General features: G+C 47.0%; 2 protein-coding genes across 3 annotated transcripts in view; one reads left to right on the forward strand and one right to left on the reverse strand.

The window, feature by feature from the left end:
- Positions 1 to 48,206: 48,206 nt before the first annotated feature.
- On the forward strand, positions 48,207 to 117,734 carry LOC137431407 (endoplasmic reticulum membrane sensor NFE2L1). 2 transcript variants are annotated; one of them, XM_068122704.2, is made up of 5 exons: positions 48,207 to 49,274; positions 88,411 to 88,578; positions 109,149 to 109,265; positions 109,897 to 110,055; positions 116,071 to 117,734. In XM_068122704.2, the coding sequence occupies exons 1-5, from the start codon at positions 48,741 to 48,743 to the stop codon at positions 117,361 to 117,363; spliced, it is 2,271 nt and encodes a 756-aa protein (XP_067978805.2). In that variant the 5' UTR covers positions 48,207 to 48,740; the 3' UTR covers positions 117,364 to 117,734. The 2 variants fall into 2 exon arrangements, with proteins under 2 accessions (XP_067978805.2, XP_067978806.2); XM_068122705.2 differs by having other exon boundaries at positions 48,252 to 49,274; positions 109,167 to 109,265.
- Positions 117,735 to 137,047: 19,313 nt separating this feature from the next.
- Positions 137,048 to 138,967, reverse strand: part of LOC137431400 (heterogeneous nuclear ribonucleoprotein A1-like 2) — a 33,094-nt gene continuing 31,174 nt past the window's right edge. The window contains exon 9 of the mRNA XM_068122695.2: positions 137,048 to 137,747. The gene's annotated coding sequence lies outside the window, so the exon portion shown is untranslated. The remainder of the gene's footprint in view (positions 137,748 to 138,967) is intronic.

Raw genomic sequence — 138,967 nt, forward strand, 5'->3', positions numbered from 1 at the left:
GATTGAACAGATCGAGACCAAACATTTCAGAAAGAATCGCATACCCATGACGAACAAAAAAGTCAACGAGCATGACATAATGCGTCACATGGTTTTGGAGTTATGACGTTTTTAAGCATAAACTTTTGAAACATAGCTCCTCCCTCATTTTTGATCCTATCAAGGTGAAACTTCACATATGTGTTCAGCATATCAGTCTACTAAAATGACCTTTTGGAATCTGCGATAGGTCACATGGTTTGGCAGATATAAATAATTAAACGGAAATATTTAAAAATTTATATCTCTTTAACCGCTTCGTTGATCAACGTGAAACTTTATATTATTGTAGAGGTAATGAAGTGTAACAAGTGGGCAAAATTTCAAGATGATTGGATGTACGGTCTGGAAGCTAGAAGTTATTGCGTTAAGAAGAAAAAAACTTCTCTATTGGGCATGGAATTGATTATCACACTACACATGACGAGCAGGCAAAGTACAGAGCGACCTCACAGGGTCATTTTGACCTCAAATAAAATTCTGATTTCAGATTTGTCAATCGCTGAGGTGTATTAACACACGACCAAAACAGATTTGGCGAAATTCCGACGATTTTTGACGAAAATATAAAATTTATGTCTGCATTTCAGTAAAGTGTGTGTTGTGTCAGCATTTTAAAAATTCATTTTCTCGGCAACTGTTGGTCCGATTGACATTAAATTTTCACCATAGGAGCGCCTACTCATGTAGAATATTTTAATGATAATCATGACATCATAGGTCATGTGTTACAGGCGCCATCTTGGAAAAAACGAAAAAAAGGTTGCACCTCTATATCTCCAAAACTGCTTCATGGAAAAAATTGAAACATGGCTCATTGTCAAGTACTCACCATGGGGAATAACATATGTTAATGATGATGTCATATGTGCCTTCGTTATATGTCATAATTCGACAAATACAACACTTATCCATCTGATCATTATTTTAAAAATTTCAGCAACTGTTGCTCTGATGGACACGAAATTTTCACCAAAGGAGCACCTCCTCCTTTAGAATATTTTAATGATAATCATGATGTCAGAGGTCATGTGTTACAGTGCCATCTTGGAAAAACCGAAAAACGTTGCGCCTCTATATCTCCAAAACCGCTCTATGGAAACAATTGAAACGTTGCTCATTGTAAATAACTCAATATGGGGAATAGGTGTTGTTAACGACGACGTCATTGGTGCCATAATTATGACGTCATAATTCCACAGGGACAACGCTTAGTCTGATCAGTTTGAAATTTATTGAGCATGATCTATGCAACAATTATTTAGAGAATATAAATTAATGATGTCATCGCTCACCTGGTCTGGCAGCCATATTGGATCAAAAAAACAAACGTTCAAAAACAGAAGAGTTGGCTCACACCAAGTTGACTGCGCAGCCGCAGGGTAAGAATTCTATGAATACCATCTAGTTGGTGAATGTGGTCTCTCGGCGTTTTCTCTTTCTTGCTTTTTCTGTCTTTCTCTTTCTCTTTCTGTCTTTCACTCTCTTTCACTCTCTTTCACTCTTTCACTCTCTTTCACTCTCTTTCACTCTTTCACTCTCTTTCAATCTCTTTCAATCTCTCTCTTCCTCTCTTCCTCTCTCGACAGTTCTTGGTTGGTGCATGAGGAGCGTGAGGTCGAACAGTCAGAGGACCAGGTGTGCAAGTCGCTGTGCGAGGCGTTGCAAAGCGATACTCATACGTTTGCAAGCCACATTAGAGGTGCAACTTTGCCAGTACAGCAAGACTCATTTGGACTGTGTGTCGGGTGGAATACCTGCGTCTCCGGAAAAGCTTGAGGTCGCCTTTTGAGCGCTGATTATACTGAATGGGCCGGCCCAGAGGATTATTCGGGCAACTTGAAGTGGAGCAGGAATCCAAGGCCGACCATTCATTGGACCATCCCAGAGGAGAATCGTGAGCATCCAAGGGAACACTGCACGCGGATGCAGATTTCGACCGACTGCCGAAAACAGTGAATATTTTACCTACGTATGCTACTGTACCTTTGTTTCAATACAGTTATTGTTTGAGTACTGCAAGTGCTGTCGTGGTCATTGTCGTACGCCCACACGTCACAGATGCCAGCTAACAAGTTCCCCCATTAGAAAGACTGGAAAACCCTTAGACTGTAGTCCTGCTATTTTGTACTTAACAAATGACTTCTGCCTATCCTTAATTAAACTATAAACTTCCCTGCTCAACCACCCTTGTCTTTTTCTGCACTTTACTGGCATATACCTACTCTGCACCATACAAAAATTTATTCGTTGTGAGGGGACGCTGGCGCTGCATGTTCGCCGCTTCTCGGACTGGATGGATGTACAGGGTCTGCTTCTACTTTTCTGACCTGACATCTCACACCTGTCCTGCCTTTTGTTGATTGTGGATTGGATTGGATTTGTGGACTGCGGACTTTGTGGATTGTGGACTTTGATTTGTGGATTGTGGACGCCACCATGGCGTCGCGTATGGGGACGCTGGTGCTGTTTGTTCTCCAACGGAAGGCGCACGTGCCGCGCGTTCTCCGGCTGGATAACGGAATCTGCTTTTGATGGTACGGAATACGGAATCGAAAGGTACGGAATCTGCTATTCTAGTAATCTTGGTGGCGTTTTGGCCGACGGGTCTGCTCTCTGCTTGATCCTCCCGGCTTCACCTGTCCGGCTCTTCTGCCATTGCCTCCTGCCCGCTCCCGGGCATCTCGCACCTGTCCTGCCTTTTGTTTCTTGGGTTGCTATCCTGTGGGTTGCCTGGACGGTTGGCTGGCTCCCTGTTGGCCACCGCTGCGGTCGTCGAGCTGCAGGACACTCGCTGGCTGTTGCCCGGCTGCCTCCTCGTCTCCCGGCTTGCTCGTCCTCGGCTCTCTATTGGTCCTCGGGTCGGGCTGCTCATCTTCATTCCTCGACCCTCCTCGCGTGTCGTGCTCTGGACCAGCCTGTTGTGCCTGGCGCTTTGGTCAGCCAGCCTGCGGCTGCCGGCTGACCTCTCCGGGCTCTGTGCCCCTTCGCCCCTGCCTGGCATGGCACTGAGGTACTCCGCCGCTAGGCTTCTTCAACTCAACAACCACTCCACTCCGCCATGCATCTCTGTCATAAAAAACCACGGACTCCTACGACGACCCAGATACATCCATAGAGGCTCCGGTCGCAAGTTTGTTTACTCCCAGACAGGTCACTCCATCCCCTCACGCTGGTCAGCTGAGCGCACTCTCACCCGTCGATTACGTCATCACAGCAACATACACGAACGCGCCCCCTGTCTGCAAGCCCTGGCAAAATCACCCGAGTCCATCCGCACCATACAAAGCAATATGAAGCTTACTCTGTTCAATACCCGGTCCCTCAACAATAAAAGCCGCATCTTGAACGACTTCATTCTGGACAATAAACTAGACTTTCTCTGTCTGACTGAAACCTGGCAACAACCTCTGGACTACCTCTCACTCAACCTCACTACACCCAATGGTTAAACCACGCTCGGAGGGCTGAGGTGGTGGAATTGCTGTAATACACCGACAGGACATCAAGACCAGCCTCATCTCCATCTCATCTGCTCCATCATTTGAACACCTGACTTTTAAACTTTATTGTTACACACAGTCCGTCATGGCAGTTGTCTACCACCCTCCCAAACCACACCCATCATTCTTGTCTGACTTCTCTTACTTTGTGACCCAGCTCTGTTCCTTCTCCCCCTCAACCCTCCTCCTCGGTGATTTCAATATCCACATGGACTCCACTGACTCCACAATAACCGCTGACTTCATTGATATTTTTAATTGCTTTAACCTCACTCAACATGTCAACTTTCCCACCCATAACCGTGGTCACATTCTGGACCTTGTCTGTTCTATTGGACTAAATCTACACCATCTCTCTGGCTCTGACCTCACCCTCTCCGATCACTTAGCCATCACTATGACCATCAACATTCCCACCCCAGCACCAAGGCAAAAACGCATAATCAACTTCGGTAAGCTAAACTCTCTTTCACCTACCTCATTCTCATCTTCCCTCTCCGAAAAGATGTCCACCTCTCCCTTCGTTGATTTGCACAGCCCCTCTGACCTCACTGACTACTACAACCACACTCTCTCCTCCTGCCTCGACCAGCTTGCGCCTATAAAAACCAAAACAGTTTCCTTCACCCATTCTGCTCCCTGGTTTACCCCTGAACTCCGCCTGATGAAAACCCGTGCCCGCCAACTTGAAAGACTCCGTAATAAAACAGGTCTCACAATCCACTCCCAAGCCTACAAAGGCCACCTGCAGCACTACAAAGATGCCCTCTCCCGCGCCCGCTCCACCTACTACTCTCAAATAATCCACTCTGGCTCCGGAAACCCAAAAGCACTCTTCTCCACAATAAACAAACTCCTCAGCCCCCTGGATACCACCACCCAGTCATTCACAGTCGACAATTCCATTTCTTTCCTTTCATTCTTCCAAAGCACGATAGACAACATCTACAGCAGCTTAACCACCACCTCACTTGCTCCCCCTCAAACCATCTGCCCCCCCTTATCCTGCCAACCCCTATCTCAGTTTTCCCCAGTCTCCCCTACTGACCTCTCTGAACTCCTCACAGGAATGAAAACTGCCACCTGCACTCTGGACCCCATCCCTTCCAGCTTTGTTAAGGCTTGCCTTCTTGCTCTCTCTCCACTTATCACTGCAACGATAAACTCCTCCCTGTCTACTGGCATCGTCCCACCATCCCTCAAAATCGCTGCTGTCACCCCCATTCTGAAAAAACCTGGACTCAACCCTGACACCCCAAATAACTTCAGACCCATCTCCAACATACCCTTTCTGTCAAAAGTTTTGGAACGCGCTGTAGGCACGCAACTCAAACATCACCTCTCTGCCAATAACCTGTATGAAACATTCCAATCCGGATTCCACCTCAACCACAGTACGGAAACTGCACTCCTCAAAATCACAAACGACCTTCTCCTCTCCTCCGACGCCAGTAACCTCAACATTCTCATCCTTCTCGACCTCAGCGCCGCCTTTGACACCATCAATCACATCATCCTCCTTACCCGACTTGAAACCACCTTCAACATCACTGGCACTGCCCTTTCTTGGATCAAATCATACCTCTCTGACAGGCACCAGTTCATCTCCATCAATAACTGCAAATCCCCCACCGCTCCCCTCCCCCAAGGTGTCCCCCAAGGTTCAGTTCTCGGTCCCCTCCTCTTCATCCTGTACCTGTTCCCCCTTGGTCACTTAATCCGTCGTCATGGTCTCCAATTCCACTGCTTTGCCGATGACATCCAGCTTTTCATTTCCGCCAAGTCAATTTCCACCGTCACCCTCTCTATCCTGATAAACTGCATCACTGAAATAAAATCCTGGCTTCAAATCAACTTCCTCAAACTAAACTGTGATAAATCCGAAATAATCATTATTGGACCAAAAACGCTCACCAAATCCACCCGCAACTTCACCCTCAACATCGACGGTATCCCAGTATCCACCTCCCCTCACATCCGGAATCTTGGCATCATCTTTGACCAAACCCTCTCCCTCGCCAAACACACTAAACAGATCACCAAGACAGCCTTCTTTCATCTGAAAAACATTGCCCGTCTCCGTCCAGCCCAATCCTCCACAGCTGCAGAAACCCTCATCCACGCCTTCATCACTTCCCGTCTGGACTACTGCAACAGCCTCCTCTATGGTTCACCCTCAAATATCATCAATAAACTTCAATACATTCAGAACTCCGCTGCCCGTCTACTCACCCACTCCCGGGCCTGGGACCACATCACCCCCGTCCTTCACAAGCACCACTGGCTCCCCATCTCCCAGAGAATCCAGTACAAAATCCTCCTCCTGACCTACAAAGCCCTCCATAACCTGGCCCCATCCTACCTGACTGACCTCCTCCCCAGACACACTCCCACCCGCACCCTCCGCTCTGCTGCTGCCAACCTCCTGTCCGCCCCCCCCCCCATCCGGACCAAACTCAGATCCTGGGGGGACATGGCCTTCTCCATCGCCGCTTCCACACTCTGGAACTCACTACCTCAAACAATCATAGACTCCTCCTCACTCACCACATTCAAATCATCACTCAAGACCCACCTGTTCAACACCACATTCAACCCCTGACCGTCTCTTCTCCTTCCTTTCTGTTTGGTTATTTAATTATGTATTTTTGTCTTTTTTGTCTTTGTTTTACGTACTATGTCAAAGCGTCTTTGGGTTTCTTGAAAAGCGCTATACAAAATAAATGTATTATTATATTATTATTATTATTATTATTCTCATTCTCAAGTTTTATTGCTCATTAAATCACATCTCACTTGCAGCAACTGTCGTGCCCCTTGCCATCCACTCCAGCTTCCAGCTCCTCCATCCAACACTGACTGCACAAACCGCACCCTCAATGCAATCGCCCATTTTGAAACCCCTTCAACTGCAGTACCCCCAATTCCACAGCCTGCAACCCCGCTTTTACCCACACTCTCACCTGCGCCCATCACACTCACTCTGTCACGGCCCACGTCTTCTGCACCTCAAACACCAGCAGCACACTTCACACTCTCATTATTGCTCGTACCCTCTGCACCTCTCATGCCACCCACACCTGCTGCACCTTCAGCCTCAGGCTAATACACTCATCTCCATTACACCAATCAGTACAATATCCTCCATGAAGGACACATGCATCTGTTTTGCTGACCCCTTGCCATGTAGCCACACACCTCGGGAGTATGCGGTCACCAGGAGGTCACCGAGACCCATCAGTAGAGAAAACCTCACTCTATCTTCAATCAGATACCGCAAGGTTTGGAAAACATGACTGGGAACAAGAACTTCCCAATCAGGCCGCCCAACATGTCTACCGGACGAGAGCCAGATCGCCAAACCGGGCGACTCTTGTAGAAGGAGAAGACTCCACACCCGGACCCAATGTTGGGACAAAAGGGAATCCCCGTTGAAGTGCCAGATGTGGGCAGGCTGGACCGACGGTGAATGCACCGCAAATTCCCAAGTGGTTTCTCGGCGAATGCATGATGGTCTCTCGCAATTTTTCAGCATGATGCCTCCCTCAAGTCCTGATTGTAAAGATAAAGGTGATTTATGCGACTCTGTAAACATTATTTCCCCACAATGCACACGAAATGGGATTCCCAAATATCACAATCCTTCATGCGACCCTGTAAAGGTAATCTCCCACAATCCCCACCATACATGATGGGAGTCCCAACAATTCCACAATCTCTTAGGGCTTAGGCGACTCCCGTAAAGATGATTCCCCACAATCCCTACAATAAACATGATTTTGCAAGATGAGAATTCCTCACATCATGCGATTGCTTCTGTTATTGGTAACGTTATCAATTGAAAAAACAAGAAGACGTCATGCGGAGCACGATACTTGCAAAATACGCCCACCCCCCTCCCCAAGAAAAAAAATCCCATTGATACAGCAAATTGTCCATTTCATCAAGATAAAAACTGACAATCTTGATCAAAGCTCGGGTCAATAGGAAGAAAATTGACGATTTTTCAGATGAAAATGATAATTTTGGAAGGTTGACCTTGAGTTGGCCTTTGACCTTTTGACCTAAAAAGTATGTTTCCCAATTTAGTGACTCGATATGCAAATGCTGTTCAATTTTCAAGTCAATCGGTTGAGAATTGATGGCTTTTTAGATGAAAATTGATTTTTTTAATTTGACCTTAATTTGACATTTTGACCTCAGAAATAGTTAATTTCCAATTTAGTGACTTGATATGCAAATGCTATTCAATTTTCAAGTCAATCGGATTTAAAATGGCGATTTTAGAAATTTGACCTCCAGATGACCTTTGACCTCAAAATCAATAGACTTCTCAATTGGGATGACTTATACAACTTGGTGAAGTTTCGTGACGATAGGTTTAGAATTGTGACCTGTAGGCCGGTGACAAACAGAGAAACAGACAACCACAAACGGAACCGACCAATATACTTTAAAAATCTTCGATTTTGCAAGTAATAAGGCTGACAAAGTTTGAAGAGACCAACCAGTTGTAATTTATTGTCGACTATATACGAATATACTAGTGGGGTCACTCGTGGGATTCCCACGGGCATGGACCTGTGTTTTGAACATCTTCATTTAGTTGCTGCACATTCAGTTTTACAAAATGGTTACTGGCAATTTATCAGATCCACAAATGATGTAATCTACACAATATATTTACTTCTAATAACATGTGAATGCATGTGTGTGTACATGGGAAATACAGTTTGAAATGTGTCATTGCATCTCATGTAAAATGTGACTTCAAGAGCTCAAATCCTCTCACTCCCCGCCCACATCCCTCCCACATCACACACACTGTACCAGGGAGTGGGTCACACACACACACACACACACACACACACACACACACACACATACACACGAGGGAGTGGGTCACACACGCACACACGGGGGAGTGGGTCACACACGCACACACAGGGGAGTGGGTCACACACACACACGGGGGAGTGGGTCACACACGCACACACGGGGGAGTGGGTCACACACGCACACATGGGGGAGTGGGTCACACACGCACACACGGGGGAGTGGGTCACACACGCACATGGGGGAGTGGGTCACACACGCACACACATGGGGGAGTGGGTCACACACACACACACACACACACACATGGGGGAGTGGGTCACACACGCCCACACACACGGGGGAGTGGGTCACACACGCACACACACGGGAAAGTGGGTCACACACGCACACACACGGGGGAGTGGGTCACACACGCACACACACGGGGGAGTGGGTCACACACGCACACACATGGGGGAGTGGGTCACACACACACACACACACACACACATGGGGGAGTGGGTCACACACGCCCACACACACGGGGGAGTGGGTCACACACGCACACACACGGGAAAGTGGGTCACACACGCACACACACGGGGGAGTGGGTCACACACACACATACACACGAGGGAGTGGGTCACACACGCACACACGGGGGAGTGGGTCACACACGCACACACACGGGGGAGTGGGTCACACACGCACACACATGGGGGAGTGGGTCACACACGCACACACACGGGGGAGTGGGTCACACACGCACACACACGGGGGAGTGGGTCACACACGCACACACATGGGGGAGGGGGTCACACACGCACACACACGGGGGAGTGGGTCACACACGCACACACATGGGGGAGTGGGTCACACACGCACACACACGGGGGAGTGGGTCACACACGCACACACACGGGGGAGTGGGTCACGCACGCGCACACAAGGGGGAGTGGGTCACACACGCGCCCCCAGGGGGGAGTGGGTCACACGCGCACACACGGGGGAGTGGGTCACACACGCGCACACACGGGGGAGTGGGTCACACACGCACACACATGGGGGAGTGGGTCACACACGCGCACACATGGGGGAGTGGGTCACACACGCGCACACACGGGGGAGTGGGTCACACACGCGCACACACGGGGGAGTGGGTCACACACGCGCACACACGGGGGAGTGGGTCACACACGCGCACACACGGGGGAGTGGGTCACACACGCGCACACACGGGGGAGTGGGTCACACACGCGCACACACGGGGGAGTGGGTCACACACGCGCACACACGGGGGAGTGGGTCACACACGCGCACACAAGGGGGAGTGGGTCACACGCGCACACACGGGGGAGTGGGTCACACACGCGCACACACGGGGGAGTGGGTCACACACACGCACACAAGGGGGAGTGGGTCACACACGCGCACACACGGGGGAGTGGGTCACACGCGCACACACGGGGGAGTGGGTCACACGCGCACACACGGGGGAGTGGGTCACACGCGCACACACGGGGGAGTGGGTCACACACGCGCACACACGGGGGAGTGGGTCACACACGCCCCCACACACGGGGGAGTGGTTGACACACGCCCGCACATGGGGGAGTGTGTCACACACACGCACACACGGGGGAGTGGGTCACACACGCGCACACACGGGGGAGTGGGTCACACACGCGCACACACGGGGGAGTGGGTCACACACGCGCACACACGGGGGAGTGGGTCACACACATGCACACACGGGGGAGTGGGTCACACACGTGCGCACATGGGGGAGTGGGTCACACATGCACACACACGGGGGAGTGGGTCACACGTGCGCACACGGGGGAGTAGGTCACACATGCGCACACATGGGGGAGTGGGTCACACACGCGCACACACGGGGGAGTGGGTCAGACACACACACGCACAGGGGAGTTGGGACTTTACTCCGCCTCCCCCCCCCTCATTCCTTTCCAACTCCTCCTCACTCCTCTCCCCATCCCCCAGTCTACTCTCCCTTGCCCCCAGTCTTCTCTCCCACCCCCGCCAGTCTTCTCTCTACCCACCCACCCCCAATCTCCTGTCTATACACCCCCCCAAGTCTCCTCATCCTCCTCCCCCCAATCTCCTCATTACCTCCCCCCCCCCCCAGTCTCCTCGTTACCCCACCGGTCTCCTCGTTACCCCCCCCCCCAGTCTCCTAGTTACCCCCCCCCCCCAGTCTCCTCGTTACCTCCCATCCCCCAGTCTCCTCATTACCCCTCCCCCAGTATCTTCTCTTCGTTACCCCCCTCCCAGTATATTCGTTACCCCCCCCCAGCCTCCTTGTTACCACCCCCCCCCAATCTCCTCGTTACCACCCCATCTCCTCGTTACCACCCCCAGGTCTCCTCGTTGCCACCCCCAGGTCTCTTCGTTACCCCCCATTCTCCTCGTTACCCCCTGGTCTCGTTACCCCCCCAACCCCCTTAGTCTCCTCATCACCTTCCCCCCCAGTCTCATTAACTTCCCACCCAGTCTCCTCGTTACCCTCCCCCAGTATACTCGTTACCCCCCCCCCCAGTCTCCTCGTTACCCCCTCCGGTCTCCTCCTTACTCCCCCCAGTCTCGTCGTTACCCTTCCCCCAGTCTCCTCGTTACCCCCTCCCCAGTCTTCTCGTTACCCGCTCCCCCAGTCTTCTCGTTACCCACTCCCCCAGTCTCCTCGTTACCCACTCCCCCAGTCTCCTCGTTACCCACTCCCCCAGTCTCCATGTTAACCCCCCTCCCCCCGTTCTCCTCGTTACCCACCCCCGGTCTCCTCATTACCCACCCCACCCCCAGTCTCCTCGTTACCCACCCAGTCTCCTCGTTACCCACACAATCTCCTCGTTACCCCCCCCCCCCAGTCTCCTCATTACCCACCCAGTCTCCTCGTTATCCTCCCCCAGTCTCCTTGTTACCCCCCCAGTCTCCTCGTTACCCCTCCCCCAGTCTCCTCGTTACCCCACCCCCAGTCTCCTCATTACCCCCCCCCAGTCTCCTCATTACCCCCCCCCCAGTCTCCTCGTTACCCCCCCAGTCTCATCGTTACCCCTCCCCCCCAGTCTCCTCGTTACCCCCCCCCGTCTCCTCGTTACCCCCCCTAGTCTCCTCATTACCCCCCCCCAGTCTCCTCGTTACCCCCCCCCCCCAGTCGCATCGTTACCCCTCCCCCCCAGTCTCCTCGTTACCCCCCCCAGTCTCCTCGTTACCCCCCCCCAGTCTCCTCGTTACCCCCCCCCAGTCTCCTCGTTACCCCCCCCAGTCTCCTCGTTACCCCCCCCCCAGTCTCCTCGTTACCCCCCCCCAGTCTCCTCGTTACCCCCCCCCCAGTCTCCTCGTTACCCCCCCCCCCCAAGTCTCCTCGTTACCCCCCCCCAAGTCTCCTCGTTACCCCCCCCCCCAAGTCTCCTCGTTACCCCGCCCCAGTCTCACCCCCCTCCCCCCACCCCGGCAGTTGTTCCAATGGAGCAGGTACGGCAAATATTAGAGGTAATTGAACCTTTCTCTTGGAGCAACACAGTATAAACTGCTCCCTTGTCCTGTTTATTAATTAGTGAAATGTTTCGCAGCACAGTGCACGCATGGTGACGTCATCGGACTCGCACCGCAATGATGATCTTCAACAATATTATCCAACACTTCATCCGGAATCATTACAGCTGCTCCTCTGTATGTTTGCTGAGCACACATTACCTTCCGATGTCTTTGTTGGTCAGCATCCTGTGCATGTCTGTTAACGTTCATTGGCGGTCTCGTTCTGTTCCTTCATTATTTTATTAATTTTGGAGATAGCATTTACAAACGTGAGTGGCGATACATAAACGATGCTCCGCCCTCTCCCCACGTGCTGAGTACTTAATTCAGTGATTCTTAACCTTTTTAAAGGCGCAGAACCCGAACGAAACCCACCGAACACTCGCGGAACCCCTCAAATTTGACCAAAAAAATTAAGAAGAATTGCATCTTAATGCGTTTTCTGTTCTTCTTTTCGGGAGGCGATCTGGGAAATGCGTTGTTTTGTTTTGGCAAGGGCCACCCTCAAATCATTTTCGCATGCAAGCCTGCTCCTTTTCTTTGTTTTAATGTCCACCAGTTTCGAAAACGCATGCTCGCAGGTTGTAACGAACGGCATGAGGATCTCAAGGGTAATTCTAGCGATGTGAGGATACCCTTCCATTTGGTGGCACCAAAACGTTGAGAGCGTTGTTGTGCCGAAGAGTTGTTGTTGAGTCTGGCTCTGCTGTTCAGTTCGATGAGGTCGTCGAGGTATTGGTCGTTGACATCTGCCGTTGCAACGTCGAAAGTAAACGGCTGCTGCACCCATGCTGGGTATTGCTCTTGGTCGGGGAAGTAGCCGTCAAATGACTTTCCCAGCTCATCCAAGTGCATGGCAATCGCTTGCTTCAGCTCCCCCGATACAGCAGTGCCTCCAACTTCAGACTCGTCTTCGATCCCGCTCACGCATTCGTTCAGTAGCGAAAAGTTCACGAAGTTGTCGTTCTCTGTTCGCCGCCTCCACAACGGTAACTTCTTTCGGAAAGCGCTCAGCTTTTCTTCAGATTCGATGACATTCACTCCACCGCCCTGCATCTGGCAATTGAGATGATTGAGTGCGTCGAAGATGTCAGCCAAGTACGCCAAGGCGAGGATGAACTCTGACTCTTGGAAGTGCATTGCATGGCAATGCTAGTGTTCTCACAAAAACAGGGCTAATTCTACATGCAAGGCAAAAACACGACTCACTACCTTCCCTCGTGATAACCATCGAACGTTGGAGTGGTCGAGAAGGACTTCGAATTCAGAGCCGATTTCATTGCACAGCTCTTTGAAGATGCGATGATTCAGAGCATGGCTTCGCACGTAATTCACAGTTTCAACGACGATTTTCAGAACATTGGCCAGTTTTGGAGGCAGGGTTTTTGATGCCAGCGCGTGTCTGTGCAGGACGCAGTGCGTGACGATGATGTGTGGTGCATCGGCCTTCACCAGCACTCCAAAACCGGAGTTGCATCTCAGCATGGCTGGAGCTCCGTCCGAGCAAACTGCAGACACCTTGTTCCACGAGAGGCCGTTGCTTCTGAAGAAGTCGTCCACAAGCTTCTTCACGTCAGCTGCCTCCGTCGTTGTTGTGAGAGGCTTGCAGAACAGAAAGTCTTCCTTGATCTCATCTCCTTTGACACAACGCACAAATAAGATGAGCTGGCTCAAATTCGAAACGTCGGTGGTTTCGTCGAGTTGAAGGCTGAATTTCGTCAGGCTCGCGACTAAATCTGCAACTACCTGGGTGAGGATGTCGTCGCTCATGTCGTCGATTCTGCATCTGATGGTGTCATTTGAGAGTGGAACGAGAGACAACTTGTTTTCAGCAGCTTTTCCCAGCATGATGTTGGCCATCTTCAACATGGCCGGTTTGATGAGTGTCTCGCCAACGGTGTGCGGTTTGCCCTGCTTTGCGATCAGGTACGCAACTTCATACGACGCGGTGAGGATCGGTTTGTCAATTGGAACGAAGCCGAGAGTGGGCAAGGTAGCACTTGCGTCGAATCGGACTCTCTTCAATTTGAATTCATCCAGCGTTGCGTCTTTGTACTGCCCCTCGCCGTGCAGTTTTTTGAAGTGTTCCCGTAGTTTTGCTGGTGCTAGGCTGGAGTTGCTCAACTTGACATTGCAAAGCATGCATCGAGGACGCTGACTTCCGTCCCGTTCCATCAAACACGTGAACCCGTACCACACGTAATCCTCCGACCACTTCCTTTTTTTGCTCGACACACTGCAAAAAAAAAAAAAAAAAGTAACAAACTGATCTTAATTGAGTTCGGGCAAATAATTATGTGACAAAAATTTAAAAAGGAACATGCTTAAATATAATCAGTACCCCTCTGAAAACTGAGAAATTTTAACGAAGAAAACATAACTTATAGTTACGATGACGGGATTTATTATCTTCTCAACTCTATGTCACCTCAAATCCCATTATAATATTACATAGAAAACTGCGAATTGTTAGTTTTGAATTGCGACCAAAGGAGTTATATCACCTCCACCTAATTTTCTGAGTAATTCAATCATATTTTATAATCACCATCCACTTTTGACTTTACTATAACTCTGAACCCACCCTGCATATCCACAAACATTTCCAACTTACTTTTCAATTAATCGGTAACTCCAAAGTAAGGCGCGACCAATGAGGCGCGGCACACGGCAAGCTAATCGAGGCTATTCATTGGAATTTCCGAACACCTGCAAAGTCCAAAACCCATTAAGTAAGTAAGCAAGTAAGCACCATCAACAGAATAATTAGCAAGTTGCCAATTGTTTCAACTTACTACAGTCAGTGTGAAACAACTTATCTTAAACACAGACCAGAAAAACCATGGATGGGATGGGAATACAATTACAAATAACATTTCCATTCGTTCGTAACATACATAGTAAAATAATAATAATATTAATAATAAGCGTAATTACACATAGATTCAAAATTGATACAAAACTAAAAACAAAAAAAACAACAAATTGCAATGCATTTCGGAGGACCTCCGCCGAACCCCTGAGACTGGCTCACTGAACCCCTGGGGTTCGGTCGAACCCAGGTTAAGAACCACGGACTTAATTGCAACTTTTTATTGTGACTACGTATAAAGAATGAAACATCACGACAATATGAATACAGCTCAAATGGAAAAGTCCCTGAGAAAAAAGTCTTATGGGCGGTGTACAAGAACAATACATTGCACCTTTCTGTTCAGGGAAAACCAAAGTTACTTTTTTCGTTGCAGCGCACAAAATGACATTTTTATAAAATTAAAGATTTCAAATAAACTTCTTTAAAGTGTACGTGAACATAGCTTGTAAAATAAGAACGAAAAAATATCTCTCGGCAATTTCCCGTCTGTGCTTATTTATTTTACATATGTGAATTACATGTCCATGCACACGTGAAATGGAGTTTCTTTAATGATCCTGGATGTGAACACGATTGATTCAGCCTTGAAAACACGTGTGAAAACCTCCAAAAGATTTTTATTAAAGATTTCACGATTTTATTTCCTCTAGAAATGAACGCATCTTCTTTGGGCTGTGTATAATCGCTCTGAACGAAACAGGCATTGCCTGGTTTACTTTGCTTGAGTTGTAATCAAAATGTACATTTGTTTCTTCAAAAAGTAATTTATGATCAAAGACGTGTTGATTCAGTCTTAAAATGCACGTCAGTCACGGGTGACTTCATTTTAAAACTTGAATGTATCAAACTTTTCGCTTTACAAAGTAAAAATAGATTAAAACCAAACGTTATTAATAAATATTGTATTCCATAGTTAGTTTACATCATGCAGGCCTTCTCATTAAAAAATGCATTTTGTTCTATAAACGTTAACTTTCATCGAATATTTCTCGTCTGTATTATTTGGGCGGTGTATGATAAACCGTGCCGATCTTGGATATTTCCTGCCTGTGCGTTAACTTTCAACAAATCTTACCGTTTTTTGCAACCGAGTCTAAAACCATGTTAGCAACTGTGAAAAATGGAATCAGATCGTGAATTAGAGTCGATATAAAGCCGTGAGAGAATCTCAATGGACTTTATCTTAGAGGCCTTCGAAAATGCATTTCGTTCTATAAACGGTAACTTTCATTGAATTTCCTTCCTGTTTTTTTCAACCGAGTCTAAAACCATGTTAGCGACTGAAAAATGACATGAGATATCGAATTAGAGTTGAAATAAAACTGTGAAAGAGAGAGCAACATCGCAGGCCTAACAAAAGAGGCCTCAAAGCTATGCGAGGAAAACAAAATGGTGAAAATGTGTTTTTGAAGCCCCTTTCAGAATGGGTGGAGCTACTCCCTCAATGGAGGAGGCCACACCCACGGACAAACTTACAGACAGAATCACCTACGGAGAATATTATATAGATATTTTTCGCCATATCGCCATTTTTCTCAGAGATGGCCAAACGGATCTTCGTCAAACTTTCAGAGGTTCATCAGTGAGTGCCGATGAGTGTTTTAGGCAAAAAAAAATGTTTTGAAAAAAAAGAAAGTTCGTTTTTTAGAATTTTTTTAAAATCGCTCTGTCGTGCCTAAGCCCTTTTGATTAATGACAGTTATATACAAGTACACATTCACATAAATAAATACAAAACAATCGCCACACATTTGAACACAGATAATAAAACAATTCCGGAAGCAGTCGAAATTTGTTGTAAGGCTTCTTCTTCCTGAACGTCATCATATTTAACTCAAACGTGATCAATGGCACATTCACCACCACATATTCAACGAAAAGGTAAAATGATGATTTGACATTTGTGATGGATTCTAATTTGGATGTAATTGCTTTTCCATTAAATTTGCCCTCATTTCAAACATGTTAATGTTTCTTTTTCACTTGAGCAACGCCGGGTACTCCAACTATAAACACCTTTATACTTTACCAATACAAATACAACTTTGTCTGGGGGGTAACATAGGCTATGTGGCCGTGGCCTCATTTGGGAGTGTGGGGGACGGGAATAGGGGCATAAATTTACCATGTAAATATGTACTGTTCACTTGAGTGCATAAAATTGAGTACCAGTTCACTGGTAATTCCCTGCTTGTCGTTAAAGGCGGCAAAAAGGGTTGGCGTCAGGAAGGGCATCCGGCCGTAAAACATTGCTTCAAAAAGGGGACCGAAAAACAACAACTACCACGGTTCCCGAAAAAGGCCAACCCCCGCTTGCGGGGAAAAATGGCCTCTAAAGGTGTTTTTTTTTTTTTTTTATGTACTGTGTTGCGCCACTTGGTGATGGTGGCAGAGGGTATTACAATTTACTTTTTTACCTGTGCAACACTGAGGTTATGAAGCACTCTTTGCATGGGAAAATGTTTGTCTCCTTCCCCCCCCAATAAATCATGGACAAGCAATAATGGATGTGAAGCGGAATTTGGGTTCATAACAAAATCAAGTGGACGAGCAGAGTACTGAGTGCGAACACAGTGAGTGGCACGACAGTTCAGAGTGCCGGGTGATGAGTACAGGGAACCTAATACGAAGCTCAAACATGGACGTACGGGTGCACAGCAGAAATAAATAAAGGGGTGAGGGTATGCTGCCCAGTAAGTATGGTGGATTGGTGGATCATGCTAAACTGTACTTTGCTGTACCGCACATCTTTTCCACACTGCCTGGTGTTGGCTTTGTGGTTAGCGTTCTGGCTTGGGATCCTAGGATTCTGGGTTCGAATCCTGGTCGATCGCTGAATTAACACCAGGGTTGACTCAGCCTGTCATCCTTCCGAGGTCGGCAAATTGAGTACCAGTTCAGTGGTAATTCTCTGTGTGTCACAATATGCGACTAACAGGGTTGGTGGCAGGAAGGGCATCCGGCCATACAACATTGCCTCAAAAAGGGGACCAAGGTGCCCGAAAAAAGGCCAACCCTGCTCTGTGGGGAAAAATGGCCTCCAAAGGTGGTTCTTCCTCTTCTTCTTCTACTAAATCTTTTCCACACTCAAAAATAAACGTGAGATTTTGGCACGAATGAATGCATATTTATGGACTTGGAAATAAAATGGCTGAAAATAAACACTTTGTCATATATCTTACTATAGTTCACCAAATGTCCGTCCATCTGTCTGTCCGTCCTTTCGAAGGTACCGCAAAAATGGCTGAACCGATCGCAACGATATTTTGGGTGGGTAATCCTGGGACCCCTTGGAGTAAAATAGGCTATATTGTTTTTCCAATTTCAGCTTTGGTCTCCAGCATTTTCAGGTTTGGACTCCCGCATAACGTTATTTTCCAGGGTACTACACAAACGGCTGCACTGATCACAACCTGACGAATGAAAACACACAATTAAAAATAATGACCTCGGACAAAGACCTTTTATAAGGACATGGGTTGAATCCCTGCTTGAGAGAATGACAACCCCCTCCCCGCCATCACGGTCGTCTCTACAACTCACAATCCCACGAGATATGCAGAAAGGACGACCCAAAACCAATTATGTTCTTTTTGATTCATATATAAACATCATTAAAAGTAAATAATGACCTCGGCCAAAGTTCAAACGACGTGGGTTTAATCTCTACATGAGAGAATTCCACATAGCTATTTGGGTGGTGTATAAGCTAACAGATCGCTGTCTCCATCGATCTTGCGAAGGCCGTAACACCTATCGGCTCAAACTCCTTTTATCTGTGACTTGGTAGTTTTTACAATGAAGGAAACATTAACAATGTTGTTAAAAGTTTATTTTTTATATTAATGCTATTTAATTTGTGATTGGAGTTATGCTATTTGGAATTAAAAAAGAGATATCGAGTTCAAGTGAATGACGACATGCCGTGATGGGTTCTACTTTCTAAACGTGAAATTCGTGGATCGCCATATGTAGATTCGCCACGGACCCACAATCGATGTTTCTATACGTGAACGTACCCGTTTGTTTGCGAACGGGTACGTTTTTCATGGAAGTCCTTCACGAACTTGCTGTCCATGTCTGACGTGCGACTGAAGGTGCTACAGGAATGTGGAATTTATTGGTTTCATGCTTTAGCATTCGCCGTTTCTGCATTGCCTGTTTGCTTCTGGCCTCCCACCCGTGCGTAGCACAAGGGTTCATTCAATGTGCGTGGCACGGGTACCTCACTCGTATATATAATGTCATGACAGAGTTGCGTTAAGCGACCCTGTAAAGGTGGGCCCAGACAGACCTTTTCTCATCTGCAACCTCTCAGAGTGCTCAGCAAATACACAGCAACAGTTCAGAGCATCACTTGGAGGTAGGTACCAGTAGAGATGTCCAGAGGGCGAGAGCACAGGGAACAAGTACTACGCAAAAGGGGTAGATTGTGATCTATCCAACGGAGTAATATCTCTCACTCTGACCTGATTTAACAAGTTGATTTGTATGAACACAGAGTATACCATGACCATGTGTCAAAGGGAGGTAAAACAAAAGTGAGTCAACACGTGCCAGACTGCGGAAGGAAATGGGATTGGTAAAAGAAGAGTGAAGGAAGAATGCATATACAAACAGTATAAACTTTGGGAGGATCAATTGGTTCATTCAATGAGTGGAACGAAGCAGACACCTGCAGTATAAAAATGCACCTCCAGTATTTAAAAACCTGAGGTTGTGACCATAAACTTGATAGGAAATTGAACTGTTGTTTAGCTTTTCCAGTGTATGCAGAAGGGATACAAATTCTCTATGATGAGGTATATATAGGAGGTTTTGTAAGCGATCACCATAGAACACGAATGTTTCAGACCTTGGACCACATCATATCTACAAGGACAGAAATAACTTGTAAACAGTTTTTGATTCACCTTCTGCTCCCGATAAATTCACGAGCACGTGATGATCTGATGTGTGATTAGGTCCAGAAAATATGAGCACAGATCCACAGAAGAAAACATTAACATTTCCCCTCAGAAGAAAACATGAACACTGATCCACAGAAGAAAGCATGAACAATGAATAAAACATAAACACTGATCCACAGAATAAAAGATGAACACTGATCCACAGAAGAAAGCATGAACAATGAATACAACATAAACACTGATCCACAGAATAAAACATGAACACTGATCCACAGAATAAAACATTAACATTGCTCTGCAGAATAAAACATGAACACTGATCCACAGAAGAAAACATGTACACTGATCCACAGAAGAAAACATTAACATTGCTCCACAGAATAAAACATAAACACTGATCCACAGAATAAAACATGAACACTGATCCACAGAAGAAAACATCCATGCCACAGAATAATATCAGAAAAGCACAAGGGATTAACTACTTATTCGTAGGTTTTCAATGACCCTTATACAGGTGAGTGAATGGAGACCACCCCTTATGCGACTTTGTAAAGGTGAGTGAGTGAAGACCATCCTTATGAGGAGAGTGGATGAATATGACCCCAATGTGACTCTGTAAAGGTGAGTCGATGAATTTGACCCCTACGTGTCCCCGTAAAGGTGAGTGGATGAATATGACCCCTATGTGACCCTGCAGAGGTGAGTGGATGAATACGACCCTGATGTGACCCTATACATGTGAGTCGATGAATACGACCAGTTTGTGGCCCTGTAAAGGTGCGTGAGTGAATACGACCCCGATGTGACTCTGTAAAGGTGAGTGGATGAATACGACCCCGATGTCTCCTTGTAAAGGTAAGTGGATGAAGACAACCTGTATTAGATGAAGCCCCTGGCCCAACAAATGAAGGTAGGGCAGAGGGTTAAAAGCAGGGAAGGTGAGAACAAGCCGCGTGACTTGCTATCCTCATGACTTGGTGTACAATTGTGACTTGTGATGAAAAACTTTACACAGCAGCTGCCTCCCAGCAAGTACCCCACACGTTAGGATCGTGATCATATTACACAGAAGTCGACACCTTGAGTCATTCGAACCCCAATGCCTAGGGCAATGGTCCTGCTTTACACGAACAAATTCCAGAGGCCCGGGTCACGTTTTATTTACTCTCACTCCACACCATGTGACCATGCTAGCAAACGGATCCCAATGGAGGTTCCTTTTAGTAATAATAATCACTTGAGTCGTCTCGTTTTGGGGTTTAAGCTCTGCGACTTGCCAAAAGCTTTTAAGAGCATTAAGGTTCAACATATAATTAGACAAGAATTTATATTAATAGATTGTTAGCAACATACTGTAGATTGAATGTTCTTATACTTTTGAGTGAGCTTTGAATGAGGCTTTGTGATAAATAGAAAAATATGTTTATTATTTGATTTATTTTGATCGATTGCTTTATTTTGATTACCTATACTGTGAGCTAATTAGTTTTTTAATTGTAGGAGATTATTCCTTATTAATAAACGAGTATAAAGCCCGTCAAAAATGACGGGTTGGGACAGTTTTTGACGGTACAGCGGTGTGAGCATGCCGAAGTCTATCATCTTTATTGATTAGACATCCAACAGACGTAAATGAACACTCGTTTTACTCCGCACACTTTGCACGTCACTTTCCGCGAGTCACCTCCCTGTGCCTTGTATTTATTGTGATTGAAAAAAAAAAACGCTTCCATACACCGACCTTGAGGCTCGGTTTGCAAGCCACCGTCTAAAATTCCAATGTAAGAGATATAATTACTCTTCTTTTGGGTCTTCGGAGTCCTCGGGGTCTTTTGGGTAATCTTGGTCTTTGGGGTATTTTGGGTCTTTGGGGTAATTTGTTTCTTTGGGGGTAATTTGGTTCTTTGGGGGTAATTTGGGTCTTTGGGGTCCACTGCACCCTCAGGGTCTTTAATGGTCTTTTTGGTGTTTTGGATTGACATCCTACAGACGTAAATGAACACTCAGTTTACTCTGCGCACTTTGCACGTCACGTTCAGCGAATTTCACTTCCCATTTAGGTCTTTGGGATCTTTTAGGTCATTTGAGTCCTTTAATTCCTCTGCCTCTTTGGGGTCCTCGGGTCTTTTCAGTCATCTAGGTATTTTGGGTCTTTGGGGTCATTTGGGTCTTTGGGTTCCACTGGGTCCTCAGGGTCTTTAATGGTCTTTTTGGTGTTTTGGATTGTTTGGCTATGTGGGGTCTTTAAGAGTCTTCAGGGTATTTTGGGTTTTCAGGGATATTTTGGTCTTCTGGGTCTTTTCGATTTTTTTGGGGGTCTTTGGGATATTTTGGGTCTCTGCGGTCTTTTGGGTTTTTGGGTCTTTTCGGTCTTCTGGGTCTTCAAGGGTCTTTGAGATATTTTGGGTCCTTGAGGTATTTAAGGGTCTTCTGGGTCTTGGTGGTCTTTTGGGTATTTAAGGGTCTTGGGGTCTTTTCAGTGTTTTGGGTATTTGGTCTTTTTTTTTTTTTTTTTTTTGTATACTGAATCGAGGCTCGTGAAAGAGCTAACATTTATTTCACGAACAAAACAACCAGACAAACAAAATATACAAAAAGAGGGAGCGGAAGACAAGATGGGGAGAGAAGGGGAAGCACACAACCACAACATTTGAGAGCAGGGAGAAGTGTGGGAGGGAGAGGGCTTGGGGGGAGGAGGCGTGGGAAGGGGGGGGGGAGAGGTATAAAACACAAGGGGACCGAAATTAGCGGGGGAAGAAAAGATCAAGGTTTTGGATGGGGGAGGATAAGAGATGGTGGTGAACAGCTGTTTTAAAGACCTGGAGGGTGGAGTGGGATTGAAGAGAGTGAGGGAGTTTGTTCCAGAGGCGGGAGAAAAGAGGAATGAAGGAGTGAAGGTGAGCAGAAAGTCTTGATTTTGGCAGTTTAACCATAAGAGGGTTGCAGGCAGATCTTGTGCAACCTGTAGGAATATTTGGGGGACAGAGCCCAGAGAGAGCTGGGGGGGGGGGGGGGGGGGAAAGGCCAGAGAGGAGTCGGTAGAAGACGGAAAGACCACCAACCTGCCTGCGGTGAGTGAGTGAAAGGCCCTTGGAGTTAGCTTCATCGCGGGAGATTCCAATGATTCTGAACGCTTTGGTTTCAACAGCGTGAAGACGAGCTAGGTGTGAGGCAGGAGCACCAGACCAGAGGGGAGAGCAGTATTCCATAGAGCTGCGGATGAAAGCCTTGTATGTGGTGAGGAGCTCAGGTGTGCCAAGGAAGGACTTCGCACGACGGAGGATGCCCAGTCGGCGACTGGCTTTGGAGGCCAGATTTGAAATGTGGTTTTCCCAGGAAAGATGATGGCAAATAGTGAGACCCAAAAGCTTGAGTGACAGAACTTCTTGGAGAGGATTATTCAGAAAGTGGATGGGAGGGTTGTCCAGTCAGTCTTTTCGGAGAGACATCATAAAAGTGTGAGATTTGTCAGGATTGAAAGACATGTTCCACTTGTTTGCCCAGTCTGTGATTTTGTCCAGGTCTGCAGAGAGTGAGGAGGCTGCAGACTGCCGATCTGAGGGATGAGGAATGGAGCGACAGAGAGTAGAGTCGTCAGCAAAGAGATAGAGAGGATTTTCAAGAGAGTCAGAGAGATCATTGATGAAGACCAGAAAAAGCACAGGGCCTAGAACACTACCTTGGGGAACTCCAGCCTGAACAGGAAGAGGAGATGAGAGAAACACATTCAGGGCCACACGTTGACTACGACCAGAGAGGAAGTACGCCAGCCATGCGTGGAGATTTCCATGGATACCAAAGGAGGAGCGTTTGGTGAGCAGAGCAGGGTGCCAGACCGTATCGAAGGCACGTGAAATGTCAAGGGAGACAGCTCTAATTTCCTGTTTGGTGTTGAGGACCTCCATCCATTGTTGAGAAAGCAGAAGCAGCATGTCCAGAGTAGAGTGACCAGGTCTGAAACCAAATTGATGATCAGAGATCAAGCCATTGGAGAAGAGGAAAGATTTCATATCTGAAGCAATGATGGATTCCATGACTTTGCTGATAATTGGGAGAAGGCTGATTGGTCTGTAGTTGCTAGGATCTGTTTTTGCAACTTTTTGTGCAAAGCGGTGATGTTGGCTGATTTCCAAGCAGATGGCAGATGGCCTTGAGCAAAAGAGAGGGTGAAGAGAACAGAAAGAGGGAGTGAAAGAGCGGAAGAACATGATTTTACGACCCATGGGCTGATGCCGTCAGGACCAGTTGCAGAATCAGAGTCGAGGGTTGACAGAAACTTTTCCACCTTGTCAGGAGGAAAGGACACAGAGTCCAGGAGCAGCTGGGTACGACTGGGTACGGTGGGTACAGAGAGGGATGGGTTTGGGACACAAGATTTAGAGGCAAACACAGAGTTGAGGCATTCAGCTTTTTCACGTGCGGAGTCAGCCGTTAAGCCGTTTGAGGTGAGGGAGGGGATGGAGGGGGAACAAACACCAGAAAGAGATTTGACCAAACGCCACCAGGATTTGGAAGAGGGAGACAGATAAGAGAGTTCGGTCTTGAGAACGGTGAGATATTGTTTCCTGGCTCTCCTGAGGGTGGACACACACTTGTTTCGGGCTTTGTGAAAGGAAATGAGATTTCCTTCCGTTGGATTTGCTTTCCAGGAGACGAAAGCAAGTTGTTTCAGGGCAACAGCCTCACCATAAGATTCCGTGTACCATGGACGGGAGGAAGGGTATGACAACTGAAGACGAGATGGGATAAATCTGTGCATGAGAGAGAGCAATTTACTTTGAAAGAATTCCCAGGATGAGTTGATGTCAGAGGCGGTAGAGATGGGAGACCAGTCCAGATGATTGATTGCTGCTTGAAGACCGTGCCAGTTGGCCTGAGTGAAATGCCAGACTCGTCGACGCTGAGGAGGCTCTCTGAGAATGGTCAGAGAGATGTCCACTTTGACAAGCACATGATCAGATGAGCCGATTGGAGCAGAAGAAGAGCAGCAGACATTTTCAGGGAAGTTAGTCATAACCAAGTCCAGAAGAGAAGATGCTCCGTTGACTGAGATCCGGGTCGGGAAATTGACAGATTGTGTCAGTCCCAGTGAGTCGCAGAAGTCATTTGCTGAAGAGCCATGGCTGGTGAGAGAGGTACCCACACCCAGCCAACTGGCATGGTGACAATGAAATCACCACATATGAGGAAGAGAGAGTTGGGATGGGTAGATAGAAGTTGGTCCATATTATCAGACAGCGAGATGTAGATGGAGTCATCACTGTTTGGTGGACGGTACAACACACATATGAACAAAAGGTGGGAGCGAAGGGGAAGCCGTAGCCAAAGGTATTCCTGTGGGTGAGGTGGAGAGAGGGCAGTGGAGGGCGAGTGAGGAAGAGAGTTTTTTTTATAAAGATAGCAACCCCACCTCCAGGACGAGGCTCAGGTCTATCATACCGGAGGAGGGAGTAACCTGGGAGAGACATCAAGGCATCAGAGACATCATGAATGAGGAAAGTTTCTGTTAAGCAGATCACATCTGGTTTGTCAGAAGCAACCTGTATGGAGAGATCAGTCAAGTTTGAGCGAAGGCCCCGGATGTTTGAGGTCCATACCGTTAATGAAGAGGAAGGGGGAGCATCGGGTACAGAACAGGGGGGGGGGGAGGGGTAGGGTAAGATGTGGAAGAGGAGGAAGAGGTAGGGAGAGCTGTTTAAGGTGTGTCAGAGATTTCATAGATTTCAGAATAGCTTGGAGAAAGGGAAGAATGGGGCGGACAAAAGGTTTGATGGAGATTGGGTGAGGCACAGTGAGGTGTTATTTGAGGAGGGGGAAGAGCGAGGCAGAAGGTTGGGGGAGATGAAGGTGAAAGTTGGAAGGGGGAAGAAGCAGGGAGGATGCTTTGAGGAAGAGGGGTGAGAGGGGAGTCTAGGAGGGGAGGAGCGAGGGAGAGTCTCGGAGGGGAGGGGTGTGGGAGGAGTTTAGGAGGGAGGGGAGGGAAGGGGCAAGAGGGGAGATTTGAAAGGGATGGGTGATGGGGAGGATTTGGAGGGAAGGTGGGATGGGGAAGATTTGGAGGGGAGGGGTGAGATTGGATTTTGAAAAGTGTACGATTCATGGGAAACGAACATTTTTTGCAAAATGAGTTTGAGACCTTCGAGTCAAAAATACGTTTGAGGACGCTGAAGGAGGGGTGGAGTTCTGGAGAGTTTAGGGAATGTAGAAAAGAGGAACTGTAGGAGATGGTATTATTATTATTTTTTGGAATGAATAGATTTGGTGAGCAAGACGAAAGCATCCTTTTGTAGGAGAAGAAGAAGAAGGTGTTATAATATATGAGAGAAAATAGTTGTTCAGGGGAGAGATTATACATTTCTAACCACGTGATCGCGTGATCGCGAACAACGTGAACGAAGTACGAACGAACAAATAAGAACAACAAATAAACGAATAAGACCTGAGAAGGAAATATTTTTTTGGGGGTTTTTTTTTTTTTGAGTAGAGATATTAACAAGGAGGTATGGGGTGAACGACTGGGACGAAACAGAGAACGAAAATAATTGCAGCGCATTCGACGAACAGCTGAGAGAAAACAAAACCACAAGGTCGGAGACGGTACGGTAGCCTAAGCCTACGAGTACTAGGCCTCAGAATACTCGATACGCAGTAACCAACGATTGTGTATACATGTACGAAAAAATTAGCACCGAAAATTTTCCTAAAGATACGCTGTAGGTACTGTTACGTGGTCCCCTCGGTGACTACCTGGTCTCGGTGACCCCCGGACCGTGAGAGGAACTTCGCCAGAAAGTAGTATTATATATGCGCTTTCGCAACGCAATCCCTAGGAATTCCACCCAAGAGAAAACTGCTGTTCAAGGATATATTTCAAGGGATAAGGATATCATACAATTTCAAGGAAACAATCAAGGATATATTCCCCGAGCAATCAACAACAAACAACCATCAACAATTCCCAATCCACAATCAATTCCCTATATGATTAAGATGGCCATCTTATATATATGTGTCCCCGTGGGTACTCACGACCCCCTTTTGGTCTCGGTCCCGCCCAATGTCTCTGGGCCCCTCCTGACCAAGATGATGGTCGGCGTCGCCGCACTCGGGCGGTTGAACGAACCCCGGGTGGACGTGTTTCCACCGGGCAGGTATCGTACCAGGCACCACGGCTGCAGCCCCTCGTGGCCACGCGAAGCGGGTACGGTAAAGCAAGCCCAAAAGCCCCACGCCGCTTGCAACGCGTGTTAGGCCCCAACGTGCGACCCGTACGCGTCTTTTTAGACGGTGTCGCGAACGGTGCCAGACGCTGGGTCGGTGCACGGCCACACGACAGTTTGACGTCCACCGGGCAGGTATCCGTCCCGGTAACTCCTCTCGCCAGACGGGCTCGGGAACGCCGCTTTTCCCCACGGCTCAATCAATCCCACCTTTCGTCGGAGCGGGGCGAGGAAGAAGAATATTCGTCGATTTTTCTTCCTCGTGTCTTTTCCTCTTCCGTTTCCGGCCTCTTTTTCAGAAGGGCTCCTGACCCTCCAACCACAACAACCCTTAATCTACTACACATTGATAAGCAAAGACCTGAATGGTAATTCCCCTACATTCACCTAAATATGTAACACTCCCCCCCTTCAAGAAAGAAAGTTTGAACCCAGCGAAAACTTTCTTTGCCGGCCAATTTCAAGAAACAAACCAGATAACTCAACCCCCCCCCCCCCCCACATTATCAGTTCCCCCCGGGCACAGTTATCACTTAAAAATAAAGCAACCAAAATTTCACCACAACCCCCCCCAGATTGCTCACTCTGGACTAAGCACCAGCAACGACATTATCCCTGCCCTTTACATGTTCAATTTCCCGTTGGACTCCTGCCAAGCCAAACTCCATCTCATGACCCTCTGACTTTGACCGTCAGTTTCTTGTGAATGAAGGTTAAGGGGTTGATCAAAGATCCAAAGTTAAGCAACTCGATAGCACTTTTTCCGGGAGGCCAAGCCGAGTATTCACTACATGGATGCCTTTAGGAACGTGGAGTTCACGGTTAGTCCGTGCAGGAAAGTTCTCTACATGGGCGCCTTGAGGAACGTGGAGTTCACGGTTAGTCCGTGCATGAAAGTTCACTACATGGACGCCTTTAGGAACGGCGTTCACGGTTAATCCGTGTAGGAATCTTGGCTCGGCGGCTCCGCCGCATTCAGTGCTTCAACTTCTCAGAACTTCCCTAATAATTATGGTGGGACCACTTGTCCCTGTAGTCCCATGAATAGCGGTCTCCTTCTCGGCCACTACTTTGACAATCCTTCCTTCGGGAGCTGCTGTAACTCAGGGAGCCTCCATAATAATATTGATTGCGGCCACCACCAACACTACCGCCCAGTTGTCCTCTCCTGTAGACCTCTCGACGCCTATGAAATGCCTTCCCTACTGTTATTGTCCGACCCTCCAAATCCTTGCCATTCCAATTCTTCTCTGCCTCTCTGGCGTCTTTTGTGCTAGCAAACATGACAAAGCCGAACCCTCTTGACTGTTGCGTTTCCCTGTCTCTTACCAACCGCACTTCCACCAGCGGCCCATATCTGTTGAAGACAGAGGTCAGAACTTCTTCCTCTGTTTTGAAGTTCAGTCCCCCTACAAATAACTTGGCACTTTTGACGCCATCCCGAGCTGGTGTGGTGTTATTTTCCCTGCTGGGTTCTTTACCAACCCTCAGGTTACCATAAACTTGACCCCCGGCCAAATCATTCCCGATAACCACAGAGACACCCTCTACAGGAAGCGTGGCTTGTAAACCGACGGTGACCGGTCCTGACACCAAATCGGACTCCAAATGGATGACATGAAGTGGAGCACTAACACCGCCCCCGATCCCCTGTAAACGAACACTATCCCCTGTTGCCGTCTCCTCGGACCATGGCAAAATGCCTTCAAGCATTAAAGATTGATGTGCCCCTGTGTCCCTCAATATCCTAACCGGTCTCCGGTTAGTCGAGGCTCCCTCCCGTGACACAAACCCCTCTGAAATAAATGGTTGGTAACCCTTTTGATGGCGATTTCTCACAATGGCCATTGCATTTGGAGTCGTAATAGTCGGACTCCGCTCTGGGTCTTCCCTTTTCATGCGGTAACAACTGGACATCAAGTGTCCCGGTTTCTTGCAAAAAGCGCAAGTAGGCCCGGAGGAAAAACTCGTGGTCTGCCTCGGGCCCCCCGAACTATAAGTTTGTCTTGGGCCCGCATCCCTCTGATTTCGAACAGGTGGGGTATCCGCGTTGTCCCCATAATCCTCTCGAGGCCGCCGCCATGTATGGTCGTTCTCCGCACCTGCTGTTCCCCACCTCCCCTGCGGAGATCTAGGCGAGGAGTTAGGTTCGTGGACCCCTATTCGGTGGGTTAAGGCATAATCATCTGCCATGGTGGCTGCGTCCCACAACTTTGGTACTTTCTTTTCCTGCAGGTACACTTTGATGTCCTCGTGGACACACTGCTGGAATTCCTCCACCAGGATCAAGTCACGCAATGTTTTGAAGTCTTTCCCGACTCCTTTTGACTCACACCACCGATCAAACATGTTTTCTTTCACTCTGGCAAACTCCACATGGGTCTCACTCTCCCTCTTCCTGGCATTCCTGAATTTTTGCCTGTAAGCTTCCGGAACCAACTCATAGGCTTTGAGGATGTGTTTCTTCAGTACCTCATAATCTGCACATTGGTCCATTGGTAGCGCCGAATAAATCTCTTGAGCTTTTCCCACCAGCACACTTTGCACTAGTATGGTCCAGGCCTCCTCCGGCCAGTTTAATTGTCGAGCCACTTTCTCAAAGTGTGGAAAAAATTTCGCGACTTCCTTTTCACTGAACGGTGGAACCAGCCTCACATGTCTGCCCACATCCCAGGTTTTCGGGATAGGTGTCGACCCCATCAGCAAGGGTGGTACCTCTCCCCGTTCTCTCATTAACTCCAGCTCCTTGAATTTAATTTCCTGCTGAAGCTCCATGTCACGTTCCTTTAATTCCCTTTCCGCTTTTCTCTCCTCTGCTTCGAGGTCCCTTGCAGCTCTCCTCTCCTCTGCTTTTCTCCCTTCTAACCTTTCCTGGAGTTCGCGTTCCACTCTCCTTTCCTCTGCTTGTTTCTCTTCTCTCCTCTCTTCTGCTTTCCTTTCTGCCTCTGCTCTTTCCTTTTCTGCTTTCCTTTCTTCTTCTGCTCTTTCCTTTTCTGCTTTCCTTTCTTCTTCTGCTCTTTCCTTTTCTGCTTTCCTTTCTTCTTCTGCTAACCTTTCCTGGAGTTCTCGTTCCACTCTCCTTTCCTCTGCTTGTTTCTCTTCTCTCCTCTCTTCTGCTTTCCTTTCTTCTTCTGCTCTTTCCTTTTCTGCTTTCCTTTCTTCTTCTGCTCTTTCCTTTTCTGCTTTCCTTTCTTCTTCTGCTCTTTCCTTTTCTGCTTTCCTTTCTTCTTCTTTAATCCGTTCCTGGCTCCGTAATTGCAACTCCAGTTTCCGGAGCTCAACGTCTTCTGGTTCTTCGGGTAGCCACTGCCAGGCTAACTCGTCCCATGTTCCTAATCCCACCATAGACTGTATCACCGTGGTCTGCAACTCTGCCTTCCTCAAATTAGTTCGGACCTCCAAGTTAAAATGTTTGGCCAATTTCAAGAGGTCCGACTTTAGTAACGCTCGGAACTGTGCCTCACTCGGTGTTACCGCAAAGTTCTGTGCCACAAACGCCATGGTGACTATCGTTAACACCTGTTAACCTTCACCCAAGACTTTACCCCAATTTCCCCAAAAATTTCCAATTAATACTTAATTAATAAATTTTAATTAATAAAAATATTATTTTATTATTTTATACAATTTTAGATCCCGGACGTAGACCCAATTGCGAATCCGCAAATCGTAATTCGGACGAGCCCCAAATTCTGTTACGTGGTCCCCTCGGTGACTACCTGGTCTCGGTGACCCCCGGACCGTGAGAGGAACTTCGCCAGAAAGTAGTATTATATATGCGCTTTCGCAACGCAATCCCTAGGAATTCCACCCAAGAGAAAACTGCTGTTCAAGGATATATTTCAAGGGGTAAGGATATCATACAATTTCAAGGAAACAATCAAGGATATATTCCCCGAGCAATCAACAACAAACAACCATCAACAATTCCCAATCCACAATCAATTCCCTATATGATTAAGATGGCCATCTTATATATATGTGTCCCCGTGGGTACTCACGACCCCCTTTTGGTCTCGGTCCCGCCTAATGTCTCTGGGCCCCTCCTGACCAAGATGATGGTCGGCGTCGCCGCACTCGGGCGGTTGAACGAACCCCGGGTGGATGTGTTTCCACCGGGCAGGTATCGTACCAGGCACCACGGCTGCAGCCCCTCGTGGCCACGCGAAGCGGGTACGGTAAAGCAAGCCCAAAAGCCCCACGCCACTTGCAACGCGTGTTAGGCCCCAACGTGCGACCCGTACGCGTCTTTTTAGACGGTGTCGCGAACGGTGCCAGACGCTGGGTCGGTGCACGGCCACACGACAGTTTGACGTCCACCGGGCAGGTATCCGTCCCGGTAACTCCTCTCGCCAGACGGGCTCGGGAACGCCGCTTTTCCACACGGCTCAATCAATCCCACCTTTCGTCGGAGCGGGGCGAGGAAGAAGAATACTCGTCGCTTTTTCTTCCTCGTGTCTTTTCCTCTTCCGTTTCCGGCCTCTTTTTCAGAAGGGCTCCTGACCCTCCAACCACAACAACCCTTAATCTACTACACATTGATAAGCAAAGACCTGAATGGTAATTCCCCTACATTCACCTAAATATGTAACAGTACACACACTGAAAGATAGATACAGTCTCGACAAAACCACAATTGTGAAAGATTACTTAGCTTCGAAAGCGTGAGCGCATGGAACAGCTTCGAAAAGGAGCTGCTTTGAAAGCTGCTTCGAAAGAACAGCTTCGAAAAACTTAAACTTAACTTAAACTGGGAAAAGCAGAGAATGAAAGTTATTTGAGCACAAAAAAGACGGACCGCTGAGAGAAAAACAAAGCCTCAAGGTTGGACACTGTACAAGGCCTCAGAAGACACGATACGAATTAACACGATTTTCTGTACAGGTATGAAAGATTTGCACCGAAAAAACTTTCTCGGGACACAATATAGGTACATACACCATAAAATAAATACAGTTATAACGAAAATACAAATGGGAACAATTACTTAACTTCGATTTCGATGGACAGTGTGGAGAGCTGCGAAAAAACGAAACCTCGCCGGCAAGACCGGAAGCGGAGGCCCTCTCTATGGGTCATTGGGGAATTTGGGGTCTTCGGGGCCTTTTGGGTTTTTGTTGTCTTTTGGGTCTTTAAGGGTCTTGCAGTCTTTGGGGTATTTTGGTATTTTGGGTCTTCTGGATATTTAAGGGTCTTTGGGGTCTTTTGGATATTTGGGATATTTTGGGTCTTTTGGATATTTAAGGGTCTTTGTTTTTTTTTGGGGTCTTCAGGGTATTTTGGGTGTCCGTGGTCTTTTGGGTATTTAAGGGTCTTTGGGGGTCTTTTGCATCTTTGTGGTCTTTTGGGTATTTAATGGTATTTAGTGTATTTTGGGACTTTGGGGTCTCTTGGGTCTTTAAGGGTCTTGGGATATTTTGGGTCTTTAAGGGTCTTTTCAGTCTTTTGGGTCTTCAGGGTCTCTATGGGTTTTTGGGGAATTTGGGGGTTTTCAGTGTCTTTTAGGTTTTTGTAGTCTTTTTGGGTATTAAGAGTCTTTGGGGTCTTTTGGGTTTTCAGGGTATTTTGTGTGGTTGGTGTCAATTGGGTTTTCAATGAATTTCTATATTTTGGGCCTTTGGGGACTTCTGGGTCTTCATGGTCTTTTGTGTCTTTAACAGTCTACAGGGTATTTTGTGTCATCAGGTATTTTGGGTGCTTTGGGTCTATTTGGTCTTTGGGGTCTTCTGGGTTCTTGAGGTCTTAGGGTCTTTTGGGTCATACCAAAATTTTGGGTATTTGGGGCCCATTGGGTCTTTAGGGTATTTTGGGTCCTCAGGGTCTTCAGGGTATTTGGGGTCATTTGGGTCTTTGGGGTATTTTGGGTCTTTGGGGTATTTTGGGTCTTCAGAGTCCTTGGGGGTATTCTGAGCCATTGGGGTCTTTTGGGTCCTCTTTGTCATTTAGGTCCTTGGGGTGTTTGGGTCTTTTGAATCCTCGGGGTCTTTTGGGTCTTCAGGGTATTTTGGGTCTTTGGGGTCCATTGGGTATTTGGGGTATTTTGGGTCTTCATGGTATTTTGGGTCTTCAAAGTCCTTGGGGTCTTCTGGGTCCTTGGGGTCTTCTGGGTCCTTGGGATCTTATAGGTCTTCATTATATTTTGTGTCTTTAACAGTCTACATGGTATTTTGGGTGTTTGGGGTCTATTGGGTCTTCAGGGTATTCTGGGTCCTTGATGTCTTTTGGATCTGAGGGTCTTTTGGGTCTTACCAAAATTTTGGGTCTTTGGGGTCCATTGGGTCTTCAGGGTATTTTCAGTCTTTTGGGTCTTTGGTGTATTTTGGGTCTTAGGGGTATTTTGGGTGTTTGGGGTTCATTGGGTCTTTTTGGTCTTTTGGGTCTTTGGGGTATTTTGGATCTTCAGAGTACTTGGGGTCTTTTGGGTCCTTTTTGTCATTTGGGTTATTGGGGTTGTTTGGGTCTTTTGGATCCTCGTGGTCTTTTGGGTCTTCAGGGTCCTTTGGGTCTTTGGGGTCCTTTGGGTCTTTGGGGTATTCTGGGTCTTCGGGGTATTTTGGGTCTTCAGAGTCCTTGGGGTCTTCTGGGTCATTGGGGTCGTCTAGGTCTTCATTATCTTTTGTGTCTTTAACAGTCTACAGGGTATTTGGGGTCTTTGGGCATTTTGAGTGTTCAGGGTCCATTGGGTCTTTGGGGTCTTCAGGGTCCTTGGGGCCTTTCGGGTCCTCATAGGTAGAAGATGGAATGCGCTTGTTACTAAAAATCTGTTCTTCTCTATATAAATAAAGAAAGGTAAATCGAGGAATTACATAGGTGGTGCTTTCGGCATGATTTCAGGGAATTGTTGCTGTTGTAGTTTTTTTTATTTTTGGATACTTTGTCTAGGCTCGTATGAGAACATATAATATAGGGAGTGGGAGAAAAAAGAGGGAGAGAGAGAGGGAAATACAACAACAGTAGGGAACAGGGATATCAGGAGATCTGTGGAAGCGAGAGGACTGGGGCAGAGTATACGGGATAAACAAGATGGACACTACAGGGGCTTTCACGAAAGAAAACCTGGAATTTGAATAAGGTGGTTTGGCGTGGATTAACAGGGGTAGAAAAGATAATGGTTTTGAATGGGGGAAGATATCAGATGGCGGTGAACAGCTGTTTTGTAGAACTGGAGGGGGAGTGAGATCGAAGAGAATGTGGGAGTTTGTTCCAGAGGTGGGGGATAAAAGAAGAATGAAAGAGTGAAGGTGAGTAGAAAATCTTGATTTTAGCAGTTTCACCAGAAGAGGGTTGCTGACAGATCTTGTGCATCCTGCAGGAATATTTGCCGGACAAAGCACAGACAGAGCTGGGTGAGCTAGGCTGGAGAGGAGTCGGTGGAAGATAAAAAACCACCAACCTGCCTGTGTTGAGAGAATGAAAGGCCCTCAGAATCAGTTTCATCACGGGAGAAACCAATGATTCTGAAAGCCTTGGTTTCTACAGCGTGAAGCCGAGCTAGGTGTGAGGCAGGAGCACCAGCCCAGAGGGGAGAGCAGTACTCCGCCCTTGAGTTTCGGTTTGCAAGTCACCATTTACATCTCCAATAGAAGAGACATAATTACTCTTCTTTTGGGTGTTTTGGGTCTTTGGAGTCCTCAGGGTATTTTGTGTCCTTTGGATCATTTGGGTCTTGTTGGTCCTCGGGGTCTTTTGCTTTGTCAGGGTCTTTTGGGTCCTCTGGGTCATTTGGGTCATCGGGGTCTTTTGTGTTTTTTTGGGTTTTTTCGGGTTTCTTGGGTTATTTTGGGTCGGTTGAGTCTTTTTGGTCCTGTGGGTGTTTTTGGTCATTTGAGCCCATTGAGTCCTTTATGTCTTTGGGATCCTCAGGTCTTTTCAGTCCTCTGGGCCTTTGGGGGTATTTAAGGGTCTTTTGGGTCTATTTGTGTCCTCGGGGTCTTTTGGTTTTTGGGGTCTTTTCAGTCCTCATGGTATTTTGGGTCTTCAAGATATTTTGGGTCTTTTGGGTCTTCGGGGTCTTTAAGGGTGTTTTGGATATTTTGCATCTTGGGGGTCTTTAAGGGTCCTCTGGATCTTTTGAGTATTTGGGGTCTTTTGGATATTTTGTGTTTTTACGGGTCTTTGGGGTATTTTGAGTCTTTTCAGTATTTTGGGTCTTCGTGGTCTTTTAGGGTCTTACAGTATTTTCAGTCTATTGAGTCTTCAGGGTCTTTAAGGGTCTTTAGAGTAGTTTGGGTCTTTGGGGATCCTTTGGATCTTCGTGGTCTTTTGGCTCTTTAAGGGTCTTGGGGTCTTTTGGGTCCTCGGGGTCATTTGGGTATTTTGGATCCTCAGGGACTTTTGAATCTTCTAGTTCTTCGGGGGCTTCTAGGTCCTTGGGGTATTTTGGGTCTTCAGGGTATTTAAGGGTCTTTTGGGTATTTGGGGTTTTCAAGGGTCATCATGGTCTTTTGGGTCTTTGGGTTATGTTGGGTCTTCGGGGATCCTTTGGGTCTTTGTGGTCTTTTCGCTCTTTAAGGGTCTTGGGGTATTTTAGGTCCTCAGGGTATTTTAGGTCTTTGGAGTCCTTGGGGTCTTCTGGGTCTTCTGGGTCTTTGGGGTATTTTGGGCCCTCTGGGTCGTTTGGGTCCTCGGGGATGTTTGGGGCTTCTGGGTCCATTACGGACTCAGCCGATCGCTAAACCCCGCTTTTCGAATTTCCATGCTACGTGAACCTTCTTGTGCGGAGACTCCGGCACTTGAATATGCATTATGTGCATTACCTTTACTACCTCCACTACTGTGGTAATATAATCCAAACATTCAAGGTGTTACAAGGAATAGACCGGATTAGACTGCAACCTTTCTTCATTCCAGCTGAATACGTTTCAACTTGAAGCCACTCCTCTTAAACTCTGTGCAAAGGTGCAGGTTAGACGTGAGACAAAAATTCTTCATTCAAATGGTCGTTGAAAACTCTACCAGTCTTCCCTGGAATGTTGTGGATGCTCAATCTGTTGAAGCCTTCAAACGAGGTTTAGACAAGGTTTGTTTGGGTGAGAGTTTCAACTAGCAGACAAAAGGAAGACTGAGATTGAACCATCTCCTCAACGTGGTGGCAGAAACGCGAGGAGAAAGGAAAACGAGGGTAGTTTTGTTATCAAGATATAAGCCGCATGCCCTGTTACCTCTGTTGCTGGCATGGCCGTCACCCATCAGCCCCTTAAACTACAGCACCAATTTAACCCAGTGTCATCCATAGTGCAGATCGGCAGATCCACAGGTCTACTTTTATTTCCATAGACATGTGACGATGATGATGATGATGATGATGAATACACAGGTCAGAAATATGGGAAATGTCCTTCAATAAACCTTGAGAATAATTTTTGGGGAAAAGTTGACAGACAACTTTCAAAAGTAATTTAAGGCTTCTGAATTAATTATTTCTGCCTGTCACCATGTACTGTGACTATTTCCCCTCAAAATGGACAAAATTAAGAAATGGACAAGTAGAGATTAGGGATGACAAAATAGTGGTGTACTGCCAACTTGAAGCCATGGAAGGAAGACTGGAATTGAACAATCTCCGAAATGTGATTGTGGAAACACGAGCAGAAAGGAACGAGGATCGATTTGTAAAACCTAATCAGCTTGTTCTTGTCACCTAACCAATTCATCCACCAAGTTTTGTCATAATCCGTCCATAACTTTTTGAGATATCGTGCTATATATCGTGTTTGGTCCCATCTCTGAATGGTGAAGAATCACTTAAAAAATAAAAATATATATCGTATCTGGATTCAGATCTTTACCAAAATCGAATCCCTTCGTCCTTGTCGCACACCTAATCTGTGCACCAAGTTTTGTCCAAATCCATCCGTAACTTTTTGAGTGCTTAAAGCCACTTAGCGAGCGCTATACAAGCTCATTGGTAATAGAACACACATCAGGTTTCATGCGAAATGTGTAACCTCAGGTTATAGGACAAGTCCCAGCTGCTCAAGACTGTGGAATTATTGGTGATGAGAACAATGAATTTAAATTGAATGTGTTAAACTACCTGGGATCAAAATGTACGTCCAAAAGACTTTTTATCATAGTGAGAGACTTTAACTTTCCAGAAATTGAGTGGCAATTAAAACTGACATTCAAATAGTAAACATTACTATACATCTCACAGGTTCTTGAATGCTTTGCAGGAAGTCTTTATGCATCAATTTGTTCACGAGTCCACGAGGTATCGCGAGGGACAGAGCGAGGGACAGATCCTTGATCTCGTGATAACAAATAAACCAGAATTGATTACTTTGCATTTTATACTTTTTTTTTTTGCTTAAGATTACATCCCACCATAATCCATTGTCTACACTTCGAGATAAACACTGAATCTGGCCTCCATTATAGAAAGGGTCAATATTAAGCACCTACAATACAACAGGGGTAACAACAGTGCTATAAGAGAGAAGATGGCAGACAACTGGACTGGTCTCTTTTCCGGAAAGGACCGTGGAGAAACTTGGAATGTGTTCAAGGAGAAACTTCTGAATGCAATTGACGAAGTTGTTACAGTTGAAAAAACCACTACAAAGCATAACAAGAAACAGAGCAATCAGAGATTGCAAATCCTTGCCAGGATGTATTTTCAGTGGTTTTTAAGGCTTTTGTGTTAAATCAAATATGGCGGCCGAACCACGTGACCGATGACGTCATCATTATTTTTTTTCTAGACTAATTTATTCCTAGATTATGCTCAAGAAATTGCATCTTGATCGGATGAAGTTTTGTACTTGTCGAATTCTGACGTCATAATGGAGGCACCTATGACATCATCATTAACATATTTTATTCCCCGTGGAGAGTTCTTTACAATGAGCCACGTCTCAATTTTTTCTGTTCAGCACTTTCGGAGTTATAGTGGTACAAAATTTTTCGGTTTTTCCAAGATGGCGGCCGAACCACGTGACCCATGACGTCATCATTATTTTTTTCTCCACCAGTTAATGCCGACATGGCGCTCAAGAAATTTCATCTCGATTGGATGAAGTTTTGTACTTGTCGAATTATGACGTCATAATGGAGGCCCCTATGACATCGTCATTAACGTATTTTATTCCCCATTTAGAGTTCTTTACAATGAGCCATGTCTCAATTTTTTCTATTCAGCGCTTTCGGAGATATCGAGGTGCAATTTTTTCGATTTTTCCAAGATGGCGGCCGAACCACGTGACCTATGATGTCATAATTATCATTAAAAATTCTACAGGTGGAGTTGCACCTATGGTGAAAATTTCCTGTCAATCGGTCCAATGGTTGCAGAGAAAATCATATTTATTCTGTGCGGACAAACAGACAAACAGACAGACAGACAGACAGACAAACGGACTCAAATGCAATACCCTCTCCTCTGGCGAGGGTAATAATAAACAAATCTACACTACCAAAGGGACTCTTGCCACAAGCAGATGTAAGCATCATGTGTGGGACAGATTAATAGATTCTGAATGTAGAGAAGATTAACGATACTACCAGATAGTAAAGTAATTCAGAACCTCAACATAGAATATGAGACAAAACTCATCTATAATATGAAACATAATCCCAAGGATTTCTGGCGTTATGTTAACTCAAAAGTAAGGACCAAAAACAGCATCATGTCATTGAAGCTGGAGGACAGAATGGAAGTGACGATAGGTAAAGACAAAGCTGAAGCGTTCACCAAACTCTTCAGTAGTGTGTTCACCAATGAAGACTTCAGTGGGGTGCCTCTGCCAAATTGGCAGTTCAACGGGGCACACTTAGAAAACATAAACATTACACCAAAGATGGTGAAAGAGAAGCTCAAGCTGTTAAGTGGGTGCATTTTAGCAGAAACTGATGGATTTCATCCTAGGGTCGTAAAGGAGTTAGCTAATGTCTTATGCACTCCACTGGCAATCATCTTCAAGAAGTCGTTGGATGAGGGAATACTTCCGGATGATTTGAAAAAATCCAATGCAAACCCGATCTTTAAGAAGGGAAATCGATGGCTGCCAGAGAACTACAGGCTAATAAGCCTAACTAACCTCTGTACTAGTCGGTAAAACCATGGAATCCATTGTGATGGATGCAGTGTTGCATCATGTCATCAGTAATAACCACCTCCATGAGGCACAGCATGGTTTTACACCTGGCCGTTCATGGTCCTCTCAACTGATGTAGCAAATGAAGGATTCGACTAGGATGATCAGTTCTGGGAAGCCGATCGACATCTTCTATTTGGACATTAGCAAAGCATTTGATAAAGTCCCGCACCGTCACCTTCTTAAGAAGATCCAAACTTATGGCATCAATGACAAACTTGTGAAATGGATTGAGACTTTCCTTGTGGGTAGAACCCAACATGTCACTCTCAATGGTGTTCAATCCGAGTAGATTCACATCAGTATCAAAGTCCCACAGGGATGTATTATCAGTCCTTAGCTTTGTGTTATATGTCCATGACTTGCCGACTGAGATACAGAACTCTGGCCAGATTTACTCTGACGACACAAAGATCAATGCGGACGTCACAATCCTAGCACACAAGATCATTACAGGGGGACCTTGGCACAGCTGCAAGATAGGTAGCTACTTGGTAAATTCATTCAACCCAGCAAAATTTAAGGTCATGCACATTGGCAAAGGAAGCCGGAATGTAACGTACTACCTCATGGGTGGAGAACTACAATTTACACAGGAAGAGAAGGACCTTGATGTTGTTATAGACAATCAACTAACCTTTCATAGGCATGCAGCTAGATGCATCAACAAGGGTAGTCAGATGCAGGGTCTTATCAAGAGGACCTTAAGTTCCAGATTCACCAAGGAAACCTTCCCACTCCTCTTCAACGCCATGGACCGTCCACTCCTAGAATATGGAAATGTAGTTTGGAATCCAGATTTAAAGCAGACGCCAATAAGATAGAGAGGGTGCAAAAGAGAGAGACAAAGGTAGTAACCGAACTCAGTCAACTCACTTATCAGGTAAAACCCAGACAACTGGACATGTTGTCCCTTCACTACAGCAGACAACGAGGAGACTTGGTTGAAGTCTACAAGATTGTTAAAGCCACAGATCCCGAGCACTTCTTTTTTCCAATGATATATGATGTAACTCAACGCCATACTCTTGCTGTTTAAAGTTGTTTAAGGAGAGGAGTTATTGGCTCTACAAAAGAACTGTTTCAGCCAAAGGGTAACTGAGAAATGGAGTAGCATTCCTCATTTAGTGGTAGCTGCATCATCACTTCAAGTATTTAAGAGCAGGTTAGACAAACATTGGTTCTCCTCTTATCAAATTATACCCTGACTCCCTAACAATCATACAAACCTACCAATCAATTACGTTCAAGTTTTGTTCAAGTAGTTGTGACGTATACCAACCCTATCGATGGAATAATTGGAGGATTTAACAGGACTACCATTTTCTTCCTGATGATGAAAATTATGATAATGATAATGATCATCATCATCGTCATCATCATCTTGTCTATGGAAGTGAAGGTAGTCCTGTAGATCCTCCGGTCTGCACTATGGATGGTACTTGGTTAATTCGGTCGTTGGTGCAGGATGGAGTGCTCATGATTGGTTGACGGTCAGTGTAATTGGAAATGCTCATTCCGCCAAACCTTGTCGAGACCCTGTTTGAAAGCTTCAACAGGCTGAGCATCCACAACATTCCAGGGAAGACTGTCCCAGTCTTTGACTACATTCTGACCGAAGAAATATTTCCTCACATCTAACTTACACCTCAGCTCAAAGTGTTTAAGGGAGTGGCCCCGCGTTGAAGGATATGGATCCGGAGTGAAGAGATGTTGTGGTCTAATCCAGTCGATTCAGTGTAGCACCTTAAACGCTTGAATCATATCACCAGGGTGGCGGCAGTAGAAAAGCGAAATCATATTCAAATGCCAGTCTCTCTGCATAGGAATGCTCACAGAAGGTGGCAATTATCCTTGTAGCTCACCTCTGGACCTTCTCAACTTCATCGATGTCCATCAATAATCTAGGGTGACAGGCACTGTTGCTATACTCCAACAGTGGGCATACCAGTGCCTTGAACATCACAGAGAGGGTTTCTTCATCCAGACTCACAAAGGATCGTTTTATTATCCCAGGTGTTTGGTTGGCCTTGTTAACTTGAACTGCCACATACTTATGGAAGCTCAATTCTCTTTCCATTTTAGTTCCAAGGTCGATCTCCTCAAGCACTTCCCGTAACTCTGCATTCCCCATATGGTACGACCTCCTGATGTTAACTCTACCCATGTGCAGAGTCTTGCATTTGGTCAGATTGAAAGGAAGTAACCATAGCTGTGACCACTGCATGGCACTATCTAGGTCCTTCTGGATGACTGAAGTCAATGCTTGGTCACCTTGCGAAAGTCAAGAAAAATAACATCCAGTGATCTCCGTCATCTCTGTCATCCAGTGATCTAGTCCAGTCTTCCAAATGTCACAGGAGCTGAATTCTGCAAGACCTCCCAGGGATGAACCCATGCTGAGCTTCACATGATGATGATGAATAATGCCACTTCGATCACTTCTTCCTGGTCCCATGCAGCCATTTTTGGCCTAACTTGGTCTGGGTCACCTTAGTTAAACCTGAGGACTACCATTTTTACCACAGAATTTCCATTTGTAAACTCTTTTAGCAGTTCTGGTGGAAATTGGTGCATCTCATTTACATCGATTGTGGCCCAGCAAGCATAATGTGATATTGTGGCAGGCACAATGATCACTAATTCCGCGCACCAGTGGGTGGCGCGAGTGTCCGGGCGTGGAACTGAGATACATGCCCCGCCTTTCGGCCGATCGGCCACGCCCGGGGGCAAGGCGTGGCCTCGGGACATATATGCGGGCTCGAAGGTCGAGCCCGCCCAGTGCTGAGGTGCGAGCTTGTAATAAAGTGCTTTCGTTTGTACCATGCGTTGTGGCCTACCTTTTTGGCAAACGAGTTGTGTGTGCACAGCACCACACTGGTGACCCCCGACTGGTTCAGCCGTTGCTGACCCCCGAACGCGTCATGGCTACCAACGCCGTCACCATCAAACTCCCGGAGTTCTGGGAAGCGCAAGCCGACGATTGGTTTGTGCAGGCCGAAGCTCAATTCCAACTCCGGGGTATCACGGCGGACGAGACCATGTACTACCACGTGGTCGCCGCCCTCGGGCCCGGCACTGCCGCCCGCGTCGTGTCCATCCTTCGGTGCCCGCCGGGCGACCACAAGTACGCGGCGCTCAAACGTCTCCTCCTCGCCACGTTCGGGCTCACGGAGGTCGAACGCGCTGACCGCCTCCTGGACCTTCCCGCCCTCGGTGACACACGACCGTCCATTCGGATGGATTTTATGCTGTCCCTGCTTGGAGACCAGCGGCCGAATTTCCTGTTCTGAGCACTTTTCCTCCGCTGGCTACCTGTACAGGTGCGCCTCACGCTGGCCGGTTCAAAAATAACGGAGCCCCGTGCCCTGGCCGGAGAGGCCGACACGTTTTTCGCGGCCTGCGACACGCGGTCGGTGTACGGTGCTGCCGTAGTGGATCCCGGTGCGGAGGCTACAGCGCCCCCTGCTTCCCTCGTGGCCGCTGCTACGCCCCGCCCACTACCACCACCGCCGCCGGCACGGCCGACGCGGCCGCCACTGCCGCAAACCTGGTGCTACTGTCATGCCAGGTTCGGCCGTAAGGCTAGAACGTGCCGCCCGCCGTGTTATTTTGACGGGTCGGGAAACGACCGGGCCGGCACTCACTTGCGGCCATGAGCGTCGGCCATTCCGGCAGCCTCCTGTTCATCATGGACACCTCGTCTGGTCGTCGTTTTCTGTGCGACACGGGAGCGCAGGTAAGCGTCCTCCCTGCCTCCGCGTCCGACAAGCAAGCCGCGGGACGGGGCCCCGCTTTGCTTGCCGCCAACGGAACACCCATCCGCACATTCGGGAAGCGTTGCCTCTCACTGCGGTTCGGAGGGCAGCGCTTCCAATGGTCGTTCGTCACCGCCAGCGTGCCAATGGCCCTGCTCGGTGCGGACTTCCTTTGTGCGCATGGGCTGTTGGTGGACGTTAAGCGTCGACGTCTCGTCCAGGCCGAAACCTTCAGCTCGCTCGCTTGTTCGCTGAGCGGCTCGTTGAGCAGCTCGCTGAGCGGCTCACCGAGCGGCTTGCCAAGCGGCTTGCTGAGTAGTTCCGTTCCAGCGAGGTTAGTCTGCATGTTAGTTTTTTGTATTTTTTTGTATACTGAATCGAGGCTCGTGAAAGAGCTGACATTTATTTCACAAACAAATCAACCAGACAAACAAAATATATAAAAAGAGGGAGCGGAAGACAAGAGAAGGGGAAGCACACAAACACTTGAGGGCACACAACATTTAAGAGCAGGGAGATGTGTGGGAGGGAGAGGGCTTGGGGGGAGGGGGGTGGCAGAAGTAACAAACACAAGGACACCAAGGACTTCCAGGACAGAAGTTGGTATTTCAAAAAAGTGGAATTGGGGTGAAATTAGCGGGGATAGAAAAGATCAATGTTTTGGATGGGGGAAGATAAGAGATGGTGGTGAACAGCTGTTTCAAAGACCTGGAGGGTGGAGTGGGATTGAAGAGAGTGAGGGAGTTTGTTCCAGAGGCGGGAGAAAAGAGGAATGAAGGAGTGAAGGTGAGCAGAGAGTCTTGATTTTGGCAGTTTAACCATAAGAGGGTTGCAGGCAGATCTTATGCGACCTGTAGCAATATTTGCTGGACAGAGCCCAGAGAGAGCTGGGGGGGGGGGGGGGGGCAAGGCCAGAGAGGAGTCGGTAGAAGACGGAAAGACCACCAACCTGCCTGCGGTGAGTGAGTGAGAGGCCCTTGGAGTTAGCTTCATTGCGGGAGATTCCAATGATTCTGAATGCTTTGGTTTCAACAGCGTGAAGACGAGCTAGGTGTGAGGCAGGTGCACCAGCCCAGAGGGGAGAGCAGTATTCCATTGAGCTGCGGATGAAAGCCTTGTATGCGGTGAGGAGCTCAGGTGTGCCAAGGAAGGACTTCGCACGACGGAGGATGCCCAGTCGGCGACTGGCTTTGGAGGCCAGATTTGAAATGTGGTTTTCCCAGGAAAGATCATGGCAGATAGTGAGACCCAAAAGCTTGAGTGACAGAACTTCTTGGAGAGGATTATTCAGAAAGTGGATGGGAGGGTTGTCCAGTCGGTCTTTTCGGGGAGACATCGTAAGAGTGTGAGATTTGTCAGGATTGAAAGACATGTTCCACTTGTATGCCCAGTCTGTGATTTTGTCCAGGTCTGCAGAGAGTGAGGAGGCTGCAGACTGCCAATCTGAGGGATGAAGAATGGAGCGGCAGAGAGAAGAGTCATCAGCAAAGAGATAGAGAGGATTTTCAAGAGAGTCAGAGAGATCATTGATGAAGACCAGAAAAAGCACAGGGCCCAGAACACTGCCTTGGGGAACTCCAGCCTGAACAGGAAGAGGAGATGAGAGAAACCCATTCAGGGCCACATGTTGACTACGACTAGAGAGGAAGTCCGCCAGCCATGCGTGGAGATTTCCATGGATACCAAAAGAGGAGAGTTTGGTGAGCAGAACGGGGTGCCAGACCGTATCGAAGGCACGTGATATGTCAAGGGAGACAGCTCTAATTTCCTGTTTGGCATTGAGGACCTCCATCCATTGTTGAGAAAGCAGAAGCAGCATGTCCAGAGTAGAGTGACCAGGTCTGAAACCAAATTGATGATCAGAGATCAAGCCATTGGAGAAGAGGAAAGATTTCATATCTGAAGCAATGATGGATTCCATGACTTTGCTGATAATTGGGAGAAGGCTGATTGGTCTGTAGTTGCTGGGATCTGCTTCCGGCAGCGGACGAGTTTACCCGCCTCCTCGCCAGTTTCCCGGCACTCGCGGCCCACCTTTTCAGCGGTGGCCGTCAAACATGGGGTGGAGCACCATATCCCCACCGTCGGGCCACCGGTCTATGCCCGGGCGCGCCGCCTCGACCCCACGAAGCTCGCCGTGGCGAAAGCGGAGTTCGCCACGCTGGAGTGGCTGGGCATCGTACGGCGCTCCAACAGCGCATGTGCCTCTTCTCTGCACATTGTGCCCAAGCCCGGCGGCGGATGGCGGCCGTGCGGTGACTACCGCAGGCTCAACGATGCCACCACCTCCGACTGCTACCCGGTCCCGCATATTCAAGACCTTTCCGCCCGGTTGGCAAACACGACCGTTTTCTCCAAGGTGTACCTCATCCGGGGCTACCACCAGGTCCTCGTACGACCGGACGATGTACCAAAGGCGGCTGTCATCACCCCTTTTGGCCTCTTTGAGTTCCTTCGGAACCTTTTGGGTTGAAAAATGCGGCCCAGGTGTTCCAGCGGCTCATTGACAGCGTCTTGCGCGACTTACCTTTCATCTACGTCTACCTGGATGACATCCTAGTCGCGAGCGCGTCCCGGGAGGAGCACCTGCTCCATCTCCACACGCTCTTTGAACGCCTGGGCCAGCACGGCCTGATAATCAACCCCGCGAAGTGCCGTTTCGGCATCACCGCCATCGACTTCTTGGGGCACCGCATCACCAGGCACGGGGCCATCCCTTTGCCGGCCAAGGTGGAGGCGGTCAGGGGTTTCCCGCGCCCCCGCACGATCAAGGGGCTCCAGGAATTCCTGGGCATGGTGAATTTTTATCACCGCTTCGTGCCCCACGTCGCCCAGCTCCTCCGCCCCTGCACGAGGCCCTCCGGGGCAAGCCGGGCAAAGGTGACATCGCCTGGACGGAGCCGATGGCCATGGCGTTTGCGGGCGCAAAGCTGGCCTTGGCCAACGCCACCATGCTGGCGCACCCGGCGCCCGATCGCCCGCCCTCACCACCGACGCGACGGACTATGCGGTGGGCGCGGAGCACGAGCAGTGGGTGAGTGGTGCTTGGCAGCCGCTGGCGTTTTTTAGCCGGCAGCTTCGCCCGCACGAACGCCGCTACAGCACCTTCGACCGCGAGCTGCTTGGGCTCCACCTGGCGGTCCGACACTTCCGCCATCTGCTCGAGGGCCGCCCGTTCACGGCTTTCGTCGATCACAAGCCCCTTGTGTTCGCGATGGCCAAGGTCGCCGAGCCATGGTCGGCCCGGCAGCAACATCACCTCTCTGCCGTGTCCGAGTAAATGACGGACATCCGTCACATCGCGGGTAAAGTCAACCCGGTGGCGGATTGCCTTTCCCGGTCCGTCGCACACGCGATCCACCTCGGGATCGACTATGCCTGGATGGCGGAGGACCAGACCGCTGACCCCGACGTCCAGGCCTTGCGGACCGCCGTCATGGACCTCCGCGTCACCGAGGTGCCGTTCGACGTCGCGGGCACGGCCCTTTTGTGCGACGTCTCCCTCGGCCGGCCTCGCCCCATCATGCCCGCTGGCTGGCAGCGCCCGGTTTTCGACGCCATCCACGGCCTGTCCCACCCGGGCACGAAGGCCTCCCAGAAGCTCGTCGCGGCGAAGTTCGTCTGGCATGGCCTCAGGAAGAACGTCCGCGACTCGGCCAGGACATGCCTCGCGTGCCAGCGCGCAAAGGTCCACCGCCACACCCAGGCCCCGTTGGCCCCGTTTACGGTGCCCGAGCGTCGGTTCGACCACGTCCACGTCGACTTGGTGGGACCTCTGCCCACCTCGCGGGGGTTCACCCACCTCCTCACCATGGTGGACTGCACTACCCGGTGGCCGGAGGCCATGCCATTGGCGGCGACGGCTGACGTTGCGCAAGCCTTCATCGCCACGTGGGTTGCCCGGTTCGGTGCCCCCTCGGACATCTCGTCCGACCGCGGCCCCCAGTTCACCTCGGAGCTCTGGGGAGCGGTGGCGCAAGGGCTCGGCGTCAAACTGCACCGCACCACGGCCTACCACCCCCAGGCCAACGGCCTGTGCAAGCGCTTTCATCGCTCAATGAAGGCCGCGCTCCGGGCCAGCATCCGCGACGGCAGCTGGGCCGACAGGCTCCCCTGGGTCCTGCTGGGCCTCAGGACGGCGCCCAAGGACGACCTGCACGCGTCCTCGGCGGAGCTGCTCTTCGGACAACCGCTGTGGGTGCCGGGCAAATTTATCCCCGACTCCACGGCTCCTTGGTCCGCGGCGCAACAGCGCTCCACCCTGCAGGAGACCGCCAGGAGGTACGCCCCGGTGCCGACGGCACACCACGGTTGCCCGTCCTCCCACGTCGCCCAGGAGTTTCGCACGGCGGAGTACGTTTTCGCCCGGCATAACGCCCACCAGGCACCGCTGCGGCCCCCGTACGACGGGCCCTTCCGCGTGCTGGAGACTGGGGACAAACATTTCACCGTGGACATCGGCGGTGCTCCGGATCGTATCTCCGTGGACTGCCTCAAGCCGGCCCACCTCGATCTGGACCACCCCCCGCAAGCAGCTCTGCCTCCGCGTCGAGGCCGCCCCCCGGCGGTCAGGCCCCCGGCACCCCCCAGCCCCGCTACCCCCCAGCCCTGCACGCATCGCCAGAGGGCGTTTCGGCCGGGTCATCCGGCTTCCCCGCAAACTCACCCTTCAGGTGCGCGGGAATTCTGGGGGGGCGCGTGTGGCGGGCACAATGATCAATAATTCCGCGCACCAGTGGGTGGCGAGCGTCCGGGCATGGAACTGAGATACATGCCCCGCCTTTCGGCCGATCGGCCACGCCCGGGGGCAAGGCGTGGCCTCGGGACATATCTGCGGGCTCGAAGGTCGAGCCCGCCCAGCCCAGTGCTGATGTGCGAGCTTGTAATAAAGTGCTTTCGTTTGTACCACGCGTTGTGGCCTACCTTTTTGGCAAACGAGTTGTGTGTGCACAGCACCACAATATCATGCGTCATGAATAGTGGGAAGGTAGACTGAAATGAAAGGCACACAAATTTATTTACCTATATTCCAGTCCATCTGGTCACAGGTGAATATAAGAAGAATCTGGACAATCTGCTTGCACTCCACCAATATGTGTTCCTGCGTCCTCCACAATGCGGCACCACATGTTGGTTACTGCACAGTATATTATAATTTATGCTGCTCGGATTCAGATTCGGAAATATGCTTTTACTTGGCTTACTGAGTCTCTCGTTGAACGATCAGCTTGTATTTCGTATCTCCTTTCACGTCATTTTATGTTTTGTTCGGTGAAGTGGCCATGGCGGTATAATTAGGTCAGGTGCACTGATGAGATACGTTTGAAGAAATTGGGTTTGAGTATAATTCTGTCAGTCTTTTAAACATTGTTCGTTAACCGAAAGTTTAAATGTTGGTTTTATGATTGGTATGAAAGGATGCGGTGAGGTGAGGTGAGGTGGGTTGGGTTGCTGTGACACCTCCATCAGGATCCTGCCAAAGAGGAAGAAGAATCGTACACGTGACGTCTTTGCGTGATTCGGACGACTGGAGGTTTCGGAACAAAAAGATCCAGTTCGTGAAGGTTAACAGAAAGGGGTGGCGCCGTGTCGTGAGATATACTACTGATAACCACGGAAGGTGTGATTGAGAGGTTACCTACCGGCATTGGGGCACGGAGAGCCCAGCAGGCCTCGCGTATTTGTGAGTGGGACGTTTTGTCCGACACTGTTCCACACGGTTATTGAAACGATTTGGTTCGAGTCCCGTCGTACACGGACCGTCTGCCTCTGTCTGAGTCGGAAATGGATTGACGGCCGCCGTGCCTGGCTCCCTCAGCATGGAGAGCCGGGGAAGCTGACTCGGAACCGGCCGGGGCTGTCCTTCTAGAACGTTCTGCGCCTTTTGTTCGAGCGTAATCCGAACCATCCGAGCACCAGTCGATCGATTTATCTACCCGTCCCGTCTTGTGTTCCTCCGACAATATGGAGCCGCTCAAGAAGTACTTCACCGAGGGTCTCATCCAACTGACCATCATTTTAAGTCTCCTGCGGGTGGACCTGGACACCTACTTAGACTCAGGTCTCGGTGACCTCCCGGAATTGCAGGAGATCATGGTGGGTCCGGGTTCCACCTCGGTGCGTATCCCGGGTCTCCGCATATCGGCCATTGACGGTCTTGCCGTGCACCCAAAGATTCCCGATCTCGATGGGTTCTTTGCTGCCCGGCGTTTGGCTTCTGAGCTCTATTGTCCGGGTCACCTTCGGACCCACATCTCCGCCTGGCTCTTCCACGGCCCTGCCACATCTGGCGGGACCGATTCCGGCTCGGCCACTTCATCTTCACACCAGGGTCCTCCATTGGTGAACTCTGCTCATGCCGGACCGGAACAAACTCCCGAAACCGGTCGAGCGGGACCTGCGGACGCTCAGGGCTGCCCGGACGGATCGAGGTCGGAAGACGAGGTCCCAGTGGAGGGAGGGGCTCGGGGAGAACTTGGTGGAGATTTCAACAAGGAGGTATGAAAGACCTTTCTTTCGCTTCCATCAATAGTACATCATGTAAAGGACCATTATTAATGGCATTAAGTAAAGATGGTGGGAACATGACCATCTCAATCATTTCCAACCCCCAAATCCTCCTCTCTTCCCCTTTTTTTATTTAGAATTGTTACCCTCATGATAACCTTGAAATATGATGAAAAACGTTTAAAACCTCTTTGGGTGGGGTGGGGGTATGAAGAGATGTTGTGGTAACATGCAGATAGACAGCAATTCTAGGAAATTAATTACTGTATTATTCAATTTTAATATTAAGCTTTGAATGGGGATTTGAGGGATTGCACAATATTTGTAGATTATTATTACCTCCGCCACCAAAGGTTATGTTTTCACCCCTGTCTGTCTGTCTGTCCGTTTGTGAACAAAATATCTCAAAAAGTTGTGGATGGATTTGGACGAAATTTGGCAGAGATGTAGCGTATGTGACAATGACGAAATGATTAGATTTTGGTGAAGATCCGGATTCTGAGCCGGCTACTAGAATTTTTAAAGTGATTCTTCACCATTGAGTGATATGGCCAACCAGGCGGAGGTGAGTGATATGGCCAACCATCTCTCTACTGAGTGCTGTTATTTAAGGTCTTTGTTGACGGGGTTCTCTTATCTTTAATCTTTAAACACTAATTCAGAGGTTTCCTTGTATTCATACCAATGAGATGTCACACAGCTTGGTTGCCCGTCCATCACACAGCTTGGTTGCCCGTCCGTCACACAGCTTGGTTGCCCGTCCGCCACACAGCTTGGTTGCCCGTCCGTCACACAGCTTGGTTGCCCGTCCGTCACACAGCTTGGTTGCCCGTCCGCCACACAGCTTGGTTGCCCGTCCGCCACACAGCTTGGTTGCCCGTCCGCCACACAGCTTGGTTGCCCGTCCGTCATACAGCTTGGTTGCCCGTCCGTCACACAGCTTGGTTGCCCGTCCGTCACACAGCTTGGTTGCCCGTCCGTCACACAGCTTGGTTGCCCGTCCGTCACACAGCTTGGTTGCCCGTCCGTCACACAGCTTGGTTGCCCGTCCGTCACACAGCTTGGTTGCCCGTCGGTCACACAGCTTGGTTGCCCGTCGGTCACACAGCTTGGTTGCCCGTCGGTCACATAGCTTGGTTGCCCGTCGGTCACATAGCTTGGTTGCCCGTCGGTCACATATCTTGGTTGCCCGTCGGTCACATAGCTTGGTTGCCCGTCGGTCACATAGCTTGGTTGCCCGTCGGTCACATATCTTGGTTGCCCGTCGGTCACATATCTTGGTTGCCCGTCCGTCACATATCTTAGTTGCCCGTCCGTCACATAGCTTTGTTGCCCGTCGGTCACATAGCTTGGTTGCCCGTCGGTCACATAGCTTGGTTGCCCGTCGGTCACATAGCTTGGTTGCCCGTCGGTCACATATCTTGGTTGCCCGTCGGTCACATATCTTGGTTGCCCGTCGGTCACATAGCTTGGTTGCCCGTCGGTCACATATCTTGGTTGCCCGTCGGTCACATATCTTGGTTGCCCGTCGGTCACATATCTTGGTTGCCCGTCGGTCACATATCTTGGTTGCCCGTCGGTCACATATCTTAGTTGCCCGTCCGTCACATAGCTTTGTTGCCCGTCGGTCACATAGCTTGGTTGCCCGTCGGTCACATAGCTTGGTTGCCCGTCGGTCACATAGCTTGGTTGCCCGTCGGTCACATATCTTGGTTGCCCGTCGGTCACATAGCTTGGTTGCCCGTCGGTCACATATCTTGGTTGCCCGTCGGTCACATATCTTGGTTGCCCGCCGGTCACATATCTTGGTTGCCCGTCGGTCACATAGCTTGGTTGCCCGTCGGTCACATATCTTGGTTGCCCGTCGGTCACATATCTTGGTTGCCCGCCGGTCACATATCTTGGTTGCCCGTCGGTCACATATCTTGGTTGCCCGTCGGTCACATATCTTGGTTGCCCGCCGGTCACATATCTTGGTTGCCCGTCCGTCACATATCTTGGTTGCCCATCCGTCAAATAGCTTGGTTGCCAGTCCGTCACATATCTTGGTTGCCCATCCGTCACATAGCTTGGTTGCCCGTCAGTCGCGCAATGGTTGCCCGTCGGTCGCGCAATGGTTGCCCTTCGGTCGCGCAATGGTTGCCCGTCGGTCACTCAATGGTTGCCCGTCGGTCGCGCAATGGTTTCCCGTTGTCATCCTGATAAGGAAATGAGATTTATTCAGTTCTTGCAGTGAGTATGAATACAGCATCTTGTTTATGGAGGAATATAATTAGTATATCTGAACAAAAATGAATTTGTTCATCACAGACTTCTACCCTGAATGAGGGAAAATTTGCTGTATCCTGAAAATGGCCACATTATGTAAATGGTCCTTCATTGTCAAGGAGAGAAACTAAAAGCGTCAAAAACATTTCAGATTTTCTTTCTCCGTATTACACAAGTCTCTCAAGATTCGGATGAAATTTTGTGGGCAGATTGAATGTACAACAACAACAACAATAACAGGCATTTTAAGGTCATTTTCTCTGCAAGAGCGGGGGTTAGCCTTGCGGTCCCCATGACAATACAACAACAGGCATTTTAAGGCCATTTTCCCTGCAAGAGCGGGGGTTAGCCTTGCGGTCCCCATGACGATCTTCTCCATTTTGCCCTATTTTCTGCATCTCTCCTTGTTAACCCCCTTGCCCGCATTTCTTCTTCGACCATCTTTAGCCAAGTCTTTCTCGGTCTTCCCCGTCCTCTACTTCCTTATACATTCATTTCCTTCACAGCATCCATCACAGGCTCTATTCCCATCATCTTTCGCAATTCATCATTTGTCTTCCTCTCTCTCAACAATACTCCGCACATCCCCCGAACCATTCGCATTTTCACCCTTTCCAGCCTTCGTTGCTGCTCTACGTTCATTACCCATGTCTCGCTCCCATAAATCATAACACTTCTCACACATGCAGCATACACCTTTCCCTTCAGCTTCAGCAACACTCCCCTCCTCGTCAGCACGCCACTCAGTTCCCGAAACTTCTTCCATGCACATCTCACTCTAGCAACCGTTTCCGAGTCTGATCCACCTTCTTCATTCAGCATGTCTCCGAGGTAGCAAAATGTTTTCACACCTTCCAACTTCACGCCGTCTCCAAGATCCAACTCAACATTTCCTCCATCTGCAGCTCCCTCTGTGCACACCTTACACTTGAATGTAGCTGCCACACTGGTTAATGACCCTCTCAGACCACTACATTTTTGATGAACCCACTCAGCGCACATTGTACATTGAATGGAGTTCACTCCGACACCCTTCCTGCACACAGCACACGGCCACTTCCCAGTTCTTTCCACCTCACCACATGGGGGGGGGGGGGGGGGGGGGCGGGCGGGCGGTGGGGGCAAATTAATAATAATAATAAAAAAAATAATCTTTATTGTCCCATATTCAGGGAAATGATTCTTTGATTCTATAATATAAAAACATAAAACACAAGGAATAAGAAAACAAAATATAAAATATGGAAGATTCGATAAGTAACGACCGAATGTATCGCGGACAGACAGAAAGATGCCAAATTGTGTATTTTAGTATGATAACATGCTAATAACGTCTACATCAAGAAACAAATATTTAGGTTGTTTTTACAAGGAGGCCAGGTTTGTCTTAGTGGAATTTGGATGTTATGTTGAAGTGCAAGTTCATAATGTGTGCATGTAAGGCTCTCGTGTAAAACATTGTTTTCCCTGTACAGTATTGCATGTTGCCACTTGTTCTGAGCCAGGTGCCGTGATGGTTTTTTGTTGAAGTTTTTTGTTGACGTGCCACGTTTCACTTGCCTTTATATAGACTTTAAAAAAATCCCTTATTGGAGTTGGCTGTCTGAACAATGGTGGTTCAATGTTGATCTGGACTTTAAATTTGAGAAAATTAATGCTGAAAAGGGTTAAAAGGTCAAATAGACTAGGCTAAATTTCCAGAAATGCATCTAATACAAGTTATAGGGGCATTTCTGAGTAAAAGTTGGTAACAAGTGTTTTTAACCTATTTTGGGGGTGCTGATCATGAAAAAATAGGATACCAAGCTGAATTTTTGGTATTTGATGCTCAAATGTGGAAAAAACTAAATGGCCGCCAAAATATTTAACTTTTAGCCGCTGAACTCAGAATCACACAGGAAGACATTTCAACAAGTACACTTTACGTGAAACAAGATGAATATTTCCGGGCAATCAAATTTGTTTATACTATTTTAGCAGAAATCGATGTTTCGGCCATTTTCCAAGATGGCCGCCATCAAATCTTATATTGACGATATCTCCAGTTCTAGTGAACATAGAATCATTATTTTGATGTCCAGCCCCAGGTTATCGAGGTCAAGGAAGCATATGAGCGCACTATTATTAGTGTTGGACCAAAGCTATATACTGAAACAGGACACATTCAAGGTGGTTGCTCACAAAATAGCTCTAAATATCGGCTAACTGCAGCTAAAATGATATCTACAGACACTTACACATGGACCCTTGTGCCACACAGCTCATATAATAAACAACACGATTACAAGGCAATACAACTTTACTTTTGATCTTCATTGATTAATACGATTACATGCAGTGAACAATCACATATGAACGTTTAACTATATACAGGTAGCACAGTCATGACGTCTTTTACGATATGCAGGCTCGACGGTAAGTTGAATAATGTCGTTAACACATTACACATTGTCATTAAAGCAACCGTCCTGGTCAGTTTCTTGCCGACATACACATGCAGCTGTGCAGCCAAGTTTTGCTTTACGGCAGCTACAGCGCATGGTACGACACCGTGACCTGCAACTGCAAGAAACAAGTTCAAGACACGACTCAGGAATTGGATGGAGTGTCATCAGCACTGGTTGCAAATTGGTAGCGACCCTTTTCCATCCCAACTCCGTGACATTCGGCAGGTTCGGAAGTGGGCAGTGTGCCTCCTTCCATATCAGAGATTGGTAATGCACACGCTGGATGTGGAATTTGAGAGCATCGCTCGTGGGTGGCATCGCTTCTGGTTTGCAGGCCTTCTCAAACATGACCCGACGAACGCTATCAGTTGTCTCCAGATTGTTCATCCCGTAGATTTTGCAGACAAATATTTCTGTCGATTTTGACACTTCAGGGGTCAAATTCCCTACTCCCAAACCCACAAGAAGGTGGTGATACTCAAGGAAGACTTTCCATGCTGAACGTTTCGTGTGTCCACAGATGTGCGATGTCGTGTCCGATCCCGTAAGAGCGTGAAATGGCAGAAGTGATTGGACTGAATTTGATGGCAAGTTGTGATATAATGGACCTATGGGTATGTACTTTCTCTTCTGGGCAGTACCAGCCATCATCCATAGATTTCTGCAACTGACACGCGGAAAATGTGCCACCAACAACAGCATGACATCAGTGTCTCTCGCACATACAACTACAGTGTCCAGCCGACTATCTATGACATGTAGAATTATGCGTGTGTCCGCTTCTTCGTGTGTTGCTTTTAGTGGAGTGAGGTCAGTATTGCCACGTGATGACCTGATTTCACGCTCATCGTCAAACCCCCCTGCAACCACAATCTCTGTATCACCAGGAGCATGTGCCAGAAGTTCTTCCGAGAGGAAGCGAGCAAGGGCTGCCTTGTTTTCTGGAAGGGCAATGAAGTTTATCCAGGAGTTAGGCAGTGGCACCTCCCGTCCTTCTACAATACGACGTATTGGACGACTTGTCTTTGTTCGTTTGGTTCTTGTTCCTGCTTTGATCGACTCATCTCGGTATCTGTCAAATACAACGTCTATGCGAAGATATTGCATTCCTGACTGGAAGATTGATCTTGTGAAAACGTCTGCCAAGTCTCCAAATGTCTTGGCAGCAACCGGTTTCCCAATGGCCACGACTCGAGCCTGTCCATCTATAACAAGACAAGCTGATTTCCCGTGCAGATCGAGCGTAGCAGGACATGGAACATCTGCTGTCAACATATCAGCCAGCAACGATTTGTTTCCTGTCCTTAAATTGCCATTGAGCTCTGCCAGCGAGACTGGTACTCGAAGAAGTTCGTGGTTCAACACGTTGTCCAAGTTGATCGTGCGGCCAGATGCATATGCCGTTACCAAACGTTGGAGGAAGTTTTGATCAGCTTTCAGAACAGTGCGTTTGTTCTTTTCGGCACTGTGTTGTACTACCTTATAAAGATCGTCGAATGTTGGAGCATTGTTCTTCTTGATGGTGTCATACAATGAGTGCTGAGGCACTGAGGTTTCTGCGTCTCCAACAAGTCTATCCTCCACAAATTCATCCAGTTGTTTCTGACCCATGACTCGTGCGTTCAGTAGCGATGTTTGGATTTCTTCGCTAGCAACGTCTTTTGTTGCAATGTTTTGCAGCGCAGCGTGATGCGTATCAGGTGCAAACACATGGAAGCGTTCCAATATGCTGAGCAGAATGTTCTCGTCTGCATTGTCACGTTGTTGTCTTGCTGGTTTCGATTTGTTATGGCTGAGCAAGTCTTTTGGATATATCTGCAACATTTCACGCGTATCTGCTGCAATATGTGCTCTCAGGTTGTAAGACAATGCCCATCTGTTCAAGGCTGTATTGGTTTTGGTGATACCAACGATTCCTCCGGCCCTTTTACCAGTTCCATTCAACCACTCTTGTGCCTGGTCGGGATCAACCTGATTGAACTTACGCGCCGACCGTTTGACCACAAAATTTCCTTTTTTGAATTCTTCGAGAACTGACTCTGGTAGGTTTCTCATTTCAGCCAAGTAGACAGGACCCCAGCGTCCATAGTTTACATGGTCATACCTGAGAAAGAAAGGTAGCATGCAGGTGAATGAATGGATGTGAAGGTCCCAAAGTCCATCTCGTTGGGCTCTTGTGAACATAAGTAGAATTGCTACCATTTCCAGGTATCCCCACCAGAAAGAGAAGTTGACATTGTCCTCCTTTCTGCGTTCCAGGAAATCTGACATCAATGATGAAAACGTTGGGTTTGTCAGCAAGGTGACAAGGATCTCAACAGCTGCCAGGTCGGATGCAGCCTTGGATATTTGAATATGCAGTTGCTCGTCGGCTTCTTTCACATAGTCTAGTAGATTGGGTCCTAATAGTCGCCATAGGGCCTGGCATGTAATCCCACATGGCCAGGCTTATCAAGCAAATCTCCTCGAAGTTTTAGGGCAACATGCACCAGCGACAGGAAGATGTCCTCTTCAGGCCCGAACCTAGGCATTGTTAGTTGTTCGTCTGCTTCATCCGTCAGTCCAGATACAGCATTGCCGGTATACTTAGATGGTACCAACAACGTTTCTCTCTGAGATGTCCCACCATCAGGTCGAACAAAGAGGATGGTATCACCTACTCGAGATTGCAGTTTTTCCCTGAATGTTGTCCGACGACTTACAAAGGACTTCGGAATAACTGTGTTAGCTTCCTCTGAAAGATTTACATACCGATCCCAGACGTCACTTAGCCTCAGCACATGACCCTTTTGGGCTGCATACATAAGTTCTGAAGAAAGCCATATCAAAGGTAAGTCTTGACTGGTGTGAAAATCTTCTTTGACTTTGGATGTACTTCTTTTGAACGAACTTAAGCAAGGAAGGTGATATTTACCTTCCGCTGCGATGAGGTCACTAACGCCTGCCAAACTGAAGCATAGCTTGTGATGTAATTTAGATGCCTCTAAAATATCTTTGCTGACATTGAATGTCATAACTGAACTTAATCGTTGTTTTGACGTACGATCCTGACAAAACATGCACAGCGTCCAGTCAACTGGCTTGACAGAGCTCCGACGTATGACACGACCTTGGGTAGACCCAACAACTGAGCTGCATGTTGGTACATTTTCTCGGTCCTGATGATGATCTTCCAGTCTTTCTAGGCGAAGAAGTTTATTTTTATCGGTGAATTGGACATAACAGTTTTTGTGCCATACGATTGAGGTGGTATTCGAACCCAACGCCAGATCCAGACGCTCAATTATATTGCGGTTTTTTGGGTCGCGTAATTTCTTTCTGGTTTCGTAAGCCTTAGCGAGTGTGGCTAGACCTTGATTGCTGGCAGATCGCAAATCCCCATCTGTTTGGCATAAAATGCATAAGGCGAAGTCAATCGATGATGGTCGTTTCAGAGTAGCAACAGGATCCATCTTGATTTAGTCTGAAAATAAAAGAAAGAGAGGTTGCATGTCACCGTCCCGGTAAATAAACCGTCCTTAACTAGACATGATAACAACCTTAACTAGAAAATACAGTTGACAGTGATCTGAAAGCAATGTAATGCCAATCAAGGTAAAACGGCAATAAAAGCCAATATGGTGTATGAAACATCTTCCATTGAAAGCCTGCAATTCAGCTTGGTATCCTATCTTTTCGTGGTCAGCACGCTCACATACAGCTAATAAGCATAGATACCAAGTGCTACTATGACATTCCTATTTTTAAAAGAAAATTAGAAATGTCAATATCGCGTATACTTTTTTTGACGGCCATTTTGTTTTTTGGCTGATTTAAGCCCTAAATATGTAATATTCAGCTTGGTATTATTTTTTATCGTGATCAGCACCCTCATATACAGCTAATAAGCATGGATACCAAGTATTACTACGACATTCCACTTTTCTGAAGAAAAAAAACAAATATCGCATAAACTTTTTTGGCGGCCATTTTGTTTTTTGCTGATTTAGGCCCTAAATATGCACATTTCAGCTTGGTATCCGTTTTTTTCGTGATCAGCACCCTCATATCCACCTAAAACGCCCGGATACCAACTTTTACTCAGAAATGCCTCTGCCAAAAAAAAATCAGAAATTTAGCCTCGTCTAAAATATGTACCAAAAAAAATGCAATTTATAGCACATTTTGAAACATTTTTAATGAAACTTTGTGCAGTAAATGTAAACCTTAGGGGGTGCTGACTTAGGGTCACGGGTGAAAAACCCGTGATAATTTGATATTGGGTCATTCCCTGCAGAACGTTTTGCCATCTTTCAAAGTTGCTTTAGGTGGGAAGCGTGGGACTTTGCGATGGCGGGGCTATCGACTTCACTCTCATTTGCGGTGTGGTATTGAGGATTATTGTGTATTCAAGTTGCTCCTTTGCCTTGTTTCCATCCACCACTCAACCCGGGTTGAAAACTGTGCTGCCCTGACCCAGGTTCCCCCACAGCCCAAATGAGACCTATCTGGGTGGAAAAGCTCAGCTTTCCATTTGGTGTTCTTTTTAATGGATGGGGACGGTTCTTTCTCTGCAAGACTTGAGGGCAAGAATAGCCCACCCAGGATCACTCATTCACTCTGTTGTCTGAGGTGTTCTGCAGGGTCTGTGAGCAATGCTACGTATACGAGTGATTATACACCTGGAATGTGTACATAGTCCCCTACCAATTAAAGTCACATCTTACCATGATCTTTTGCAACCTTTCTTGTCTCCTGCCTACTTCCTACTTTTAAAAGGTGCAGTATTGGAAAAGGATCTGGGGATGGTTATAGATACGGGTTGGGGAGGAGGGAAGGTACACAGCACAGTACCAGTCAGATATAGGTAAAAGCAACAGGCTTTTAGGGTGTATTTGTCGGGGAATAAATTATATATCAGAGGTCGTGTTAACTCTTTGCAGGAGTTTCATGAGGCCCCTTCCAGAATAGTGTTCTGTTTTGGTTCCCACATCTCAGGAAGAACGTAGCTGCCGTAGAGAGGGTTCAGCATCAGACTACTGGATTAACTAGATGGTATTCATGGAATACTTGCCTTGCGCAGTCAACTTGTTGCGAGCCAACTCTTCTGTTTTTGAACATTTTTTTTCTTTCATCCAATATGGCTGCCAGACCATGTGAGCGATGACATCATAAATTTATATTCTCTAATATAATTGTTGCATAGATCACGCTCGATACATTTCAAACTGATCAGACGAAGCGTTGTCGCTGTCGAATTATGACGTCATAATGATGGCACTAATGACGTCATCGTTAACAACACCCATTCCCTATATGGAGTTCTTTACAATGAGCCATGTTTCCATTTTTACCATGCAGCGGTTTTGGAGATTATAGAGGTGCAACATTTTTTGGTTTTTCCAAGATGGCGCCTGTACCACATGACATATGACGTCATGATTATTCTTAAAATATTCTACATGAGGAGGCGTTCCTATGGTGAAAATTTCGTGCCCATCAGACCAATAGTTGCTGAGAAAAAAAATTCACAATGATCGGATAAGTGTTGTACTTGTTGAATTATGACGTCATAATGAAGGCACAGATGACATCATCATTAACATATCTTATTCCCCAAGGGGAGTACTTCACAATGAGCCATGTTTCAATTTTTTCCATGGAGCCGTTTCGGAGATGGAGGTGCAACCTTTTTCGATCTTTTCCAAGATGGCATCTGTACCACGTGACGTATGGCGTTATAATTATCAGAAAAATCCACAGGAGCCGCACATATTCTGAAAATTTCGTCCATCGGTCTAATAGTTGCAGAGGAATTTTTGTTTTATTCATACTAATCAGATCAAGCGTTGTACTTGTCGAATTATGACGTCATAATTAAGACACCGATGACATCACCATCAACATGTCTTATTCCCCATGGTGAGTACTTGACAATGAGCCATGTTTCAATTTTTTCCATTGAGTGGTTTGGGAGATATGGAGGTGTAACGTTTTTCCAAGATGGCGTCCATACCATGTGACCTATGACGTCATTATGAATTTAAAAAAATTATGCAGGCGGAGGCGCTTCTATGGTAAAATTTCGTGTCAATCGGACCAACGGTTGCCGAGAAAATGAATTTTTAAAATGCAGACGCACACGGCCACGTACGGCACACGGCACACGTACACAGCTGAATGCTTAACCCTACTTTTCGCTTTGCGAGCGCAGGGTAACTATTCTCTGAGTGAAAGGCCCCTGCCTTACTTCTGTCTTGACTCTCCTCTTCTTTACTCTCAGGCCATATCACTGGCTATTCCGCAAAAATAAAACTTCGCCACTTATTTTGTCAATACCTTTCATTATCCTAAACATCTCGATCACCTCAATTTTAATGCGTAAAGTCCTGTCTCCTTCAGCTAGTCCTCGTACCTGAGTAATGCTAACCCATTTTGGCTTGTTGTCTTGAAGTTTTTGTCAGTGACCCATATTTGGAGGCTGGAAAGGGACCTAAAATGTGACTTGTGTATAAAATAAATAATTTACGCGTATCCAGAACCATTCACACAACCAGTGCCCCTTATTTCAAGCTTGAGGTGTCATTTGTGGGATAACCCAGGTCAGGGGTGAGGATGAATAATTGTTTTCACACTTCCAAAACTGGCATCTAGTACTTCTACAATTTGACGTTTAGTGTGGTCGCTACCTGATGCTAATCTGTGATTTTTCTAAATTTGCCAGTTGAACACTTTAATGTTTAACAGCAGTTGCTTGTAAGAATGCATAAGCTCACGGCCACTTTCGAACACGATGTACCTACCATTGAACACATCTATGTGAAAGACACGTTATACAAACAGTCTTTTGAAACTTTACTTCTTCACAAATAACTGGATTACCTCTTCCGTGGCACTCTACTCCTGGCCGCCATCTTGTTTTACCCACAACCTTTCTGTAATTAATTTCACTCCTTGTGATGTGGTGCATCCATTTGTCGTTCTGCTGTTTTCCCTATGTCCAGTTTTGTCTTGTTATCCATGGCCTCGTGTTCCATTCTCCATTAATCTAGATACATGTAAATTAATAAAGATGTTTAGACTGGTGTTGTTGTCACTTCATGTTTAACTTGCTCAGGGAAGCTTACCCTGAGCAAGTCCTTAGACCCCAATACATATAACGTTCAGCAATGAAATATTTTGCATGTTCTACAATAAAAAGGCCACTTAACCGTGAGCCGCCCTTGTTGATGTTCCTGCACGCGATGGTTGTGGTTGTTTGGATAGGTAGCCTCATGCCGGTGTAGTCTTTCTGGTTTGAATTCACATTTTTACATGCGGATAAGATATTGTTTTTGTATCTGTCCTCTTAATTACAGGTATAAATGGTGAGCCGAGTGTTACCACGAATAACGTGTATTCTTTGTAGATCGTTAAAATCCACTCCCTGCTCGAGTCTCGTTTATCTTATATTTACTTCCTTGGAGGGGCAGAGGGGAGAGGTTTGTTTATTTATTTGTTTAAGACATTTCTGCTCAGAAAGGCCATGGTAACTGACATTATAATTGCATTTGGGGGTTAATACTCTGGGTTTCTGTGATAACTTTAAATTGGCCTGTTTTCCATTCCCATCTGGACACATCTAGGATCTCATGTTGCTCAAATCCCTTGTACTCTGTTCGGTTGTACATTGTCCACTGATATCCTTCACCTGCATATGATGCATGCACAAGTTCTTCCAACCTCAGATACAAATAATACAAACATAGGGGCAATACCCCTGGCACTCACCTAGCGAATAAACTATACAGCACCGAATAAAGGTATTTTAAACCAATTTCAATGGTTGCTAGAAGACAGGGCAGCATGTAGAATCACACTAACATAATCATAAGACTTCAAACAAAGTATAAACTCGATTCAGTATAAAAAACAAAACAAAAAAAAACAACCTATTTTGGGGGCCAACTCCCACCCCGTGTACCTCCTCAGACCCCAATTTTTCCAATGCCTTGAACAAGCATTGGTACATCACGGATGATTGTGTGTGCAGGTTCTGAGGAAAAAAGCAAATATCTATTTTTGGGGGCAAGCCCCCCCCCATCCCCCCCCACCCCCCCCCCTAGAGACCACCTTAGACCCCAATCTATCTATAATTCCAGTAATCTCTGTGTGTTTGTTTGTCTGTGACCGCTGTTTCTCGACAACCACGGGTCCGATATACTTTAAACTTGCCAGGTATATTGCTGGGGACCTGAGGATGTGCCTTTTCAAGGTTTCATATTAATCGGAGAAGTAGTTACCGAGCTATGTCCAAAAAACGATTCAACCAATCAGAGAGCAGCGAGCTATCACGTGTGCCGAACGTGGCGAACAGACTCTGCCTCGGACGGCACATTTGAGAGCGTATTCATTTATTTCCCGTTGGCAAACTATGTTGCCGCTATGTTGGCGTTAAACTATGTTTTAAAACTAATTAAAACTAATTTGCGATTCTTTCGCTTTCCTGCGCGTTTGTGCACGCTATGGCGATTTCTTTACCAAACTCCGCAAGCCGTTCGCTTTGGACCAAACCATTTCATGTAAATAGAGGGGGGGGATTGTCACCGTACTCGCAAGCCGTTCGCTTTGGACCAAACCATTTCATGTAAATAGAGGGGGGGGGGATTGTCACCGTACTCGCAAGCCGTTCGCTTTGGACCAAACCATTTCATGTAAATAGAGGGGGGGGATTGTCACCGTACCCGCAAGCCGTTCGCTTTGGCTTTGCGAATGGACCAAACCATTTCATGTAAATAGAGGGGGGGGATATAATTTTAGATATATATATAGTACGGGCATGCCCTAGTTTTTTAAATGCCAGGAACAAACTTTGGTACAACACAAGTTATTTAAGGTTGTGGTCAAGTTTTTAGCAGGATTGCATGTGTAGTTTCTGAAAAGAATGCAAATACCTATTTTGGGAGGAACCCCCCCCCCCCCTGGAGAACCCCAACGGGTAGATTTTTTTTTTTTATTGCAGTGAACAAACGTTGGTACATCACGGGTGATGAAGGTTGTGGTAAAGTTTCGTCGGGATTGTGTGTGTGTGTGTGTGTGTGTGTGCAGTTTCAGAGAAGAAAGCAAACACCGATTTTGGGGGGCAACCTCTCCCGTAGATCCCCAAAGGGGCAGATTTTTTTAATGCCGTGAACAAATTTTGGTACATCACGGGTGATGATGGTTGTGGGAAAGTTTCATCGAAATCGTGTGTGTAGTTTCAGAGAAAAAAGCAAATATATATTGTTACGGTCCGCGGTTAAGGATGTTATATTTGCCGAGCGGAGGCTCCGAACAGTTGTTCCCCGACTCACCTGATTCACCCAGACGTTGGCCGTATCGCGCCACCGCTATTCAATCGGGAAAAGACTAAGACGACGAATGCAAAGAGGAAGAAGAAGACGTACAGAAGAGTAACGGGGTTTATTATTATTTACACACATAAGCAAAAAGAGCAGTCACGTTTATTTACAGGGGACATGAGACGCAGGTGACACAGTGAAAATTACTAGCTTATACAGACTTAGTTACTACCCAGGACAGCACGAACAAAACAAACTCACGTAGGCAAAATGGGGAACTTGCAGGCAGGAATGGCTGGAAAGGATGAGCAGGTGGGATCACAGGGCACAGCAAGCAGGTCCACTCCGGGCGGGAAGCGGGGAGCCGGCAGCTCCTTGTAATCCGCTTTACAGCGCACACCGTCAGGGCTTCACGTGGCTGGTTGAAACGGGGCTGCACTCCTCTGTTGTATCTCTTGTGTAGCTTGTTTCGTAAAAGCTCCTCGGCTTTCTCTTGGACCCTTTCTTTTGTCGTGTCCCTCTCCACGCAGCTCAGCTCGTATTTTTCTTCCTCTCACTTCCCTTCCAGCGCGGGTCTCTCCACCCAGCTCAGCTCAGCCTTTCTCTCACTTCTCTCCAGCTCATCTGCGATCTTCGCACCCTCCTCGCATACCGTTAGCGCGGGGCTGACACGCCCTCTTCGGTTTCGGTACCGCCCTCTCCCCCGTGCTCTGTTTCGTGACCTTGTATGGTAATCCCACGGGCTTGTCTCCTTATTTGGGCATCGCGCCGACGGCACACCCCTCGTGGCGAGCCACGGGCTTGTTTCCTTATTTGGGCATGGGGCTGCACAGCCCCGCCCTTCGTGGCGCGCCCTGGGCTTGCCTCTCCCTGGCGACCCCGCCCCTCCTGTTCAAACAGAGCACGGAGCACATATTCACTATAGCAGCGAAATGAGAGGGCGTGCACCCCACGCTCGTGAACTGCTTTACCCGCAGATGGAGAGTTTGGCTGGGAAATGGAAGTATTGAAGGGGAGCTATTCTTAATTGATTCGGTGCAATGGAGTATTATTCTAATGGAAGACAAGGCCTTACTCTAAAACACATAATAAGATATAAGCTACTGAACAAGGGTTTTATCGGGTCCTGCAATGTGGTGTTTCATGGAATAACTACCGGGACGCCCTTTTTACTTTTACACAACACTGGAGGCAGGAGGCGCAGAATAAACAATAATAATAATAAAGCACACAATAAAAAAAATACAGTCCTCATATCCGCAACAATATTTTAGGGGGGTTAAACCTGGATCCACTTTGACCCCCGGTAGACCCCTTTAGACCCCGAATTATTGTCCCCCGTCGCACAGCGGAGCGAAAGGGGACTATGTTTTTCCCCTCCGTCCGTGTCCGTGCGTGCGTGCGGGCGGGCGTGAGTGCGTGCGTGCGTAAGCGAAGGACCACATTCGAATTTGGTGTGTGGGTGCAACCCACGCCATCCAAGATGGCCGCCGCCATGTATGTCTGATGCCATGTATGTCTGAACCTTGTGAGCTGAATATCTTGAAAAATAAGCGAAGTACCAACTTCTAATCTGGTGTGTGGGTGTATCTATGCATAAGGAAGAACGCTATTGAAAATTGGGTCACCACGTCAAAATCCAAGATGGCCACCGCCATGTATGTCTGAACCTTGTGAGATGAATATCTTGAAAAATAAGCGAAGTACCAACTTCTAATTTGGTGTGTGGGTGTATCTCGGCATGAGGAAGAACGATATTGAAAATTGGGTCGCCACGTCAAAATCCAAGATGGCCACCACCATATATATATATATATGTCTGAACTGAAAAATAAGCGAAGTACCAACTTCTAATTTGGTGTGTGTGTGTATCTCGGCATAAGGAAGAACGCTATTGAAAAATGGGTCGCCACGTCTAAATCCAAGATGGCCGGCTTGCGTCTGCCACTTTGTCAACTCGCATCACTTCACCGACGGGGGACCTCGGCGTAACGCTTGTTATTATTAATAATAATAATAATATTTTTATGCCGTGAACAAACATTAGTCACAACACAACAAATATCATTTGTGCCAAATTTGGTCGCAATGCCATCCGCGGTTTCGGAGAAGAGGTTGCAAGTGTTTACGGACAGACGTGCCATCGCATAAGCTCCCCTGAACTTCGTTCCAGGTGAGCTAAAATTAGTACACAAAGGTGGGACTGGTCTTGGATATGCCAGTGAGGCATGTATGATTTTACAGTGAGGGCAGTCTTGTAGAAGATTCACAGCGCTCCATGTACATCAAGCCAGGCAGCGGCAGAGCTCGTCACTACATAGAATACACCTGTGAGTTGCCTTGAATAGCTGAACTAAAATCGACCTCTGACTTCCATGTCTGGTACAGTGGTGCTTTACATCCCAGCAGTTGTGGGCTCAAATCCAACCAAAGGCAGTACTATTAAGGATTCGGATTCTAGGCTTCATGAACTTGATCTTTCAAGTTCATGAAGCCTAGAAACCGAATCCTTAATACTAATGCCTTCGGTTGGATTCTTTAGTTTCAGGAAAACTAGCATTTGAGCAGTTTTATGGCGTTTTTCGGAGAAATGGATTTTAACGAAGTATTGGATTGTTTGTGAAAGGCTGAAAGTCCAACTGGCTCATTAACGACCATCAGGGTGGGATATTACCTGCCTGCTCTACCTGGTCTGGTCACTATCTGATGCTACTCAGTCCACTCTCACTGTGGTCGACGTATTCCCTTATCTTTTTACAGGAGGTGAAGAATGATTAATGGGTCCAACTCTTATTCTGTACTTGCTACATTCATGATAAGAAAACTACACCCCAAGTATCTTTCTTTGTAAATATTTTTTTAAATCACATGGCTGTCTTCAATCATAAAAAATAACTAGAAGGGCACTCGGTAGAGCGCATACCTCCACCAGGCTGAACAGTTTGTTTTGTATCCCACTGATAGGTCGGATCTGGATTCGGACCTGAACCAAAATCTAACTGACTGTCCACCAGGTTTAGTCAAAACTCGTCCATAACTTTTTGAAATGTCATGTTAGGTATCGCTTTTTCCCTGATATCTCAATGGTGAAGAATCACTAAAAAAAAAAATTCTCAGATCTTCACCAAAATCGAATCGATTAGTCCTTGTCACAGACACACAACCTGTCCACCAAGGTTCGTCCAAATCCGTCCACAACTTTCTGAGATATCCTGCTATTTATCGTTTTTGGCCATATGTCCCAATGGTGAAGAATCGCCTGAAATTTTTTAGTAGCCGGATCCGAATCCGGATCTTCACCAAAATCCAATCATTTCATCCTTGTCACATACACTACTTCTATGCCAAATTTCGTCAGAATTCGTCCACATATTTGACATATCCTGTTCACAGACAGACAGACAGGGTTGAAAATATAACCTCAATCCACATTTGGTGGTGGAGGTAAAAACTCCAAAGTACTTATGCATACAAAGTAAAGGTGAAACGATTAGCATGGAGAACAAACCGATTTAAAGGATTTATCAATTAAAGTTATTTTGAAGCAAAGTGACCAGCGATGTGAATCCAGTTATTGAACAAAGCTGTTATCAACAAACACCAAGATCAAAGTGTGAGCTGTCAGGAGACCATGGATGGTGGGCCGTAACATTTGTGTCCAAGGAAAATATTTTATGAAATTTGATTGAATGGATCTTGATTGAACATTCCATCTTGTTCCGGGTTGCGTTTTCCCTCCAACATGTTGAAGTTTGTGAACTGTTGGCTGCATGAGGCTTACACGGACCAGGTTACCAAACCACCTCGTCTCTGTTGTCTACCGTGGACGTGTGTGCAAATGTTACATATTTATGTGAATGTATGTGAATTACCATGCAGGTGTTTGCTTCCGTGTGTAGTATATTAAGTTGTTGTGTAGTTGTTGTGGTTGGAGGGTCAGGAGCCCTTCTGAAAGAGTGGCAGGAAACGGAAGTGGCGGGAAGCGGAAGTGACGGGAAACGGAGGAGAAAAGACACGAGGGAAAGGAAGGTTTCTTCTTCCTCGCCCCGCGACGACGAGAAGGTGGAATCGACCTTACGCTGCGCGGAAAACGCGCCGTTGCGAAACGTCTGGCGAGAGGAGTTACCTGGGCGGTAAATACCTTTTGACACGTCCAGTCACCGTGAGTTCGTGCACGAAACCAAGCGTCCGGGACAGTTTGCCCCGTCTACAAAGACGCGTACGGGTCCGCACGTTGGGCCTCGCTCGCGTCGGAAGCCGCGCTGGGTTTTTGCCCATCTACAAGGACGCGTAAGGGTCGCACTTGGGGCCTCGCGCACGTTGGACGCCGCGCTGGGTTTGCCCCGTGGCTTGGCAAGGAGGTGCGCTGCAGCCGCGGCCCCAGTCCGAGACGGCACGTTTAGAGCACGTCCGCCCGGGGCTCGTTCAACCGCCCGTGTGCGGAGAGGAGAGACATTGACCACGGAGGGAGTCAGGAGTGGGGCTCACGTGAGGAATGTATAAGATTAAGATGGCCATCTTAGAGTTTGTGTAGATGAGTTCACATGGTTGTAATATTGATTGTGCATTGTTGATGGTTGTTGATTGCTCAGTGAATATATTATTGATTATTCCGGATCCTTGGTGTGGGGTTTCTTCTTGACCGGAATTCATATTGATTGCGTTACGAAAGCGTATAAACCATATATCTTTCTGGCGGGGTCCCTCCCACGGTCCGGGGGTCACCAAGACCAGGTAGTTACCGGGAGGACCACGTAACAGAATTGGGGGCTCGTCCGGGATCTAAAAGTGTATAAAATAATAAAATAATAATATTTTTGGTAATTAAAATTTATTAATTAATTATTAATTGGTAATATTTTTTTTTTGAGAAATTGGGGAAAGTCTTGGGGTGAAGGTTAACAGGTGTTAACGATAGGCACCATGGCGTTTGTGGCACAGAACTTTGGGGTAACCCCGAGTGAGGCACAGTTCCGAGCGTTGCTAAAGTCGGATCTCTTGAAATTGGCCAAACATTTTAACTTGGAGGTCCGAACTAATTTGAGGAAGGCAGAGTTGCAGGCCACGGTGATACAATCTATGGTGGGATTAGGAACATGGGACGAGTTAGCCTGGGAGTGGCTACCCGAAGAACCAGAAGACGTGGAGCTCCGGAAACTGGAGTTGCAATTACGGAGCCAGGAACGGATCAAAGAAGAAGAAAGGAAAGCAGAAAAGGAAAGAGCAGAAGAAGAAAGGAAAGCAGAAAAGGAAAGAGCAGAAGAAGAAAGGAAAGCAGAAAAGGAAAGAGCAGAAGAAGAAAGGAAAGCAGAAAAGGAAAGAGCAGAAGAAGAAAGGAAAGCAGAGGAGAGGAGAGAAGAGAAACAAGCAGAGGAAAGGAGAGTGGAAAGAGAACTCCAGGAAAGAAGAGAAAAGGAACAAGCAGAGGAAAGGAGAGCTGCAAGGGACCTCGAAGCAGAGGAGAGGAAAGCGGAAAGGGAATTAAAGGAACGTGACATGCAGCTTCAGCAAGAAATCAAATTCAAGGAGCTGGAGTTAATGAGAGAACGGGGAGAGGCACCACCCTTGCTGACGGGGTCGACACCTAACCAGAAAACCTGGGATGTGGGCAGACATGTGAGGCTGGTTCCACCGTTCAGTGAAAAAGAAGTCGCGAAATTTTTTCCACACTTTGAGAAAGTGGCTCGACAATTAAACTGGCCGGAGGAGGCATGGACCATACTCGTGCAAAGTGTGCTGGTGGGGAAAGCTCAGGAAATTTATTCGGCGCTACCAATGGACCAATGTGCAGATTATGAGGTACTGAAGAAGCACATCCTCAAAGCCTATGAGTTGGTTCCGGAAGCTTACAGGCAAAAATTCAGGAATGCCAGGAAGAGGGAGAGTGAGACCCATGTGGAGTTTGCCAGAGTGAAAGAAAACATGTTTGATCGGTGGTGTGAGTCAAAAGGAGTCGGGAAAGACTTCGAGACATTGCGGGACTTGATCCTGGTGGAGGAATTCCAGCAGTGTGTCCACGAGGACATCAAAGTGTACCTGCAGGAAAAGAAGGTACCAAAGTTGTGGGACGCAGCCACCATGGCAGATGATTATGCCTTAACCCACCGAATAGGGGTCCACGAACCTAACTCCTCGCCTAGATCTCCGCAGGGGAGGTGGGGAACAGCAGGTGCGGAGAACGACCATACATGGCGGCGGCCTCGAGATGATTATGGGGACAACTATGATACCCCACCGGTTCGAAATCAGAGGGATGCGGGCCCAAGACAAACTTATAGTTCGGGGGGCCCGAGGCAGACCCCGAGTTTTTCCTCCGTGCCTACTTGCGCGTTTTGCAAAAAACCTGGACACTTGATGTCCAGTTGTTACCTCATGAAAAGGGACAACCCAGAGCGGAGTCCGACTATTACAACTCCGAATGCGATGGCTAGCGTAAGAAATCGCCATCAAGAGGGTTACCAACCATTTGTTTCCGAGGGGTTTGTGTCACTGGATGGAGCCTCGACTAACCGGAGACCGGTTAGGATATTGAGAGACACAGGGGCCCATCAATCTTTAATGCTTGAAGGCATTTTGCCATGGTCCGAGGAGACGGCAACGGGGGATAGTGTTCGTTTACAGGGGATCGGGGGCGGTGTTAGTGCTCCCCTTCAGGTCATCCAGTTGGAGTCCGATTTGGTGTCAGGACCGGTCACCGTCGGTTTACAAGCCACGTTTCCTGTAGAGGGTGTATCTGTGGTTCTCGGGAATGATTTGGCCGGGGGTCAAGTTTATGGTAACCTGAGGGTTGATAAAGAGCCCAGCAGGGAAAATAACACCACACCAGCTCGGGATGGTGACAAAAGTGCCAAGTTATTTGTAGGGGGACTGAACTTCAAAACAGAGGAAGAAGTTCTGACCTCTGTCTTCAACAGATATGGGCCGCTGGTGGAAGTGCGGTTGGTAAGAGACTGGGAAACGCAACAGTCAAGAGGGTTCGGCTTTGTCACGTTTGCCAGCACAAAAGACGCCAGAGAGGCAGAGAAGAATTGGAATGGCAAGGATTTGGAGGGTCGGACCATAACAGTAGGGAAGGCATTTCGTAGGCGTCGAGAGGTCTACAGGAGAGGACAACTGGGCGGTAGTTTTGGTGGTGGCCGCAGTCAATATTATTATGGAGGCTCCCTGAGTTACGGCCGCTCCCGAAGGAAGAATTGGCAAAGTAATGGCCGAGAAGAAGACCGGTATTCAGGGGACTACAGGGACCAGTGGTCCCACCCTAATTATTAGGGACGTTCTGAGAAGTTGAAGCACTGAAGGCGGCGGAGCCGCCGAGCCAAGATTCCTACACGAATTAACCGTGAACGCCGTTCCTAAAGGCGTCCATGTAGTGAACTTTCCTGCACGGACTAACCGTGAACTCCACGTTCCTCAAGGCGCCCATGTAGAGAACTTTCCTGCACGGACTAACCGTGAACTCCACGTTCCTCAAGGCGCCCATGTAGAGAACTTTCCTGCACGGACTAACCGTGAACTCCGCGTTCCTAAAGGCATCCATGTAGTGAATACTCGGCTTGGCCTCCCGGAAAAGTGCTATCGAGTGGCTTAACTGGCTTTATTTTTAAGTGATAACTGTGCCCGGGGGGAACTGATAATGTGGGGGGGTTGAGTTATCTGGTTTGTTTCTCCAAATTGGCCGGCAAAGAAAGTTTTCGCTGGGTTCAAACTTTCTTTCTTGAAGGGGGGGAGTGTTACATATTTATGTGAATGTATGTGAATTACCATGCAGGTGTTTGCTTCCGTGTGTAGTATATTAAGTTGTTGTGTAGTTGTTGTGGTTGGAGGGTCAGGAGCCCTTCTGAAAGAGTGGCAGGAAACGGAAGTGGCGGGAAGCGGAAGTGACGGGAAACGGAGGAGAAAAGACACGAGGGAAAGGAAGGTTTCTTCTTCCTCGCCCCGCGACGACGAGAAGGTGGAATCGACCTTACGCTGCGCGGAAAACGCGCCGTTGCGAAACGTCTGGCGAGAGGAGTTACCTGGGCGGTAAATACCTTTTGACACGTCCAGTCACCGTGAGTTCGTGCACGAAACCAAGCGTCCGGGACAGTTTGCCCCGTCTACAAAGACGCGTACGGGTCCGCACGTTGGGCCTCGCTCGCGTCGGAAGCCGCGCTGGGTTTTTGCCCATCTACAAGGACGCGTAAGGGTCGCACTTGGGGCCTCGCGCACGTTGGACGCCGCGCTGGGTTTGCCCCGTGGCTTGGCAAGGAGGTGCGCTGCAGCCGCGGCCCCAGTCCGAGACGGCACGTTTAGAGCACGTCCGCCCGGGGCTCGTTCAACCGCCCGTGTGCGGAGAGGAGAGACATTGACCACGGAGGGAGTCAGGAGTGGGGCTCACGTGAGGAATGTATAAGATTAAGATGGCCATCTTAGAGTTTGTGTAGATGAGTTCACATGGTTGTAATATTGATTGTGCATTGTTGATGGTTGTTGATTGCTCAGTGAATATATTATTGATTATTCCGGATCCTTGGTGTGGGGTTTCTTCTTGACCGGAATTCATATTGATTGCGTTACGAAAGCGTATAAACCATATATCTTTCTGGCGGGGTCCCTCCCACGGTCCGGGGGTCACCAAGACCAGGTAGTTACCGGGAGGACCACGTAACAGCAAACAAGCGGCCATGCTAGTAAAGCAATTCCATTTATACAGGTTTATCATAACTTTATTCGGCATGTGGGGTTCGCTGGAATTTGTGTGATCCTTAACCTCGCAATAATATTGGTACACAGGGGAGCATGATCCATGAGTATAATTTCCTTTTGCTCTCTTGGAGATGCAGCTTCATTACCCTGCACTCGCGAAGCGAAAAGTGGGGTTAAGCATTCAGTTACGTACGTACCTGTGCAGTGTCTGCATTTAAAAAATTCATTTTCTCGATAACCATTGGTCCGATTGACAAGAAATTTTACCATAGGAGCGCCTCCGCCTGTCGAATTATTTAATTAATAATTATGACGTCATAGACGTCTGCCATGACAGATTTAAGCTTGATACTGAAGACGCATGCAGTTAGTCCTCCCGATGTCATATGTACTCCCGATACGTGTTTCCTTCATTGTAAAAACTTCCAAATCAACAGTTAAAAGGATTTGAGCCAATAGCTGTTACGGCCGAGGCAAGATCGATGGAGACAGCGATCTGTTAGCGTATTCACCGGGTACGGACGTGTATTCCGGGTATTCATACCGGGTATTCACGTGGTACGGACGCCATCTTGGAAAAACGTTAAACCTCTATCTCCAAAACCGCTCAATGGAAAAAATGGAAACATGGCTCATTGTCAAGTACTCCCCATGGGGATTAAGATGTGTTGATGATGGTCATCATTGCCTTGATGACGTCATAATTCGACAAGTACAACGCTTGATCTGATCAGTATGAAAAAAACAAAAATTCCTCCAACTGTTGGTCCGATTGGCATGAAATTTTCAGAATATGAGCGGCTCCTCCTGTGGAATTTTAAAAATGATAATTATGACATCAAGGTCACGTGGTACAGGCGCCATCTTGGAAAAATCAAAAAGAGTTGCACTTCTATCTCCGAAACCGCTCCATGGGAAAAAATTGAAATGTGGCTCATTGTCATGTACTCCGCTTGGGGAATAAGATATGTTAATTATGATGTCATAATTATGACATCATAATTCGACAAGTACAACACTTGATTCGATCAGTGAATTTTTTTCTCTGCAATTCTTAGGCGATTGACACGAAATTTTCACCATAGGAGGGCCGCCTCCTGTAGAATATTTTAATGATTATTATGACATCATAGGTCACGTGGTACAGGCGCAATCTTGGGGAAAAACCGAACACCACTATATCTCTGAAACCACTCCATGGAAAAAATTGAGACTTGGCTCATTGTCAACTACTCCCCAGGGGAACAATCTGGTGTGTGGGTGTATCTAGGCATAAGGAAGAACGCTATTGAAAATTGGGTGGCCACGTCAAAATCCAATATAGCCACCTCCATGTATATCTGAACCTTGTGAGCGAAATATCATATCATAGCATGTTTTCTGCGTCTTAAACTTTGTCAACTCACATCACTTCACCGACGGGGGACCTAGGCGTAACGCTTCTTTACCCATTGGTTAATGAATGGGTTACTGTATTTACCTGTTGGTTAATTGGTGGAAGGGGAAGGGAGGTTATTGTATTTACCCTCTCGTTAATGGGTAGGTTAATTACATTGTTGCAAGAATGGTGATGGGGTAACTGTTGGAAAATAGACTAGTTCTGTCATTTACAGTAGTGGCCAAAAATATTGGCACCCTTGCACTTTTTTCAAATAATGCACCATTTCTTCCAGAAAATTGTTGAAATAAAGAAATCTTTTGGTGTCCACATGTGTATTTCTTTGGTTTGCAGTGGGACAAAACAAAAAAGAGCTGATAAAATTACTAAATCTTCACTTATTCCACTGAGAATTCCTAAAATGGTCCGGACAATATTGGCACCTTTTAGAAATTGTTGGAAATAATTAGATTTCAAGCAGGTAATTCTCTTTTACTTTGGAATTAAACTCACCTGTGGTGAGTTGCAGGTGGTCTGCAATATAAAAATCACTCATTCAACCAGTTTGCAAAGATAAAAGGAGTCATTCTGCTGTTTTGTGTCACTGTGTGTGTCACAATGAGCATGGAGAAAAGAAACCAGAGACCAGAGAATTGTCTGAGGAGGTCAGACACAATATTGTAGCCAAGCATGGACAATCTCAAGGCTACAAGTCCATCTCCAGAGACATTTATGTTCCTGTGTCTGTCTACCATACGCAATTTTATCAGGAAATTTAAGGCCAATGGCGTTGTAGCCAACCTCCCTGGACGTGGCCAAGAGAAAACTTGATCGAAAATTGCAGCAAAGGATTGCTTGAATGGTGGAGAAAGTACCACGATCAACTGCCAAACAGATTCAAGCTGTCCTTCAGACACAAGGTACGACAGTTTTAACTCGCACCATCCGGCGCCAACTCAATGAAGGGGGGTTCTATGGTAGGAGACCCAGGAGGTCCCGACTGCTGAGAGATAGACATAAGAAAGCCCGACTGCAGTTTGCCAAAACACACCTGAACAAGTCAAAATCCTTCTGGGAGAATGTCCTGTGGACAGATGAGACCAAATTAGAGCTTTTTGGTGAAGCACATCATCTCTATGTTTACAGAAAGCAAAATGAAGCCTTCAAAGAAAATAACATCTTCCCTACAGTCAACATTGAGGAGGTTCAGTGATGTTTTGGGGTTTCTGTGCTGCCTCAGGCACTGGGTGCCTTGAATGTGTGCATGGCATCATGAAATCAGGGGATTACCATGGTATTTTGGAGCAGAATGTTCAACCCATTGTCAGAAAGCTGGGTCTCCGGCGAAGGTCATGGGTCTTGCAACAGGTCAATGACCCCAACCACACTTCAAAAAGCACCCAGGAATAGTTCAAGACAAAACGCTGGACTGTTCTGAAGTGGCCAGCAATGAGTCCAGATCTAAATCCCATTGAACACCTGTGGGGAGATCTGAAAACAGCAGTTGCGAGAAGGCACACTTCAAATCTGGGAGAACTGGAGCAGTTTGCACAGGAAGAGTGGGCCAAACTGCCAGTAGAGAGGTGTAGGAAGCTCATTCATGGCTATAGGAAGCACTTGACTGCAGTTATTTTGTCCAAAGGCTGTGCTACCAAATATCAAGTCAATGTTTTTGTCAATGCCATTTTTTTATTTTCTGATTTAAAAGGATATATTAGGTTCTGAATCAAAAACAAAGGTTCTGTAATATTAGTGAAATAAATAATTGTGGAGACCAAATACTTTTGTCAATTTCAACTTCTTTTTTGAGAAAATTGCGAGTTATTTGAAAAAAGTGCAAGTGTGCCAATATTTTTGGCCACGACTATATAGATGTGTAGCATATGTGTGTGGTTCTGTGTAAAATGATAGGGCATGTGTTGAAGTGTGTTCTGTAGCTGATAAGTGTGACCCTCCTCCCCTCCATAGTTTGGTAAAAAGCCACTCAAGTTACCCGCCTCATTAATCCTTTAAACCATTCCCATCGTAATCTGTCTGTGTTGCTTTAACAAATCGCTTTGCCAGCTCCACAAGCCAATGAACCCACTGAGGCCTGGCGAGCGATAGTAAGCCCCTTGCTAACGGAACACACCACAAGGAGTCAGTTTCTAGCTGGATTGAGATTGACATCCAGGCTAAACAGCTTTGAGGTGAGTGTGCATATGAGCAAACACTCTAATGAACCTTTTAGAGTTTAGACTTTCCTGCTAGCCCTACCCTGTGCGAGTAATACAATAACCCATGCATTAACCAGAGTACCCCACCCGACGGGCGATCGTGTTCCAAGCATGCAATACGTTCTTCTGACACATACCGTTATTTGGGCAGTGTATAGGCAATGTACAGACAACGTACTGCTCCCTCAATCGCTCTGGAAAATAAAACAAATAACCCAGGTTACATTCATGAAGGAAAAACATGTCTCCTGCTTATAATACAAAACACCTCGCTGCACTGGAAAACGTGGGGACAGGAATACTGGGCTGTAAAGGTTGGGGATTTGTAATACCCTCTTGCACCTGGAGACGGCGCTAGATGATACACATTTACATAGAGAATTTGTATCCCCGCTCGTCTCTCCAAGACATCACCAGACAAAGATAACAACATCCCTATACACTAATTGGGGTCATGCTGATCCTATGTAGCAAGTCTGGATGCAGTGGGCCCAGACTATAGGAGGAATAGTGAAACACAGACATAGACACAGACACACCACCACCCACACCTCCCCCCCCCCCCCCCCCCTCCACGAGTCCTCACAAATGATAGTGAGGACTCGTTGAGCACCCGTGGGAATCCCATGGACATGTGTGGCATTTGGATATCTTGATTTAGATGCTGCACATTCGGTTTTCCAAAATGGTAACTTGCAATCCATCAGATCCACAAATGATGTAATCAACACAATATTGTTATGTCGATGTGGTAGTGATATGTAGAGCAGATAGATCTGAATAGGTAACGTGCTTCGTCTGTCACGGTAAGGAATCTGACCTTGTAATTTCATGTGTAGGCGTTTTGTCAGTAAGATGTATACTTGTGAACCTACCAGGAGGTTCGTGTGTTAAGTAGAGTTAGGAATTAAAGAGTAGCGCCCTTGTGTGTCTCACCTGGTCAGCCAAACCTTTGTCCCTTTTGGCACCGCAACCACATAGACATTCCGACGGGTCCTTAGCGCAACACTAAATAACACCCTCCCCTCCCCTGACATGACTTAGGAAGGAAACCAGGCCAGGACACCGCCGATAATGGCCGCCGCCACCTACACCTCCGGCGGGCCTATCCACCTCGAGTGCCACGTGCTATGACGACACCACAGGCCTGTGATTCGGTGGAGGCCACTGATTGGGTGGTGCGCCAAGGCTGACGTCACCGCCGGGGAGTGATACGAGGGGTGGCAGGACTTTTGTGGAGTGAGTGAGTTGGCAAGCAGAGGAGTTGGCCAGCAGTAGAGTGGGTTCGAGGGGGAGCACGAGAGTTGGTTCAGAGCAGTTGCGGAGCAGTTGGTTCAGAGCAGTTGCGCAGTAGTTGGTTCGGAGAGTTGCTTCTGGGAGTGAGTCTTGAGACTTTTGTGGAGTGAGTGAGTTGGCAAGCAGAGTAGTTGACCAGTAGTTGAGTTGCTCTCTTGGTGTTTGGACATCTACGCTCATGCTCTGGCAGTCTCTAGCGGTGCTCGGTCTTCTTCGTCCAGCGCAGCCCGAGTTGGGTCGTGGCCCGGGTGGAGTTCGCTTGCCTTTGACCTCGCTTGGAGCCGCTAGCCTGCGTTGGACGCGCGGTGCTTTCCCTGCTGTGGGACCTCGTGGTGCTGGGAGCGGTGCTGGTGCTTAGAGCGGTGCTCGGTGCTTTGGAGTTTGGAGCGAAGGACCTCGTGGTGTGCGATCGGCGCTTGTGGAGCTGGGAGCGAGACCTCGTGGGTGCATCGGGGCGGAACGGAGCCGTGTTGCCGTGGCGGACAAGACGAGGGACAGATAAGGCCGCACGCACCATTTTACACCACAACGAGACAATTCCTTTCGTAATTCATCCTCCTTTGTTCGTTTCTGAGTCCGGTGTGTGTGGGATCCCAATTTAGTTCCCTTATTTTATTATCGGCGCGTGCTTATCCTGTCCTTGCTTTTATTTGTAATAAACCCTTGTATTATTTTCTATTCCCCGTTACACCTGTGCCCGCTTGAGTTAATCCCCTTACAGGACCGGAGCTACGTCGATGCGCCAAAGTAAGCTTTTGCCGCAGCATTCCATTTTCCTTCTTCCTCCCGCACTTATTATAGCACAATCCGTGTTTGGTTATCGCCTCAATTAAAGCCGTTCCGGTCTTCCGCGGCTTCTGGTGTTAACCGGGAGTCGCGCGACAATATATTTACTTCTGATAACATGTGAATGCATGTGCATGCACATGGGAAATACAGTTTGAAATGTGTAATTTCATCTCATGTAAAATGTGACTTCAAGAGCTCAAATCCTCTCTCTCTCCCCGCCCTCATCCTTCCCACATCACACACACTGCATAGGGGAGAGGATCACACACCGTGGAGAGGATGACACACAGGGGAGAGGGGGGAGAGGATGACACACAGGGGAGAGGGGGAGAGGATGACACAGGGGAGAGGGGGGAGAGGATGACACACAGGGGAGAGGATGACACACAGGGGAGAGGATGACACACAGGGGAGAGGGGGGAGAGGATGACACACAGGGGAGAGGATAACACACAGGGTAGAGGGGGGAGAGGATGATACACAGGGGAGAGGGGGGAGAGGATGGCACACAGGAGAGGGGGAGAGGATGACACACAGGAGAGGGGGAGAGGATGACACACAGGGGAGAGGGGGGAGAGGATGGCACACAGGAGAGGGGGTGAGGATGGCACACAGGAGAGGGGGAGAGGATCATGATGTTCAATGGTGGTCTCGTTCTGTTCCCTCATTCTTTTATTCATTTTGGAAATGGTAGTAACAAATGACCATCATGCAACTCATTGAGCCAGCGCTGACATAAAGAAGCAGGAATGACCACCCTCATGCCTATGGAGCCTCAGAGATATGCGAGGAAAACAAAATGGTGGAAATGTGTTTTTGAAGCCCCTCCCAGAATGGGTGGAGCTACTCCCTCAATGGGGGAGGCCACACCCATGGACAGACAGACTGATTATCACCTTAGCAGAATATAATAGAGACTAGTGGGGTCACCCGTGGGAATCCCACGGGCATGGACGTGTGTGACATTTGGACATCTTCATTTGGATGCTGTACATTCAGTTTTACAAAATGGTTACTGGCAATTTATTAGATCCACAAATGATGTAATCTACACAATGTATGTATGTGTAGTCTTCTGATAACATGTGAATGCATGTGCATACACAAGGGAAATACAGTTTGAAATGTGTAATTTCATCTCATGTAAAATGTGACTTCAAGAGCTCAAATCCTCTCCCTCCCCACCCCCATCCCTCCCACATCATGCACACTACACATGGGAGTGGGGTCGCACACATGGGAGTGGGGTCGCACACATGGGAGTGGGGTCGCACACATGGGAGTGGGGGTCACACACATGGGAGTGGGGGTCACACACATGGGAGTGGGGGTCACACACATGGGAGTGGGGGTCACACACATGGGAGTGGGGGTCACACACATGGGAGTGGGGGTCACACACATGGGAGTGGGGGTCACACACATGGGAGTGGGGGTCACACACATGGGAGTGGGGGTCACACACATGGGAGTGGGGGTCACACACATGGGAGTGGGGGTCACACACATGGGAGTGGGGGTCACACACATGGGAGTGGGGGGTCACACACATGGGAGTGGGGGGTCACACACATGGGAGTGGGGTCACACACAAGGGAGTGGGGTCACACACAAGGGAGTGGGGTCACACACAAGGGAGTGGGGTCACACACATGGGAGTGGGGTCACACACATGGGAGTGGGGTCACACACATGGGAGTGGGGTCACACACATGGGAGTGGGGTCACACACATGGGAGTGGGGTCACACACATGGGAGTGGGGTCACACACATGGGAGTGGGGTCACACACATGGGAGTGGGGTCACACACACGGTGGAGTGGGGTCACACACACGGTGGAGTGGGGTCACACACACGGTGGAGTGGGGTCACACACACGGTGGAGTGGGGTCACACACACGGTGGAGTGGGGTCACACACACGGTGGAGTGGGGTCACACACACGGTGGAGTGGGGTCACACACACGGTGGAGTGGGGTCACACACACGGTGGAGTGGGGTCACACACACGGTGGAGTGGGGTCACACACACGGTGGAGTGGGGTCACACACACGGTGGAGTGGGGTCACACACCCGGTGGAGTGGGGTGTCACACCCGGTGGAGTGGGGTGTCACACCCGGTGGAGTGGGGTGTCACACCCGGTGGAGTGGGGTGTCACACCCGGTGGAGTGGGGTGTCACACCCGGTGGAGTGGGGTGTCACACCCGGTGGAGTGGGGTGTCACACCCGGTGGAGTGGGGTGTCACACCCGGTGGAGTGGGGTCACACACCCGGTGGAGTGGGGTCACACACCCGGTGGAGTGGGGTCACACACCCGGTGGAGTGGGGTCACACACACGGTGGAGTGGGGTCACACACACGGTGGAGTGGGGTCACACACCCGGTGGAGTGGGGTCACACACCCGGTGGAGTGGGGTCACACACCCGGTGGAGTGGGGTCACACACCCGGTGGAGTGGGGTCACACACCCGGTGGAGTGGGGTCACACACCCGGTGGAGTGGGGTCACACACACGGTGGAGTGGGGTCACACACACGGTGGAGTGGGGTCACACACACGGTGGAGTGGGGTCACACACACGGTGGAGTGGGGTCACACACACGGTGGAGTGGGGTCACACACACGGTGGAGTGGGGTCACACGCACGGGGGAGTCGGAGAGGATCGCGACGTTCATTGGTGGTCTCGTTCTGTTCCCTCATTATTTTATTCATTTTGAAAATGGCAGTTACAAATGACTCATACAACTCATTGAGACAGCGCTGACATAACATAAAGAAGCAGGAATGACCACCCACATGCCACACATTACGCAACCTTGAGGTAAAGACAGCTTGGATACACGCGACGCATATGGAGCATATTCTGATGTCGAGAGCAACTCGCACCAAGAACCTGGCAAAACAACGTCCGCAACACGTGACAGCCAACACGGGATCACGGCGAATGGCGGCGGCCACATTTGCAGCGATTATCTATCTATAATTCCACTAATCTCTGTGTGTATGTTTGTTTGTATGTTTGTATGTTTGTCTGTGACCGCTGTTTCTCGACAACCACGGGTCCGATATACTTTAAACTTGCCAGGTATATTGCTGGGGACCCGAGGATGTGCCTTTTCAAGGTTTGAAATTAATCGGACAAGTAGTTACCGAGCTATGGCGATTTAGCCGTTCGCCGTTCGCTTTGGCGTTGCGAATGGATCAAACCATTTCATGTAAATAGAGGGGGGGGGTTCTGTGGTCGTTGCGAATGGACCAAACCATTTGATGTAAATAGAGGGGGGGGGATTGTCACCGTACTTGCAAGCCGTTCGCTTTGCCTTTGGCTTTGCGAATGGACCAAACCATTCCATGTAAATAGAGGGGGGGGATATAATTTTAGATATATATATAGTACGGGCATGCCCTAGTAATCGTAATTGCCGGACCAGATTCAATCTGCTCCAACACCTCGACCTCATCTGCAGGTTCGGCACCAGCCTTTGGAGAACAAAGCTCAGCCCCTCTCCCCCACGTGCAGAGAACCTAATTGTAACTTTTTATTGGGACTATGTCAAAAGAATGAAACGTTCCGACTATATAAAGATTGCAGCTCAAATGGCAAAGTCCCTGGGAAAAGTCTTTTGGGCGGTGTATAAGAATATCACATTACACCTTTCTGTCCAGCGAAAACCCACTCCTCCTTTCGTTACAGCATACAAAATGACATTTTTTAAATTAAAGATTTCAAATAAACTTCTTTAAAGTGTACGTGCACATAGCTTATAAAATAAGAACGAAAAAATATCTCTCGGCAATTTCCCGTCTGTGTTTATTTATTTCACATCCGTGAACTGCATGTTAATGCACACATGAAATGGAGTTTATTTATTAATCCTGGATGTGGACACTATTCAGCCTTGAAAACTCGTGCTAAAACATTTTTTTATTTATTAAAGATTACGATTTTATTTCCTATAGCCATACGACATACACGATGAAACACATTTTCTTTGGGCGGTGTATAATCGCTCTGAACGAAAACGGGCATTACCTGGTTTCCTTTGCTTGAGTTGTAATCAAAATTTACCTTTGTTTCTTCCAAAAATAATTTATGATCGAAGACGTGTTGATTCAGTCTTAAAATGCACATCAGAGGCATATGGACTCCATGACTTCTTCATTTTTAAACTTGAATGTGCCGAAAACTTTTCGCTTTACAAAGTAAAAATAGATTAAAACCAAACGTTATTGATGAATATTTTATTCCATAGTTAGTTTACATTATTATGTACATTATTGAAGTACTGTATTGTTTAATTCCATGGTTGGAAAAGAGTTGACTCGTTTTAAACAAACTCTGTATATACACCCCTGGAATATGGAAAAATATAATTGGACTTCGGTTTGATCCCGAACTTCAGTATTCAGTTTCTGTACTTTTACCAAGTAATAATATAAATAATGAAGTCCTGGGAACGTTCTCTCTTCTTCTCCTTCCCCGCTCTCCTTCCCCATGCCCACATCTCGTCCGACCAGTCAACACATTCAAAACGGCTGTTGAAACACATTTCGCCGATTGTCTCAACTTTAGCTGAAACTGAGACTTGAACTATCCCAGCGACTGTGATGGTGAATTAGAGTCAAGATAAAGCCATGAGGGAGTCTCATTGAATGGCCGTTATGTTACAGGCCTTATTTAAAATGCATTTTGTTCTATAAACGGTAACTTTCATCGAATATTTCCTGTCTGTATTATTTGGGCGGTGTATGATATACCGTGCTGATCCCGGCAATTTCCTGCCTGTGCGTTAACTTTCATAGAATTTTCTTCCCGTTTTTTTTGCAACAGAGTCTAAAACCATCTGAGCGACTGTGAAGAATGAAATGAGATGGTGAATTAGTCGAGATAAAGCCATGAGGGAGTCTCAATGGACAGGCCTTCAATTATTTTAAAATGCATTTTGTTCTATAAACGGTAACTTTCATCGAATTTTCCTCTCGTTTTTTGCAACTGAGTCTAAAACCATGTTGACGACTGTGAAAAATGAAATGAGATATCGAATTGGAGTTGAAATAATACTGTGAGAGAGAGCAAGACACCGCGGGCCTAACAAAAGAGGCGTCAAAGCTATACGAGGAAACAAAATGGTGGTGACTTTTTTTTTTGAAGCCCCTCCCAGACCGGGTGTAGCCACTCCCACGGACAGATAGGCAGACAGACAGACAGACTCACAGAATCACCTATGGAGAATATTATATAGATTACGTCAGCCAATCAACCGAGATCCACCATTCTGTGGAAAAATGGCCGAATCGATCCTTTACCTAGCTCAATTTGGTTCCCATAGTTCTAATTTGGTCTGAGGTCAATCAAGCAACATGCCAGATTCCTCCTTTACACCTTTACACCAGTCACTCAAAATGGTGACTAGGGGGTGGGGGGGGGGGGGGGGGGGGGTTTGTCACTTTTGATGGGGGAGAAGTTTATACTTGGATGCTAAATGTCTCGCCACATCTGTTTTTCATTGGACTTCTAAAACTGACAGTTTGATTGATTTTATTGAAGAAAGAACGTGGAACACGAGAACATTTTATTCACAATGCTGAAATACATGCCCAGGTTTCGTATGAATGGGAGGTCTTTATCGAAATATGCCTCAATCCTGACAAATTTCACACTCTTACAATGTCTCTCCGAAAGGACCGACTGGACAACCCTCCCATCTACTTTCTCAACAATCCTCTCCAAGAAGTTCTGTCGCTCAAGCTTTTGGGTCTCACTATCTGCCATGATCTTTCTTGGGAAAACCACATTTCCAAGCTGGCCTCCAAAGCCAGTCGCCGACTGGGCATCCTCCGTCGTGCGAAGTCCTTCCTTGGCACACCTGAGCTCCTCACCACATACAAGGCTTTCATCCGCAGCTCAATGGAATACTGTTCCCCCCTCTGGGCTGGTGCTCCTGCCTCACACCTTGCTCGGCTTCACGCTGTTGAGGCCAAAGCTTTCAGAATCATTGGAATCTCCTGCGATGTAGTCAACTCCGAGGGCCTTTCACTCACTCACCGCAGGCAGGTTGGTGGTCTTTCTGTCTTCTACCGACTCCTCTCTGGCCTTGCTCCCCCAGCTCTCTCTGTGCTCTGTCCCCCAAATATTCCTTCAGGTCGCACAAGATCTGCCTGCAACCCTCTTATGGTTAAACTGCCAAAGTCTAGGCTCTCTGCTCACCTTCACTCTTTCATTCCCCTTTTCTCCCGCCTCTGGAACAAACTCCCCCACTCCATTCAATCCCACTCCTCCCTCCAGGTCTTTAAAACAGCTGTTCACCACCATCTCTTATCTTCCCCCATCGAAAACCTTGATCTTTTCTACCCCCGGTAATTCACCCCAGAGTCCTTGCAGCGTTCATATGTTTTATTCCTCTCCCACTTCCCCCCAAGTCCTCCCGATGGCCCTGCTCTCAAATGTTGTGTTTGTGTCCTTCCCCCTCTCTCCCCATCTTGTCTGCCGCTCCCCTTGTTTTTTTGTGTTTTGTGTGTCGGTTTGTCTTTTTTGTGATTATTGTTAGCTCTTTCACGAGCCTCGATCTTGTATTAAAAAAAAAAAAAAAAAAAAAAAAAAAAAAAAAAAAAAAAAAAAAAAAACTGGCCCACAGCCACACCATGGGAGGAAGACCAGAAGAAGAGACAGGACTGAAAATAACCTTTACGATCCACTCAAGCACAATCAAGTTCAGTTTGGAGCCAACTTCTCCACAGCACTGTCAGGTGGACCAGTGCACAACAGCTCTCGTGTGGGCAAGAAAGACACGAACGTACTATTTTTCCCTTGGGCTCTGTTACCTGGAACAGCGACACGACCTGGGAACTGGAACTCCCACTGTCTAGGCACTTGGCCCAGACTGGACCTGAACTGGACTCTGGGAACTTCGACTGTCGTGCGCATAACCTTTAATCAGCACGTACGACATCCTGCTCCATGACATTGCCCTTCCCTGTCTGCCTCACATTGATTAGCAGTTCAGTTGTAAATCAAGGGGAACCCCTCCCCTGAGCCTCTCAACTTTCTCAAAAGTTTGAGGCCCTGCCTTTGCACCAAAATTTGCACCCTTGGGGTGTTACGAGGCCACATTCCCCTTTCTTCTCTATTCGCTTTGATCTCCTTTGCGGTGTTGCGAGGCCGCATTCCCCTTTCTTCTCTATTCTCTTTGATCTTCTCTATCCACTTCCAAACGTCCTTCTTTTCACCAACTGCATTCACTACTTCCTCCGTCCATCATACCTGGTTTATATCCCTTGACAATGCACTCTTTCCTGACATCATTCCACACTAACACTTCTGCAATTCCCATAAATGCCTTTGTACTTCTTCCACTCCTTCAACCTTCTGCTTCTTTGCTAAGTTGCTCATACCTGGCCCTCACCCTCTCCTTGTACTCTACGTCAATGTTTCCCTACAGTTCCCCCAACAGTAACTTTCTGACCCTTGCTCTTAACCTCCCTCCTTTTCTTCATTCTCACCACAAACACCACAGGCTTGTGTTGCGTGGCAACATGCTGTCCCACCACTGCCTTGTAACCCTCCACAGCTGTTGCTTCCTGTCCACCACCAAATCCAGTTCTGTTCTGTCCACTCCTATAGGTAACTTGTGGCTTTCCCGCTTTTGAAAGAACTAGGGCATGCCCGTACTATATATATATCTAAAATTATATCCCCCCCCTCTATTTACATGAAATGGTTTGGTCCATTCACAAAGCCAAAGCGAACGGCTTGCGAGTACGGTGACAATCCCCCCCCTCTATTTACATGAAATGGTTTGGTCCAAAGCGAACGGCTTGCGAGTACGGTGACAATCCCCCCCCTCTATTTACATGAAATGGTTTGGTCCAAAGCGAACGGCTTGCGAGTACGGTGACAATCCCCCCCCTCTATTTACATGAAATGGTTTGGTCCAAAGCGAACGGCTTGCGGAGTTTGGTAAAGAAATCGCCATAGCGTGCACAAACGCGCAGGAAAGCGAAAGAATCGCAAATTAGTTTTAATTAGTTTTAAAACATAGTTTAACGCCAGCATAGCGGCAACATAGTTTGCCAACGTGAAATAAATGAATACGCTCTCAAATGTGCCGTCCGAGGCAGAGTCTGTTCGCCACGTTCGGCACACGTGATAACTCGCTGCTCTCTGATTGGTTGAATCGTTTTTTGGACATAGCTCGGTAACTACTTCTCCGATTAATATGAAACCTTGAAAAGGCACATCCTCGGGTCCCCAGCAATATACCTGGCAAGTTTCAAGTATATCGGACCCGTGGTTGTCGAGAAACAGCGGTCACAGACAAACAAACACACAGAGATTACTGGAATTATAGATAGACTAGGGCATGCCCGTACTATATATATATCTAAAATTATATCCCCCCCCCCCCCCTCTATTTACATGAAATGGTTTGGTCCATTCGCAAAGCCAAAGCGAACGGCTTGCGAGTACGGTGACAATCCCCCCCCTCTATTTACATGAAATGGTTTGGTCCAAAGCGAACGGCTTGCGAGTACGGTGACAATCCCCCCCCCCTCTATTTACATGAAATGGTTTGGTCCAAAGCGAACGGCTTGCGAGTACGGTGACAATCCCCCCCCCCCCTCTATTTACATGAAATGGTTTGGTCCAAAGCGAACGGCTTGCGGAGTTTGGTAAAGAAATCGCCATAGCGTGCACAAACGCGCAGGAAAGCGAAAGAATCGCAAATTAGTTTTAATTAGTTTTAAAACATAGTTTAACGCCAACATAGCGGCAACATAGTTTGCCAACGTGAAATAAATGAATACGCTCTCAAATGTGCCGTCCGAGGCAGAGTCTGTTCGCCACGTTCGGCACACGTGATAACTCGCTGCTCTCTGATTGGTTGAATCGTTTTTTGGACATAGCTCGGTAACTACTTGTCCGATTAATATGAAACCTTGAAAAGGCACATCCTCGGGTCCCCAGCAATATACCTGGCAAGTTTCAAGTATATCGGACCCGTGGTTGTCGAGAAACAGCGGTCACAGACAAACAAACACACAGAGATTACTGGAATTATAGATAGACTAGGGCATGCCCGTACTATATCTATATCTAAAATTATATCCCCCCCCTCTATTTACATGAAATGGTTTGGTCCAAAGCGAACGGCTTGCGAGTACGGTGACAATCCCCCCCCTCTATTTACATGAAATGGTTTGGTCCAAAGCGAACGGCTTGCGGAGTTTGGTAAAGAAATCGCCATAGCGTGCCCAAACGCGCAGGAAAGCGAAAGAATCGCAAATTAGTTTTTATTAGTTTTAAAACATAGTTTAACACCAACATAGCGCCAACATAGTTGTGAAATAAATGAATACGCTCTCAAATGTGCCGTCCGAGGCAGAGTCTGTTCGCCACGTTCCGCACACGTGATAGCTCGCTGCTCTCTGATTGGTTGAATCGTTTTTTGGACATAGCTCGGTAACTACTTGTCCGATTAATTTCAAACCTTGAAAAGGCACATCCTCGGGTCCCCAGCAATATACCTGGCAAGTTGCAAGTATATCGGACCCGTGGTTGTCGAGAAACAGCGGTCACAGACAAACAAACAAACACACACACAGACACACACACACACAGAGATTAGTGGAATTATAGATAGATGAAACGGCTATGGCCATTCCACTCCTCGCCACCAGCCCCACCAGCTCTTGATCCTCTCTATTCCTTGTTCCCCAACCAAATTTACCAACACATTTCTCTTCACACAGTTCAGCTACTCCGACATACGCGTTAAAGTCCCCTGCAATGCACAGCATCACCTCCATCTCCACCATTCCCAACATCCTCTCCAGTGCGTCCCTAAATTCCTGCTTCTCCACCATAGACCATCCCGTTTGTGGCCCATATACAGACATAACGCACACCATTTGCCTCTGTCACCACCCATGCCATAACTATCCGTCCCTCCTACCTTTCCACTCTGACCACCTGCTTGCAGCTCTTACATGAGCCAATATTTTATGCATGCAAAGTAAATTTTGAATTAAACATTTGAGTTTCTATTTTTTGTGTACAAGTCAGCTTTTCTTTTTAATTTGTGTCGGGCTCATGCAGATGCTTATGCAGATTCCACATCCAGGACAAAGACATTGGTAGACAGTGTACTTTTACATGAATTTCAGACATTAGCAACTGATGGATAAACAAATGGTATTTGGGATTTGAACCTGGATTCCTGGCATCATGAACCGTGGGTGCAAATTGTGACATGAACAAGGAAATCATGGTTGGTTAGACTAGTGTTCCCATCTCTACCCTGCAAATAGAATTAACCCAAGTAATTTAAGGTGGAGCCATATTGTCACTCATATCCTCTTGTCACGACAGCAAACTATTTTGTTCCATCCTTCAGTGCCAAACTAAGAGGTGTTCATGTGTAAATCTTGGGAAAAATATCCACTTCTTGATTTTGAAGCATTTGATGGATCTTCCATGCACCTCTTTGTTGAAAAGCTATATCCTTTGTTTGCTTGTTTGCTATAAGTGTTGCAACACACTGTGGGTACCTCGAAGTGCAGTGTATCATGCACTGATACTTAATGGAAAAGTAGCAATTAATTTCTGGAGAACTTGGTGCATGATTGTTATAGTTGAACTGTGAACTTGATTTACCTTTTATGAATCTGTGTGATAACGCACCTGGTCTGGCAGTTTAGTTACGGTGAGGTTATGTTAAACAGTATTGCTCCCATTTCGCTTTAGGATGTCGATTTGAGTGCGAGCTTTGAGGTCAGCAGGCCTGTGTTGGCTTCAGAAGCGCCGGCTGAAAGGAGGAATGCGAACCTGCTGGGTATTCGGCATGAGACACAAGATGCCGTTGGTGAGATCTTCCCAACATTGCAGGAACAAGGAAACGATTCTCATGAACCGGTAAGTCCTGAAGCTGTTAAACCTGCAGTTGGACATCTCAGACAGGAAATGAAGGCACACCCTGGCACTTGTTTACCATTCTACTCATGCTTTCCCTGTACAGCCTCTTGTATTTGGAGGCAAATGTTGAATGGTGTCTTTTGGTGAGCTGTTCATCCTATGACTCAACTTGCTTCAGCTTCACAAAATAGCTGTACTCCATCGGATTCCTCAGACTTATTAACAGCATGTCAGTAAATTATTTTGCTAGACTTGATGGAAATGTTTAAATTCGCCAGAAAAAGGTCATTGGTGTTTCCTTAACTCATATTTTCAGAAAAATGCACTGTTTGGTGTAAAGTTAAAAGCACAGGACTTCTGAAATGCCTTCATACACCATGACAGGGTGGGAATGTAATACAACATGAGCACAGCGCTATTAAACATCTGCTCAAACGTTTTTTTTTTTTTTTTACATTTTAGTGACTCAGTTTTAAACTCAACACATTTTCCTTTCATGATGATTAGTACACACAATACTGCAGTAGGTGCTGTGTCAGAGCCAAATAAGTTGGCAAGACATAGCTCACTGGATGTCTTGCAACAGTGAAACTGTCAATTTTTCCCATCTGCACAGGGCTTTCATTTCATAAGGTTTTGTTTGAAATGGACTTTTGTTTGTTTATTAATAACTAGCAAAGGTACCCGGCTTTGGCAACGCTGGGTCCTTCCTCCTACCCCTCCCTTCTCCCACGCCTCCCTCCAGACTCCCACCCCACCCCCTCCCTCTGGACGTCTACCCCACCCTCATCCATCCCCTGTCTGCACTCATCCATCCCCCTTCCTCCAGACTCCCACCCCACCCCTCCTCCTCCTACCCCAGGCAATCCCTCCTCACACCCCTCCCTCTAGGCTCCCACTCCACCTCATCCCCGCTTGGACACCCACCCTTTCCCTCCTCCTTCTACCCTATCCTGCTCCTTCTGGACTCCCACCCCACCCTTTACGTTCTCCCACCACTTCCCCTCCCTCCCTCTTCCCAAACCATCCCCTGCATCATCCCACCCACTCACCCCTTCCCTTCTCACCCCTTCCCTTCTCACTCCTTCCCTTCTCACTCCTTCCCTTCTCACTCCTTCCCTTCTCACCCCTTCCCTTCTCACCCCTTCCCTTCTCACCCCTTCCCTTCTCACCCCTTCCCTTCTCACCCCTTCCCTTCTTGCCCCTTCCCTTCTCGCCCATTCCCTTCCCACCCCACACCTTTCCCTTCCCTTCCCACCCCACACCTTCCCTCTAGACTTCCGCCCCACCCCTTCCATTTTCCCTCTCAATTCCCACTCCACCCTTCCCCCTCTGAACTCAAACCTGACACCATCTTCTCTCTCATCCCACCCCTTCCCCTGCCTCCTCCCACCGCATCCACTGCATCCTTCCGCTCCTTCTCCTGCCTCCTCCCAACCCCTCCGCTGCCTCCTTCCACCCCACCCTTCCTCCTCCCATCTTTTCCCCTCACCCCTCCCAGGAATTTTCACAGGGTTTATATTTGGAGAAGTTAGCCAAGGTGGTAAACTTTTTTCTCTAAACTCTTCTTTCACACTTGGGAGTTATGTCGTTAAATGAGCAGTAAAATTACCTTTAAATCGATGTATTGAATGCTTTCAAACCATTTTTGTTTTTTGAATAATTAGCGATTTGCGCATTTGAGAGGTCATGTGACTCCTTCGCTGAATTTACCGATAGTTTTTCTTTTTAAACCGTTTTTTAATTGACCTGTATCGTCTTAATTAAGTTACTTTTCACATCTGATACCACATTTGATAATTGGAGCTCACCATCTCACCAATTATATCAGTATCTGGGTTGAAATCCGAAACAATTGGGCTTTTTATAAAGCATTGTGAACCCTCGGAGATGGCGACAGGTGGTGGCTCGTGTGTTCACAAGTTCTGAATTTTGAGAAAATGACTGTTTAAACCCCCAGCAAAGTCATGGTAAAGAAATGTGATCCGATAAAGTTTCGTCACGATTAACCTTGGGAACTCAGAGGAGTTGTGTCGCAAACAAAAAAAGGTCTCATTTGCTTTTATATATAAGATAATGTGGTGCTATGCACACACAACTCGTTTGCCAAGAAGGTAGGCCACCACATGTTGAACAAAACCAAACACTTTATTCAATGCTCGCACGTAAGCACTGGGCGGGCTCGACTTTCGAGCCCGAGTATATGTCCCGAGGCCACGCCTTGCCCTCGGGCGTGGCTGGTCGGCCGAAAGGCGGGGCATGTATTCCAGTTCAACCCTGCGCCTCATGACGCCTTTGCTCCGGGCGTGCCCCGAGCCGTGCTTCCACGACCAGTCACCCACTAAAAAAAAAAAAAAAACACCTTTAGAGGCCATTTTTCCCCGCAAAGCGGGGGTTGGCCTTTTTCGGGAACCGTGGTTGTTGTTGTTTTTTGGTCCCCTTTTTGAAGCAATGTTTTACGGCCGGATGCCCTTCCTGACGCCAACCCTTTTTGCCGCCTTTAACGACAAACAGGGAATTACCAGTGAACTGGTACTCAATTAGCCGACCTCGGAAGGATGACAGGCTGAGTCAACCCCCCTGGCGTTAATTCAGCGATCGACCAGGATTCGAACCCAGGATCCTAGGATCCTAAAGCCGGCACTCTAGCCGCTAGCCCAACACCAGGGTTGGTGTTGGGACCAGTCACCCACTGGTGCGCGGAATTATTACCTGCTGGCGTTGTGTCCGTCACACGCGCCCCCCCCCCCCCCCAGAATTCCCGCGCACCTGAAGGGTGAGCTTGCTGGGAGGCCGGAGGACCCGGCCGAAACGCCCTCTGGCGATGCGTGCAGGGCTGGGGGGTGGCGGGGGTGTGGGTGCCGGGGGTCTGCCCGCTGGGGGGCGGCCTCGACGCGGAGGCAGAGCTGCTTGCGGGGGGTGGTCCAGGTCGAGGTGGGCCGGCTTGAGGCGGTCCACGGAGATACGATCTGGAGTACCGCCGATGTCCACGGTGAAGTGCTTGTCCCCGGTCTCCAGCACGCGGAAGGGCCCGTCGTACGGGGGCCGCAGCGGTGCCCGGTGGGCGTCGTGCCGGACAAAAACGTACTCCGCCATGCGAAGCTCCGGGGCGACGTGTGAGGACGGGCAACCGTGGTTGCGAACCTCCTGGTGGTCTCCTGAAGGGTGGAGCGCTGTTGCGCCGCGGACCAAGGTGCCGTGGAGTCGGGGATAAATTCGCCCGGTACCCGCAGTGGTTGTCCGAAGACCAGCTCCGCCGAGGACGCGCGCAGGTCGTCCTTGGGCGCCGTCCTGAGGCCCAGCAGGACCTAGGGGAGCCTGTCGGCCCAGCTGCCGTCGCGGAGGCTGGCCCGGAGCGCGGCCTTCATCGAGCGATGGATGCGCTCGCACAGGCCGTTGGCCTGGGGGTGGTAGGCCGTGGTGCGGTGCAGCTTGACGCCGAGCCCTTGCGCCACCGCTCCCCAGAGCTCCGAGGTGAACTGGGGGCCGCGTTCGGACGAGATGTCCGAGGGGGCGCCGAACCGGTCCACCCAAGTGGCGATGAAGGCTTGCGCGACGTCAGCCGCAGCCGTCGCCGCCAATGGCACGGCCTCCGGCCACCGGGTGGTGCGGTCCACCATGGTGAGGAGGTGGGTGAAACCCCACGAGGGGGGCAGAGGTCCCACCAAGTCGACGTGCACATGGTCGAACCGACGTTCGGGCACCGTAAACGGGGCCAACGGGGCCTGGTTGTGGCAGTGGACCTTCGCGCGCTGGCACGCGAGGCACGTTCTGGCCCAGTCGCGGACGTTCTTCCGGAGGCCATGCCAGACGAACTTTGCCGCGACAAGCTTCTGGGAGGCCTTCGTGCCCGGGTGGGACAGGCCGTGGATGGCGTCAAAAACCGGACGCTGCCAGGCAGCGGGCACGATGGGGCGAGGCTGGCCGAGGGAGACGTCGCACAAGAGGGCAGTGCCCGCGACGTCGAACGGTACCTCGGTGACGCGGAGGCCCGTGACGGCGGTCTGAAAGGCCTGGACGTTGGGGTCGGCGGTCTGGTCCGCCGCCATCCGGGCATAGTCGATCCCGAGGTGGACCGCGTGTGCAACGGACTGGGAAAGGCAATCCGCCACCGGGTTGTCCTTACCCGCGACGTGCCGGATGTCCGTCGTGTATTCGGACACGGCAGAGAGGTGACGCTGCTGCCGGGCTGACCACGGTTCGGCGACCTTGGCCATTGCGAAAACAAAGGGCTTGTGATCGACGAAGGCCGTGAACGGGCGGCCCTCGAGAAGATGGCGGAAGTGTCGGACCGCCAAGTGGAGCCTGAGCAGCTCGCGTTCGAAGGTGCTGTACCGGCGTTCGTGCGGGCGGAGCTGCCGACTAAAAAACGCCAGCGGCTGCCAAGCACCATTCACCCACTGTTCGTGCACCGCGCCCACCGCATAGTCAGATGCGTCGGTGGTGAGGGCGATTGGTGCATCGGGCGCCGGGTGCACCAGCATGGTGCCGTTGGCCAAGGCCAGCTTCGCGCCCGCAAACGCCGTGTCCATCTGCTTCGTCCAGGCGATATCACCTTTGCCCGGCTTCCCCCAGAGGGCCTCCTGCAGGGGGCGCAGGAGCTGGGCGACGCGGGGCACGAAGCGGTGATAAAAATTCACCATGCCCAGGAATTCCTGGAGCTCCTTGATCGTGCGGGGGCGCGGGAAACTCCTGACCGCCTCCACCTTGGCCGGTAAAGGGATGGCCCCATGCCTGGTGATGCGCTGCCCCAGGAAGTCGATGGCGGTGACGCCGAACCGGCACTTCGCGGGGTTGATTTATCAGGCCATGCTGGCCCAGGCGTTCGAAGAGCGTGCGGAGATGGAGCAGGTGCTCCTCCCGTGACGCGCTCGCGACGAGGATGTCGTCCAGGTAGACGTAGACGAAGGACAAGTCGCGCAAGACGCTGTCCATGAGCCGCTGGAACGCCTGGGCCGCATTTTTCAACCCAAAAGGCATCCGCAAGAACTCGAAGAGGCCGAAAGGTGTTATAACGGCCGTCTTCAGTAAGTCTTCAGGTTTTACGGTGACCTGGTGGTAGCCCCGGATGAGGTCCACCTTGGAAAAAATGGTCGTTCTCGACAACCGGGCGGAAAAGTCCTGAATGTGCGGGACCGGGTTGCGGTCGGGGATGGTGGCGTCGTTGAGCCGGCGGTAGTCACCGCACGGCCGCCATCCGCCGCCGGGCTTGGGCACAATGTGCAGAGGTGAGGCCCATGCGCTGTTGGAGCGCCGGACGATGCCCAGACGCTCCAGCGTGGCGAATTCCGTTTTCGCAACGGCGAGCTTCGTTGGGTCGAGGCGGCGCACTCGGGTGTAGACCGGTGATCCGACGGTGGGAATATGGTGTTCCACCCCGTGTTTGACGGCCACCGCTGAAAAGGTGGGCCACGTGAGCGCCGGGAAACTGGCGAGGAGGCGGGTAAACTCGTCCGCTGCCGGAAGCGTACAGACCAACCTCGCCGGGACGGAACCGCTCAGCAAGCCGCTCGGTCAGCCGCTCAACGAGCCGCTCAGCGAACAAGCGAGCGAGCTGAAGGTTTCGGCCTGGACGAGGCGTCGGCGCTTAACGTCCACCAACAGCCCACCGCACAAAGGAAGTCCGCACCGAGCAGGGCCATTGGCACGCTGGCGGTGACGAAAGATCATTGGAAGCGCTGTCCCCCGAACCGCAGCGAGAGACGACGCTTCCCGAATGTGCAGATGGGAGTTCCGTTGGCGGCGAGCAAGGCGGGGCCCCGGCCCGCGGCTTGCTTGTCGGACGCGGAGGCAGGGAGGACGCTTACCTGCGCTCCACTGTCGCACAGAAATCGATGACCAGACGAGGTGTCTGTGATGAAAAGGAGGCTGCCGGAATGGCCGACGCTCATGGCCGCGAGTGAGCGCCGGCGTGCTCGTTTCCCGACCCGTTGAAAGAGCACGGCGGGCGGCACGCCCTGGCCTTGCGGCTGAACCTGGCCTGATAATAGCACCAGGTTTGCCCCGGTGGTGGCTGCCACGTCGGTCGTGACGGCGGTGGTGGACGGGGTGTAGCAGCGGCCACGAGGGGGCGTGGCGCTGAAGCCTCCGCACCGGGATCCATTACGGCAGCGCTATACGTCGGCCTCGTGTCGCAGGCCGCGAAAACTTTGTCCGCCTCTCTGGCCAGGGCGCGGGGTTCCGTTATGGCCGAACCGGCCGGCGCGAGCCGCACCTGCGCAGGTAGCTGGCGGAGGAAAAGCGCTCGGAAAAGGAAATCCGGGTGTTTGTCGCCAAGAAGGGACAACATATAATCCATCCGAATGGACGGTCGTGTGTCGCAGAGGGCGGGAAGGTCAAGGAGGCGGTCGGCCGCCGTGAGCCCGAATGTGGTGAGAAGTCATTTGAGCGCCGCGTACTTGTGGGCGCCCGGCGGGTGCTGAAAGAAGGACACGACGCGGGCGGCAGTGCCGGGCCCGAGGGCGGCGACCACGTGAAAGTACATGGTGTCGTCCGCTGTGATGCCCCGGAGCTGGAATTGGGCCTCGGCCTGCACAAACCAAACGTCGGCCTGTGCTTCCCAGAACTCCGGGAGTTTGATGGCGACAGCGTTGGTAGCCATGGCGCGTTCAGGGGTCAGCTACGGCTGAACCAGTCGGGGTCACCAGTGTGGTGCTATGCACACACAACTCGTTTGCCAAGAAGGTAGGCCACCATGCGTTGAACAAAACCAAACACTTTATTCAATGCTCGCACGTAAGCACTGGGCGGGCTCGTCTTTCGAGCCCGCGTATATGTCCCGAGGCCATGCCTTGCCCTCGGGCATGGCCGGTCAGCCGAAAGGCGGGGCATGTATTGCAGTTCAACCCTGCGCCTCATGACGCCTTTGTTCCGGGCGTGGCCCGAGCCGTGCTTCCACGACCGGTCGCCCGCGTCACCCACTGGTGCGTGGAATTATTACCCGCTGGCATTGTGTCCGCCGCAATAACATCGTTTCAAGTTCCTAATGAAATGAAATAACATGCTAAATGAAAGCAGATCACACAAAAAGGTGAAACAATGCAATCTCGTGCACCAAAAAATTATAGATTTAAATACAGCAAATACAGGCTGTTCCACTGGCCTGGAAAAGGACTATCGCCAAAAAGAAAGCACCACTGTTGATTGTATCACCATGGCTTGCAAACAAACAAACATCGAAGAATACCACTCAATTTTGAGCAACAAAGTCATTTCAAATATTTAAGGAAAAGCCAAATAAAGCAAATGGAAAGGTGAGAGAATGGTGAAACAGGGTTGTGTTCCATTTCAAAGCAGCTTCGAGAGAGCTTGCCAAGTGGTTTCATAAGCACTCGAGCGAGCACTCCAATGAAACAGTTAATAAGGAACGACTGGCTTGGCAAGTGAATCGTGACAAATACAGCGATTCATAGGTATGAAGATCAGGCATTCAATAAATATTAGTGAGGAAGGAAGTGAAAAAAAAGAAGATTTGAGCGCTTTATTCTACAGAAACCGTTGCACCCTTTTCAAAGCAAGGCAGTTTTGAGCAGGCTGCAACAATATGGCAGCTTAAGGCCCCTGTGAGGAGAAAGCGGACTGACCAAGGGTAAGCTTGTTTTTTGCTTTTTCGTGATGAGCACTTGTTAATTGTCTTTAAAAAGGGGTGTTTAAATTTACCAAAATTCCCAGATTTCATTTATGCACTCCCTTGGAATTTTATTGCATGCATGCAATTTTTGGACCACTAAGATTCATGGTTTTGGCGTTATGGGACGCACACGCACACACACACACACACACACACACACACACACACACACACACACACACACACACACACACATCGGCTCGCTATGCTCTCCTCACCACACGTCACTGCAGAGGCAAGGCCTTGTTTTAACTGAAGATAATGATCTGACTGTACGTAAATAGCTGTGTTGTCATGATTTACACCAATCATAATACAAACATTTATTTTGTACAAAATTATTGTCGTATTGGTGGTATTATTTATTTGTAATCAGAAAAGTTCCAAGTGGTGTAAAGCTCTTAAATGGTCAAGCGTCCTAGCTGTCTAATCAGTCTAAAGGGTGTAAAGGGACCAAATGGTGTTAAGATCTAAGCTCTAAGGGGTCTCTGCAGTCTAAGGAGTCGAAAGGTACAGTGCCAATAGAAAGTCTACACCCCCTTTCAATTTTTTTTTACCTTTTGTTGCCTTATAGACTGGAATTAAATTACATTAAATCAGCCTTTTTCCACCTTTATTTTCACATCGTAACCTACAACTTCCAAGTGAAAAACAAATTCTACAACTTTCACAAAATTAATTAATAATACAAAACTAGAATATATTGGTTGGATAAGTGTCCACCCCCCTGAGTTAATACTTGGTGGAAGCACTTTTGGCAGCAATTACAGCTGTGAGTCTGCTGAGATAGGTCTCTCCCAACTATGCACACCTAGATTGGGCCATATTTGCCCATTCTTCTGTACAAAACTGTTCAAGCTCAGTCAAGTTGCATGGGGAATGCTGATGGACAGCAATCTTCAAATCATGCCAAAAGTATTTGATTGGATTTAGGTTGAGGTCTGACTGGGCCACTCAAGGACATTGATCTTTTTCTTCCTTAGCCACTCCAGTGTAGCTTTGGCTGTGTGCTTCGGGTCATTGTCATGCTGAAAGGTGAACTTCCGTCCCAATTTCGGCTTTGTTGCAGAGCACAGCAAGTTTTCTTTTAGGATTTTTCAGTATTTTGCGCCATCCATTTTACCTTCTATCCTGACATGTCCCTGCTGATAAACATCCCCATAACATGATGCTGCCACCACCATGTTTCACGGTAGGTTTGGTGTTCTTTAGGTGATTTGTTGTGTTGGGTTTGTGCCAAACATAACGTTTTGCATTGAGGCCATAAAGTTCCATCTTGGTTTTGTCAGACCACAAGACGTTTTGCCACATGGCTTCAGAATCTCTGGAGTGGTTTTTTTCATACCCCAAACGGAACTCAAGGTGGGCTTTTTTGAGTAATGGCTTCCTTCTTGCCACCCTACCATACAGGTCAGACTTGTGGAGTGCTTGGGATATTGTTGTCACATGCACACAGTGACCAGTCTTTTCCATAAAGGCCTGTAGTTCTTTCAAGGTTGCCATTGGCCTCTTGGTGGCCTCTGATCATTCTCCTCCTTGCTTGGTCATCCAGTTTGGAGGGACAGCCTGATCTAGGTAGGCTCGTGGTGGTACCATATGCCTTCCACTTCATAATGATTGTCTTGACTGTGCTCCAAGGGATTTTTATACCCATCCCCTGATCTGTGCCTTTCCACAACTTTATCCCAGAGGTCTTTTGAAAGCTCCTTGGTGCTCATGGTTGTATTTGCTGTGGAATGGACTACCCAGCAGAGGAAACCTACAGGGACAGCTGATTTTATTCTGAAATAATCAATCACTACAATTTAACATAGGTGGAGGCCAATTAACTTGGTGTGTGATTTTTGAACGTGATTGGTTACACCTGAGCTAATTTACAATTGCTATTATAAGGGGGGTGGACACTAGTTTAACCAAGATAGTCTCCTTTTGTATTTGTAATTAATTTTTTTTGAAATTTGTAGAATTTGTTTTTCACTTGGAAGTTGTGGGTTACGATGTGTAAATAAAGTTGGAAAAAGTGATTGAATGCATTTTAATTTGGGGCTATAAGGCAGCAAAAGTTGAAAATTCTGAAAGGGGGTGTAGACTTTATATAGGCACCATATTCCAACAGTACATAATGAATAGACAGGATGCCACCGATGTTCAGAGTCTAGTACATAATTAATCGACACATAATCACACGGCTTCACGGACCGTGTTTTTCGTGCAGGGTGTCCTATATATAATGTGTGTGTGTGTGTGTGTGTGTGTGTGTGTGTGTGTGTGTGTGTGTGTGTGTGTGTGTGCGTGCGTGCGTGCGTGCGTGCGTGCGTGCGTGCGTGCGTGTGTGTGTGTGCGCGCGCGCGCGCGCAGGGTGTCCCATAAGTCTGGAACCATAGTGCAAAATGATGAAAATGGCTTGTATTCACAGAATGTGTTCAATGTGTCCACAATTATAATTAATTCAAAAATGCAGACGATGTATCCAGTCAGCAGTCACATGGCGATTGGTGTCAGGAGTGATGGTGTTACATGCTTCACTGATGCGCTCCCGCAAATGTGCAGCACTCTAAAAAATTTCCCCGTAAACCAACGCGTTCAAGTGACCCCAGAGATAAAAATCCAATGGGCTGAGATTGGGGCTCTTCGCCGGCCACTCCACAGGCTCTCGATGTCCTATCCAATGACCAGGGAATTGCTGGTTCAGCCACTCTCTTACACGGATTCTGTAATGGGCAGGAGTGCCATCCTGCTGAAACCATGTTGGGAAATCCCCATCTGCGTTCAAGACACTGGAGAATGCTTCCTCGTTGAGCATATGCAAGTCGGCATCCCCTGAGACTGTGCCATCAAAAATAAGGGGCCTACGATGTGGTCTTTCCAAATACCACACCATCACACGAGCAGCACCTTGTTCCTTTGAAGCAGTAAACCAGTGAGGGTTGTCTTGCTGCGAGTAGTGGGTGTTCTCTCAGTTCACCTCACCATTTGCATAAAAAGCAGCATCATCATTGAACAGAATGGTGGATGGGAAGTCAGAATTTTGAGCACATTGTTCCGTAGCCCATTCACAAAATTCCATTCCTCGGTCCAGATCATCTCAGCTTAATTTTTTTTTTTTTTTTTTGTATACCGAATCGAGGCTCGTAAAGAGCTAACATTTATCTCACAAACAATTCAACCAGACAAACAAAACATATAAAAAGAGGGAGCGGAAGACAAGATGGGGAGAGATGGGGAAGCACACAAACACAACATCCGAGAGCAGGGAGATGCGTGGAAGGGAGAGGGCCTGGGGGGAGGAGGCGTGGGAAGGGGGGTGGAGGGGGAGGGAGAAGTACAAAACACAAGAACACCAAGGACTTCCAGGACAGAAGTTGGTATTTCAAAAAAGTGGAATTGGGGTGAAATTAGCGGGGGTAGAAAAGATCAAGGTTTTGGATGGGGGAAGATAAGAGATGGTGGTGAACAGCTGTTTTAAAGACCTGGAGGGTGGAGTGGGATTGAAGAGAGTGAGGGAGTTTGTTCCAGAGGCGGGAGAAAAGAGGAATGAAGGAGTGAAGGTGAGCAGAGAGTCTTGATTTTGGCAGTTTAACCATAAGAGGGTTGCAGGCAGATCTTGTGCGACCTGTAGGAATATTTGCGGGACAGAGCCGAGAGAGAGCTGGGGGGGCAAGGCCAGAGAGGAGTCGGTAGAAGACGGAAAGACCACCAACCTGCCTGCGGTGAGTGAGTGAGAGGCCCTTGGAGTTAGCTTCATCGCGGGAGATTCCAATGATTCTGAATGCTTTGGTTTCAACAGCGTGAAGACGAGCTAGGTGTGAGGCAGGAGCACCAGCCCAGAGGGGAGAGCAGTATTCCATTGAGCTGCGGATGAAAGCCTTGTACGTGGTGAGGAGCTCAGGTGTGCCAAGGAAGGACTTCGCACGGCGGAGGATGCCCAGTCGGCGACTGTCTTTGGAGGCCAGATTTGAAATGTGGTTTTCCCAGGAAAGATCATGGCAGTTAGTGAGACCCAAAAGCTTGAGTGACAGAACTTCTTGGAGAGGATTATTCAGAAAGTGGATGGGAGGGTTGTCTAGTCGGTCTTTTCGGAGAGACATCGAAAGAGTGTGAGATTTGTCAGGATTGAAAGACATGTTCCACTTGTTTGCCCAGTCTGTGATTTTGTCCAGGTCTGCAGAGAGTGAGGAGGCTGCAGACTGCCGATCTGAGGGATGAAGAATGGAGCGACAGAGAGTAGTCATCAGCAAAGAGATAGAGAGGATTTTCAAGAGAGTCAGAGAGATCATTGATGAAGACCAGAAAAAGCACAGGGCCCAGAACACTGCCTTGGGGAACTCCAGCCTGAACAGGAAGAGGAGATGAGAGAAACACATTCAGGGCCACACGTTGACTACGACTAGAGAGGAAGTCCACCAGCCATGCGTGGAGATTTCCATGGATACCAAAAGAGGAGAGTTTGGTGAGCAGAGCGGGGTGCCAGACCGTATCGAAGGCACGTGATATGTCAAGGGAGACTGCTCTAATTTCCTGTTTGGCATTGAGGACCTCCATCCATGGTTGAGAAAGCAGAAGCAGCATGTCCAGAGTAGAGTGTCCAGGTCTGAAACCAAATTGATGATCAGAGATCAGGCCATTGGAGAAGAGGAAAGATTTCATATCTGAAGCAATGATGGATTCCATGACTTTGCTGATAATTGGGAGAAGGCTGATTGGTCTGTAGTTGCTGGGATCTGTTTTTGCACCTTTTTTGTGCAAAGCGGTGATGTGGGCAGATTTCCAAGCAGATGGAAGATGACCTTGAGCAAAAGAGAGGGAGAAGAGAACAGAGAGAGGGAGTGAAAGAGCGGAAGAACAGGATTTTAGGACCCGTGGGCTGATGCCGTCAGGTCCAGTTGCAGAATCAGAGTCGAGGGTTGACAGAAACTTTTCCACCTTGTCAGGAGGAAAGGACACAGAGTCCAGGAGCAACTGGGTACGACTGGGTACGGTGGGTACAGAGAGGGATGGGTTTTGGACACAAGATTTAGAGGCAAACACAGAGTTGAGGCATTCAGCTTTTTCACGTGCGGAGTCAGCCGTGTGGCCATTTGAGGTGAGGGAGGGGATGGAGGGGGAACAAACACCAGAAACAGATTTGACCAGACGCCACCAGGACTTGGAAGAGGGAGACAGATAAGAGAGTTCGGTCCTGAGAACGGAGAGATATTGTTTCCTGGCTCTCCTGAGGGTGGACACACACTTGTTTCGGGCTTTGTGAAAGGAAATGAGATTTCCTTCCGTTGGATTTGCTTTCCAGGAGATGAAAACAAGTTGTTTCTGGGCAATAGCCTCACCACAAGATTCCGTGTACCAAGGACGGGAGGAAGGGTATGACAACTGAAGACTAGATGGGATAAATCTGTGCATGAGAGAGAGCAATTTACTTTGGAAGAATTCCCAGGATGAGTTGATGTCAGAGGCGGTAGAGATGGGAGACCAGTCCAGATGATTGATGGCTGCTTGAAGACCGTGCCAGTTGGCCTGAGTGAAATGCCAGACTCGTCGACGCTGAGGAGGCTCTCTGAGAATGGTCAGGGAGATGTCCACTGTAACAAGCACATGATCTGAAGAGCGATTGGAGCAGAATAAGAGCAGCAGACATTTTCAGGGAAGTTAGTCATAACCAAGTCCAGAAGAGAAGATGCTCCGTTGACTGAGATCCGGGTCGGGAAATTGACAGATTGTGTCAGTCCCAGTGAGTCACAGAAGTCCTTTGCTGAAGAGCCATGGCTGGTGAGAGAGGTACCCACACCCAGCCAACTGGCATGGTGACAGTTGAAATCACCACATCTGAGGAAGAGAGAGTTGGGATGGGTAGATAGAAGTTGGTCCATATTATCAGACAGCGAGATGTAGATGGAGTCATCACTGTTTGGTGGACGGTACAACACTCATATGAACAAAAGGTGGGAGCGAAGGGGAAGCCGTAGCCAAAGGTATTCCTGGGGGTGAGGTGGAGAGAGGGCAGAGCAGGGCGAGTGAGGAAGAGAGTTTTTTTATAAAGATAGCAACCCCACCTCCAGGACGAGGCTCAGGTCTATCATACCGGAGGAGGGAGTAACCTGGGAGAGATACCAAGGAATCAGAGACATCAGGAAGGAGGAAAGTTTCTGTTAAGCAGATCATATCTGGTTTGTTAGAAGCAACCTGTATGGAGAGATCAGTCAAGTTTGAGCGAAGGCCCCGGATGTTTGAGGACCATACTGTTAAGGAAGAGGAAGGGGGAGCATCGGATACAGAACAGGGGGGTGGGGAGTGGTAGGGTAAGATGTGGAAGAGGAGGAAGAGGTAGGGAGAGCTGTTGAAGGTGTGTCAGAGATTACAGAATAGCTTGGAGAAAGGGAAGAATGGGGCGGACAAAAGGTTTGATGGTGATTGGGTGAGGCGCAGTGAGGTGTTATTTGAGGAGGGGGAAGAGTGAGGCAGAAGGTTGAGGGAGATGAAGGTGAAAGTTGGAAGGGGGAAGAAGCGGGGAGGACGCTTTGAGGAGGAGGGGTGAGAGGGGAGGAGCGAGGGAGTCTCGGAGGGGAGGGGTGTGGGGGGAGTTTAGGAGGGAAGGGGCAAGGGGGGAGATTTGAAAGGGATGGGTGATGGGGAAGATTTGGAGGGGAGGGGCAAGGGGGAAGATTTGAAAGAGATGGGTGATGGGGATGATTTGGAGTGGAGGGGCAAGGGGGTAGATTTAGAGGGGAGGGGTGATGGGGAAGTTTTGGAGGGGAGGGGTGATGGGGAAGTTTTGTAGGGAAGGGGTGATGGGGAAGATTTGGAGGGGAGGGGCAAAGGGGTAGATTTGGAGGGGAGGGGCAAAGGGGTAGATTTGGAGGGGAGGGGTGATGGGGAAGTTTTGAAGGGGAGGGGTGATGGGGAAGATTTGGAGGGAAGGGGTGATGGGGAAGATTTGGAGGGGAGGGGCAGTGGGGAAAATTTGAAAGAGATGGGTGATGGGGGAAGATTTGGAGGGGAGGGGCAAAGGGGTAGATTTGGAGGGGAGGGATGATGGGGAAGTTTTGAAGGGGAGGGGTGATGGGGAAGATTTGGAGGGGAGGGGCAAAGGGGTAGATTTGGAGGGGAGGGGTGATGGGGTAGGTTTGAAGGGGAGGGGTGTTAGGGGAGTTTTGGAGGGAAGGGGTGAGATTGGATTTTGAAAAGTGTACGTTTATTGGAAAACGAACATTTATTGAAAAATGAGTTTCTTGAGACATTCGAGTCAAAAATACGTTTGAGGACGCTGAAGGAGGGGTGGAGTGCTGGAGAGTTTAGGGAATGAATGAAAGATGTACTATAAGAGATGGAATTTTTTTTTGGAATGAATAGATTTGGTGAGCAAGTCGAAAGCGTCTTTTTATAGAAGAAGAAGAAAAAGGTGTTATAGAATATGACACAATACAGTTCTTCAGGGGACAGATGAAACGTTTTTTAACAACGTGATCACGTGATCACAAACAACGTGGTCGAAGAACGAACGAACAAGTAAGAACGAACACTGGAAAGAACAGAGAAGGAAAATATTTTTTTTTGGTTTTTCTTTTTGAGGAGATTTTAAAACAAGGAAGTATGGGGTGAAAAGACCAGGAAAACCAGAGACCGAAAAGTAATTGCAGCACGATCGAAGAGCCGCTGAGACAAGAACAAAGCCTCAAGCCAAAGTTGGACACAGTAGCCTACTACACTACTCACTCGGCCTCAGAATACGCGATACGAAAGAACCGACGATTCTGTACACAGGTATGAAAAACCAACACCGAGAATAATATTAAAGACACCCCAACAGGTACATACACTAGGGTGCATCAAACGCCCTTAGGTTCTTGGATTTTAATGTCTATTCTCTCAAATGTTACACTTGTTGGTAGAAGTATGTATGCAAAAAATAAATGAAATCAGAGGTGGTCCTGGGTGGCCACCGGCCACTTTTATATATTTAGGGCCATTTTCGGGGCCGCACTATGTAAAAATGTTTGATTTTGTTATTTTACACCCAAACCTAGTCATGTTTGGTATCAAATTGAAGGTCTTGATGAGAGGAATACAAATATAACAATTTTATGCAAAAAACGATGGTTTGATAATTAGTTTGTATTTTTACATGAATGAAATCGGAGGTCTAATCGTGGGTCCCATACTAGTAGTCTAATAATATCCTTTATTTTCTTTCAGATGGCAGATAAGAAGACCAGATTAGCAAGTGCCATTTTTGGTCTTGGCAATGCTTTTACAGAAGCAGATGGTACATTGACAGGAGTCCGCCTCCCAACTTGCCGGCAGGTTCTTCGATGCGTGATGTGGTACATCCAGAAAGAAATATGTGAAGGCAAACAAACTCAGCCACTGAAATGGAAATCTGCCAGCATCGTCCTTATCCAGCTGAAAAAATTCTACACTAAAGCAAATATTCCTATGCTTTCAGACCATCAATGCTGCAAACTAATACTTGACCTTCTTAATGACAATAACAAATTGCGTCAAATACCTGTTTCTCGCCGAGAATCTCCAAGCACTTTGGCTAAGTTGCAAACCATGAATGAACGTCTTGATAAGACCTTTGGTGTATGGACAAAAGATGCAATGACAAACATTAAGAATGAGGAAGATAGAGTATTTTTAGAGTCAATGAAATCTGACAGAGTAGCCTCATTTGGTGGTGTTGACAAGAAGAAAGTTGATAAAGATCATAGAAAAGAAAAACGCCTCTTAGCGGAAGCTTCAAGACGAGAACGTCATGAATCATCCAGTGTACAAGAGATGACAATTAGTTCTGTATGCTCTGATGATAGTGACTCTGCAGATAGCTTGGAAGAAACTGAAGAAGAGGCGATTCCAGAGTTTCAAAGGAAGCGTAGTCACCACAGATCAACATATGCAGGTACATCTGCCTTTATTCCTCATGATATTCTGAAAAGACATTCAGTTGTGTCTGTTGCTACTCGACTAAACATAACTCCTGTTCAACAGGTTGCGCTCACCAAAGCTGTAATTCAAGAGGCAGGAGGTGATCCACGTCGTGTGGCCAAGTCGTACTCAACTGCTGATAAGGCTCGACGATCAATAACAAGTGCTATCGCCAAAGATATTCAAGAAAATTGGATCGCCCCAACAGCTGCAACACTTCACTGGGATGGCAAGCAGATACCAACGCTCACAAACAAGAATGTCAAGGAAGAAAGATTGCCAGTGTTGGTTGGGAATGCCACTGATGTAAAGCTACTGGGGGTGGCTAGATATCCTCCTGGAAGTGATAGGTCATCAGGTGACATCATTGCCGAGCACACTTATACACGTATCTACATTCATGGAAGTGCAAACAATCAGTTGTCAACTTATGTTTTGACACAACAGCATCAAACACTGGACACGTTACAGCTGCCTGTGTTACCATTCAATCAAAACTGGACCGTGCTCTTCTGTGGTGTGCATGTCGCCATCATGTTGGAGAGGTAATCCTGGATCATGTGTTTGACGTTCTCAAAATTGAGGCATCAAAGTCTCCAGAAGTATCTTTGTTCCAAAAATTCCAGAAGAATTGGGAACGCATATCGCATGCAAAGAATGAAAGTTTAACCAAAATTGACATTTCCATGTACAATGACTATGCACAACAGCTGCTTTTATCCTGCAAAAACAAGGTTTTAAGCACAATCCGCACAAGCGCTTCATACTGTAGGGAAGACTACAAGGAAATGGCACAACTCTGCCAGGTAGTCCTCGATGATGATGTCACAAAACAAGGAACACTCCACAGACCAGGGGCCATGCATAAAGCAAGGTGGATGTCAAAGATTCTTTATTCCATCAAAATATGCCTACTTGAAGAGCAAATTTCTCTACTACCTCGAGGAACTGTAACAACACAACATCAACAGAAAAAACTGAAGGAGTTTGTTGTTTTTGTTGTTTATATTTATTGTGATTGGTGGCTCATATGTCAGTCTGCTTCAAATGCCCCATGGTTTGATTTGTGCTTTTACAAGACTCTGCTCAACTATAAAGCTGTCAACTCAACCATTTCAGTCAGCGCTGTGAAAGCCTTTGATAGACATTTGTGGTATTTAACCCCAGAACTGGTTGTTTTGGCACTGTTCAGCAATGCAATTCCTCAAAAGGATCGTCGTGCCCTTGCAGATGTGTTACTGGCCATACAACCAGATGAAATGCCAAGCACTCCAAAACACCGCTACGGTTCTGGATATGGCAAACCGTCATTTCCAAAAATTACAGAAGCGACAACCCTGGCTGATCTTGTGAACGAGGACTCGTGGTTTACAGTAAACCTTCTTCACCTAGATATGACCTTCCTAACAGAGGATGTTGACACTTGGCAGAACAATGAGCACTTCAAGGAAGCCAAGTCCATTGTGGATGGGCTTAATGTTGTGAATGACCCTGCGGAGAGAGCAGTAAAGCTCGCAACTGATTTTGTCTCAACTGCAAGAAGAGAAGACCACTTCCAAAATCTTCTTCAAGTGGTTGAATGTGACCGCAAAGCGAGGCCAAATTTGCGGAAACGAGCAAAGTTGGAGTAGTGACATTGGCGTTGTGCTTAATACATTTTCAAACTTTTAATCAATGAAAGTACAATACTACAACACTGTACTACAACTTTGTAATATGAAGAACGATTTTGGTTAATTTTACATTGACATGTAAGGTTGTTTTAACTGTTTGATATTAGGCATTTAGTAAAAGTAGGACTTTACTTTTGTATATAGGTATAATGGTTAATTTTACATTATCTTGTAGTTAATTTTACATTATCTTGTAAAGTAGTTTAGCTGTGGCCCTAAATGGCCCTAAATATATAAAAGTGGCCGGTGGCCACCCAGGACCACCTCTGATTTCATCTATTTTTTGCATACATACTTCTACCAACAAGTGTAACATTTGAGGGAATAGACATTAAAATACAACAACTTTTTGAAAATCATGGGGCGTTTGATGCACCCTAACATACACCGAAGGAAAGATACATGGTTATCTGCCATGATATTTCCCAAATATTTCTGCAGGAGTTGAAGTTTGTAAGGATGCCATTTGTGTGCTTGAAGAATGTGGTGGATACTGCTTTTCGACACTCCTGTCTCAGCGAACAACCGCTGAAGAGACCTTTTGGGGCTTTTCCTGAAATGAGCGAGGATGGTAGTAGTTATGTGATAGTCGTTGGATGTCCTCGGAGGTCCACTGTGTGGTTTATCTCCTTATGGATCCTGTTTCCCTGATCTTTGCTACCAGTTTGCCGACACAGCTGTGTGTAATCGGCGTGCGGTCCGAATGCAATCTGTTGAATTCCACAGCAACCTCCCTATGACTGATTTCCTACGAGCAGGATTACCTGGATGCGTTGTTCCTTACTCAGGTACATCATGGACACCTGCAAGAAACGAAAAAAAACCATGAATCGCCTCTTTTTCTCTACGGTTCCGTGTGTGTGTGTGTGTGTGCGTGCGTGCGTGTGTGCGCGCACGTGTTATATCATACGTGACCTATTATACATATTATAAACACGCTAAGGGGGGTGGATACTTTTGAGTCCTGGGAGGGCTCCGTTCCACCATCTGAAATCCACATGTGGAGTTAACAACCAACGACATGCACACACAGACACTTCTTACCCTGCGCTTGTGCATCTTTGTCCGTGCCATGTCGATGTTCCATCCCAGTAGAGGTGGGAGGTGGGAGGGGTGTTGGGTGGAGGCGAGTTGAGATTGGTCGCCAGCAGGCCAATACAAGTGTTTGATTCATGGCATGTCAACACATCGCCCAAGTGCTGATAGCTGGGTAGAGATGGTCTTACAGTTTCAAGTGACGGCTGTTTCTTTCGCTTAATCGTGGGGATGGCATCCTCGCTCAATGAATGAATGAATGAATTTATGATCGTTTTAAGGCCATTTTTCCCTGCTAGAACGGCGGTTAGCCTTGCTGGCCCCATGACAATCATGGTTCCCTGTTTGAGACAATGTTTTTATCGCTCAATCATGGCAGATAACCACAAGATCTATAGCCATCTCTGTCGTTTCACAACAGTGATCTAAAATGTTCCGAGACCTAAAACGAACATTGTGTAGGCCTGATCCACACAAACTTTGTGTCTTTTGGCCATTGGTGTAGCATGAAATCATCTTGGTTTGTATTACAACAACCAAGGATGCATCGACTCAGCATATTTGTGGAAAATCGAAAATTGTTCACCGTTTGAGTTAAATTGTGCCGCGTTGTCACCTTTCGACAGTAATCCATCAACATATCTATTTTGTAGGGTATCAAGGGATACATTAGCATTGAGATGGTCTGAGCAAGCGTTTGGGTTCCCCTTTAAGCTTGGCAACAAACAAGTCTGGGTAAAATGTGAATCACTATCTTTAACATTTATTGTTCAACATGTGTTTTGTTCTTGACACAAGGTTTTGGCAGATTTCTAATTTATTTTTTCCTCTGCAAATGAAAAGGATTTGAAATGTAATAAATTCAATCACGAATACGAAAGTTTAAACATTTATAAAAATCCATTCTGAATATAATCAATTTTGCCAAACAAATATTTTGTTGTTTGGGCCCTCATGGGTTTGTACAAATTCAATTAAACGTGACAAATATTTTTGTACCGCATTTATTAATCTACATCAAAACTTGAAGTTTCCTATTCTTTAATTGCTATCCATTGTGAAAATCTGCTCTACTCAGTAAGTAGAAAATGGAGTTTTTAAATGTTTGGCTTATATGGATGCTGTGACATAACCTTGCTATGCTGGTGGAATAAAAACAAAACGAGGTTTTCCAACGTTTTGATGTATAAACGTAGATGCATGAAATGGCAAGACCTTTAATATACGAACCCAATTTGTGGGGTTTTTCTGCAAAACCTTGGATACTCTTAAGCAAAGTGCTTCACTAACATGTATTGCTGTGCGTTCACAAGCTGTGTACGACTGGGCAGAGGTCTGCCTCCACACCTGCGGATGATTCTGTGGACATGAGCCTCGAGGAATACCTGCAGCTGCTAGACGGTGACGTTGGCTTGGCACCTCCATCGCAGGTTAGCGAATACATTATGCTGCATCCGATATTGAAATAAGAGCACTAGTACAAAATGCATTCATCCAGCGGGATAGCTGCTAGATTGACGTCACTCCAACGTCTATTAGAATTGAATTGGTCATGTGATAGTTGGCACTTCACCATATGCTCACCTTCATCTAAACCCTCTGCAATTTTATGGGAAAGCTTTGCAAACAATGACTTGTTTCTGATGCACGCACAGGGACCCACGGAACATCTGCACAATGTAAAATGTGACTTCGAGTCCTCAAATCTACCTTCCCCCTCCCCCACCCACCCCCTCACCACCCAAGTCATCAACCTCTCCCTCCCAAACCCCAAGTAATCAGGCTCCGCTTCCCAACCTCAAGACCACACACCTCCCTCCCCCAACCCTAGGGTGTCAACCTCCCCACTGCCCTCAACTTGTAAGGATTTGCAGTTTTCTGGGTAAATGGGAAATGTTGGGAACCCCCTGCTAATGAAAAGGTTCCATCAACTATTTTTGTGTCCTTAACCAACCTGTAAACGGAATTATCCCAAGCACAAGGAAACTGAGGTAAATCTTTTCAATTATACCCTCCCCACCCCCACCAACTTTACTTCTACCAACCCCAATCATGTGACAGGTAGCCTCCGAGTCGACTCCTTGCATGCAGGGACAGCTGGAGGAAAATGTTCATCCTGAAGTGATCAGCAATGGAAGTTCTGTTGCTGGAGCATGGGGGAATGAAATGCTGGAGCTTGAGTCCCGCTGGCAAGAACTCTTGTCTCTCTCGGAGTTGGAGGTTTGTCTGTTTGCTTATTTTTTCAACAATAGGAGCGGTGTGGGAAGAGTGGATCTTTCAATAGGGTACGTTGCTCAACAAAATTCTGTTTGTTTTTCATGTCTCTGAAGTCTCCATTATCTGCTATTTTTTTTTTCAAGCAGATATCTGCTAAAAACAGAATTAAAGGGGGGGTGGAGGGGGGGGGGGGAAGGGAGCGGAGGGGGAGGAATGAGGTGGTTCGGTTATTCTTAAAGTTTCCTTGTTTATGAAATAACAGTAGCCACCAAGGCTAGTTGAGGAGTGTAGGAACACGAGAATAAAATGTTATCTGCCGTAAAATATGACAAATGGCAAATCACATTCCTCTTGGGCAAACCACATTTCAAAGTTGGCCTCCAAAGTCCTTCCTTGACACACATGAGTTCATATCCACCGACGAGGCCTTCGTCCGCAGCTGGATGGAGTACTGCTCTCCCCTCTGGTCTGGTGCTCCTGCCTCACACCTAGCTCGGCTTCACACTGTAGAAACCAAGGCTTTTAGAATCATTTGTATCTTCTCCGATGAGGCTGATTCTGAGGGCCTTTCATTCTTCACCGCAGGCAGGTTGGTGGTCTTTGTCTTCTGGTGAAACTGCCAAAATCAAGACTCCCTGCTCACCTTCACTCTTTCATTCCTCTTTTCTCCTGCCTCTGGAACAAACTCCCACACTCCCTTCAATCCCACTCCTCCCTTCCACGTCTTCAAAGCAGCTGTTCGCCACCATCTCTTATCTTTCCCCAACCAAAACCTTGATCTTTTCTACCCCCGTTAATCCACCCCAAATCCACCTCCTTCAAATTCCGTTGTCTTTCCTGAAAGTCCTTGTCGTGTTCATCTTGGTTATCCCGTGTACTCTGCCCCAGTCCTCTCCGTTCTTCAGATCTCCCGACGTCCCTGTTCTCTACTGTTGTTGTGCTTCCCTCTCTCTACCCTCTTGTCTCCTGCAACCTTTATTGTATGTTTTATGTTTGCTCTTACACGAGCCTCGACCTCGACTCTTACACGAGCCTTTCTCTTACACGAGAAAAAACAGCCCTTGCTGGCATGCAGCTGGTGGGTAGCTGTGGTTGAACTGGAGTGTTTGGCCTGCAGTCCCTCTTGGAAACGTTGGAAAATGCGCAATGATTTCTCCCGTATCACAGGTCCACTCAAAGGCACCTTTTTCTGTGTTTGGTCCTTGATCCAAACATCAAGGGATTTTTCAATCCTTTCAATGTGAAGATCACAGGACTGGAATGACACTTTTTGCTTTGCTTAGCACTGGTGGCAACACTTGCATGGATATTTGACTCACCTTCAGGATATACCGCACATTTATCCTGTAATGGTGGCCCACAGATGCACACTTTCACCTCCAGCCAACTTATCTAATAATTCGACAATGTCTTTTTCACACAATGTCATAATCTTCCTCTGCATTTAATTTTGTCGATTGTTGTTACGTTTTGGCACCATTATTAACGGTGCTCGAGAAACAAACAAAATGCAAGATAATCGTGCATTCTAACAGCAAATGATGACTCATCTTGGCTCAAATACTGTGATTGGTTTGTAATGAAGTGATAACCAAGTCGAAACACAATCGGTTGCCGTTAGCAAAACCCAAGATATTTAAGGGTTTACTGCACACAAGAAAATTAACCCTGGCATTTCAGGCTTTCTCCTTCAACAGAGCAGATCCTGCTCCTGCTCTGAGCTCTTGTTTCTCAATTGTCTGCTTTACAGCCTTTCCTTATCCTTTAGCCACCTCCTGTCTGCTTGGAAGGCCAACACCATCACTCTCATTCACAAAAGGGTGCAAAAAAGCTTATTCTGCTCAACTCAACAGCCCAGTAGGCTTCTTCACATTACAAGCACAGTCTTCAGTTCCAATGTCATTCTTCTTTTAAGAGTGTGATCTCTGACCATCGTTTTGCATTCTATCAATCATTTAACTTTGACCAGCTGATGTTAGTGTCATACTTTCAGTGCCTTCAAAAAGTATTCGCACTCCTTGACTTTTTCACATTTTGTTGTTTTACAACCTGAATTTAAAATGGGTTAAATTAATTTTTATTGTCACTGATATGCACATAATACCCATAATGTCAAAGTAGAAATTATTTTTTAAAGAAATTTTTACATAAAAATTAAATACAGAAAGTTCTAATTTCCATAAGTAATCAGCCCCCTGAGTCAATTCTTCATAGAAGCGCCTTTGGCAGTGATTACAGCTTCGAGTCTTCATGGGTATGTCTGTACCAGCTCTGCCGCACATCTGGATTTGGGGAGTTTCTCCCATTCTTCCTTGCAGATTTGCTCAAGCTTTGTCAAGTTTGATGGGGAGCGTCGGTGAACAGCAGTCTTCAAGTCTTTCCACAGATTCTCAATGGTATTCATGCCTGGCCTTTGGCTGGGCCACTCAAGGACTTTCACATTCTTGTTCTGAAGACATTCCAGTGTTTCTTTGGATGTATGCTTGGGGACATTGGCCTGTTGGAAAATAAATCTTTGCTGCAGTTTAAGGACTTGTGAACTCTGAAGCAGGTTCTCCTCAAGGATTTTCCTGTATTTGGCTCCATTCATTGTTTCCTCCCCTTACAAGTCTCCCAGTTCCTGCCACTGAAAAGCATCCCCATACCATGATGCTGCCACCACCATGCTTCACGGTAGGGATGGTGTTAGATGGGTGATGAGCTGTGCTTGCTTTCTGCCAGATGTAGCGCTTTGCATTCAGGCCAGAGTTCAATTTTAATCTCGTCAGACCACAGAATATTATGTCTCATGCTCTGAGTCTTTCACATGCCCTTTTTTATTTATTTTTTTCCTTTTTTTCACGTCCAGGTGAGCTCATGTAATCGAGGAGTGTCCGTAGGTAAGTAAGTAAGTCAGTCAGTCAGTCAGTCAGTGAGTCCGTAAGAACTTTAGTCATTATCGCTTGAACCAAACACAATTTCGATGAAACGTGGCCACAAGCTGCATATCTGATGCCTAATGAAGGTATATTGACCGCATCAAAATCTGTGCTCATTGTGGGAGTTTACAGGGGGTTTTTGACCCCCCCGAAAATAGGCATTTGCTCTCTTTGCTGAAATTGATGTGATCTAAACTACCGAATTTGGTGAATTTCTGCACAACCTTTTAGGATGAGATGGTGAGATGGACAAATGTGGACAGAGACAATTACAATATCCACGTTTATTTTTAAACAAGCGTGGGGATAATGGGTAAGCATTTATTTTAGACTTCGAGGTTGTTTAAAAAAAAAAAAAAATTGGATGCCGAGTCATTAACAGAGATAGAGGATTTTCCAGAGACCTGAGAGATTGTTGAAGATGAGGAGGAATAGGATTGGGCCCACAACACCCAAGGTCAAGTGCCCTTTAATTGAAAATCTGTTACTATAACTTATGAACCAGTCAAGGGATGTCAGCAGTGCTTGACACATTTATGGGCTGTAATACAAAAATGAACTGGTTGACTATTAGATTGAATAAGTCAAAAGTCATGTGCCCTTTCAAAATCATTTTCCAGACTATAACTCGAAAGCATCCGATTTTGTCTCTTCTATGTTAATATCACTTTTCTCGCTCTCTCAAGGGACCTTCATTTTTAACGTGACCTTTAATTGAGATCAAACGTAACCGTGACTTAACATCTAATGTGGGCAGGGGCATATCCATTCAGCACATTCCTATCAAATTCTACTTTCTAGAATTTTTTTGTTATTGGTGTTTGTTTTTTATTTCATTTTTGGAGGGAAGAAGAGCTTTTTTTGGTTTATATATTTCCTGGAGTGAAGATGGAAAAAGGTTCAAGATGAGGGATCAAGAATAATGATACTTTGGAGCTCAGACAAAGCAGGTGCAGTAAAAAAAACAGATACAGAAGCAGCAATCCAACTAACCCAGCCCTAGACGAGTAGGCCAGACTTTACCAGAGATATAAATTTGACAATTCAACACAACTAAGTATGGTTTGGCATGGAACACTGGATGAAAACACAGGAATGAAAACGAGGGAGAATTGCTTTGCAATACATGGTAGGGGACAGGTTTTGGTTCAATATTTTGAATGGTAAGGGGAAAAAGTCTGGAAAACTGACCCATGTGTAATATGTAATATTTTCTAAGTCCGAAAAGGGCATAATTCTGTGAAAATTGGCGAAACGCCCCGAAACTCAAACTTGTTCTGTAACTTATTAAAATAAATCTATGTACCAGGTTTAAGTTGAATATGTCAAAGGCTATGGGAAAAAAAAGTCTGTAAAAACTACAGATGGATGGATGGATGGAGAGATAGCAAACTTCTAGTCCCCTACAGTTAAACCGCTAGGGGACTAATAAAACAGTAAAGCACAACATATCTGGTACAGGAAATTTAGCTTTGTTGTGCTGGACGGAGGAACTCAAGAACAACAATACCCGTGGAGCAACCTGGAACTGGAAGTCTTTGATGCTGCGAGTCTGCTGCTCTTTCCTTGTTTTAAGGTTTGTGGCCCCTTGGTCTTCTGCTGCATCATCCAGTCTTGCACCCTCCATTGCCCCACCCTTTCCCTCCCCTCAGTAATTTTCTTACTTCGCCAGGTAAAATGTTCATCTAGTATGTAATCTTCCAGTCAAGGCTTTATATTCACCTCTGTTATTTCTATCATCTCAAAAATGGGTTCCATGCAAGTGTTACGGATTCCGGGTTTAGGTGAATTACTATTCATGTCATTGCTTATTAATGTTTATTCTATTAAAGGTTGTTGTGGTTAAATGGTTAGAGAGGCTCCGGATAACAGGAGACCGGAAACGGGATGGTGACCCGGAAGAAGAAAAAGACACGAGGTCGGAGAGAAAGCGGCCATCTTCTGCTCCTCGCCCAGCTCCGACGCGAGCGGTGTCGATATTGAGCAGCGTGGGGAACGCTGCGTTTGAAAGCCCGTCTGGCGAGAGGAGTTACCTGCGCGGGGTAATTACCGGTTACGCGTCAAGTTGCCGTGGGTTCGTGCACGGAACCAAGCATCCGGCACCGTTCGCCTCAACATCTACAAGGACGCGTACGGGTCGCACCTTGGGCCTCGCGCGCTTTGCGAGCCGCGCTTTGCTTTGCCCACTTTGCTTTGCAAGGAGGTGTGCGCTGCAGCAGCAGTTCCCGGTACGCGACGTGCACGTTTGGAGCACGTCAGCCAGGGGTTCGTTCAACCGCCCGTGTGCGGAGAAGTCGACCTTCACCTTGGTCTGGAGGGGCCCAGAGACATTGTGAGGGACAGTGACCATTGAGGGGTCGTGAGTGGGGAAAGGGGGGACATATATGAGATGGCCATCTTAGTAATATTGTGATTGATTGTTGATTGTTGGTGATGGATTGAGAATATATTATTAACTAATCCGGATCCTTGGTGTGGGGTTGCTTATTGACCTGAATTGTTTGTCTTTCATATTGATTGCATTACGAAAGCGTATAGATCATATATCTTTCTGGCGGGGTCCTCCCACGGTCCGGGGGTCACCAAGACCAGGTAGTTACCGGGAGGACCACGTAACACAAGTCTCATCCCACTATGGACATGAGGTGGTGGCATTTAACTGCTCTCTATTCCCACCTTTGTTCGTCCATATTGTTGATGTCTCTACCTCCCACCTTCAAGTGCAGGTTTTTCTTTTATTTGCTCCATCTCTGCTTGTTCCCCAGTATGATATTCTGTGTCACCCATCCCCCCTTCCTGCCTTGGGACAATACACACACCTTGTGGCTTCTTCTTTTTACCAAAGTTAGAATCACTTGCAGGGAAAATAGTTTTATTGTGCTGAGAGATGGATGTAGTGAACGAATGAATGTAACCCCGACAAAAATGTTTCAAACATTTTATCTTGGAAAAAATGATTCTACCAATTACGTTGTATGTTGTTGCCTGTTGCTTTTACTGCCCACAAAATAAATGTACCTAAAGAGATGTTTTAAAAGTGGCAAAACAATGCAAGTATTTTTGAGCTAATTGATGTGGGGTTGGGGCATTGTTTTGGCAGGGTTTGGATACTGCTGTCTTCTCCGACATGGTCCAGGCAAGGAACCAGTTGACACCAGCTGGCTCATCGGGATGTGGAGAAGGTAGACCAGCCATCACCAGTAGCCTTTTTGAACCATCGCTACCTCCTGCCTTAGAGGCAGCAGGCTGCATATCACCTGTAGACCTGTCCGAGGATGCTCTTGGGAGGCTGATTGATCCAACATTCCTGGATGAGCTTGGTTTACTGGAGCACTCAGAACCTGGAGATAGTGGAGTAAGCAGTGCTTCTCCAATGAGCTGTGATGGTGGTTCATATAATGCTAGAGTGGTGGATGTCTTGAGGTCCACCATAAGACACAATGGTGAGATTGATTCCGACTCTGGCCTGTCCCTCGACTCTGCAAGTCCTCGGGCATTATCTCCAGGAACATGCGGCAGTTCTGCTGGACCTCTCAGCATGAGTGATGGTGAATCTATGATGGCTGAGTGGGAGTCTGACATGGAGGATGAAGAAGACGACAATTATGATGACAACTCTGACCTGGGTGAACTCACTGATGATACAGAAAAAGGTGCTGTTGGAGGATACCTGCCAGAACATAGCAAGATGTGCCGAATGGATGCACGCTCACCTGATCCTTTTACAGTCCCTGATTACCTTGACCAAATCGGTCACGATCACAATTACCCTCTAAGGTCTGCCCGCCACCCTTTACAGTGTGATTGGACAGCTCAAATGTCAGGGAGAGCTGTCAGGCGCGAATACCTGCGAAGACTTGAGGGGCAGTTGTCTCGTGACGATCAAAGAGCTCATGCCTTGAAAATTCCATTCCCTAACAGGAAGATAGTTAACCTACCCGTGGAAGAATTTAACACACTTCTCGGTGGCCATCGTCTGTCAGAAACACAAATGGCACTAATACGTGACATTCGCCGTCGCGGCAAGAATAAAGTAGCAGCACAGAACTGTCGTAAGCGCAAGTTGGACACACTCTTGACTTTGGAGCGTGAGCTTGCCATCCTGCGGCGACGCAAGGTGAAACTACTCGCGGAGAAGATGCAGCAGACTAGAGCAATTCAAAGCACTCGGCGCAAGGTTGAAGAGCTGTCCCGTTATGTATTGGGAGCCCTGCAGCACGAAGCTACTGGGGGTGCTGGTGGGCCACCACCCCCTCCTCCACCATCATTTGGGTCTCTACAGGATTGGCGAGGAGAAGCGAGCGAGAGAATTCCTCTGGAAGAGGGGGGTGCTGCATCCCACGATGTTGGCCAAAATGGAAAGAAGAGAAAGCAGAAAGGAAAGAAGGAATGAATAACTTTAGGCTTGGTCGTCTTGTTGAATTAAGGAATTGCTCCCCAAGTTTATTCCAAAAATTAATTTTGTTTTGAGAGGTGCAGCTTTTGTGAAGCTTGTGCCAGTGACCCTTCTTACTTTGAATGATTAACTGGACAGAAATTGCAGTCGTACATTTCCTTGGAAACTTTTGCTATTAAACTCATAACCTTCGCATGCCTTTCAGCAGTAGGGGTACAATATGTGGGAATTATTTCCTTGCCACACTGTGGGAGAGGGTAAGGACAAAGTATACACATGGAGGAAAGTTGAGCATGGATCAAGTTTTATGGATTGTAGCACTAACATTTATTAAAACAATGTATTGATAAAGTTTTCATGTCGACAAATGAGTGAATACTAAACCAGTTTTTTTTTTAATCGTAAAATAATAATGTCTGTAATGGCACCGATTTAGATTTTATTTTGAACTACTGTATTTTAGAATGGGGCTGCAGAAAACACCGAGTTATGTAGGCCTCAAGACTCGCCGATAATGACATTCGCTGATGCCACAACAGAATGAATGTCTCAAAAGGTCAATAATGTGTGTAAGCACCAGAAGAACAAATGAGTGCTGCAACCATCCTCATTCCCAAAAGAAGCCACCAGAGAATCCAAAGGAAGTTGGTGCTATAACTGTGCTAGAGTCTGTTCCATTTTCTTTCATCCATGCCTAAGAATATCCCAAATGTGGTGTATTGGATTTAAATCAGGACTCCTTGTAGGTGATGGCATTGGGGCTCCTCCATTCTCACTGCATGCAAACATTGGGATCTGGCCTTGTGAGAAGTGGGTCGTTATCAAAATGTGCCTACGATACTTTTCACTGTCAGATTACCCTGTAAGTGCAAGTGACAAGGTCAAGTTTATAATCGCAACAGGCAGCCCCATGACAATGGATCCACTCCCAAACAGGATCGGCAATTCAATTTTCTTGGGTGTATAAGCTGTGTTAGGTTTCCATCAAACTCTATCATCGGTCACATGCAGGGGAAGTCTACTCTGAGACCAATATAAATTCCTCCTGGATGTGATTCCAGTGTTGACATGCCTGGTCCCCTGCAAAGTAGCTTGCTTTTTCTTCTGGGGTGACCAGAGGGCATCTTATTGGTCTGACAGCTTTGTCACCTGCAGCACAAAACCAGTCCTGGACAGTTGTTGTGGACAACCTCTGAGGGAGATTCCATTCATTCTGCAACACTACTTGTGGAAAAAGGAAAATATTTGCCAAGCCTGATCAGAGCTACATTTTCTCTGTTGGGATCACGCTGTTTCATACAGATCGAGGCCTGTCTTTAACATTATCGGTCTGTTATTGATTTCGGACCAATCTGCTGATAACGGTCCGGTGGAAGCCAAGTTGTCTATTTTCGCTATAGTGCATCCCCACATTGTCTATATTTGGCCTTCGCTAAATCTTATACAGACCATAACTGGAGAGTTCATAGAACACCTTACTCTGCAAAGTCTTGATGAACCTGGGCGGTGTCTGCAAGCGCAAATTTGATTAGTTGTGATGACAAAATGGTGTAATATTTTATTCAAGTACTGCTAAACGGAAGGGATTTGAAAGTGCCAAAAAGGCGATTTGTGTTCTTCAATGTCCCAAGCCTATAATTTGATAGAAATAAAATGATGATTTTAAGAGTTATCGAAAAAGAAATTCGGAAGTTTACCGCCATTGATGCAGCATCTTTTACACCTCCTTATTTAACACGTTACATTAGTTATTTGTGCCTGTTGTTCGTGTTCTTTGTGACATCTTTAAAAGCACTAAGTTTCCTGTTTGGAATGATTTTCAATTTTGTTTGACTTCCAGACAGGTCGACTAAAAAAAAAAAATTCTCACTGCACATGCAAAATCGGGACAAAATCAGAGCCAAAGTACTGCTAAACTAGAGGTTTGTTTTCCGATTCGTGTTAAAAATATAATATGCGATTGAAATGTACTTTTTCCTCAATCACAAAGTGACATTTGTAGACAGATAGACAAAGTGAACCAATTGCTGACCCCCACTTTTCACTTTATGTGCGTGGAGTAATAACACAGTCCGCCAATGGAAGCACACAACGACATTGTTTTCTTTTCCAAACCTTGACTTGACCATTTGAAAGTGTTTTTGTCCCCCGTCGCACCGCAGAGCGAAAGGGGGACTATGGTTTTCCCCTCCGTGCGTGCGTGCGTACGTAAGCGAAGGACAGCATTCGAATTTGGTGTGTGGGTGCAACCCACGTCAAAATCCAAGATGGCCGCCGCCATGTATGTCTGATGCCATGTATGTCTGAACCTTGTGAGCGGAATATCTTGAAAAATAAGCGAAGTACCAACTTCTAATCTGGTGTGTGGGTGTATCTAGGCACAAGGAAGAACGCTAATGAAAATTGGGTCGCTACGTCAAAATCCAAGATGGCCGCCACAATATATATATGTCTGAACCTTGAGAGCAAAATATCTTGAAAAATAAGCGAAGTACCAACTTCTAATCTGGTGTGTGGGTGTATCGAGGCATAAGGAAGAACCCTATTGAAAATTTGGTCGCCACATCAAAATCCAAGATGGCCGCCGCCATGTATGTCTGAACCTTGAGCGGAATATCTTGAAAAATAAGCGAAGTACCAACTTCTAATCTGGTGTGTGGGTGTATCTAGGCATAAGGAAGAACCCTATTGAAAATTGGGTCGCCACGTCAAAATCCAAGATGGCCGCCACCATATATATGTCTGAACCTTGTGAGCGAAATATCTTGAAAAATAAACGAACTACTAACTTCTAATCTGGTGTGTGGGTGTATCTAGGCACAAGGAAGAACACCATTGAAAATTGGTTCGCCACGTCAAAATCCAAGACGGCCGCCGCCATGTATGTCTGAACCTTGTGAGTGGAATATCTTGAAAAATAAGCGAAGTACCAACTTCTAATCTGGTGTGTGCGTGTATCTAGGCATAAGGAAGAACGCTATTGAAAATTGGGTTGCCACGTCAAAATCCAAGATGGCCGCCTCCATGTATGTCTGAACCTTGAGCGAAATATCATATCATAGCATGTTTTCTGCGTCTTCCACATTGTCAACTCACATCACTTACCCGACGGGGGACCTAGGCGTAACGCTTGTTAGTCCCCTACTGGTGTACACTGGAGGGGACTATAGGTTTGCACGCCGTCCCTCCGTCTGTCAGTCCGTCACACAAAGAACAGTTCTCCGGACTTTTTGTTCTAAACTCTGAATGCTAATGATTTCAAACTTGGCACAAGGTTTCCTCATGATAAGTTACAGATCGAGTTCGAACTTCACGACGTTTCGATCATTTTTGACAAAGTTATAGCACTTTGAACTTTGGGAATTCTGATAATTCTGATGATCCTTAACTCGGTGCCATTTTAAGTTTTAATTTCCTTTAAAAAAGATTTTCTCTGCAATAATAGGACCGATTGAGATCAAATTTTCACCGTAGGGGGGACTCGGTCTGTAGAATATTTTAATGGTAATTGTGATGTCACAGTTCACGTGGATCGGCCGCCATATTGTTTTTCGTGAAAACACGACAACCCCTTTTTCTCTGCAACGGCTGAACAGATCGAGGCCAAACTTTGCAGGCAGAATCGCATACCCATGATGAACAAAAAAGTCAACGAGCATGACGTCATGCATCACATGGTTTCAGAGTTATGACGTTTTTAAGCATGAACCTTTAAAACCTAGCTCCTCCGTCATTTTTGATCCAATCGAGGGGAAACTTCACAGATCTGTTCAGCATGTCAGTCTACTAAAATGTCCTTTTGGAATTTGCGATAGGGCACGTGGTTTGGCAGATATCGTTAATTAAACGAAAATATATATATTTTTAAAGGATATCTCTTGTTTATTCTAGAGTTCTCCTCAAGCCGCACCACGTGCCCTCAGCCTCGTCTCGCTAATGTCAAAAGTGCGACACAGCGCGCGCTTTCGGGAGGGGTGGAGCCAAGCCGAGCAACATATATATATATATATACACATCGATCATTGATCGTGAACCGGAAAATATAATGAATTACTGATATTTAGCGACTCGAAAGGTTCTTTATTAACATTTTCTCGTGCTTCTGCTGGCCTGTCTGCAAGGTGTATAAATCGAAGTCCCGAATGCGAATCACAGGTGAGCCCGTCCTGAGGTAATTAGCGATTGGGAATGATTCAGAACCTGTGGGTAAATAACCCTTGGTAATTTCCCCAACAGTTTTCCGGACGACAGTGCCGGTAGGGGACATGTATTGCAGCGCAATACTCAGAATTCTTGTTTTAAATTAGTACCCCTACCATGCTGTAAGTGTTGAGTGTGCAGAATTGCCCTTCTCCAGTGATGAATGGAAAATATAGTCTGTGCCTGGAGGGTTCTTTCATTTATGTTATAAAGTTAATTTGAATTTTTTCCCCCAAAAAACATTTGCAAACGACTATTTTGTAGACATGCTTAACTTTCTTTCCATGTGTATATTTGGGAGAGCTACTTGAGTAAACCTGTATATTGTATGGCTTCCTTATTCAGCATGGCTCATGTAATGTAATCCTTCCACTTTACACAGTGCAACAAAAGTATTTACCACTGGGCATTAGGTTTGAACTGTCCCTTTCGATAGTGCTGGCACTGATGTAATTTCACATTGAATTGAAAATGAAGATGGTATAGGTCAGTGGAAGATTTAAAAAAAAGTTGGGATGAAACGAGCAGAACTCGTTAGGCCAATTTACAATTTCTCATTGGCCTTGTTTTCTTGGTGCACCAATGTTCGTTGCCAGGCACACGAAGGAGATAATTCGGGGCACAAAGCAAGACGGTTTGGAATACCATTTTTGTGGGGTGGGAAAGGAGGGATACTGCTAGGTAGACCGTTTGACGTACAGAGGTTTTATTTTGCATGTAGACTTGAACACTGCTTTGTCAAAGCTGTGGCTGCACAAACATGAGCGTAAATGTTTATACACTTGGGGCGAATTTGTCGTGTTCACGACAGGCCATCTGTTTTGCCGAATGAGTCGTACACACGATGTTAAATCTCAGAAACATCAATTTGCTAAAGAAATATCAGAAAACAAACATTACCTTTTCCTAAAGTCAGCACCACCAATCCATATTCAGCAAAATTGACGGATCAGTACATGGACAGCCATGTTAGATTCTTGGGCTGTGCATGTAATTTAACATTCATTTTGGTTAATGCTGGCAGATACTGTTTACATATGTACTTCGAGCACACATTTACTTCACCAACAGCTGTAGTACAACTTTTTCTCTCCCCTTCGACCGTCGTGCAACACTGGTTTTCCAACAAGGCCTTGTATATGTAGTTTATTTTACAATCGTTTTAAGTTATGTTTTGCATCAGGGATGCAAAGCTTCTGTTTGAATTCTGACTCCTGTGCTATGTTTGAAGCTGTATATAGAGGGAGATGCACCGCTGGTGAGGCGCACATTTTGATTTTGTACTGCTGGAGCCTTTATTTTTGAGCACTTGTATCCCTTGTGACCGAGTAAGATCGACTGGAAAATAAAGGTAAAACCGTGTCACTTTGAAAGTTCTTCTGAGTAACCTGAGCAGGCCACTGAAAAAAATAAAAATACCAGGACCGATGAAGGAATTGATTGCATAAATCTTTTGCATTTTTTTTTGTCTTGTATGATTATGAATGCTTTGTGTGCCACACATAATGTTTATCTTTTTACGGCATAGCTCATAGGGCAAAGCCATCCAGAACAATGTATGTATGTATGTCTGTCCCTCACAAATGTACATCAATCAGAGCTGAGGATATGGTCACATGTTAAGGGTGATGTGATTATGTCTGTGATGTCATTGCGGAATATGACGGCTGACCACACATTGCCATTTTGATTTCTATGCCGTTCAGACCGAACATATCGTCGAACCTGTCATGTATCACAATCGCCATGCTCTGCCTTTACGTTTTTCATTCAGTGTGAAGAAACAAACAAACTGATTGTTAAAATTACCATCAAATATCGAAAGCATAGACGTTATGGGTCTTCAAACGACAGTACGTATAGGCCTTAGACTTCATGCCTTCATAGTTCATGCATCACCTTCAGGCCGCTTCAGACAAATTAGCCCAGGATTCTTAATACAGTAGCATCGTTTTCACCCCTCAGCCCAAATTGGGCTAAGGGGTATTGTCGTCCGGGGGGCGTCAGGCAACTTTTGGTTTCCGTCAATTTCGAGCAGAACGGCTTGTCCGATTAAATTCATTTTTGCAGTTGGGGTTTGGTAGAGGAAGGTTCCTTTCGAAAATGGGCGCACTGCGATTTTCAATATGGCCACCACGGTAGCCATCTTCAAATTTTTCGAGCAGAACGGCTTGTCCGATTAAATCCATGTTTTCAGTGTGTGTTGGGGTTGAGTAGAGGAAGCTGCCTTTCGAAAATGGGCACGCTGCAATTTTCAATATGGCCGCCACGGCAGCCACCTTGATTGGTTTCCGTCAATTTCGAGCAGAACGGCTTGTCCGATTCAATCCATTTTTGCAGTGTGTTGGGGTTGAGTCGAGGAAGGTTCATGGGCACGCTGCGATTTTCAATATGGCCGCTATGGCAGCCATCTTGAAATTGGTTTCCGTCAATTTCAAGCAGAACAGCTTGTCCGATTAAATCCATTTTTGCAGTGTGTGTTGGGGTTGAGTAGAGGAAGGTTCCTTTCGAAAATGGGCGCACTGCAATTTTCAATATGGCCACCACTGCAGCCATCTTGAAATTGGTTTCCACCATGCATGGGCTGAGGGGTTACGCCCGCTTTGCGGTGCTATTTATTTAATAATATTAACAACGTTGATAATAGTAAGAATACAGCAAATATCGTCGTGTCCCTGGAATTAACACCCCTGGGTGATGGATGGCCAACTGAGCTTTAACTCCGAGGCGTTCACCCAAACTATGGTGCTGCCTTTTACATGTGCGAGAGTGGAGGGTGACAAAAGCTTACCTGCACGGGTTTCACTGGGGCGTCCTTGAACCCACGACAGATATACAAGACAGACACAAATTGGAAAATGTACAAATAATGGGTTTAATGAAAATAAATGCCAGGGAACAAAGAAATGAATGTAAAACTAATTCCTAATTGAGAAATCTCCACACGAACTCATATACAACACAAGGGGATGACAAAAAAACGAAAGTAAAAATGTGGTTGTGGTACGCTTGCCGGCTACTCCGCTCTGGTCTCCTCAAGCGGTCCCCGAATCCCACCGGCCACCGAACAGGTCCCCGAGTCCCTGCGCGGGAAACGCCCAATGGCGCGAACTCGCGCCGCCGCCAGCCACCCGCGCGAGGCAGCCAAAGCTCTCTCCTCCACCGCTCCGCAAAGCACAAAGAGGTCTCTCAGACGCACACGCCACGGAACACAGCCGTCATGAAGCCAGCACCACCGGGATCAAAGAGAAGGATGCGTCCGCCTTTCCCCACAGCCAGGAACAGAGAGAGAATGCGACCAGTTCGTAACAAATGTCGGAACCAAGAGAGCAAATGAACCGTGACTGCTTGTTATGCCAGCCACAAACCAAGAGTGACAATGGCGGTGCTCTGCCTTTTTGTCCCTTGTGCTGGAACGTTCTGTGATGACATCACGTGCGCGCCAATCAATGAGCGCCATCACATCGCTCCACGGCCCCGACCAATCATCACCTCTCGGGGTGGGGCCTCATGGCCCCCCTTGCCCTCCCTTGTGATGACTTGGCTGGTGGCATCAGTGGTATTTGAATGTCCGGATCCGGTCGGTGATTGTGTGGTTTAGTGTGGGTGCAGAATGCATGGCTGGTGTTGCAAGTGTCATTAGGAACAAAGGGAAAACCACAAAGGCAACTACATCCAGGGAAAGTTACCTTATACAACCAACAACAACAGGCATTTTAAGGCCATTTTCCATGCTCGAGCGGGGGTTAGCCTTGCGGTCCCCATGAAAATCTTCTCCATTTTGCCCTATTTTCTGCATCTCCCCTTGTTAACCCCCTTGCCCGCATTTCTTCTTCCACCATCTTTAGCCAAGTCTTTCTCGGTCTTCCCCATTCTCTACTTCCGTCTACATTCTTTTCCATCACTCTTCTCAACCAGTCACTTTCATCCTTCCTCAACACTCACACAAGCAGCATACACCTTTCCCTTCAGCTTCAACGACACTCCCCTCCTCGTCAGCACGCCACTCAGTTCCTGAAACTTCTTCCATGCACATCTCACTCGAGCAACCTTTGCCGAGTCTGATCTACCTTCTCCATTCAGCATGTCTCCTAGGTAGCAAAATGCTTTCACACCTTCCGGCTACACGCCGTCTCCAAGATCAACTCAACATTTCCTCCATCTGCAGCTCCCTCTGTGCACACCTTACACTTGAATGTAGCTGCCACACTGGTTAATGACCCTCTCAAACCACTACATTTTTGATGAACACACCCAGCGCACATTGTACATTGAATGGAGTTCACTCCGACACCCTTCTTGCACAGCACACGGCCACTTCCCAGTTCTTTCCGCCTCACCACATGCTTTACCACTTGCCATCACCGATGGTCACTCACTAATTCCTAATTGCCTTTCCGATATTCACCTTCAGACCTTTTGTCTCCTTACATTCCTTCCACTTGTTCATCTTCTCCTTCAGTCCATCCATACTTTCTGCAATCAACAACAGATCATCTGCATACAACACCTCCCACGGTAAACCCTATTTTACGTTCCGAGCCAGCACCTCCATGATGGCCACAAATCGTAGTGGACTTACAGTGCATTCAGAAAGTATTCAGACCCCTTCACTTTTTTCACATTTTGTTATGTTGCAGCCTTATGCTGAAATCGTTTAAATTCATTTTTCCCCTCATCAATCTACACTCAACACCCCATAATGACAAAGAGAAAACAGGATTTTAGAAAGTTTTGCAAATTTATTAAAAAGAAAAAACTGAAATATCACATTGACATAAGTATTCAGACCCTTAACTCAGTACTTAGTTGAAGTACCTTTGGCAGCAATTACAGCCTCGAGTCTTCTTGGGTATGACCCGACAAGCTTTGCACACCTGGATTTGGGGATTTTCTGCCATTCTTCTCTGCAGATCCTCTCAAGCTCTGTCAGGTTGGATGGGGACCGTTGGTGGACAGCCATTTTCAGGTCTCTCCAGAGATGTTCGATTGGGTTTAAGTCATGGCTCTGGCTGGGCCACTCAAGGATCTTCACAGAGTTGTCCCTAAGCCACTGCTGCGTTGTCTGGCTGTGTGCTTTGGGTCATTGTCCTGTTGGAAGGTGAACCTTCGGCCCAGTCTGAGGTCCTGAGCGCTCTGTTTCAGATTTTAATGAATGATATCTCTGTACTTTGCTGCGTTCATTGTTCCCTCAACCCTGATCAGTCCCCCAGTCCCTGCTGCTGAAAAACAATCCCCACAGCATGATGCTGCCACCACCATGCTTCACCATTGGGATGGTATTGGGCAGGTGATGAGCGGTGCCTGGTTTCCTCCAGATATGACGCTTAGAATTGAGGCCAAACAGTTCAATCTTGGTTTCATCAGACCACAGAATCTTGTTTCTCACAGTACGAGTCATTTAGGTGTTTTTTTGCAAACTCCAAGTGGGCTTTCATGTCTTTCACTGAGGAGAGGCTTCCGTCTGGCCACTCTGCCATAAAGCCCAGATCGGTGGAGTGTTGCAGTGATGGTTGTCCTTCTGGAAGTTTCTCCCATCTCCACACAGGATCTCTGGAGCTCAGCCAGAGTGACCATCGGGTTCTTGGTCACCTCTTACGATTTCAGAATTTAAACGATTTCAGCATTTCGCCGGGCGGCCCTTCTCTCCCGATTGGTGTTTGGCCGGGCGGCCAGCTCTAGGAAGAGTCCTGGTTGTTCCAAACTTCTTCCATTGAAGAATTATGGAGGCCACTGTACTCTTGGGACCCTTCAATGCAGGACAATTTTTTTTGTCGGCTTCCCCAGATCTGTGCCTCGACACAATCCTGTCTCTGAGCTCTGCAGGCAGATCCTTCGACCTCACGGCTTGGTTTTTGCTGATATGCATTGTCAGCTGTGAGACCTTATATAGACAGGTGTGTGCCTTTCCAAATCATGTCCAATCAATTGAATTTACCACAGGTGGATTCCAATCAAGGTGTAGAAACATCTCAAAGATGATCAAGAGAAATGGGAGGCACCTGAGCTAAATTTCAAGTGTCATAGCAAAGGGTATGAATACATGTCAGTGATATTTCAGTTTTTTCTTTTCAATAAATTTGCAAAACTTTCTAAAATACTGTTTTCTCTTTGGTATTGTGGGGGTATTGAGTGCAGATTGATGAGGGGAAAAAAATGAATTTAAACGATTTCAGCATAAGGCTGCAACATAACAAAATGTGAAAAAAGTGAAGGTCTGAATACTTTCTGAATGCACTGTAGTACCGACCCCTGATGCACTCCCACCTTCACCTCAAACTCACCACTGTTCCCGTCCTTTGTCCTTACAGCTGTGCACGCGCTCTCGTACATTGCCATCACGACTCTGATCAACCATTCCTCCACTCCGAACTTCCTCAATGCCCATGCCACTACTTCGTGTGGAACCCTATTGAATGCTTTCTCCAGATCATCAAACCCAAGAAACAACTTCTTCCTCTTCATGTACTTCTCCTGCAACTGCCTTACAATAAAAAGTGCGTCTGTCGTTCCTTTCCTGGCATAAATCCAAAATGCATTTCGTCGATCTTCACTTTCTTCCTTATCCTCTTCTCCAACACCTTCATTCCATGCTCTAATAACTTTATCGCTCTATACGAGCCACAGTCCAGAGGGTCACCATTCCCCTTGTATAGAGGGATGAGGGTATTCATTTCCCAATGCACTAGAATGAGGCCTTCTTTCACCACCAGATTACAGATCTCTGTCATTCTCTTCACACCCCAACTTCCCGCTGCCTTCAACATATTTCCCACAACTGTCGGCCCTCCCTCTTTTCTACTCTTCATTGCTTTTATCGAAGAAGATTGTCATGGGAACCGCAAGGCTAACCCCCGCTCTAGCAGGGGAAATGGCCTTAAAATGCCTGTTGTATTGCTTTTATCGCTTCCTCAACTTCCTTCTCCGTTATCTTCTCTGCCGGTCCAAAAACTGGGTTACTCTCTATGTTGCCATCCCATTCATTCTCTGCATTCAACAGCATTTCCATATATCTCTTCCATCTTCCTTTAATTCCATCTGGGTCCACAACGATTTGTCCCACTTCATCCTTCAAGCAACTCTCCCCCATCACATCACACCTCTCTTTCGCTATCTGCTTTGCAATCCCGAATACTGCTCTCTGACCCTCTTCCGAATCCAAGCGTTCTCCGAACATTTTCCTGTATTCTCCATTTTGTTTTGGATTTGAAAGCAGTGCTGTATTTTGGAATTCGACCTGGAGGAAGATCCATTTCACTCCATGACTATTCAACTTTAGTGTTTACATTAAGAGCCACCCATTTCCTTGCAAATTCACAGCTCAAAGCCTCTTCTGCTGTATAATTTTATTTCGATGACATTTATAAATAAAGCCCACAATCAAACAGGTTTTGATGGACTTCACAGAAGGAAACAGTTCACAGAAGTGCATTGATTATTGTGTGAACACTTGTAGAACTAGAAAGGCACTCAGTACAGAGCATACCTCCACCAGGTGAACAGTTTACATTTTGTATCCCAGAGTGGACCAGAAAATCACAATACAGAATCGCATTTAATCAAAATCATCCGTCCACAACCTTTTGAGATTTACTGCGAAATATCGTTTTTGGCCCTTTCTCCCAATGGTGAAGAATTGCTTAAAAACTTCTACTAGCCGAATCCGAATCCTCACCAAAATTGAATCGATTATTCCTTGTCACACAACCTGTCCACGAAGTTTCGTCCAAATCCATCCATAACGTTTTGACATATCCTGCTATATGTTGGTTTTAGCCCAATCGCTCAATGGTGAAAAATCGCTTAAAAAATTAAATTAACTCATATCCGAATCCATTTTCAGATCTTCACCAAAATTGAATCGATTCTTCCTTTTCACACACACAACCTCTCCACCAAGTTTCGTCCAAATTCATCCACAACTTTTTGAGATATCCTGCTATGTATCGTTTTTGGCCCTATCTCCCAATGGTGAAGAATCAATTTAAAAATTATAGCACCCGGATTTTCACCAAAATCTAATAATTTCGTCCTTGTCACATACGCTACATCTCTGCCAAATTTTGTCCGATTCCGTCCACAACTTTTTGAGATATCTTGTTCACAAACAGACACAGATAGGGGTGAAAACAACCTCCATCCACCTTCGGTGGCGGAGGGAATAATAGAATGATCACACAAGATTTTGCTGTCAGTGTTCACATTTTGGTGAAAAATAATGTGAATTTAAACTAGTTAAATTGTCAATAGCAAAGGCACGAAAAAGTCGTGCCGAGGAGGGAGAATGGGGGTATGGAAGGAGGCTCGTGATTAACAATGTCCACAAAGGGAAGAGGTGGTTGCCTGCCTATCTGAAGAATGAAGGATGTCATGGGAGATGGTCACGTTATCAGCAAATTGAAAAGGGGGATTTACAGAGACAGATCGTTGATGATTATGAGGAATAGGACAGGGCCCAGAATACTGCCTTGGAGCACTTTCAGCCTTAACAGAGAGGTGATGAAAGCATGACATTCAGAGCCCTGCTTTTGCGATGAGGGTAGAGGAAGTCAGTAAGCCATATGTGGAGCTACCTTTGGAGAGCCAGGCAGGATGTCAGACCGTATTGAATGCTTGAGATATGTCTAGAGAGTGATGGCCCTGATCTCATATTTGACATCTTCCATCCATTGTTGGGAGAGTACAAGCAGCATGTCCAAGGTACAGTGACTGAGTCTGAATCTGAACTGATTGTGAGATGAGGCCATTGGTGAAAATGAAGGATTTGATGTCAACTGCAATGATTGATTCCATGACCTTGCTCATGATTGGAAGCAAGCTGACATGCCTCTAGTCAAGGGGATCCGTTTTTGCACTTTATGTGATTTGGTGATGTTGGCTGACTTCCAACCAAATGGAAGATGATGCATGGCAAATGATGGTGGACAGAACAGAAATAGGATGTGTCAGAGCAGCTTTTAGGACATGTGTGGTGATGCCATACGATCCACCTGCAGAATCAGCATTCAGCGTTGCCAGAAACTTCCCCTTCTCAGGTGCAAAAGACAGTCCTTAAGCATTAGGTTGGGTACAGAGAGCGTGGGGTTTGGGACACAACATTTGGAAGCAAACACAGCATTGAGGAACTCGGCCTTTTCACGAGCGGGGTCGGCTGTAGTGCCATTTGAAGAGAAGGAATGGAGGCAGAGCATACTCCAGAGATAGATTTGACAAGGCACCACCATAACCTGGAGGAAGATTGGTTGAAGAGTTTGGCCTTGACATTTGCAAGATGACATTTACCTGGCTCGTCTCCGGATGGACACTTGTGCGAACCTTACAGAATGAACCAGGGTCGATCAGAATACGGAATCGCATTTAATCGAAATAATCCGTCCACAACTTTTTGAGATATCCTGCTATGTATACCTTTTGGCCCTATCTCCCAATGGTGAAAAATCACTTTAAAAATTCTACTAGCCGGATCCGGATCTTCACCAGAATTGAATCGATTCTTCCTTGTCACACACCCAACCTGTCCACCAATTTCGTCCAAATCCGTCCACAACTTTTTGAGATATCTTGTTCACAAACGGACAGACAAACAAACAGACAAACAGGGGTGACAACATAACCTCCATCCACCTTCGGTGGCAGAGGTAATGAAAGTTACTAAATGGGTTAGCTTTACAAGCCAAGAAAGGAAGCTGCTTGACTGCATCTGCCTCCACAGGATTCAGTCAGTGTACCACTGTACCATGGTCCAGAGGATGGATAGGTAGGCCAGAAACAGGATGGGATGAACTGGTGCATGAGAGAAAGTACTTGTATGAATGTATTCCCATGCAAAATCTATATCCGGTGCTGGAAAGAAAGATAGATAGATAGATAGATGGTGGTCGTCCATCCTTGCAGCACCTTTTTCTAAAAAGGCATATTGAAGTCCCCGTCAGTTAGCTGGTGCAGCCATATTGCACTTTGGATTCTGATAACAACAGCAGACTACAATCTTGACTTTTTAATATGCTGAAAAAGAATTCTGCAACAAGTAACCAGCTTAGGCCAAATTAAACTTTTGAAGAGGTGGACAAGTGAGAACAGGTAACTGAAATTCAGGCAGATTCCTATAACTCATCTACTTCTGTCAGAAACTTTGTATTGTGTACAGTCCATGCAGTGCCTTCAGAAGAAAGTATTCACACCCCTTGATTTTTTCACATTTTGTTGTGTACAGGCTGAATTTAAAATGGATTAAATTTAAATTTTGTTGTCGCTGATCTAAACCAAAAAAACCCTAATGCCAAAGTGAAAACATGTTTTTAGAAATAGTTACAAATTCATTGAAAATGAAATACAGAAATATCTAACTTACATAAATATTCAACCTCCAAGTCAATACTTCGTAGAAGCACCTTTGGCAGCAATTACAGTTTCGAGTCTTATTGGGTATGTCTGTACCAGCTCTGCTGCACATCTGGATTTGGGAGTTTCTCCCATTCTTCCTTGCAGATTTGCTCAAGCTTTGTCAAGTTGGATGGGGAGCGTCAGCAAACAGCAATCTTCAAGTCTTTCCACAGATTCTCAATGGGATTTTAAGTCGGGGCTTTGGCTTGGCCATTCAAGGACTTTCACATTCTTGTTCTGAAGCCATTCCAGTGTTGCTTTGGCTGTGTTTGGGGTCATTGTCCTGTTGGAATGTAAATCTTTGCTGCAGTCCAAGGTCTTTTGCCCTTTGAAGCAGGTTATACTCAAGGATTTGCCTTCACTTGGTTCCATTCATTATTCTCTATATCGTTGAAGCCACCCAGTCCCTGCAGCTGAAAAGCATCCCCATAGCATGATGCTGCCACCATTATGCTTCTTCACAGCCGGGATGGTGTTAGATGGATGATGAGCTGTGCTCGGTTTTTGCCAAATGTAGCACTTTGCATTCAGGCCAAAGAGTTCAATTTTCGTCTCATCAAACCACAGAATACTTTGGCTCATGCTCTCAGTCTTTCACATGCCTTTTTGCAAACTCAAGGCTTGCTGTCATGTGCCTTTTCCTCAGGAGTGGCCACTCTCCCATAAAGCCTAGATTTGTGAAGTGCTGCAGAGACTGTTGTCCTTCCTTCAAGTTCTCCCATCTCAGCCAAGGTACTCTGTAATTCCGTCAGAGTGGTCACTGGGTTTTTGATCCCCTCCTTGACCAAGGTCCTTCTTGCGTGGTTGCTCAGTTTGGTCAGACAACAATCTCTAGGAATAGTCTGGGTCGTTCCATATTCTTTGCATTTTTTAAAGATGGAGGTCACTGTGCTCTTGGGAATTTTCAACACTCTAGAAATTGTTTTATACCCTTCCCCTGATCTGTGCCTCCTCACAATTCTATCTTGGAGTTCTATGGACAGTTCCTTGGACTGCATTGTGAAGTTTCTGCTCTGACATGCATTGTTTGCTGTGGGGCCTTATATAGAAAGGTGTCTTTCTTTCGAAAGCATGTCCAATCAATTGAATTGGCCACAGGTGGACTCTAATGAAGTTTTAGAGACATCTGTAGGAGGATCAAATAAAATTGGATGCACCTGAGCTCAATTTGGAGGGTCATAGCAAAGGGGTCGAAAACTTATTGGCTCAAGCCATTTCAGCTTTTCATTTTTAATTAATTTATAAAAATTTCTAAAGTAAAAACTTCCACTGACATTATGGGGTATTATGTGTAGATCAGTGACCAAAAAAAAAAAAATCTCCATTTATTCCATTTAAATTCAGGCTGTAACACAACAAAGTGAAAAAGTCAAGGTGTGTGAATACTTCCTGAAGGCACACTGCAAATAAGAATGGTTAACGACCAGCCGATATTGCTCGTTACCTTGTTTTGCCACCGCCAACTGTTCAAACTATTTTTTTTTTTTTTCAAACGCCGACGAGTGCTGTGTAGGTGGCATGCAATTCGTGCCGTTCTGCTGGCACGGCCGAAGTAAGCATGGTGGCCATAGTGGGCATGGCGACCATGGGAATATTTTGTGAGGTCCCGTGTGGACACCACAATGGATTACAGCACGAGTACTGGGTTTTGCGGTACGAGTGCATGTGCTGGCACAAAGGCTGGATGGAGCCTGGGTCCGTCCATGGGGGAATCCACATGGTCCAATGGGAAGGATAATTTAGAGGGTGAAGGACTGATGCAGGCAGCTTGCTTGACATGATGATTGGAGGTTTTCGAGGTGGAAGACTGCTAAATTGTCATTACAAAAGAGTTACAATATATGGTAAGTAAGATACAAAGGTGTTTGGGTTTTCTGGGCTTGTTGAGTGGTGTTGTATAGGACCTAAACTAAGCATTGGAGCGCATCCCTGTTCAATTACACCAATTCTTATGGGGAAGAATTCCCTGCTATCTGTCGTTTTGTTACAAGTCAAACTTTTCTGGAACGCATCTTGGACATCCAGCGAGGACCCCTTGGCATTTCATGAAATGTGCTCGGCATGGCATTTCAAAAAGGTTGCATATGGGTTATGGCACAACTTGGTGGATGAGATAGGTGGCAAGAACAAACTGATTAGATTTTGGTTCAGGTCCGGATTCAGATCAGGCCTATCAGTGGAATACAACACAAACTGTTCAGCGTGGTCGAGGTATGTGCTCCACTGAGTGCTGTTCTAGTTACTGTTATGAGCTTCATGGTTCATTTTGCTTCTTGATTCCAAATTATTCATATTGTGTGAGTGAGCAATTAAGTTAAATACCACTGCGTTCCCAGAGAAACCCTTTCCCACCCCACCCCACCTCTTATCCCAAATTCTACCAACCTTGAAGACAGATATGCACTTCATGTGAGGCTCACACACATTTCTTCCTGATAATTTGTGTTACCTTTTTAAAATAGTTACTTCTCATTAACTCAACGAACTATGTGTCATCTCTCTTTGTTCCATCGAAAATGCAAATTCAGAAGCATCTCAAAATGCAAACCCCTTCCAGTCTACTTTTTACTCAAACTCAAAAACAAAACTTTCACGGCACTCTTCGATGTCGCTACGTCAACCGGTATGCCTCCGCTCACATTATTACATCATTATACATACTTGTACCACGTTTGATTTAAATCCCTCAGCTGTTCTCAAGTATCATTTTTACCTGACATGACCTCTGATCTTTGATGCCAAAATCCAATCGGTTCATCTTTTCATCATAATATATACACTACCGGTCAAAAGTTTCAGAACACCTCAATTTTTCCAGTTTTTATTGAAATTTATGCAGTTTATTGTCTCAATGTACTCTTAAATTAAGCATAGAACAAATAAACATTTGGAGATAAAAAGAAATCATCGAATCATTTTGTTTAACAAAATTTAATTTAAATTTTTGACTCGGCAAAGTAGCCACCTTTTGCAGATATAACCGCCGAACACACTCGTGGCATTCTTTCTACAATAGAAATCAAATATTGTTTGGGAAGTTCTTCCCAACACTGTTGCAGAAGTTCCCACAAATGTGGTGCACTTGTAGGTTGCTTTGCTTTCACCCTTCTGTCCAGTTCATCCCAAACCAACTCGATGGGGTTTCAGTCTGGAGACAGTGCTGGCCATTCCATGATTTGAAGCCTACGATCTTGTTCTTTTCCTCGTAGGTAGTTTTGACATAGCCTGGAGGTGTGTTTAGGGTCATTATCGTGCTGCAGGATGAACCCCTGACCAACTAGGCATATACCAGAGGGTATTGCATGGCACTGCAAAATGCTGTGGTAGCCCTTTTGGTTCAGGGTGCCAGTCACTCTGTGCAAGTCGCCGACTCTGGATCCAGCAAAAGAGCCCCAGACCATCACGCTTCCTCCTCCATGTTTGACAGTTGGTGTCACACACTGAGGAACCAACCTTTCGCCTACTCGACGGCGTACAAAAACCCTGCGTGAACCAAAGATTTAAAATTTTGATTCATCGATCCATAAGAACTTCTTCGTCTTCAGTAGTCCACTGGCGGTGCTACATGGCCCAGGCCAGCCTCTTTTTCTTATTTTGCCATCTTAGTAATGGCTTTCTTACTGCCACTCGACCTGTCAAACCTGCAGCTCGAAGTCTTCTCTTCACAGTTGAAACTGAGACTTGCTTACTTCGACCAGTGTTAAGCTGTGCTTGAAGCTGTTGTCCTGTGAGCCGCCTATCACGCAAGCTGTTGACTCTCAGAAACTTGTCTTCTGATTCTGTTGTGGCTTCGGGTCTGCCAGACCTCTTTCTGTCAGAGTTTCCTCCAATTTCCAAGTGCCTTGTGATGGTGTAGGAAACTGTCCTCACTGACACCTTGGCTTTCTTTGCAATTTCTCTAAAGGAAAGACGTACACTTTTAAGGGTTATAATGGTCTGTCTGTCTTCCTTTGTTAATTGCGTTTTTCTCGCCATTATGATAACAATATACTACTTCCTGCAGTGCAATATTGTCCAAATAATGCTTCAGAGGGTGTAATAACAGTCTGTTCCAATACTGCTTTTATACAGACAGGGGGTTTGTAATCAAGTAATCAGCAGAGGTTGGGACACCTGCAGGAATTGTTTGCATCAACTTTCAAGGCTTAATTTACTTACATTGCTGCAGAACAGCTGTAAGTTGTTAACCCATTACTTGTTCCCTGAAAGCCTTTTTTTTTTACAATACAACTGTGCAATTTAATTTATTTCCCCGTTTTTGCTAACCTAAACTTTTTTTTAACCTCGAGCAGTTTACTGCTTACCTTTGTACCATTTCAGGTTATTCACTGGACTTGAATTGCTTAAATTTCAATAAAAACTGGAAAAATTGAGGTGTTCTAAAACTTTTGACCAGTAGTGAATGTTTGCGTTTTGTTTGACGAAAACGAGTTTGCTCAAAATCCCATTATGGGTTCACAAGTTAGCACAGGAACATAATTTTTACCGAATGGGACCTCTGTCCTTTAACCTCTTGACATCATTATACTTGTAGCAAGTTTGATTTGGATCCCTTCAGCCATTGTTATTGTGGTAATAAAACCGAGTACAGACGCACAGCCAGACGGGCAACCCAAAAACATAATGCCTCCACTCTTTGGCGACAGACATAAAAATGTGAGTTGTATTAATTGCTTTTCTTTATATTCTGATGTGGATTTGTTGAACATTTGATGAAGCTCAAATTAGTAAAAAATAAAAATAAATTATGGCCTAGACAGACGCACGCACACAATTGCCTGTTGTGCATGGGGTGGGGGAGGTAGTAAGGGGACGGGCTAATAAAAGGTATTCTGATGCAGGGAAGACTTGAGCACTGGATGTGGCAGATGCCATATGCCTATATAAACTGCTTCATTAAGCTGCAGTCATGAACATATTTAAACATGGACGAGTTGTAAATACAACACCAGGCTCCACTTACGAACACCTTCTGAGCTCTTTGAACTGTCATTTCATATCAAATGCAGTACGAATGGTACCCCTCAAGGTTCTTTCTCTTCAGCAATGATCATGACAACAGAATCCTTTAAAAAGTGCAAGATAAAAACAGTATGCATTTTGCAAATAATCTACAGAATACTTTATTGAAAAATGGAAGAGTTTACAACTCACACCTGCACTATTTTATGAAAGATGCTATAACCCACTGCATAACACAAAGGAAGGATAATGAGGTAATGCATTAATCCATCCCTCCCGCCCCCCAAATATTCAATACAAGACAGTCTTGCAAGAGAACCGGATGTGAACTATAATTTCACATTATACAGTGTAACGCATCCCTCTCGGCTGCCCCCATTCTCCACCCTCCCCTAACCCCAAATCCTTCGAAAGATCCATTTAAGCTTATAGTGAACTACGTCCAAACAAAGTCACACACAAAAGCTACAATCAAACAACTTCATTTTTAACAAAAAGAAAGCAACTTCCATTAACACTACTAACTATTCAACACAGAGTTAACCAAAGAATGAATGCTTCAACTTTCCCCAGGCGGAATGAATAACAAAATAAGGCTAGCGTTTAACATGGTAGCAATTGAGTTGCAATCCGCTTTCTCAAAACACGCAACACATTACGCTAAAATGAGGCCGAGCCCCCTACTGTCCTGAGAGCTCGCGCTCTCCCCCTCCCTCCCTCACTCTTTCTCTCTCCCCCTCTCTCTTTCTCCCCCTCTCAATGGTGCAGGGATTTTAACCCATTCCTCTCCTGTCCCCTGCAGCCTGCAGTCTCCCGTTAAATGCACGCAGACATTCCTGTTGGACATGAACAAAAGCCATTAAACGTTGTAGATTATCAGGCAATTCACAAGACCATTTAAGGCATCAAACCATACACAAGCACAACAAGAGACACAATAACGCATCTGAGTGAGAAACTCTGCGAGCAATCTTACCTTGAACAAAAACAACTCGGCCCTACCCTTTTAAAAAGGTGGATATCACAACTACTGGAGCAAGGAATATTCTATTGGGAGAGCAGCCTATGACGCTGTGTGGGAGGAATATCTGTGGATTCCTGTCAAAATTACATCGATCTATTCGGATTAGATTTCTTTCATTTATGTTCGTCGCTCACCCATGATGAGGTGAGCATGGAATTCCAGAGGTTAGCCAGTCGTGCTGCAACCAGAAAGCTTGCCATACCCTGTTTGATTGGTGGCATTCAGAAAAGGGACTTAAAAATATTTTGTGCAGAGGCAGTCAACGGTCTGCTAATGGAATGTGTAATCAGAGCGAGAATGTGAGATATACACACTACATGGCGAAAAGTATGTGGACGCCCGAACATCACACCTGTATGTGCTCGTTGAACATCTCATTACAAAATCATAGGCATTAATATGGAGTTGGTCCCCCCTTTGCTGCAATAACAGCCTCCAATCTTCTGGGAAGGCTTTCCGTGAGATGTTGGAACATTGCCGGGGGAATTTGATTCCATTCAGCCACAAGGGCATTAATGAGGTCGGGCAATGATGTTGGGCGATTAGGCTTGGCTCGCAATCGGCGTTCCAATTCATCCCAAAGGTGTTCGATGGGGTTGAGGTCAGGACTCTGTGCAGGCCAGTCAAGTTCTTCCACACCGATCTCGACAAACCATTTCTGTATGGACTTCGCTTTGTGCACGTGGACATTGTCATGCTGAAACAGGAAAGGGCCTTCTCCAAACTGTTGCCACAAAGTTTGAAGCACACAATCGTCTGGAATGTCATTGTATGCTGTAGCGTTAAGATTTCCCTTCATTGGAACTAAGGGGCCGAGCCCGAACCATGAAAAACAGCCCTACACCATTATTCCTCCTCCACCAAACGTTACAGTTGGCACTATGCATTTGGGCAGGTAGCGTTCTCCTGGCATCCGCCAAACCCAGATTCTTCTGTCGGACTGCCAGATGGTGAAGCGTGATTCATCACTCCAGAGTCTAATGGCGGCGAGCTTTCACCACTACATTCGACACTTGGGCATTACGCATGGTG

The sequence above is a fragment of the Myxine glutinosa genome, chromosome 7, assembly GCF_964187855.1.
Source record: "Myxine glutinosa chromosome 7, kmMyxGlut1.1, whole genome shotgun sequence".
Taxonomy (NCBI): Eukaryota; Metazoa; Chordata; class Myxini; order Myxiniformes; family Myxinidae; genus Myxine; species Myxine glutinosa.

Coding starts and splice junctions, on each gene's coding strand:
- LOC137431407 (XM_068122704.2), top strand. CDS start 48,741: ATGGAGCCGCTCAAGAAGTACTTCACCGAGGGTCTCATCCAACTGACC. Junction 49,275..88,410: donor GTGGAGATTTCAACAAGGAG/GTATGAAAGACC, acceptor ATTTCGCTTTAG/GATGTCGATTTGAGTGCGAG. Junction 110,056..116,070: donor TGTCTCTCTCGGAGTTGGAG/GTTTGTCTGTTT, acceptor TTGTTTTGGCAG/GGTTTGGATACTGCTGTCTT.